This window comes from Callionymus lyra, chromosome 7 (assembly GCF_982586985.1).
Source record: "Callionymus lyra chromosome 7, fCalLyr1.hap1.1, whole genome shotgun sequence".
In the NCBI taxonomy this organism is placed as follows: domain Eukaryota; kingdom Metazoa; phylum Chordata; class Actinopteri; order Syngnathiformes; family Callionymidae; genus Callionymus; species Callionymus lyra.
This window is the reverse complement of record NC_141824.1, coordinates 28,008,771-28,130,902: the sequence shown is the minus strand read 5'-3', so window position 1 is coordinate 28,130,902 and position 122,132 is coordinate 28,008,771. Positions and strand designations below refer to the sequence as shown.

Sequence of the window (122,132 nt, the reverse complement as noted above, 5' to 3'; positions counted from 1 at the left end):
GCGTCGCACCCAAGTGATTGAGGAACTCTGGAGGGTTTCCTGTCTCAGCTGCAATCCATCACTCACTTCCTGTTTTCTCTGCAGCTCGGCTTACACACTTCCTGTATGGACCGGAGGACTTCCCTCGTGACCCTCTGAGGGGCTTGTTGTCTCTCAACACTGGCTTATCTGCTCACAGCACGAGGCACGACCATCTCAGAACCAGATGCTTCGAGTCACTCAGGCACACCGAAGTCAAGACAGTTGAGAGAAGACAATCATAAAACAATTCTACGGGGATTTCCCAAAATGTTCTCACTACAAACTATTTGATTAAGACTTTTAGTTAGTTTTGTTACTTAAGTGATTATTTTTGTTGTTTTAGGTTTCTGTCGAGCTGATTTTATTTTTCCCTCATGTGATCGAGACATTCATTCATTCATCACGTTAGCTGAGTCGGCATATTTTTGAGTGAACATAAAGTTGTCCAGGATGTCAGAGCGGCCTCTTCTGGTTGAAGAAACTGTCCAGAGTGAGATGTCCACTCGGACCCTTTGGCTCCTGATGATTTGGACTTTGATGGTTTTGGATCCTCAAGAGCGCCACACAGCTGCCAATAACAGAGGACAAAGAACGGAGGGGAAGTGTGCCGTGAGTGAGTGTGCGGTACCGAAGTGCTGATGTGTGTAAATCAGGGAGAAAAGTGCTGATGTGGCTGCAGAAGTTTGAAAGCTGCCTCAGGAACCCCCCGAGTTAAAAATATGTTTTAGGAGATGAGGCAACGTCAGGGGCGTCCAGAGTTCAGGCTGAAGATGCTCCAATGGAATCAAAGTCAGATTCTGTCCCTGGTGCCGCCACCGTGTGAGTCATCCTGAGGACACGAGTCAAGACGAGCAGTAGACGCCACAGGAAAAGCGTCCGACTCAGCAGTTTCAAGTGGAAACTGTAGAGGGCACAGAAGTCATCTGAGGAGACCAAAGCAGATCAAGAAGATCATCTAATGTCCGTGTCTTTCTTCTTATTGTCTTTATTAACACACAAAACTTCCCAAATCCATACATTCTCCTATCTATTCATCACTCATCCATCCATCCATCCATCCATCCATCCATCCATCCATCCATCCATCCATCCATCCATCCATCCATCCATCCATCCATCCATCCATCCATCCATCCATCCATCCATCCATCCATCCATCCATCCATCCATCCATCCATCCATCCATCCATCCATCCATCCATCCATCCATCCATCCATCCATCCATCCACCCCTCCACCCCTCCATCCATCCATTCATACATCCATCCATTACCCATCCATCAATCGATCCATCACTCATCCATCCACCCCTCCAACCCTCCATCCATCCATCCACCCCTCCACCCCTCCATCCATCCATCCATCCATCCATCCATCCATCCATCCATCCATCCATCCATCCATCCATCCATCCATCCATCCATCCATCCATCCATCCATCCATCCATCCATCCATCCATCCATCCATCCATCCATGCTCACGTGTGTTCATGTGATGCATGTATCTGACAGTAACCTGTGCTCAGTGATTCTACTGTAAGTGGTATGTCTGGAGGTGGTAAGACATTAACTTTGCTGTGTCCTTGAGTGGACGTAAATCTGAAGCAGCCGCTGATCTGGAGACAGCTGAGGGTGATGGAGCCCAGCACAGAAGGTCACAAACTGTCTTTACGACTTCCCTGATGACACATGACATGAAGATGGACGGTGGCAGGAAGACATGACTCACTCCACCATCATCTCCAGCCAGCGTGAGTGATGACACGGAGAGGTAAAGAAGTGGACACTGATGAACAACACAAGATGTTTGCACAAAAGGCAGCGGAGAGAGGAAGAGGTCGTAACTTTAGCTGTTAGTTTCTTTCAGCCAGAAAACACTGACTGACAGGGAGGGCTCTGACCTTTGACCCCAGCTGATCAAATATGAGAGGATCTCCCTGCTGTTTAAAAGGAAACAACGTTTAGTCACGTGACCAGCCAGATGTCCACCAATCCTCCTCCAGGAGCTCCAACACGACATATTGATTCTCCAGCAGGAGATTTACATCCCGTGCCAGATTTGGGTCATGTGATCCTGCCGCATCACCTGAACACATTTGACTGAATTTCTCATGGACCTCGTGACCCGGTAAGCTGCAGGTGAGTTAATGAACCACCAGGATTGAGGAGATAATACCTCAGTCCAGGTCGTAATCCCGACCAGCATCCTGCAAATCCACTTCATTGTCTGTAATCCCACATGGAGTCGCAGCTTCAACGGAGCGCAACGAAAATAAAGATCAGAACTCAAATATACATAGCCTTGATATTAACAAGCAATATAAAAAACAACCCCTAGGTAACTGGGACAGTTCATCGGTCCTTCTGGTAGCAAAGTACCTTCAACATATATAATTAATGTTAATATTTATTTTTTTATCTACTTAAACAATATAATTACCTCTGCCAAGGAGGTCATATGATCCAAAATAACAAAGAACTCATGATAGATAACATTAACCTGGCTTTTCAAAAACATCATTACATTAAAAATGTAGTGACCCACAACAACTGTAATGTCTTTTATTTAAAAAAACAACTTTTTTACAGCAAAATTCTTCGAAAAAAAAAGTTTTTAATGTCTGTTGATTAAAATAATCACTTTTGCGAAGCTTATCTTATGGTTTGTTTGTAATAAAATTACATTTTCAGGACAGAGACAAAAGATTACAAGTTGAGTTCAAGTGCTCCATCTGGTTTTAGGTAAGTTTCAAAGGATTTGTTATTCACTAGTATATCCTCTCAGTCCTGCTGCTTTGTAGCAAACTAGCAAATGAACTGAAAACAAAATAGCATTTATGTTGCGTCACTGGACTGGAAACTAAAATAGCTTTTAACTAAAGTTACAGAATACACCTGACTCATATTTGGTGGAAAGCGGGTTTCTTGACTTAGTCACGGTCCAATTAAAAAGCATCTTGGGAACATGGAGTCTCTAGTAACGTGCCGAGAGCCCTCGTCAAACCGGAATTATCGCTCTTCTCCAGCATGACACCGACGACAGCATTGATATTTGTGAAAAGAACACGACGGGGACGTGAGACAGCGTGTCTGACGTTTCCCTCCGAGGGGGGATGCAGTACATGCTGTACAACCACTATGACTGAGATAACACATCATCTTCTATTTCAGGTTTCTTTTAGCAGGCGGAGGGTGTTATTATGTTATTATGTATGCAGCGCAGAGCCGTGACTCGTATGTAGGAATGTGACATCTCTGGCTTATGAGACACGCTGGATCTTAGCCAGGCCATATACTTTGAGACTTAAAGGTTAGTTTGGGTTTGATTTTCTTTAAATAACAATGCCTTGGCTACACCATGAGCGAAATATGTTGCCGTTTGAGATGAACAATAATTACATGGATCTAAGAGTCTACATTTTCCCCATTCTTCTTCATCTGAGCCAGCCCATTTCAAGAGCTCTTGAAAATTCCCATATATATTTATAATGGTAATAAAAAGTTGTATATATATATATATATATATATATATATATATATGAATTTAAACACTAATATATCTGCCAGGAAAATGTCAACTCTGCAGGGGCAGGTAGGGGTGTGTGGTTTATTTATCTATCTAGCGTTATATAAGTATACCATATTGTAAAGAAGTGTCAATAAAATGTATATAAACCTTTGGTCATTTTTTTTTTTTTTTTTTAACAGTGTGATCCAGAACCTTAGATACAAACTGACCACTACAGACACTGCACTCATACAGAACAGGCCAAAAAGTCTGGACACACCTTCTTGGCTCATATAAGATGTTTGCAATTTTTCAGTGACTGATCTTAATTTCTTAAAGTAATGAAGGATGATGACTCATTTCTCCTTATTTAGCTGATTGGTTCTTTCCATAAAATGAATTATAAGCTTGTCTAATAGGGCTGTACACGCAGGGCACACGCAACACAACTTATGGTCCCAAACCCCAATAATAGGTACACCTATAAGTAACTCTAAAAAGACACACCTGTGAAGTAAAAAACATTTGAAGGTCATCAAAGTAATTCCAAAAGTCTGCGTAGCAGTCATCAGAGAAAAATGTGGCTACATTGAAGAAACTAGAATATAAGTTTTGTTCTTCACTGGCTTCCAGTTTCTTTCAGGATCAACTTTAAAATTCTGGTTCTTACTTTCAGAGCTATTCATGTTCAGGCTCCTCCTTACATCAGTGATCTGATCCAGCCTTACACCCCAGCTCGGGCTCTGAGATCAGAATCTACTCATGGTTCCACGCACACGGTTCAGGACCAGAGGAGAGAAATCTTTTCAGGCTGTTGCTCCTAAGCTTTGGAACGATCTTCCTCTCCCTTTGCGCTTGATGGATCTACTGACTCCTTCAAGAAATATATTTTTTTATGTCCTTTTTATGTTTAATTTGTTCAGGCTTTTCCTTGATTTTCTGGAACTCCTGTTGTGTTATCAGTTTTATCTTGACCTTTAAAGTATATACTTTATTGAATATTGTTTTGATTGTTTAAGCGCTTTTTGACCCTGGTCTAGAAAAGCGCTGTACAAATAAAAATGACTTACTTACTTACACTTTTAATGCTGAGTAGGTAATTCTGCATGTGTTCATTTACAGTTTTGATGCATTTAATGAGAATCTATTGTGTAAATAATCAGGAAAACAAAGAGCATTGCATGACAAGATTTGTCAAAACTGCTCTGTACTGTATTTAGCACTAAAATAACCATAATAAAGTAAAAGACCTGTCCCTCTCCACACATCTGTGAAGGATCCAGACCACCAACCTTCCACACCACTATTGTGCAATAAAGAGTGGGAGAGCACCTTCCTTTGTGTGCTGCGTCTGGGACGGAGGCCAAGAATTCTTCTGAAGGGAGTGAACTTCGATGACAGAGAAAGTCCCCGAGTGCTTCTCCTGCGTGGTTAAATGTTAAACTCCGGGCCGTGAGCGTGTACGAACGGAATGTGTGAATCACGGCGAGTAAATTTACCGAGCGCAGTCCCAACTAGATGAAGTCAAAACACACAAGTCTGACCCTCAGGAGAGTTCTGATGTGACCTTCAATTAAAGTGATTTGGTATCACACACAAGATAAGTAAACAGTACGTCTGTTTAAATACTTATTGTCGTGGCTTCAGAGACGGTCCTTGAATGCAGTTAAATTCCAGCGACACGACGAGCGTTCAATGTACATTTTGTTTACAGAGTAAACATGGCCGCTGTGATAGACCTGCTCGACCACAGACCAGATAATTCATGACATGTGTGTGAAACCGGAGGCTGTGGCGGAGCGGCGTGGGGGGTGCGGCGGGGAGGGGGATAACACTGACTTAAGAGTGATGGAGGAGTCTCTGGTGTCCCATCAAGAGGCGGCTCCAACCGGTGACCTCATTATTTGTCTTGTCCATGAAGCCACCGGCAGGTCGCTCACGTCGCTGGAGGAGGAAGTGCATCCATGGTGGTGTTGTTTAAACGGATTTATTCACATGTCTTTGAGATTATCAACCACCTGAACAGGTTCCATGTCGACAATAAAGAGCCCATGATAGAGTTCTTGTTTGGAGTGACAGACGGAATCTGATCTCAGGCATTGTGTGTAAATAAGGAGGGTTTTAAACAACAGCTCTTTTCTTTACATCTCTGTGCAGTGAACCATCAACTATGACACACACACAGGAATCTTCCTTCATATTCACAGCAGTGTCAACATCTCACCTCTCAAGCAACCTTGTTGACTGTAGCAGAATATTCTTTTTATATCCGTTCAAACCTCACAACGATTCTAAAGATTGGATGGATACATAGATGGATGAATGAACTATACATAGATTGAGGATGGATGTTTAGATGGATGGATGGACCGACGATTTATAGACAGATGGATGGATGATGTTTAGCTGGATGGATGAATGATGTATAGATGGATGGTTTATAGCTGGATGGATGGACAGATGATTTATAGATGGATGGATTAATGATGTATAGATGGATGGTGTATAGATGGATGGATAGATGGATGGTGGCTGGATGACTTATAGATTAATGGATGGATGATTTATGGATGGATGGATTGTGTATAGATAGATGGATGGATGATGGATAGATGATAGATGGATGGTGTACATATAGATTGACAGATGGATGATGGCTGGATGACATATAGATGGATGGATGAATGATGTACAGATAGATGGATGGATGTTGTATAGCTAGATGATTAGATGTATGGATGAAGCATAGATGGATGGATGATGGGTGGATAAATGGATGTAAAGATGAATGGAAGGATGATAGTGAGTAGCAACAGTATCCTGACCTTATATTCAATGTCTTTCAGTCAATGACTAACAAACAAAAGTGTTGAAATCTCTAATCACTAATAATAAACCCACCTGATGTATAATAATAATAATACTATAATAAAACCTCAAAACTGTTCATCGTCTGAAGCTGCGTGGTTGACAACTTTGTCTTCACAGGCTGGAAAATGCATCCCAAGCGTTTCTTATTCATCTGAAGGTGAACATGTGTAAAACATTACACTTGGACTCCACTCAGATTCTCATGAAACCAGAGATCCTCCCAGAACAATGCTAGTGTAGCATCCAAGCGTCCTTATCTAACTTCCCTGCTGATCCACACATGTAATTACACTTCTGCTTATAGACCTTATATTTTTATGCTGCCTGGGAAACGCTAATCACAGCCCTGACGACCAATCACAGCGATCGGTTTAGATCCTAAAACAACCTCAAAAATGTTGCGGGGATTCCTCTCTCAGCATCTCTGCTCCCACGTGGCCCTGTCTTAATCAGAAACAGTGGGATTTGGATCTGGTCCCACATGTGGAGGGCGGGATTATAAAAACGGAGAACAATTAACTTGCATGAGGTCGGCCCTCCACCAGCAGAAGAAACCATATCTGCTTATGTTAATTTCTCCGGATTCCTTTAAGAAGCTTTTAAGGACACCTCACCGGGGGGGATTATTTCCAAGTGACTTTGTACAATCTTTGCAGAGTGGAAGTTCGTCTTGACGTCGTCAGAGACTTGCAGAAATAACTGGTCTATGCATCTGCCGTGTTTGTGGCCTCGCAGCTAAACTGGCGCCATGTTGGGCCCCGCGGCTGCTGATCCAGATGTGCTCCGTCTTCTTTCTTTTTTTTCGGCACAGCCCGAGGGGGATGAAATCTCCTCATCATGGGAAAGGAGGCTGCAGCAGAAAATTGAAACGTGACCCCCTTCTCCTCCTCCTCTTCCTCTGTCCTGTCCTCCTCACCTCCCTCTGTGACAGACGCTTTAAGGGGCTCTAAGATTACTGCCATGGGTGGGAATCTACCGCAGCCCCTCCCTGATCTTCGCCTTGTTTGTCTTGCACATTTTTCAAGTTAGAAAAAAAAAAGTCTTCGCTCATCGTACGTGAAACTTGAGGTTTCGGTTGATACTCGGACATTGGAGGGATATGAAGGAGCTGCTTAGGTCGGGACCCAAAAGTGGGTCGACTGCCTTTTTTCCTGGGTGAGGATGAATTAGCAACTATATTTGATTGGCTCTTTATTTTATAAAAATGTAATCTATGGTTGCCTCATGTCATGAGAAGACTTTCTTCAAAAAGCCCTGACTCTACATTCACAGTAGTACTGTAGTATATGTGTGTAACACAGACCTAGTGTGGATTTATAAGGCCCTAATGAGATGAAAGATCAAGTAGAAACTAAAATTTTTTTCATACATATTCTCTAAATAAGCTTTTTGTTTTGTGACTTTCTCTTCAATTTTTGCGAAAGTTTATTCGCTGACTATATATAAACATTTAGAAAAAGTGCTTTTATATGAGATTGGATAACATTTTTGCACAAATTAATATAATAATTTTTGCATATTAAGTTTGAGTTTATTAAAAGTTTTTAATCTTTTCGCTCCATTATTTTATCTTGATGGCCCCTCACAATAGCCACTGAAAATGTGGCCCCTGAGAAATTAAATTACCCACTGCTGGGGAAGCATCATTCAAGTCCTCACACACTTCACGAGTTTGGTGTTTTTCTTGTCCGCCTTATTTTTGTGTAAAAAATCATGATGTGATTCATGAACTAATACATCTAGTACAGCCACATGTTGACGTGCAGGAAGAAGATGATTGGTCGACAACTCGCTGGAACAATGGGGAACTCAATGAAATAATTGAAAAGCTCTGTTCCTCCAGTGACATCATGTGACCGTCACCAGATTTGGCCCTGAGCCGGTTTCTACTTCAGGCCTTCGGGCCTCATCACAGTCACCCCGCTCATCGCCCCTGAACCCCCCCCCTCTGGACCGGGGCCCAAACGCAGCCTCTATACACGTGTAATTAGCGGCGCCGGAGGGTGAATTTCAGCCTGACAATAGTCGTCATGCTCTCCGAGTAATTTGATTAAAGACAATTGTTTAAACTCGCCTGCCCGAGTCCATTACTCATGTGAGGCAGATTATTGCTGTCAGAGATGGCGACAGAAAGAAAGAAGCACTTTGCTTCTTCTTAACGGGAAACTTTATTTATGAAGCTCTTCCATTGCATTCTTGAAACTATAAAAAAAAAAATTAGAAATGATTCAAAATAAAGGAAGAAATAGAAATAACAGCGAAAAAAGTCTGAAAAATAAAAAAAAAGTATAAAGGGGGTTCTACCATAAGAAACACTGATAGACATACATTTTAAAACGTTTACTTGATTAAATAAATATAGAAAATAATTAGAAAAATATTCTAGCTTCAACCCTCTGTGATATCCTCTTGTTTAAACAATTTATTAAAGAAAAATAATAATAAAAATGGTTAGAGATATATTAAATATGTCTTTGTTTGTCCAGGTTTACCATATTCATGCTACAGACTTAACTGTTCAAATAAAATACACATATAAAATACACATATATGACCACTTTTTTGAAATATTTTCATTTATTGTCCCGATCACGGGAGACTCCTGGAGATTTACAACTGTTTGTGTTGAGTTTAATACTTTAAATCATTGTTAAATTCATAATCATAACACTTAGAAGTAATTGTCTGACTATTTTTTAATTGACATTACAGAAGGAGAAAGTGAGTTCCATCCACTGACCACCTGGTTGATCAAAAAAAGAAAATCCAAGATGTTTCCACAACACGATGACCCTCTATCTCTCTTTTCTCTTTCTACCTCTCAGACCTGACAGCTAATCTTGTTGTCAATAACCGTCAGCTTTGTGTCGGGACGGCTCGGCCCGGCAACAGAACATCAATTGTTTGCAATTGGAAGAATTTTCTTCTTGGTCTGGAAGCGAACCAATCAGAGAGCGTCTTGGTGGAACACAGCGTGTTCACCCTGGCAACCACTCAGCTCCGCTTCTCTTCCCTCTCCGCCGCCGTCAGACGGCTGAAATAACACCCACCATGATGTCACCGTCGCACACGTGAAGGGCATAAACCCGATAAAGCAGGACTGTATCATTCCGAGGATGATGATGGTGGTAATGGCTGAGAACATCTTAGGAGCAAAGTGCTGCTGCGTCCTCTGGAGCAGATGCTGCTGTGAGGGGGGGATGTTTCCACACACATGTGTTCGTGGGGAGTGGGAGGTGCCGCCTGGTTTCACTGCTGCTGGGTCAAAACACCAGCGAAAGGATGCAGATGAGCTCAAAACATGGCGACTTAAATATTTGACGTTTTAACCGAATTTGAAGGAGAGATTTTCTTAAAGAAAAATCCTTTTCTTCCTCAACCTGCTGCACAAGAGCTTTCTGCAGGTCATAGGAAGATTGTGATGAAGGTCACGACTGAATCAACAGCATGGAGGGTCCCTTGTGTCAACAGACAGTAGTTACCTCCGCCAAGGAGACTTTGTGTTCCAATATTGAGAAAGCTAACCTTAGATTTTTTTGTAAGGTGATTCTATATCCCTTGACCCAGAGACAACACAAGCAATACCAAAAACACATTTGTTTTCGGGCCTCCGGGTCACCTTGACCCAGAGATTAAGCAGAGGTTCAGCACATTTTGAACATCAACACATTTTGTGTGGCTTCTTACTATTGCTGCTCAGAAACTCCTTTAGGAATTTTAGATTTATAAAACAAACTAAAAAGTAAACATCATTTACAAATCAGGTAACATATAGTATACGTAGAATTCTCATGTTTATTGATCATTTAAGGTCTTTCGTACATAAATAAAGAGTTTACGCAGTCGTACGTTTCAAACGAGTGAGTGTTGGGTGGTAAAGCTTCCACATGGTCCAGGAACCGTGAACTCTTTAATCTATACTAAAACTATTAGTGGTCACTTCCAGTTGTGTCCATCCATCTGGTTGCTCCCACAACCCTGTCGGCTTCCAGTATAATCGCTGGTGACACGGGGAATTTAATCTAAATATCTTGGCCATGATGAAAGTGGTCGGAATGGGATTAATCTGGGCTTGACGGGAGTGTGACATCGCTACTACAGGGCTTTACTCCGAGTTTACAACAGAGGATTAATCTGCAGAGAGGATGTGACTTGCTGAGAGGGCTGGAGCGTTGGACGGCACAGAATCAAACACAAATTGATTTTAAATGGAGTTAGGTGGAGGAGGAAGTTGAATCAGGTGACACATCCGCAGAGAGGACGGTTGCTCTTTGCTATATATCAACAGGTTATCAACGAGGGATGCGTCTTTAAGCCACAAACACAGAATGTTGTGTAGTAGAGACAGGCCGACTGGACTTTGACCCCAAAGTGTCTGTATGAGTGAAGCACTATTATCCTGTGGTTCATTCAATGTATTAAAGTCCCAACCTGTGGCCTTCTGAAGCCATTGTTGCCTTGTTATAAACACCAAACACAGCAACACTTTTAAAAATGAAGAATGATCAGAGAATGATCATAAACATATAAAGTTGGGGTAATAGTTGCCATTTTACAGAAATGGCAGCAGAATTAAGTAAACATATTTCACTATATAGAGAGAGGTTCATTGACAACTCTAGGTTGTCCATAGTTAAGAGTGGTTGTGTGTCTCTGTGTGCCCTGCTGTGACACATTGAAGTATCAGTTAAATGTATTTAAAGACCAAAAGATGTTCCATCCAATCCAATCTACTGCCATTAACGTTAACACAGCTCCACCCAGGTTTAACCACAGACACAGTTTAATGGCTCCTCCACACATGTAGACCAGATGATGGACGATTCCAGGACAATCCAGCTGTGACGTTGCTGTTGTTTAAACATCTCAACTCACTCTTTTCCAGCACAATAAACTGAACATAGATATGAAGTGTGTGCTGTACTTGTTGGGTCTGATTGGGTGAGGAGAAGGTGGTTTCACTAGGTTTAAAAAAAAGTGCTAAAAAGGGCCGTACACCACAAAAGCCTCATTTTGGATCTTTTCAGTCGCCCATGTGGCCTCGGTCCATGCATCCAGATTATGGGCTGCCTGGTCCATGTCACAGAAAGCCACTACTTAAGACTCAAGTCAAGATTATCTGCACAAGTCCTGGCCAAAGAGCACAAAGGCAGCAGCTTTTTAAAATGGTTGGAACCAGAACCAAAGCTAATTTTAGTCCCTCTACTGGAAAAAAAGACTATTTTGAGATGCAAAGAAAAACACTTTCTTTCAGCGTGAAGATATTTTAAGTTTGTAATTCGACTCAGTTAGATAGTTTGGAATAGTTTATGGATTTCTGCATGAGAACCAGCAGGAGACAAGGTTACATCCGGAAGTGTCAACGTACCCAAAGGCAAACTAGCTGAATGTTGTAATGAACTAATATTCACAACATTTTTTCTTCTAAGCCTCTCAACACAAATACATACACATTTTGCAGGCACACTGCAGCGTTCAAAGTAAAACAAAGAGAAGAAAAAAAAAGAAAAAAGACACACTCTTACACAGAATCACACTAACAAATACACATATAAATGCTGAAAGTTTTTACTTTTGTATCCAGTAAAACACACTAAAGCAAACACGAGGCTTTCCTAACAAACAAAAGGATACATGAACCTCTACTGAAGTTATTTAACACATCACAATGTTGGTGTGTAAAACCTTACATTCGTTATATACACACATATTCAGATTTGCACCAACCTCAACACACACTAAAACACACATACAGGCAATCACACATATTTTAAATACAGTCCTACACACCTGGACAACATGATATATCTACACAAACCTACCCTATCGTAAAAACCAGCAAAGACGCACACATGGAGACACACAAGTACACTTTCATTGCAACATTAAAACACACCAAATGTCGACATAGTACAACCACGCAGCAAATCTTTCTTCCACACCCAGAACAAAACTTTTTACTTGAAAACACACCCAAGCACACTGTACACACACATACCCAGATTCACACCACACTAGACAAAAGGAGGCAAACATACACTTTATTATACCCACACAGAAATACACACGGCCAGAGCTCAACAAAACTATAGTGAAAAACAAAACGTGTGGTTATGATTTTATGTGTGTCTGATGTGTGTGCATGTGTAAGTGTCTGTGTGTGTGGTGCCTGATGTAAAAAGTAGCCCTACTCTCAACACTAACAGGTCCGGGGTTCTCTCTGGTTACAAACAGAGCTGAGGACGTCATGAAGGACGAACACAGATGTCACAAGAGCGTCAGAGGGAGAATGACTTTCGGGGTTCGAACGATTCGTCCTCATGAAAACATGAAGCTGCAGCATCGTCTGCCAAGTTCACTTTAGCAGGCAAGTTAATCACACAATGTACAACTTACAAGATTCCTTTTTATTGAGGATGTTTGACCTTTAAGCCCTGAAGCGGTCAACAGTTTTATTTACCTGACTTCAGTAGAGTCAAAGCTTGACAATTATCTTTGGACTGGTATCTCAGAATTCGTTAAAAAAGAAAATTGGATTGTTTGACTTTTGTTATGAGATCATTGTATAATTAAAAAATATAATATAATAATAATATAATATAATTAAAAATACTCTGGTATTCAATTATTAAACACTAAAGTAATATTCTACTAATATTGTTAAATTTAAATATTTATTATAATATTTTTTATTTACAATTCAGAAACATTCTCAATAATTCAACTTATTTCATTAACATTCTGTTTTCGTAAAACCTAAAAAAAAACTTTTCTTATATATACTTTATATTATATATGTATATGAAATAAACATATGTACATACGTTTTTAATTTATTTCTTGTTTTAAATATGTTTGGTTATATATTTCCTATCCATCCATCCATATATTTAAAATGATGAAATTATTTAATTTGAAAGATTTTCAACATTTATTTTTCTCAATTATATCAGATATTTTAATAAATGTTTTTGTACATATTTTTTTTTTTTATCATTAACAAATAAGTGAGTGGAGAATCATTGGAGCATTTGTATTATTAATTGTAATAAAATTCTCATTAAATCTTTTTTTATTTTCCATTCTCTGTAAGATTTTATTTTAAAATCAAATGAAAGAACCTATTTATAATGACAAGTGTGTGTGCATATGTGTGTGAGTGGGTGTGTCCTCTGACTCCCCCTGCAGCTACTCTTTTATTCCAATAACAGCAGAACTAAAAATTGATCCGCGCTCGTCATCTCCATGTTGGCAGGTAATGAAGGCGGCGCTGGTTGACCCCTGTCCCCGGGTCACCGCTGCTGGTCCTGCTTCAGCAGCTTGAAAAAGAAATGAAATGCATCAATCACATGCTGGACGGATCTACATCAGTGTGGATGCATGAATCAATAAACAGGAGAGGTCGACTACTCTCCCTCTCAGCGGGATAAATCATGCAGAAGGATTTGTGCCGGAGCGGAGAAAACCAGCCGGATTAGAAGTAAAAAACCTGGACTGCACGTGAACTTTAATGTCAGTGAAATGGATGTAATTTATGAGAGAAAAATGCTTTCACTTCTTAAGTTAATCCAGCAGTTCATAAATCTTCCACACCTGTTCATCATTCTGCCTCTGAGTCCAGACAGAAATTTCATTGAAATTGAAAACATTTCAGTCAGCATTTTAATACTGTTTATTCTTCCTGACTGACTGATGTGGGACACAAATGTTGGTAACATGTCTGATCCCACATGAATTATTGAGGAAGGATCTTAACCTCTGCCCATGAGGTTATGTTTCTGTTGACATATGTTAGCAAAATAACTCAAGAGCAGATTTCAATTAAAGGTTATGAAAATGAAAAACAAGCTCTACAAGTGAGTTTATATTGATAATATAAATGTATTGCCATAATGTTGGGTTATGATGAATTAATATGGGTTTGATCAGCTGCTTGGCGGAGGTCTTTGTCTCTTAAGTGTATTCCCAGTTGTATTTTATTTGATTGTGTCTTATTTTTATTTGTCCAATGGGTTCTATATATAATTGTGGAGCTTTGCAAGCTCTCTTTAGTTTCCATATTTTTCATTTTCTTACCGTTGATACTGAAGTTGAACAACTGTTTTAGGACCATTGATAAACGTAACAAGGCTGCAGAAAAATGTGCTTTAAGTTCCTAATTCATCAGGTTTGAACTGACGATTATTTTGAAAACCATGCAAATAATACTATTAATACCAACATCCATCCTTTTTCTGGTTATTGGGTCACACATAGATCTAGTTTTATGCCATTTACTTGGAACACGGACACAATGTTTATCCTACAAAACTTAAATAATTCAGAATATGTTTCTTTAACACCAACCATGTGGAACCATCAATGATTAATACAAGAGAAACTGAAGCAAAGTTAGTGTTAGCTAGAAAAATATCCTGCCAAACAAATGATTGTCGATAAATGTGTACAATCCCTGTTAAACATTAACCAGGAACAGAGTTTACTTTCTTAAATATACTTGAATTGATACACTTGAAATATGTATTCCTCTGCTAACAATGCAATCATGAGAGAAAGTCTGGGTTAGGAGAGAAAAACATGGATTTTCAGCAAAAGCTTCTTTGCCAAACAGATGCAGAGCAGATGGGATATTTCATGAAGCCCTTTTGAAACGGTATTCAACAGGTTTCTTCATAGAAAATATATAAAATATCAAGTATGGTCATCAAATGTTCTGCTAATTGTCCGATCATTGGTCAAAGCGGTTTGTAGTTTGTTCTTATAATAAACCGTCTCATTCGGCTGAACATATTTTTTCTGCTGTTCTGGATTGAGAATTAAAAAAATAATAACCTTAAAACGTTTAAGGCTGTTTCTCTGTGGTATTAGAAAATAAAATGACATTGTGATAAAAATACAAAATGTGTAAATGAAACTCATATGTTCTGATGTTTTCATCTGCATAGGACTGTAAAAAGTAGAATTTTGCTGACGCAGCAGTTTGCAAAAGGTGGAGCTAAAGTAAATCGTAAAAGGGGACAAACATTATACTAAGATGATCACAAATCTTGTCTTCCCTTCCATCCACAAATGATTATGAGTGAGTCAGTAATGTTATTAATACAAATGTTGCAACACTGTATATGAATCTGGTTTAGCGAGTTCTTGCGTCAAACGTTATTCAGTCATGTTTTCTTACTGGTGTTATGTGTAAAGTTGAACATAAGTTTAAAAAACCTGAATGATTATTATCACTTTTATATCATGTTAAAATCTCAACATTTTTTTTTTTGACTGGCTACTGACTGAGCTCACACTGAAGAGTTTGTCTGGTCAGTCGTCAACTGCAAACTAAAACACGACTCGAGTGGTCGAGTCATAAAAGTCTGCTGCAAAGATTAAAAGTTTGTTTTCCAGCCTCATCCGTCCTGCTGAGGTATAATTGTTTCACTGGAGCACGAGGGACGACAACACAGCCCTCCTCATAAACCGCAGCCTCTTTCATCTGCTTTGTTTTATTGGAGGGGAAAACCTCATGTGTTGAGTTCATCTCCTCCTCTCTCTCTGCTTCTACAGATGTTGACCAAAGGTTGGTTGAGCTCAGCCAGCAGGAATGACCCTGATGTGTGTGCAGGAACGTGACTCTACCTGCCAATGATTGACCGGACTATCTGAAGGCCGGAGAGCGTCCAGAGTCTCCGCACGTGACGCCGCTCTTCATGGGAAACTTGCAAACATGTAATTAACGGTTGCTATTTTCATGCTACATCGGCCTGAAGCTGCTGCTTGTACGTCCTCTGCCAGGAAAGTTTGAGGCTCTCTGTAGGTTTTTTTGGACCCTGTTTACCCCAGAAGAGACAGAGGGGACAGTCCTGGCAGGAGGACCCCTCCCTCAAATGAAAAATCCGTTCACAGTGAGGAAACTGAGCAGCGTAAACAAGAGAAGCAGTTTGAGAGTTTTGTTCCTGGAACCAGATGTAGGAAATAAAAGTGGGGCTGAGAGAGACCCTGAGATCTTTAGCAGGCTGATACTGTAACTGTGTTCCTTTCAATGACTTGGAGCTCATTTCCCTCGTCCCCTAAATCCTCCAGGATGAAACCCCATCTAAAGTGCAAGCTAATGCAAACCCCTGGCTTCTCTTCAAAGCTGGCGTCGCCCTCGCTTCCTCTGCCTCCCTCCTTCTCGAGCTGAGCTGAGGGGGAAACCGTAGACGGCCGGATAGAAACTTCAGTCACAAGTGACCCAGATTGTTTTGAAACGCCGCCCCCCCCCAACCCCCCAAATAAAGGAACAGGCTGTTGAAAATGCATCACATTTTATAGCTGTGGTGTCGCTTTAATTCTGGGATTTCTCACTCGTATGCATGTCCTCTGACATTCATCATCACAAAGACTGTTTTTCACTGAATTAAAGGCTCCTCAAATGTCCTCTAATACTTACTATGGCAGGACAATGTGATGAGGATTGAGCCCTGATATTATAATAATATAATAATATTCTCCAAAAATATGTTTCATGATAAAAAGAAAGAATTCTGCTTCATATTAAAAAAATGTTGCAGATTGAATTGAATTGACAGGACCGAAAAATCTTAATATCTAAAATTGTATTCCTTTTCACAAACTGTCCGCATTTGAACTTACCTGACTTAAACCGCTCATACACACCATCACACACACACTTTCCATATTTTCCAGGACATACGACAGAACAAGATTAATATGACTAAATGTTGTGCCTTTTAAAATCAGTATGAAGTAAATGTTTACATCTATATATACATAATATGAATAATCTATACTTGTTTTTCTTGTCGCTTAAATTAAAAAAATAAAAGAAGCTTTGAACGATAAACCACTTAAATTAAAGTCACACTGGGCTTCAGATCTAAGAGAATAGTGATCACATTCAGGTGATTCAGGGTGAGCCTCTGGTCAAGAGTGTAAAAGTGACCAAGTTCAGTGAAATAAACTATTGTCGAAGTGAAGCAGACAATGAAACATTGAAGAATAGGAAAGAAAAATAAAGTTTTAGACTTTTTTAACGCAGAAAAAGTTGTGAAGAAACTGATTTAGAATTTAGAGTTTTTAGACCAAAACTGAATCAGTTGTAACCCAAAATGCATGCTTATCAAATGATTTTTATAACTACAGGATGTATTAACCAAAGTCAAGGATCATCTGGAAATGGATAAAAGAGGATATAAATCTTGCCGCTTTGAAAAAATAAATCCACATTGTGTTTTCCAAACAAGGTCTTCTGTTACTCTGTGATAGTTTATTTGGTTCTAATGTAATGATTATGAGTGAATGACTCTTCATATGTGCACCATCACACGCGTTTATGGCTCTGACATTGTTTGATAAGACCTTCAATCTGTTTTTAATGAACCACAGAAACTGCTTTGGATGATGACACTTGAAACTATTTCTTTAGGTGAGAGTCAGTGACTGGTGTGTGTGACAAAGAGAAGATTTACTCCGAGAGCAGCTCATTGAGAGTCTGAGAAGTGAAATCTTAAAATGGTTTGTGGATTTGACAAACTGAGACTGAACGTGGGTGTTTATGATGTTGGGGGAGGAGGTTGATCGCAGGAAGTCTGTCACGAACTGCTGGACTGTGACTCATTCTCCAGTCGAGATGTCAGGACGACCCGACAGCTCGGAGAAGAACCCGACTTCATGCTGTCGTGATTTAGCACCCCTAACTCGCCGACACCATCCACACGAAACCTGTCTGCTCCTCGGGAATCTTGTTTGTTGTCAGTTTGTTTGACCCGATGGAAGATGTCATCAGTCAACTTTGAAAGTTTGAGTTGATATCATCTTTCTGGGATGAAGTTCAACATCACGCCGATGACAATGTTCGTGCTGTGGTCAGGTTCATAGACCACTGGAGACAAATTCATTAAGGCTGACGTTAACGATTGTCAAAGGATTATTACAATGAATATGTAATGAAAAAAAAATAGTAGTAAAACGGTCAATGATCTCAGCTCTTATATGACATTTACTTACATGGAAATAATTGAAATCAAATTACATCTAAGATCAAAGAAGGCGAAAAAGAGGTTGAAGTCCGGGTGGAATAAATGTGACGACTGACAGGTGTTAAATCAGATTAGCAGCATTAGCTGAGTTAGACAGTGGAGATGATTGACACCAGAAAACCTTGGCATTAAACATGAGAGTATGTGAACATCAATCATTTTCTGCCATTCTTGTAGCTCAGGTAAGGTTTGTTAACTAAAGACAATGTTTATTTGGGTTTGATACATTAAAAACAAAATCGTAGTCGTGATAAATCTAAACTAAATAAGACTAAAATGCTTTTTTGAAGACTTTATGTTAACTTGAATGGACCAAACTAATAATGATATGCAAATACGGATATGGCTAAAAAAAATTTAAAAAAATGAAATAACAGCTTGAAACAATGACTACATCGACACTAAAATCATTAGGTTTATGGATGTGTTGAATCCAAGCTTTTTAATCTCCCACGCTGATGCGTTGCTTGGCTGCTTCCCCATATTGCTCACTCCCCCCGATTCTTTAAGTGAAGTAATGTGCATTGAGGATTGATGGATTATCCACAATAACATTTGGGTTTTTTCTGCCAATCATTTTTTCAGCTGTTTGAAAGTCATTGAATGAAAAATAAATGCAGTTATTAACTGGTTTCGGTTCAAAAAAGGTTGGCAACCCTGTATTATGAGGTTGTCTGACCCATATCCACATAGCCTGAAGACCTTATGTTACGGCAATTTACCTGGTTGACCTTCTTATTACACCGTGTACATTTCTGTGTGACCAACCAAGACGAGTACTTTTATAATATATGGTACTTTATTTCAGTTAAGAAATTGACAAGCACTCATCAAGCAACATATTAAAACATTTGTGCCATCAGTGCAAAACCCACGACAGCTCCTTAAATTAAATACTATAAAGAGGAAATAATACAGAGAACGTGAGGCTCGAACCACACGGACAAACATATTATCCAAAAGTCAAAGGGTCTTAAATTCCCTCAAAGTCAAACCCCGACTCTCCAACAGAAAATTGTTTGATATAAAACAGCCAAGACTTTTTTTTTTTTTTGTTGAAAAATACAAAGTCTTACAAAAATCTGCTTCAGTTCTTTAAATCACTGGAAAATATCAGCTGGCATCATGACGACAAGAATGAGAATGAAGAGTAAGAAAAAGAGAGAATGTGCTTCTGCGGTTTGTACAATAGTATTCACATATGTCATCAGCGTCCATTGATGGAGACGAAGTTTCTCGTCCACTCCAGTATTGTAAGCGAAGCCGATGATAGACAGTGGTGACCATGGAAACGGCAAAAGTGCCGAAAGTCCCGAAAAAAAAACAGCTTTGTAAAACAAAACTCTTCACAGCCAGGTTATGATCCAAAACATTGTCTTTGTAGACGACGTTCACATTTTGTCGATACAAAAAAAAAATAATATAAAAGCACTCACTCTTGACGTTTGTCAGTTGTCAAAAGTTGCCCGAAAAATGGGAGAGGAATTCAAGAAAACAGGTTACAGTACAAATTGTGGTCCACGTGGTATCACATGTAGCATGCAAGTGTTTGTTGACCTGCCTCCAAACTTCCACACCCTCATGCAAGGACAAACCGTATAAAAAGGCCACATGGCTTTTCCTTCACTATTAAATGCACATTTGCTCAGACAACTGTGACCGGTTGGACCTGCAACACAAGGTGCTTTTTGTTCTGTTCCAGAGGCCTCAGCGGGGCCAAGAGTGTTTGCTGATGAAGACCTCCTGAAAGCTACATCTCAGACTCAATGTATTAGGGCCACACTTTACATCCAAATTTCCTAATATGCGAGTATTTCAACTCCAATGACTTCAGCTGCACACGAGCAGGAAAACAGATGATGCAACAGTGATACCAACAAATAGCAACACAAACAGTTCAAATAATATTTCAACCATATTCATATTTCTGAGCAGTTCAACTACTACCACCAGGATCGTATATGTAAAGAAAATCAACCTTTCCATTAGAGTTAGCGGCATAGCTAATTTAGCGTGTTAGCTTTTATATATAATAGTTAATGAAATACTCAAATATAAAGCTTTAATTTAAGAATGTAAGCCTGTAGATGTTTGTAAGTTTACAAAAGTCATGGAAATTAGATAATTTTTTTGTATAGTAGAACTAAGTCATTGTTAGCATTCAACGTTTACAGCTAATGCAGCAAGTTGCCCACTAGGAAATGTTAAAAAGGTTTTTAGTTATTCTTTCTTTCTTAGGGATGCAGTAGCTAGGCTAACTGTTTTAGTATTATCACAAACCAAAATAAGAATCAGGAGATAGTTTGAACCATGCCAGCTGAAAGCTTATTTAACACAGACATTCCGAACAAGCTAATTCAGGTTAAAATCCACATGCGATACGAAATGTTGTTAGTCTGGGAGCTCAAAAAGTCTTGCTGAAGAATCTTAATACACTGTTTAACTTTGGTTAGCAAGTGAACTTATAAGCAAACTAGCGAGAGAAGAGGTGCAGCTTTTTGATAAACATAAATATATTCAACAACATTATCTATTTCAGCGACATTAGCATACAAGCTAATCTACAAAAACAGAACATAATCTGAAGTATAAATACATTTTGTTGAATTGTGATGAGATATGTAAACTAATTCAATGCAGAAAAATGATCTGATGCTCTGATAGATTTAACAAAATGCAACACTGTCTTCCTTTTGTACAGTTAATCGACAAGCTCTGCATTTGCAGAGAAATAATCTTACTCTCAACGTTGAAGGTATCAGGAATAAAAAAGCTGATTAATCAGTTCATCTTCCGTCTAAGAGTCACCAAAGGAATGACTTAATGTCTCAATATTGAGCTTTCGGTTCTTAATTCTAGCCATAAGATTAAATTTGCCATGTGGAATTTCTTAAAGAGATGTGACCCTAATACTAGTTCAAATAATCATCTGAAACTCACTTTTTTTTTTTTTATCACAAACGCTTGGAACAAATGAAGATGGGAGTGTTGGCTTCACTGCTGTACACAAAGGAAGACTCTCACGAAAAGGTTTCGGCTGATACCATTGAATGTGCGAACACGTTTACAAAAAGGTCGTCAGGACAAGCTGGACTCCCTTCGTCTGTAGTTCAACCAGCGTTTACCTCGAAACCATCTCAGTGGTCTAAGTGCAGAGGCTTCGTAAAGCCCTTCGCCCTTATTCATATCCCAACGTTCAACCGCACTGTGTCAAATACAACAAAATATAACTTAAGATAAACTCTCTAGGCACTGTTTGATTTCCAAGGCTTATTTGTAGTAGATGCGATAAACGTCAGGTTTAAAAAAAACAATGACAAAAAACACAGAGTGATGGTTTTACAGACCAAACACTTTCTTCTCTGATAACGCTCACACAGACAAACGGCGTCCAGCGGGAGAGGCTGCAGGGGAACGTAAAGGGAGAGTATTTGTCACTTCCTCCACCACGCTGATGGAAAGCGAGCTCCTAAGCCATGATCTTCTGGGGGATCTCTATGGAAGCCTTGACGAAGATGCAGTTGTCACGGACGTAGTTCCTCTTCTTGATCTCCTCGTGCGAGATGAACTTTGGGTAGCCGAAGCCAAGGGTGCTCTCGTCCAGCGAGTTGCGGGTGCTGCTGGGCTTTTGGAAGTTCTTCCAGTTCGGGTCTGGATTGAAGGTCTCGGTGATGTGCTGAGGCTTGGAAAGCGACGGGTCGCTCTGGTCCAGGATGGAGAAGGTCACCTTGTACGAGAAGGGCCACTCCAGCAGGTTGTCGTATTCCCCGGGCAGCACCCGGATGTACACCGAGAGGTGCGAGCCTTCGCCGCTGCCGTTGCCGTTGAGGAACGCCGACACTTGCAGCTTATAGCCGTAGCGGTGAGTGTAGAAGGGCGGGCTGAAGAACTCGTGGTTGCTTCTCAGCTTGGCTTCCTGGAGCTTGCGGGAGTAGTCGTTGAGCTTCCAGATGAGGACGCCGTCGTGACTGACCGACAGCTCTTCCATCTCCCGCCGCAGCTCCAGGATCTCCTGCCGCTGACGCCCCACCAGGTTGCACATCATGGTCAGGTGAGACTTGGTGGTGTCCTCCAGGTGACGGCCGATGGCCAGTTTGGGACACTGGAAGACAAAATAAACTTTTTTATTAATCTAGTCATTTATTTTGATTTTAGCGCTCATTGTGATGTCAACGTAACAAACTTAAGGTGCTTTTTAGTGACACTGCCCCTCACTTCCATGGTGGTTTGTTGAACTGCAACAAACAACACAGCTCCTCCCCACACATGCACATGGGATTTGACAGCAAACATATTCACAGCCTTCGGCTGGAGGTTTACTGCTACTTACTTTAATTTGAAGATGAGGTCAGAAGCGGTTACTGCGTGTTTATACCGAGTGCCCTGAGCTTGGTTCAAATCATAAATCCTTATTTAACCGGACATGTGAAACCTGAGGCACTACTGTAATGTCACACAACACAACAGAGCCTATTCGAAAGCCCCTTTAGGTTGTGTTAAAATGAGTTTTCCACCCCCCCCCATCACGTGTGAGAGCAGATATTGTCCAACATTATTCATTTGAATCATACAGTATAATTAGAGATGTGGGCATCACTGGATTAGAGTTGCTTTGTAGCTTCTTCCATGACACACAACATGAGTTGACACACAAGGTTTCACATCCGAGGTCCAATAAAAGCAAAGTCAAAAAATGTTGAAGAGCAACGATAGACTTTGAAAACATTCTAGTCGTACCCGGTGTTTGCAGCCGGCGTCTTTGAAGGGGCAGAGAACGAGCGCGCTCCCACAGTTGTCCTTCACGTGATTGGCCAGATCCTCTCTGGCAATGTTTGGTGTGCCGCACTGGTTCGGGCACTGGACTGGGAACCGGGGGCAGTGGTACTGGTGGTTCTGTAAAAGACAAGGTCAAGTCAGATTGAAGAAAAATCTGACTCTTAATGAAACAACAGAATTCATGAGATTGTGTAAATCAACCAAAATATAATTTAAAAGTCAAATTAAAAGACTAATTATAATGAATAACAAGATTCAAAATGAAGCCACAGAAATAAATATTTAAATAGTACTTTAAATTAAAGTTCAATCGTCTGCTCTATAATGTCGAAGCCAGTTGTCCATGTTGCTGAGCAACAGAAGTCCTTCTTTTGTGACACAAGGGTCAGCATGGACACTTCTGTGACGCAAATCACCAACCCTCTGTGGAGGCGCTGTCTCATTTCACAAAAAAAAAAAAAAAAAATCCATATGAATACACGCAGCCGTGCTGACGGTCAAGTTACAGGCTGATCTTTTCATAAGAAGCCTAAGCAGGAGCGGCCCGACCTGCTCCCCGATAACATCCTGGCAACATTTATGATGGATGACACCTGCGCAGCGACATGTGACTCATTCTTGCCAAATGTTGCATAACAAACGAAAAAAGAAAGTACACGATACCTGGATGGTGTCGAAGACAAACTCCTTGCCACAGTACTTGCACGGCTGCGTGCGCTTTGGACACTCGGCGGTACTGTGCTGGGACAGGAGACGCCGCATCATCCTCGCCCCACATTTGTTCTCGCAGTAAACGCTTTCCTGGGGACAGACGCCCTGGTGGTTCTGAAACACAGGAGGTGACGGATCACAACCAGCTCCGACAACCACATACAGGAAACAGAACAAATCTGGCAGCGAATAGATTTGTTTCTGGTAATGATCTCTTTATTAATCAATAACACAGTTATACCCATAATGTTGCAACGTAAAATTAGAACAAAATATAGATAAATACATGGAAATAAAATGTAATTCAATTATTTCCATTTAAACACATTTATATTCCTTTTTTAAACACAGTGCATTTCCACTTGTATTTCTATATGGCTCTTGATTTTGGGACTCCTGAGATTCCATCCAAGAGAATGCTACAAAATGATCAATGGTCGCTTTAACTGATTTATTTATTTTTTACTATAACTATTAAATATATTTATTTTGGTCATTAAACTGATAGCTTTAGCACACACTAACACCTGGCAAGATTAGCCCATACAGCCAATAATAATACTTAACTAGATAAAAAAAAAAGCAGATGAAAACATTAAAACTAATTTTAAATCAAGTTTGCCATTCTTTTTGGAATGTCTTGCCAATATTTTTATTATTCTGTTATTAAAAACAAAAATATTTTCATGAGATTTCCAAAAAATGCTTAAATGATGATTAAAGATTGTTTTGTATCTGTTAATTCATTAATCATTAAAGAAAATACTATTAATAAATGACGTGTTTTAATAGGTTATAGCAGTCCTATAAATGGATTGATGTTTTGTTTTTTTTGAGAATAAATCTCCCTCTTTGACTGTGATTTGATAAAACGTGAACTGTAATTCCGAGTGGAGCTCACAGCCGGTGTGTGCACAGAGGGGGAGCACATGGTCCAGAGTAAACAGAGGAGGGGCCGGCTGCAATAATAACAGAGGTGCAGCAGCGAGGAAAACACTCGCTCAGAGAGGCTCCACACCATCATCAGCAACACGTGTAGTACTTTTTTCCCCCCTACAAACACGTCTTTCATAGCGTGAAAACCTTCTCCCAGGTTGTTTACTAGAGAGAGTCGACACCAAAAGCGGCTCTTTGTTTACCTCGTAGGCTTCGCCCGTGAACTCGCTGCCGCAGAACTCGCACTTGACCTTGCGCTTTGGGCAGTCGTGCTGCAAGTGGTCGGGCAGGTCGCGGCGCGTCAGCTTGACGGAGCAGCGGTTGGGGCAGGGGATCACGTTGAAGGCGCAGGTGGAGAAGTGACCCTGAGGGGGGCGACAGAGGGGGATGAGAACACGACAACAACAAACTTGTGAACAAGCATTATGATGTTGTTGAAGGATGCACAACTGACCTGCAGCTGCTTCATCTGACCGGTCCAGCGGCAACCCTCCTCGCTGTGAATGCACCGGATGGGCAGTGCCAAGATCTGCTGCTCCAGCTCAGGGTCCGGGTAGATCTGAGGATGGTACGATAAGTGAAGTGGTGAGAAGTGTGTGCATAAATGTCATGACTACCCGTACATTTACTGACTGACTTTATTGTTAACAAATTAAAAAAATCCCCCAAAACGGCCTTAATAATTTTGAGCAAGTTAAAATATTCGAAGCGGTTCTCTTTCTCTGAAAATGGGGCAACACTTCATCCTCAAACATTAAAACTCTGTATTGAGCAGCTCCAGTGATAATGTGGACCTCAGTGGGACTAACAAAGAGAGGCGAACCAAAGCTAAAGATTGACTCTAGTCCACCACTGAGTCAGATTTAGTGCCAAAGACAAAAACAAATTCACAAATAGAGCCTCGTTCCCGAGGATTTACAGCCCCGCTCCATCCCCCCACGCCGCCTGCTACAAGAGCAGCGTGCCGGCCAAACGAGAAAAGTCACTTCCTCAGAATGTCACAACAGCCCTCTAAACAAACAAGAGCTCTGAAACCGCTCACGTGCACGAAACTTGGCAGCCATTGTTGTGATATGAAAGTTCACAAGCGGCAATAAAGAAGGAGCGATCAAACTTCAGTGACAGTTCTGCTGCGGCACAAACAGACGTTTCTGCTCCATAATCAAATTCTTGGAGGAGAAAATCCTCTCAAGCCAAGAGAAACACTCGCACATTGTTCCAGTCTTGGGATCTGCAGGGGGACGGCAGTAACGACCTTTTAATAACTTAGTCTCGGGCAGATCAGGGAGGGTTAAGCTCCTCAGAGCTCTAATTTGAGAGTCAGCTTCTGCCATTGTTGCTCACAGAGACAATTCTGCCAGAGGTTGAGTCCACTGCACTCACTTGAGAGCAAAAGAAAAGGATAGAAAAGAACTTGAAGTGTTATTGAATTGTGTTAAACAAGAGAGTGATTTTTTTTTTGGAGCATTCAAGAATTCAACAAAATGTCTTTGTTTACAAGTGGTTGTATTCTTTGTTTGTCAGAGCAACTTCTGAGTTGTGTGTCTTTCCCACCTTCACCTTAGCCCATAAAACCGGGGTCACGACCAAAACAACCAAATAAAGAATACATATGGCCACAATGAGTTTCCCTGGTCAAGACATGGGCAACCCTTCCTCCTTCTGAGAGTATATAAAAGCTGTATTACATATAGCATATATCATTTGAACATTTCATCCACTAGGAAGTCATAAGTTAAGTGCTAGCAGACGTATGGTGGAAAACATGAGCTCAACAGAAGACCACCAACACTGTGTCATTACAGGCGACTGAGGGTCTTGCTAAATAACAAGGTCTGACAGGTGGACCACCAGCAACTCTTTCCTGTGAGGAGTCCTGGCCATTGTTACCCACTTCAGGTAAATGATTCCGCTGCTAGCGGCAACAATAGTGAATTAGCTTCAGTTCACTGTTATCAGTGGTGGACAAAAGACAGTGATGATCATTTTACTGTCTGTTGGTTCTTTGAAAGACTCTCATGTCTAGTTCACAATTAGCCTCTTATCCCAGTGTCGTTCTGCTCTGGTTTCGCCATGAGAGTCGTCACGTGTGACCGCGACTGACACAGTTAGCTGCGATCTCTTCGCCCCCTCGGGCTCAATCTGACTAACCGCCTCAGAAAAGCACAAAAAGCAAAAGCCCTTTACTTTAATTTAGTTCTGGTTTGGGGAAAGATTTGGAAGTGAAATTGTTAAACATGTGTTATTTTGGGTCAAAATCAGTTATTTTTGGCTTCTCGGGAAAGACTGTCTACTTTGGCTTATCTAATAAAAAACCTGGAATATTCTTAACAGAATCACTTTAATGCAACATTAAATGGAATTATGTTCCAGCAGACTGTCTGATATAATTGTGTTGTTATCAGGTGTCAGACAAAAGATCTCTTCAAGGAGTTAAAATTATATTTTTTTATAGTTGTTTTGAGTCACAGAAATGAATTTTCGTGTAATAATAGCTTGTTTTGCTGAGCATGTCTGCTCACTGCCATCACAACAGATAAACACATTAACACAATACACACACATACACACAAAATAGTCAAACTTTACTTTGTATTCTTCTACATAACAGAGGTGAATGTTAGAGGTCAAGTTTGTTAAACAAATACTAATTTATGATAGTATTTGCCGGATTACGTCACATTTAAGTATTAGCCAATAGGTGTTTTTTACCTTGGCGTAGTCCAGTGGCAGCTGGTCCTCTGGACACTTGAACACTCCCTCACTGCAAGACAAAAACAAGGGCATATTTAGTTTCATAATATCTAGACTTATAAAGGACAGTTTGTATACAGGTAAACTCATATAGTTAACATTTCCCCCTTGATTTTTAAGCATATCTAAAATGGTTTTGTCATGCAAACACATGTACACACACCCTTTCAACATTTCATCATTCTCGTTTCACTTTGTAAACATGTCAAGACATGTCGGAAAAACGCACACATGATATATTGTTTACTTTTCTATCGACATGTATGACATGTGCAGTGAATCTTTAGACAAACTGTTTTATAACTAAATGTTTTTCTTTTTGTGTTCATTTAATACAACACACATGGCTTATATGTTTATGTATTGTTTATTGAAATAAATAAAATCTGTTAAATCTAAGATACTCCATCCAGAACACTGTTATTATCATTATTCGCTTAAAAACTAAGCTAAAATGCTGAAGAAAAAAACTTAAACACACCTTGATTTCTCAATAAAAATGTAAAAAAACCAGAAACGACATAACTTTAGATAGCATCAACCCAACATCAACCCAACATTGTTCAAGTACTTGACAGTAAACTAATTTTGTAGAATTGAGATGATGACTCAGCTAAAATCCAGACATCACTCTTCTGCTTTGGCTGTTATCCGTCTTAAATGAAACCTTTGTTTCTGCTGAAACCACTGATATAAGAAGTAACTTTGTGTGAACACAACACTCTTCTCTTGCGTCACATGTAGCACCAGGAAAGGCCCGTTTCAGGAGCCACTGTGTACAAATGTGTCAGCTGACTGGGACATCTACTCCAGACTCTACTGCTGCTCTGATGCTCATGAAATATTCAGCCCTGTAAATAATAGACGTGGCAGCCATGTGGAACGACAAACAAAAAAATCTGTAGAGAAATCTGGAAGACTAGAAAGAAAAAACAAGTTTGTAAAACCGCATTTATTATTTACCGCACAAAATGTTACATTCCAGTCGACAATGATCTCACTAATAGAACTCCAAATACAAATACATATTTTAAACCTATTTTTTGGGATACATTTGTAGATCTGAGCTGTTCCACAAAACAGGAAGTAATCCTCATGACACGATGTTGTGTTTTTCAAGCATTTCTTTCCCCTTTCTTGAGGGATAACAGACGTTAATAACCCATTTGTTATTTAGAACTAAACGGAAATGAAAAACTCTCTGATTGATTGCAGATTAAAACAACTTTGGACAAGGATGTGTGTTACCAATTGTGAGTCTGGGACAGGAGCGGTGGTAACCCGAGCCTCAGAGTGACCAAACCTTAAATGCCTCCTGACGTTTTTTGTTTGCTACTCAGCACTTTAATTTGGTTTGTCAGAGAGTCACCTGACCTCCAAAAGAGGTGGTGACATGTGACAGGACAGCAGGGCTCTTCACCCAGCAGCTGTGTTGGGGAAGAGAGGTGGGTGTGTTGGGGGGGGGCGCCGGGGGGGGGGGGGGTGATGCATGACGAGACAGCAGTAATTCTCCTCCATTAAGGTCACTGTGTCAGCAGGGAGCTGGAGACCAATTAACAAGCCACAAAGGGCCGTAAAAGAGGGTCAATCGATTAGATGGCGTCACCATCACGTGTGTGGTGTGAAATCATTTACAGTAGTCATCGCCGTCGCAGAAGAACCATCTCACGCTGAGGAGGAATAACTTTAGAGAGCGGGCTGACCGTCCTGCCGAGAAATCGGAAGCGACAGTTTCTCGTTCTGGGAACAGAATACTGAGGCGGGCGACAGCCAGAGGCCTGTGCAGGAACGGTCATCTGACACACAGGGAGGTGGACAGGCGAAAAGAGCCGAGTCACAGACTGTCAGGATGATTCCTTCTCCGGGTCGTAGAGAAGCTCCCGCAGCCACACGATCCAGCGCCTCGGTGCTGGATCCTCTTGAGTTGACGGCACATTAGAAGAGAAAGGTAGGTCACCGAGGAGCTCCGGTTCGACTCCAAGAATCTACACCACAACTTCTTATCCGGCCATCACAACCTGGGTGTTTAAAAATCACGTTCTGACATGATACACTCTTTCTTCAAGATCTGCCACTTGCTAATGTTGTACAAAAGCGTTTTTAACCGCATCAAATCCTTCGTATCCTCAACTCTCGCAGGCATTTTTGCAGTCCCGTGTGCGAGCAATAAATGTTGGACCCAGACGGAAGGATGTCATTGGGGAGCAGATTAGCCGTGGACGGTTTGCAGTATAATACAATCACCTCATTAAAATTTCATAGCCTACTTCTAACGTGAGAGCGGACGCGCCGCTACAGCTGCTCAGCCCACTTTTAAAATTCACCGTCTAACATGCTCAAACCAAAACACACCGTCGCTGCCCAACAATCCCTCACTCCTCTAATGGCTAATTGGTCCTCCCCGCCCACCCTTGTCCCCTTCAGATCAGGTCTTCAGGCCGGATTAAAAAAACCTTCATTCAGCCTCCCGATAGCACGGGGGCGGTCGCGGCGGCGAGCTCGGACACAGCGTGCAAAGGCAGACGGAGACATGAACAAATCCCTCATGTTTAATCTCACTGGTCTTCTCGTGACGGAGACACAGTTAGACAGGTTGGAGTTTAAAGAAGCTTCAAGAGAGCAAGAAGAAGAAGATCAGTGCCATCAGAATATTGAATTGTTGAATTTCAAATTATTATTATTATCTTTTTAAATATATATATTTTCATGCATTATCAATATTAAAATCTTGGCTCTATTATACAAAAGGTAACTTAATAATAATCAACCTTCTTATGATTTTAATGCAATCCTAAATAAGAACAAATAAATGTCAAAATCAACATTTAAACATTGAAAATGTTAAATTAAACCATTAAATATTTTGCTGGCATTGACGTACTTGCACGTATTATCTAGATAATTGTTGTGTTCAACGTGTTTTGTACAAAAAGTAAACAAAGGTGTCTCCTCAACAAGTGGAAATCACCACCGGCTTCAAAGTTAAAGCTCTTTTATATTTTCAATTTATAGGTGGGATTAACTTTTTCAACAAACAAACAAAACCTTAAACTCCAGCAGTGTCTGCACCAAAGGCTTTCAGAGCCGCAAACAAAACCAAAGTCCCAGCATCTCGGCTCAGGAAGTGTTTAAAGAGCTGCTCCATCCATCTGGTTTGAGGCCGTACGAGTCCATGTTGAAGTGACTATTTCTGCTGAAATGTCACGTGCTATATTCTGTTTCAAAGACCGTCATATTTGGGCTGACGTTAAATCCAGTGACTGCTTCTTACATCTAGACAAGATTCAATAGAATATAAAAATATCTCACCACGGTCTGATTTCCAACAGATGAAAGAAACAGCTGTCAGTCAGTGGACTTCAATTTCAGGGCTTTAAACTTTCTCTCTGGATTTATTGGGACTGGAATTAACTTTGTTTTAAAGTCTCACTTCTTCTTGGAAAAGAGTCATTTTACTGAAGAGCCTCGACCTCTCGTCCTCATGATTGACTGGATTATCTCACTTAGATGGTGTTAACTGAAAAGGCCCTGAAATGAGGTCGGATGTCAGCCGAGAGCTGCTACCCGTGAGAAACCTGATCCACCTGGAGGACCAGCTCCTCATTCAGACCCCTGCCTTTCACCTGCACAGGTGGAGGCAGTAAGAACAACAACGCTGTGGCGGCGACTTGTGCGGGGTTTAATACCTGCGAGGTCGGCACTTTTCACAGATTATGTTGCTCGAAGAAGCTCTGAAGCTGCAGGTGTGGATTAAGTTTTAATCTAATTAAGATTTTCCATTTCATTTTAATTCAACCTACATTAAGGGAAGCGTTGCCAAGTAAAACCAAGTACATCTGGAGATTTAGGAAGCATCATTTGCACGCCCGTCCGGCAGTAAAGACGCATGTAAAATCCCATCAGACGTGCTCCGGTGGTCCGTCACAGTCACCGGCAGCTGTTGCATATGAACCAGCAACAATAGTCTGCAGGTTGTCACTATCCCACGGATAAATCACATCTGACTCCGTTTGAAACAAATGGGTCGGTTTGGATTCCAAATGTAGTCCAGGACGTTGAGCCTAACAAAAAAAAAATCTACTTTGCAGCTTTGCCAAACGATGCCAGAATGATGCAAGGGGAAGAAAGACACTACTACTACTAGAAATGTGTGTGTGTGTGGGAGGAAGTCTGGCCCAATTCCCTGGCTTCATCTCCACAACTCTCCATCAGGCTCGCCAAGCCTGGACCAAGATAGAAACATTTACAGTCAGTTTTACTATGAGCTGCATGAAACCAAGATAACTAAGGAGAGATCCGGCTTTTCCTAAAGACCCTACACAGAGACTAGCTGCTGCACCAGAGGACCTCATGATGTCATCTCTTATGTAATGATAGGCATTTATTTTTATCCATATGGGACTTGTATTTATGTCAGATATTTTCTGCCTGCGAAACATTATTTGCCTAAAGTACCACAAGTGCTTGTACTGTAAAGACCAAAATCAAACACCCCCCTTGAACCTCTGCACATTTAGATGATGATCCACACGAGTGCCAAAGGTGCAGTTTATTAGAAAGGCAGCGTGATGGGAGGATGAGGCGAAAGAGAGCGAGAGGAAGAGGAAGATGCAGCAGGAGGGTCAGACTGAGAAGGAGCAGCCATCTGTAGGCAGAAGCCCGCGGGATGCGATAATCTATTCTTAAGCGTGTGAGGAGGGGAGAAGACTTACAAGAGTTTATAATCCCTGGCTGTAGAGAAGGGAGAGCAGGTTGAAGGCTGGGTGAGAGGGGAGGGGGTGTTAAGCTGAAATTAACTAAATAATCAACTAGACATACCTCAACATGCTGGGACTTTACCTCACACTGGGGTCACAGGATACATTTGTATTTTGCTTTATTATAGCAGGTGAAACTCTAGAAATGTAGCATTTTATGGATCATTTTTAATTACAAATGGTGTCAAAACGTTGAAGACTGAAGAACTGAAGATTTGCTCTTTTTAGATATAAAAAAAGAAAATGTCAAGCAACGTTTTCAATTGAATTTTGTAGAATAAAAATGTAGGTACATTAACTTTGCAAGCTTTAAAAAAGTGTTGATTGTGGGATGATTGTGTGCCTTTCATGTCTATAAAAGTTCTGATTATTAATTAATTCATGGAAATATACCTTTACAACAAGCAAACTAAACTCCCTCACACAAGAGTGGAACAATTTATTCATCTATTTCCAAAAGGAAACAAACAAACATTTTCTTTCCTCTTCAAACCTTACGCTGGACGACAATCAGGCAACTCTAAGTTGAACGGCCAAGTAGAAACAACACCTCAAAATAGACCCTCAATTATTCCGCCTCACTTGTTTACACTGACCGTGACAACAGCGGCCTGGACTGGCCTTGGTGTGTAATTTAACACAGCAAGACCATGTTCTGCATCAGAGCCGCTGCAAGTAAACACACCGATAATTGCGTCTCTTCCCTTCATGCCAGAGACAAACACAATTTAGACAAGAGTGCAGAAAGTATTATTCTAAAGAGACAGGATTCCAACTGTTGTAGTGTATGATGTGAGTGAACAAGAAATAGCTGTACGTTCAAACGATACTTGTTCCATTAAAACCTCCTTCTGTACGACTACACTTATTAGTGCTTAGCTTGATAGCTTGAGGCAGATCTATACATAGTATTTATCAAAATGTATTGCTCAGCTTGACATCAGGACTCAAACACAGTTTGTCGGCCTTTCGTTTGTTTTAAGTATTATTCAAAAAGAAATTAAACGAAAAAAGGCACCACTGAAGGAGAGCTGCTTGATGAATGGAGCTTTAGGCTTGAGGTGGTTTCATGGAGATAAACAGAAAAAAAATATAGATAGATGAAGGCTCAGAAATAACTAAATCAAAATCTATATGGTATTCTAGATGTATACTTTGTATGCGTTTTTTAATCAAACATTGCCTTTTATGAAAATGGTTTCTTAGCTAGCAAGCTGCTCTTCTGAAATCCTTCTAATGTTTTTTTTTTTACGTTAATCTGGAGTTTAGCTAGTAAAAGCATGAGAATAATAAATATTAAAATGATCATTTAAGGTCCATGTTAATTGTATCAGATGTAAGCAAGCAATCGATGACGTTCTGCAGGGTGAGGAAGTATATTTCTCAAATTTATATATTTTAGCCCCTGGTTTGCATCTCTTCACCTGCTCAGGATATTTCCTTCAGTGCAGCAACGGCTAACAAACACACAAAGCTACGCTAGGTATCAGAATTCTGTAGCATATTTTGTTTTCCGGGTCGATTTCATCCGCTAGATTATACGGCTGTATGCAGGAAGAACGGGAAAATCAATCCACTTTCATTAACTGCTGCTGATGTGGGAGAAGGCAGGGAGACGGGAAATCTGCCCCATCAATTGCGAGGGCAGCGGCGCTCCCGCTCGCATGAGTGCCGCCCGACCTCACCCACACAGCACGAGAAGACCACCGCTAAAGAGAGGCGCCCACATGTGCGAGGACCTGCACATGAAAGTGGAACAGGACTTGAAAAAAGCGTTTGATCTGGTGGAAGGACGGTTCGTGGAGGACTGCACTTTGAGATCAATGCAGAGCTTTAACGCGTCACACATGTGAGAATCACCTAGCGGTCTGTGGAGAAGTGCTAAAGCTGCCATTAAGGCAGTAGGTGTGAAACACCCTTTATTTTACTACCAAACTTCACTCGTTTGTCAGAGTCCTGCTTGAGAACAGGAGACGGATCAACAAAAAAGGAGGCTCTTTCATGCTATAAATGCCTCCAGACATGAGTAAACTTTAGCTGTTTAATCACAGATGGTGGATCTAAATTTAGCTCGGCGTCGGCGGCCACTTTTCTGCCACTACGACGGCGGCGGCTGTGCTTCAAGGATCCACGGTGCTGCCACACTAATCCTCAGGAATGCTGGTGCCGGGACAGCGACTGCTAAAAGCAGCAACCAGACGCACATTTCATTAAAAAACTGCAACCTTGTTTTCTATAGAATGACTCAGGAAGGAGCACGTTGTTCAAGGCGAGCGGCGTGAAAAAGAAGCGCTGACACAGTTCTGGTGTCGAAGGCGCCGTGTGACTGTGACAGAATGTAGGCTAGACACTTTCTGCGAGCAGCAAGAATGGACCAGGAGCTCAGAGTCTAGCAGAGACCAGCTAACTAGCTTTGGGCAGAAGATTATCTCACCTGGATACCTTTAAACAACTGTGTGCACCAACCTGTTTTGAATCACCGGGACAATGATTTCACCTTTAATTTATTTGCCCCAAAACAATATCAAAAAGGTATAAAAAAGACAAAGACATATTGCTTGAACGTTAAGCTCCTGTTCCATGATCCATCAAGTCAAAAGAAATTTGACACAAACTTTGGACAGATCGGATACCAATCCTACCAAGTCTTAAGCATTTCAAACTTAGACAGGTTGCGTCGTTTTACCGGTCTATATACATATAGTTAGGTCCAAATTGTATTAAATACACTTAAAAACAGATTATGACGTTTCCTCTAATAAATGTAATTAACAAGTTATCTGGAAGGTTCAAATACTGCACAGTTTTTGACACTTTGCCAAAAAGTGAGTCGTTTCCGAGACTTCCGAGTATCTCCAGATGAAAACTTGAATGATTCATGTGTTAACTCCAGCTTCTCGGCCTGAAAAAAAGTTGCCGTGTCATCCATTATAATCACAAGTGTCCACCAGCTCATGACTTTACTGTCCAGTAGGTTCATTTACCATCATTTACGATGTCATTTGTGCCAGGGATTGGTTTGGGATTGACTTGTCCACCTGAAACGTCAATAGAGAACACTCAGTAGCTTCATGATCCCGCCACACATGGGAGCTAATTAAACGTTGCGTTCACGTGTGCTCATAAATCCTGTTTTTACAGATAAGCAGACACCAATCGCAGCTCGTGTATGACATCATGTTGAATCCGTGTCGTTAAAATCCTTGTGTCAGTATTTATAAAAGCATTAAACAAAGACCTTAAACGCTCACAGATTAATGATTGCTTCGAGCCCAAACAGCTACTGACAGGATTCTTTCACCACCTCTTCTCTCGCTGTATCTCAGAAGACGCCGGCGCAGCAGGTGGGCAGAGCAGATAATCCCCCGACCAGAAAAATCTTACAGGCAACAGATCTTTTAATTAACCTGAACCAGTTTACCCTGCACGCTGGAGACCCGGAGAAGCCAGACGATCTCAGTCGGCTCGGCGGAAATGACACTGAAAGCTCAACCTTTTAGGCACTTAGAAGAAAATATGAGTTCATTAGTAACTTGCTGATGGATGAGCTGTTTATCTTTTGTTCTAGCTGGGCAGTAAAATCTTCTCACCGCCAGGGAATTAAAGGTGTGGGCAAACCATTAGCAGCTTTATTTCAGGCCGGTCCCACTAGAACGCCCGCTTAAAAATGTGCAATGTCCACAGTGATGCAGCGTCTAATTAGTCGCCGATTTCTCCGGATCATTAATCGTGACTAAAAGTTTTCTGAGTGATAACTGCTACAAAGGCAAGTAAGAAGTCACGACCTTGGTGATGATTTACTCATGTTAAAGTAGATCCAATTCAGCTTCACCTGAATCTAAAATACTCAACAGAAACACAAATGTAATAACCTCAAAGAGCTGTGGTTGAGTTTGCTTTTATTCTGTTTTAAATCTATTTTAGTTGATTTAAAATAACCATTCCTTGTAATGAGTCCGTTTTTTTAGTTTAGTTCTTTCTTTCATAATGACCAATTACATTTATTTTTGACCTTCGCCTACGAGTTATGTGATAACCTTGTTCATCTGTCTGTCTATAAGCAAAAAAAACGTGTTTTTGTTTGAGTTCTCGGTCTATTGTGTCTGCGCTTTTTTTAGAATCATGTTTCAAACCCACCTCACACTCCACCAGTATAACAAGCTTGGTCGTAATGTGACCATCAAGACAGGAACCTGGCTGCAAATCAATGTGTCCTCGACATTATTTAGGTTTAGATGATGCATCTGCATCATCACATTTTCCGCCCCATGACACTTTCCGTGTGCACGTCTTTCGGAAATTAATGTCGGCGAGCTGCAGCCCACGTGCCAGAGAGGCGTCAACCGGCATTAGGAAAAGTGACACATCAAATCATGTTGCTGCAGGTTCTTCCCTTCAGACCATCTGGGAGGACAATCTCCTCGAACGCTGCCTGGAGCGGCCGCTGGTGCAAACCCCGGTGATTCAAATTGATCCACGCTCATGCGTGTGTCGATAAAGCTGCCCGATTATTTACATCCGTCACTGTCTGGGGTTTCTATGGCGCAGCTGCTCCGAGCCCGGTTTGAACTATCGAACACTGCGGTCATGATCACGCCTGCATGAATCCAAATGGTTCTTACATAATAAAACTGCAGCTTCCATTTGAACAGAAAGCTCCTTTTTTTCCTGAGACGTCAGTAAGCTGATCCAGGTCTGGGAGGTAACGTGCATCCCTGGCAGCGACAATTTTAGGTCCTGTTCTTTTGTGTCCATGGTAACTGGGAGGGACGACGAGGGCTTTTTTAGGTGTGTGTGTGTGTGTGTGTGTGTCGGAGACGGTTGGCGGACCACACAGACAGAAACACTGCTGCTATTATCTGCTGCTATAATCACACCTCCAGCAACATTTCATATCCTTCTGGATCCGTCGGCGAGGAGGGTGAGCGGAGATAAAGGTACGGAACAAACCTTCCCTCCGACCATACGCTCCCGCAGATTCTGGCGGAGCCACGGGAGGCGGCGACGTCCACTCGTCTGCCGCGTGGATGCGGTGTCTTTGTTCGCGGAGGCGATGGGCTGACGTCAAATCATCGCCTTTGTTTCAATAATTTCTCGGCACCATTGTTCATCCACGAGCAACACTTCAACCTGCCTCTGTTGCCAGGAGCAACAATGAGATAAATGACAACAAGTTTCTGCTTCTCGCTCCAAAACAGATGCCGATGAAAAGAGACTGAAATGAAATGCACACTTAAACTAAAGTTAGCCGAAGTATATGAGCTCCATTACAATAAACAACTCATCAGCTAAGACAATATTAACAAAACAAGATATGACAATAACAACAGAATAATAAAATACTTAGGGCAATGATGACAAAGATAATAAGCCGTTCAAATCAAGTCAAATTAAAATGGTTTTAAGACCATTATGAATCAAACCATACAAACAGTGATTCACAACTGGTGTGTCAGGACCAAGAGAGGGTCCCAAAGCTGCATTTCTTTTCCTGTATAAAAAACTGCTTTTATTTATTTAGCAATATTCATTGTTATATTAAGTTATGCAAAATTAAAACATTTGGGTCTTAGCTTGTCATTTGGGGGGTAAATGATGTAATCTTTTAGCAACACTGATCCAATAACACATAAGCTGGTAATTCTTAATAAATGACTGCACAATGAAAAAGACACATATTTCATCAACAAAGAAGATAACAACTTTGATATTAACAAAGACAAAATAGCTATAATAATAACAACAACATTCAACTAGAAAGTAAATATTATCTTTAGTTTACTAAATAAATACATACAGTGTAAATAATATTATTTTCATAATGTTTTTTTTTTTGCTTCATTTAATTTTGAGAGACTTCAGTAGCTGCCTGTTTGATGTGTATTGTTACTGACGTTCAATGAATGAAACAACCAACCAAAAGATTAATTCCTGAAAAGCACTTGTTCTCGCTGACGGAGCCATGTGGACGTCCACCTGACCGAGCAACTTCCTCGCCCCGGGATCAATACTTTGAGTGTTCGTCTGCAGGAAGACGCTCGAGCGACTTTACGCCGTGTTGACACATGTGAAAATGAGCTGTGAGCGAGTCTCTGAGACACGACACAAGGGAGTCAGTATAGTGGACTGACTCATTGAGCTGTTTGGTTAAAGGACCGCCAGAGTAAACAGGCTGATGAAGACAGAAGAGTCTCGGCGGAAAGAAGAGCCGCGGCGCTGAAAGCAGCGGAAAGGCCGAGGGCGACTGGCCGCTGACCTCCACATTGATGAGGCCCGCCTGAGAAAAGGACGATAATTCACAGACGTCCGCTGCCAATGAAGGGCTTAACTGCTTCACTGACACCTGTTCGGCGCCACAGAGGAGCCTTTCACTGGAGACAGGTGGCAGGACGATGGCCGCTTCCCTGCTCTCGCAGCTGCCGGGCTCGGACCGGACACTGATTCCTCACTATCTGACGCTGGGGTCAGGATGCTGGCCCAACTGACCAGGACAAACAAGCTTTCAGCACAAAGTGAGATTCACAGACATAAGAATATAACACACCATTGATCATTTATGACGGTGATAGAATGTATTCGAGTTGTGAAAAGCACTTGACTTGTTTCACGATTCATCTAGATCATTCTATGAAGAGTCATTTCCACTTTGAATAAAAAAGAAGAAGCTATTTTTTAAGATGCACTCCATTGGCGACAATGCAATGCAAGCATTCATTTGTTTAAAACTTCCTTTACTTTGCGAATCAATTTCAACAAAAACAGTTTCTTAATATGTCTTATGGGATAGTTAGTCTAAACTGAACATACGACATGTAAAAATGACAATAGGAAACAAGTCATATCAAATTGTATAAGAGCTTGCATGCTTGTGGCCTTGGCTCCTGCAAGGGTTTGCCTTTGTAATTAAACTTAAAGAGACGGTGTCTTTGTAACAGCCAGAACACACAAGTTTTACAGGGTGGTAAGATACTGCAGGAATAGCACAAATCATGATTATTTTTTTCACAGCTTTAGTTTAGTTTAATTGAAAGTTTTTAAAATATATAAAATAGTACAAATGATTAAACTAATGTGTAAATTAAACATCTAAGGTGGTAATTCTACTGTATAGGTAGGTGAAAATTGTAGACATTTCTGCTCAAGAGTTTAGATTCATAAACTTTTGATACGTTATATATAAAGACATTAAAACAAGCATTATGTAATAAACAATAATTCCATTAAGAGTTTTTAAATATATTTGGACATCTTTAGTAAACATTTGTTTGTTGTCGTTTTTAAAGGCATGTTTAAATGTGATTTGAGCAAAAGAAGATTAAGAGTTTAAACTCAATAAATTAAAGAGTCAATATGAGTCAGTACATCATGACAGACTTGCTTATCGTCTCACCACAGAGGCTGGTTATAAAACCCACAATTAAGAGGCAAAATAATCACAACATCTTCAGTTGATTAAGTAAATGGATGCAGTCAGCTGAGTCGGCACATTCACCATGTCAGCGTTAGATGTGGAGGAATTGGAATTACGGATGCGTCCTGCCGGAATGATTTCTGTGGGAGTTTGAGCACTTGTGTTTGCACGCTGTCCCGTTCACTGACCTGTGCACATGATCAACACACAGGGGGATTGGGGATGGGGGGTGGGGGTCTCGCAGCATTTTTTTTAACATGTTCATTAGCAACCGAACTGAAGCTTAAGGGATGTCAGAGTTTTGTGGCGACAGGCAGAGAGAATGTTCATGTTATGATAAACACCCCTTTATCTCACATAGCTAGCATACCCTGCACAAGTAAGCACTAGCCATGCTGGTTCCACTGTCAGCTATGTGGCAGGGATCCAGCAGTGCCGGGTGTGAGGAGGCAAGGTGCTCCGCTGCATAGTTGAGATGCTTCCCATCATTGTTTGGCCCCTGAGATGGAGATATTCAATTCAAAGGGGGCTCTAATGGGGGGCAGGGCAGGTCCAGACATGTCTATAACTGGGAGTGTATAGAAGATCCCGTGGATAAAATGCCAGGAACGTCTGAGACGTCAATGACACAAATACAATTCTACAAGTCGTAATAATTTTGGGGTGAAATTGTGACTTAAAACAGTCTCCCATTAAATTATACAATATGACTTTTTACAAATACAACATCATACCATTTGGAAGCAAGCAATACAACATGTTAGTCACCAGTGGAACATATGGCTCTGTAAAACCACTGCAAAAACAATTTCAAGCATCTCATGGAAAGGTTTAGATGATATTTAATGATTGCAAAATAACTTGACTCTTTGCTACACGAGCATGTCAGCCATGTTTTGTAGCGCAATATCATTATTAAGCTCAGGCCAACATAGCAATTTCAACTTTATTTCTATATTATTAGCTTAATTTTTATTGAACATGTCAATAACTTAACATTTAACAATGGTAGCAAGTCTGTTTTAACTGTAAACAATTCTAAGAAAGAGAGACACTGACACTTCATCTTGCTAAACTATTCAAGAAGAGACGGAGAACCAGTTTTACAATAATAGTTAAATATCGTGCATCCACTTAAACAGTGAACGTGGACACTTAATAACAGTCATCTGAACTTGGAATTCAGGTGAGGAAACTGAGTCACGGTTCTCTCACCACAAATTGCTAACTCTCACATCGACCTCAATCCCATAATAAGACTGGACCAGCAGTGGATGACAACACGTGTGGAGATGTGTTTACAAATGAGAAGGATAAATGTGTCGACATCCTGACCACAGGGTCATGATCGCTTTAGAGTGTCGAGAGTCATTTAGAGTGACAGAAGATCCTGCAGAAAAAAGATAGGATCTGAAAGATCCGAGAAGCTTCATGCAGATTAAAAAATGTCATTCCTAAACTCAACAGCTGTCAAAACATACCTCCCTCAATAACATCTTCACTTGTGTTTGGGTCCAGAGCAGCTGTGTGAACCGCTGTGGAGACTTTCTCTCACCAACGTCACCGTCACAGCTGTATCGTTGAACCTTCACAGCTTCCTCCACAGAGACCCACCACTATTAACTTCTCCTGCAACAGGCCAGCTTGCATCCATCCCACAGTCTCTGGGGCCTTCTCACAGTTTAGCTGCAGAGCTACAACAACCTCGGCTCATACTTCCAAAATCATCTTGAACCTGTGAGAGCGGAGGCAACTCTTAAAATTCCTCAAAATTATAAATAATTTGTCGGCCACTCTTAAAACCCTCCAAAGTAACTTTCGGTATTTCCTCTGTTTCGGTCAGTTTGTTTTCTTTCCCCACGCCTGTAATCTGTCATTTAGATTCGCAGAAAGACACATAAACAAAAGATTTAAATTCACAACATCAGCCCATGAAAGTGAAGATTTAATGGACTCATGGTTAAACAGTTTTCTCAGAGTAAACAAATTCTGGGTTTCCTACATGAACAACTCTCAGGGATGTTAACATCCATTTCCCGAAGCCCATAAAAGATGGAGATCTGGGGTCGTTTCCTGTGTTTGGATGAACCTTCTCATACTTTCGTCCAGGCCTAGTGCTGTCCATCTCCATCCTCCCATAACTTATAAACAAGACCCAATGGTTATTATTAGTATTTTCTTTTCACGCTTCTAAGAAGATGCATAATTACAATATACAATATTTCAGTTTAAAACATTTTTTAAGTAGTCAACAAATTAAACAAAGAGAGATTTCTTGCTGGAGGCATAGCTTGGGGACAGTCTGAAGAAAGGGGGTTGCGGTCAAAATGTAACCTGGAAAAGCCATTTTGCTGTAAAATTAGTTAACTCATTGTTCAGTGCAAGTATTGTAATCTGCTACAATTAACCCAGAGTAGTTTACCAAACAAAGTCCTCCAACAATTCCTGACACCGACTCAGAGGAGAAGCAACAAAGCAGCTGATCAATAGCTGAAATGTAGAGCAAGGTCAGAGAAAGCACACGAGTCTGAAGTCCATGTTTTCAAAGGTTGTCAATGACGGCATACTTCCGAGGCCCCAAAACGATCGTGGGTCTGTAAAGCGGCTATAAATAACCACACGTGTCTCTTGTAATGATTCATCTTGAAGTCCACGATTCCGCAGCCGTCCGTCTGTGATGAGGAAGCGTTGTGTTTGACTCCTGACAGATGCCGCACATCAACAAGCCGTACACACAAGATTGTGACTCTTCTATTGCTGGCTTTATTTTTCACCATTTCATTGCCTTCCCCTATAGTGGCGCCAACGACACAGACATGTGTTATTGTTGTGTCGCTGCAGCATCTCTGATCGCAGGGCTTTGACTCCACGTGAAATCTCTCACAGACCCCCCTGCCCCTCCGGATCTGAACCCCAGAAGCCTCCCGACACCTGCACCGGGACAGTGAAGGGCTCTGTGATGGGATGCGTGATAAACACAGACATTCATCAGCCATCCGTGGCACTCGGCCCATTCAGACACAGAGACCCACTGAGACTCGGAGACCCAGCTGCCGCAAGTACCTAGTTTATGCACACTAGTGGGCACCGAGGCGGCGTCTTCAGGAAACAGCTACGCTACCCCCTTTATACATCCTAACATCCATGGGAGAGTCAGAAGGACCCCCTGCTGAGAGAGATGTATTCAACAACAACACTTAAGACGCAAAGTAACTTTATAGATGCGTCAATCAAATAAACTCTGACATCATCGGGGGTATTCATAGTCAACTAAAGAAGGACTAAAAACACCACTAGTGAACAGAAGCACGTCATTATGTTCCAGTAAACAAGTATCAGTCATGAGTTCTTACTTCCTCGTCAAGTCATCATGCAAGCATGTGTTTTGAAGACTGTGCTGTAATGCTAAAATAGAGCTGAACTTGACCATCAGGTTTTTTCTATGAAACCGGTTCCGTTTACCGTTGGCATTTAACATGATGTACCGTCTTCCATTTTTAACACGTTCAAATGATTCATGAAATACGAGCGGCAAAAACACCTTTTATAAAATGGCGCGGACACGTAAGCTAATCATTTATAAAGGGTTTGTTTCTACATGAGTGGACAAGAAAGACATAATTACAGCTGAGTAAACATTTCCACAACTGGACTCTGAAAATGTGTCTTATGTTGGTCTGTCCGTCTTTATCTGAGGAACTGGCCACTTCTCTATGGTGTCCACCGCCTGTTGTCCCAGGTAGTCAGGGTGTGTTATCACCGTGAGTTTGAGATCAGCTACTTTGTTCACAGTATTTAAAAAAAAAAAAAGACCCTATTTGTTTTTTATCTTGTGAAGTAAATCGAAGTAAATCGTAGGTTTGGGGCCTGATTCTACCCCATGACTGTCCCTAAGGCAGGTCAGCATTCATTCCGTCCGTTTAGGAAGGACGAAATGTTGGCGTCCCGCTCTTACATGAGCTGGAAAACAAAAGCTGTTTTTAGAAAGTGAGACTCACACATTTTGCCGAGTGCCTCACGGGAATGTTCCACTTTTTCCCTTTACTTTGAAGTAAAAAAAAATAAGGATTCTAATGACAGTACGCGTGTTTGTGAACCGAACTAACACCACTGCGAGGCATTCTTGTGCGGCTTGTTACGACAGAGCCGCCGCCGTGAAGGTGGGCAGACTCGGCTGGCAAGTCCGGGCTGGATGTCACACTCTCAATAAATCCAGGGAAGGTTGCACAACAAGCCTTAGCAAACTAGAGTCTGACAGACTCAATAAACTGCGGACGGTACAAAAGCATCCTCACAGATACGCTGAACTGACCGCAACAGCCACGCTTGCTTAATTAAAAGGCTGACAATGATGTGGTCAGCTTGGCCGCGGTTTTGTTTGTGCACGAGCGAGTGAGCGATATCACCCACCGATGATGGACGATTTCATTCAAGCTCCTGCACTGATGTGTAGTTTTATTCATGCTTCATTATTACCAGTTCATCGTGTAACATAGTTGAGACACAATGAACTCGGAACAATGCTACAGTTGTAGTAAACAAACGTCCCAGAAGACCAAGTATGAATCAGAAAAATGGAGAAGCATGAAGACTTTTGAGGAAGTTGAGATGAGAAACAGTGTTCAACCAATAAGTCATTGGGAAGGAAAACCAGTGAGGTCCATAGGTATGGATAAAGTAGGGTAAAGGAGGACTTGCGGAGAGGAGTTACTAGGAAGACGGTGCAGGTTATCCTCAACTGTGATTGCAAAAAAAGTTTGAAGTTTGTTTTATTTCAACAATTAGGATTATCAAAAAACATGTTGGTATTATTGGTGGTTGGTGGTTATTTGTAAAGTGCCTTTTTTGATTGAAAATATTTTATTATTATATTTTTATATAAAATAACTAGACAAATGATGACTATTGTATTGTATGGACTCTCTTTTTTTTTAAGTAAGTGGTAAGAGGATAGAGAACCCTAACTAACTCTTAAATTTGCATTGGAATGAAGCTGGACTCACTGGTGACAGTTTCTGAGAGGAGATCACTGGACAAACTACTGTCCATCATGGATGATGACAGTCATCCTCTCAACACTGTCATCAGTGAGCAGAGAAGCAGAGGGAGCGCAAATGCTCCTTCCCAGATGTAAACACTAATAGACTCAAGGACTCATTCATTCCTCGGGCTATTAAATTGTACAATTCTGAGTTCGGGGGCAGGCGTGGAGCGAAAAATCTGGATGTTCTGTTCTATGTTAGTCTTTGTATCCTTTGTATTTGTTATTTTTCTTTGATCTATGTTCTTTATCTTTATCTTCAGACTTAGATTGTATCATCTTGTTCTTTCTCTTTATTTCTCTTTGTTCTTGTTCTTATTTTATTTTGATTTATTTTTTATGAAAAATTGCTGTATTTGCTGTGGCTATTGGAAAAAAAAAATTTAGTAAATAAAGTTCTACCTTACCTTACCTTAAATACTCACTAAAACAATTGGCTGATTCAGCAAATAATATTTTCTGTTTTGTTCTCGTTTTTGTTTGTAAAATAAACTCATTCTGCATATAAAAATGTGATTTGTATATTATGGAAGTGATGAATACAAAAGTTAATTCTCTGTTGATGGATTCCTGCTCAACGTGGGCATGATTATAACTTACTGGATTGAGCCAATCTTTAAATCACAGATTAATTATTTTGCAACTTCGTCTTCTGAAGATAGTTCTAATCTCAGGGACCGGCTCAGCTCACACGCCCTTTTACAAGCAGGTTAAGACCTGCCAGATCATTTTTACCATGACTGACTCAACGTTTCCGGATCAATGATCGGTCACAGAGGGAAAAATAAAGTTTTCATGGAACAGTTTGTTACATAATCAACATTTTAATGGGTTCTCAAGAACCAGTTCAGGTATGTTTAGTGTTTGTTTACTTTAAAATTTCAGGCTAAGGTTGTTATGTAGTTTACCGAAACCCAACACGGATGACAAAAACCAAACAAAATGTACATTTCTGGGTTTAACATTACTGTGACCATGAGTTGAATCCAACAGTCTACACACCAGCTAGCCTGGTTATGCTAGCTCCCACCGATAGTGACTCAACTTTCGAGGCATTCTGGTCAAACTAAAGGGGAGAAAAACATTCACACACACATCACAACTTTGCCTGTTTAGGTAACTTGAGTAAAGACCGAGTGGGAGTGAAAAGCGTCGGAGAAAGGCAGAGGTGGACGCGATGACGCCGCGAGAACATTGACGATCCAAACTCATTGATCAGAAGCTGCTCCTCCCTCGCTCGCTTTGTTGAGGATTGTACCGTGTTAACCAATTCTCCACTGTTCATAACCATGATGACTCACTGCCAACCCACGTGGAAATACTACGCAAAAATGCAGTAGTCTAACAAGTCTCTAACATCCCCACAATCCTGTTAATGATTTGGAGAGCAGCTTCCACATTTACAGTGCTACATTTACTGGCCGTTTCCCTTCAGGCACTTCTCAAGTTTTAGTCTAAATACAACTGACAACTTCTTTCCTCTCTGCTGGTTACAGTTAAACGTTTGCTGGCTTCGATTGCAACTCAAATCATAGTACAAACAACTGCAGGGCCGTGTTGAAAAAAGTCCCAACAGAATAAACCACAACATTCTGACGGGCAGTGAAACTACATATTATTGATGGAAGCTGAATTTTTTTTACTGTATTTATGTTTCAATAACTTGCTGAGTCGCCAGCATTTTAATGGCTCTGTTGAACTTTACCAGTATATTACGATTAAATACACTGAATTGTGAACATTGAACGACCAACTCCTATTTAGTATTCATTAATTTCATACAAGATATAAAAATAAACCACTAATCTTGTTTATAGACATAGAAACTAAATGAACGTAAATTAATAATAAATATATCAAAATAAAACAATTAACATGTATTACAAATTTATGTTATAATAAGCACCAAAGAAATTTACAAAACATTAAGATGAGAAAAGAAATTGACTTCTTCCACTGACTCCAAGACAAAACCTTGATGCAATTTAAAATAAATTACTGTATTTTTCTTCTTGTTAGTCGTCATAAAACACATTTATTCATTCATTAGCTTCCATTAATGGGGCTGTCGCAGTTACTTCGGGTCATATGCATGCAAGAGCATTTTACTTTGGCTTCATACTTTGTATAATTCACTAACTGTTAACTTATAAAAGTAATTTGAGCGACTAAGGCAACAAAAGAGAGCAAATGACAAACAAAGACTTTCTTTCTGTACCAACTCGACCCCTCGAGGAGGTGAAATGATGTCAGTGGGCGACTGACCTCTGGGCGGAAGCTTTTCTGACTGACACAGATGAAGGAATCTGTCTAATCCAAGACTGGAGGCAAGACGGTCCACCACCTCCGTCTGACCCCAAATCACACAAACACACATTGTCTACACCATGGGCTCCAGCTTTGCCAACCCATATATCCGAGCTGAGGGGCGCCTCGGGGAAAAAACACAGACGGCATAGGAAGTCAATAGACATCCAGCAAACACCCCTCAATTTAGGTCTCAATTCATCAAAAGCACCGGCTGACAATTTTTGTGTCCAAAACATGAATAATCACCCCCTTCTGTGCTTTTGTCTGCTGGCCCAGTTATCTCCTCGACTACATCCTGTACCTGCCTCCATAAAAACGCCTCATCACTCACTAGGAACGCATATTTTTCCCTTTCGACAAATATGTGTCAGGAGGAAAACACAGCTGGAGGGAAAACATGACGTCGCCGAATCAGGGTTTTTATTTAAAAGTGAGGGGACAGTGGTGACAGATTTGAAAGAGCTCACTGCACAATGTGTCGCCCCAGACATATGGGCCGTGAGGGCACGTGTCCAGGGGACTGGGCCAACCCCCTGCTTTTACCTAGCTTAAAAAAAGGAAAAAGTATTTCCTCTGCCAAGGAGGATGTGTCTGCTAACAAAATAAAAAGATACATTCGTAAAAGAAGATATATAAAGTTGGCGTGCACTAAATACAAAATAAAAATAGACTTTAATCTTGTCCTTTACATATGTGTCAGTTCAAAATCATTTGTTTGTTTAACATGCTAATGTTAACTGAAAGTTAAATTCTTACTCCGGTTTTTAAGTTATGTTTAATGTGATCTATATATTGTTTGCTTTATTTTCTGGTTAGCAGATGATAAACTACTTTACTGTTAAAAAAGACGTTTTGGGGGAAAATGTGAACCTCAGATATGAAAAGCAAGTGTCAGGGTCCCATGGACTCAGTGACAGGGTCACTAATCCTGCATAGAAATAAAAGAATAGCAGAAATCCTTTCATTTTTAAGAAACCAAATGTATCTTTCTGATCTTAACCAAAAGATAACGACCCTCCAAGAAAGCTTGACAAGCTCAGTCATCCACCCGAGACTCAAAGTGGATCTATTAGGATATAGTTTGTTTAAAGCACCTCGAGGCTCGTTTCTAGACACCCGACACCAAACGCTACACAATGACCCGGTCCAGTGTGTGACACCAGGTTGGCTTTCTGACCCGGCAACAGATTAAAGATGTTCCGAGCGAAGGTGAGGAGGACACACCTACACATGCTTTATTTAAGCCCGGATCTCCTGGATCGCATTTATATTCTGAAGAAAAAAAAATACCTCAAGAATTCCTGCAGACAGGTGTCACAGAACCGATGGCCACAGGTTGACACTTGGACCGGCTCCCGCATCGCCTTGCTGCACAGCGGACACTGGAAGCGTCTCTTCGGCTTCTCCAGGAACTTGTAGTCAAACCCGGGCATTTTGGTCGTCGGAAGATCTGCCTTCGCTGTGGAGGATGAACCGCGTCGATGTCCTCCTTCTAGTCCCCTGAACGGCGGCTCACGCCTGGATCATATCATGTCCGCTTTTCTCCGACACCGACGGCGCGTCGTCCCCCCGTCGTCCTGCTGCTGGATCCCGGCGACAACAGATCAGAAACCGTCTGGAGATGATCGAGGTGGTGGAGAAGAAGGTGGAGATACTGTTGTTGTCGTCAGGCCGCCCGGGCTCTTCCTCCTGCAGCAGTGACTGATAACAATGCACACAAGCCTCCGTCTGTGGAGGTGAAGCGAGCACCGCCTCCTCTTCTCAAGGCGGGAGGAGTCAAGACGCTCCGCCGCCTTTTCACACCATGTTATCTTTTTTTTTTATGGCGATTTAATAAAGCCTTTTTTGTGTCTTAACATGTTAAAGTGGCGCCATTTCCTGCGACTTATCAGGCTAATTTAAGCTAGCACGTGTAGCTACATTTAATGGTAATACATAATTAATGAATTGACTAATTAAAATTAATGTATTGTCACAATTGTAAAATAGTATCATAGCCAAAGCCCGCGTACGTAAATATTAAAAAAAATAAATGTTTTTTAAGAAAATAGTTATCGTCATACTCAAAACCTGCTGTCGCCATCTTGTGGTGGAGAAATCCAACTACCACAAAAGGCAAGAAGAAAACAATGAAACAGTTCCTGCAAAAAACAACCGCAATTGAAACGCTTGAAAGTACATCTTGTATCTAATAAAAAAAACAACGAGAGCCACTGAAGAGCCACGTGAAGTCAGGTGTAGCAGTGGAGCAGCGGCGCACCTGCTGTGTTGTCTCTGCATTACATCACCATGACATCATCGTCTCGGGAAACAATAGTAATCGATTAATTGATTCAGAAGAGGCGCAGAGACATTTTTTACATCCAAACACGTCATGACAACAAAACAAGTGTTTTGTAAGCAACTATAGTACAAACATGTTGAATCTTAAGGGATGATTTGAACGATTTGTTTCAGGTTATTTAATAAAACGTTAGGTCACAAAACAATAGAATCATACATTCTTCATACATCTATAAACATGTTGAAAGGATGATGATCTTTTCGTGTACATAAATATATTTTCATTCTACTAAATATATTGAAAAATAACGTTTTTCTCTCAGCACAAAGTTAATGATAAATGGTGGGCAATACTGGGCTGTGTACATTGACACAGAAGTTGATCGATGACGACACATGACAGGCAGGATGGATAAGTTAATATGTATATAGATGACAGAATTCATGGTGGGCATATGGATGGAGATGGATGCACCAGTTTACTGAAGAAACAATAGATATGTTGATGGATAATACTGTAGAATAGTGATAGATGGAAAGATAGATAGATCAATAAATACATAGACGGATGGGTGTGTTAACAGGGGGAAATGAAGAAAGACACATTAACACACAGATACGAGGTCATACATATACAAAGGTGTATGATTTAAAGCAATGATTGATCCGTAAAAAATATGAGATGTATGTAAAACTGAGTCGATCATGGATGGGTAAATAGAAGATAGTTGAATAATTATATAGAATTTGTAGAATTAATTAATAAATAAAAAATAACAAATTGAAAAAAAGCACTGAGACAGCACATACCTCCAACAAGGACCTCATTGTACATGACTTTATACCAAACAGGCCATAACAATTGTATTAAACAGGTTGAATCTATAGCAGCACAGTAATGTTAAACCCAGAAATGTACATTTTGTTGTTTTTGTAGTCTGTGTTGGGATTCGGTTACTAAAGGAAGTTCAGTGAGTAGATTGCATGTTGTGTTTTATAAAGCTAACATACAGTATAGCTCTGCACTGAGCCGTCGAGGTGTCATGTGAATTAGGAAACATTAAAAACCTTAATAGATCCAGATGGAACTACAGAGGTATTTGCTTCTAAAGAGCACATTTTCTACTGGCCTTAAGGCCATTCACAACTTATTTTGATTAATTCTTACAAACAAACAAAACACCTAAAAAACAAGTAGATGATATAGAATAAGAGAAGATCGGACAAGATAAAATAATATTTAAAAAAGATTTCTTAAGTTATTCCTTGTGGTTGCTTTTTACACAATTAAGTTATATTAGAGAAGAGAAAACGTGAGCGCTGACCATGTGATCTAGATGAGTGTGTTTGTTAGTTTGACTGATGAGTTGCACTCAAGAGACCTTCATTCACAGCATTCATCGCTGGCTTAAGAGGCTCAAACCACTTGGACCTTGACTGATCCTCGCTCGTGCACGTGAGGCGGGACAATGGCTCAACACATGAAAGCCGCCGGACGACTTCCTGTGAAGCAGGTCGACTGCTACATTCCTGCACCTGAAGGTGAGATACACCTGTGGCACGCTCCGCTGTGGCTCTACATCCAAATGAAACTTGGTAGCAGCAGCAGCAGGTGTGCAGCACAGTCCAGCAGGAGCTGAAGAAAAGTGTCCTCAACATCACCACAGGGTTCACCCTCATCTCTGAGCGGCTTCATCGAGCAAAGCTGGAACAAGAGACATTAACCCTCGTTAGTGTGCGGACCGAGCTCATGGAGAAGATGAAGAGAGGCGAACAGGAACCGGACAAGCCAGTAGGAATAAGGGAAACAATCATTACACACAACTAAAATGAGTTTCTGACGGTGAACTTAATTGAGTTGAATATAACAAATGTCATTTAGCAATAAATACCATTTCAAAACATTCTATTTGGCAGACGTGTGATCATTTTACAACATTTCTAACTACACATTTGTCTAAACTGTCTCAGAGTCCTAAACCTGAGAGTGAAGTTCAGGAGCGAGGATTACTAATCACTATTATTTATTAAATTGTGATTTTGTTTAATCTCCTCTAAATCCCAATCATTCCCCTGGACTGTGGGGATGTCATTTAATCCTATCTTCACCACGACCTGCCGTTTAGCGAAGCACTGCTATGGTTTGAACCCACACCAAAAAGACCTGTGAAACTAAATAGAGCACTGAGAAGTCACAATTATTTGATCTGATTCTTGGTTCTTCAACTAAGTTACGGTCAGCGCCTTGAAAAAACATGTGTCAAATAAAAACCAGGGGTCAAATACGGCTCCCTAGTGAGCAATAGTGTCCATTAGACAGGTTGGTGGGCTGATGAACCTTCATGAAGCAGAGTCCCACTACACCAGGAGAGGCAATTCAATTTACTCAGGGGTCACATTATGTTTTGTGACTATTGTGAGGGTGTATTTAGCCAAAAGATAGAACGGATAAAGAAAAAAAAGATGGGAAAGGATGGGGAAAAAAGGACGCCATGCGATTTAGAATGAAGAAAAAAAATGCTTTAGCTTTTAGCATTTCGTATATTTCAGTTTTATAGGTATATATCGTTTTATATATATATATTCAACAACTGTTGAAATAATATCTGGCTTTGAACAACCATTTAATGGAACCTCACATAATTTTAAAAATGTTAGTGCTACCTATTGAGAACTGAACTCTGCCCATCTTAACTTTGAGTCACATCCAGAACTTTAGAAGAGTCCCTCACTCCATTCACACGTCTATTTGAAGTGCTCGACAGGATGTTTAGTCTCAAGTTCTACGTCTTAAAGAAAATCAATTGATCATCAGACAGATGACTCTCAGTACTTATTATACTTTAAAAGTGTATTATTACGTTTCACCGCCAGGAGAGTGTTGCCATGACAACAGGCCACTGATGTCACCGTGAACGGGTGGCTCTCATCAAGTTGCACCGTCTTTGGTATTCCAGAGTCGCCCTCTTTCCTCCCCAGGCGGCCACGGGCGCCTTTGCCCCAGGTGAACACTTCACCATCTGTGGGAGCAATAAAAAAAATAAAAAAGTTGGTCACCACTTCTCCTGAAAATTCCCCCTGAGGATGCATTAATCCACACAAATCTTTAACTGGCAACTCGGGCTCTCCTGCAGTGGCAGAATAATGGCTCCATTTGCTGAACAAAGGCCTTTTCTTAAAAAGGAAAAGCTGCAGGCGCTGCGGACACTGCAGGGTTCCTCCACATGGGGGCCAATCACTGGCACAAAATGACATTTTACCATTTTACCTCCAGCAACAAGAACAAAACACACTCTTAAAGACCTGTGTGTCCAAACAAACATATGTTACCAATCAGTGGACCCACATGTGTAGACGTCCTCCCTCACTTCAGTCCTGTAACCAATCGAATCCACTAAGCTGGTTATGAATCGTTCGTTTTCTCGTAGAACACAAAGGCATCTGTTGTTGGATCCATTGATCGTGGAGGAAAAACCTGGAGCAGTGGATGTGGACAATATTTTGTCTGGCCACGAGTCTAGGATTCTCTCATATCAAAAGAGTTGTGGAAAGTTCTCCTAAAGTTGAAGGGCTGAGGAGCTGAGTCTTCTGCACGACACTTGGATAGAGCTAGTGCTGAACTCCACATCAAAAAGAGAGTCAGCATATGGACTGTAATAGGATTGTGGTCACATCCTTTTTTCCTCTTTCCAGATATTATAATTTACTCCCAATGTGTATAGATGTGAAAGAAAATATCGATTTTCTTTAATACAGCCAAGTTTTTTGTCATGATAATGCATCGATGTTCTACAGCATGGTATTGATTTATTTTGGTTGAAATGTATTCAATTATTGAATGTATTTTCATTATTGTATTTCTTATCTTTTAAATTATATTGTAATTTTATCATAGTCGTTTTGTGTCTATTTATTATAATAACGTTTGTATAAAATATATACATAAACAGTGTGTTTTTTTTTTACACACACAATATTCAAAGCACTTATTTGTTACGTTTACTTTTGGTCACAGAAGACATTACCTCCTTTGCAGCTTAACCCTTGCATTATCCTAGGGTCAAGGTGACCCGGTGGCCAGAAAACATATGTATCCACCTCTCCCTATCTGGAAGCCATGGTCAGGGTGAATGACTCGGAGATAACACAAGGGATACTACAAACACATTTGTTTTCAGGCACCTTGACCCTGGGATAACACAGGAGTAAAAGAACAATGAATTCCTGCAAGAGCCCGCAAATGACTGAGGGTGATGCAGTCGACTCCTAATCCGATGACATCAATATCCATCATAAATCATCTCCTTTTATCCTCACCCGATCCGATGGCGAGTGTGAAGGCGTCGCCACACGCAGCCATGGTGATGCCCTTCAGGTCCTGGACCAGGTACGGAACTCGACTGCAGCGCCGAGAGCTGCAGCCCATCTGTCCATGTTGATTACTGCCAAAAGTGAAACACTGACCTCCCTCTGTGTGCAACACAAATGTATTAAATGTTAAGACAGGAAAGATATGCGTCTAAAATATAAGTGTAAAAAACAATGTTGATCCAGAGTGACTGTAGCGAAGTATTTGGCCCTCTTGTGAGTCAAATGCATTTTGGCTCATTAGCTCAGGGACAAGCTGTTATGAAGGATGTCCGACCTGTAACAGCAACCGAGTGTGCCGTTCCAATATCGATGCAAACTATTTTCTCTGTGTTGATCGGAGCCGACTGGAGTGGAGCAAAACAATGAGCTTCTTCCAGCTGATTCGAAGGAGTCGGTTCATCTTCAGCTGTTATCTTATCAAGGCCGAGCTTATTGAACCTAAACACAGCAAAGAAAAAAGTCAATAAAAGCAGATGTTGAAGAGGAAAATGAATTCAGTTTTTCAACTTTGATGTGCAAATAAGAAGGATTAGATAAGGAATGGTTACAAATTGTGTTCGTTAAAGAGCCGCAGGTAACTTCAAGGCCAAGATAAACAGTGCTTTGTCTACTCATGCGACTCATTGTGTCTTTGCTTCTCAGCGTGAGAAAGATTATCAGTTATTTGGTATTCCTGGAGAATGTTGCTACACAAGTTAGAAGTAGGTAATGATGTATTTGCTACTGACCTTTGACACCGCAGCACTCGAGGGTTTGAGAATATATATATATATATATATATGTATCAAGTATGTATTGATCAATTTAGTTATTCATTTAATTTCAAATCTCTCGTTGACTGAGGTCACATGTACTGCTTTATGACAAAAAAAGATTAATATGGTAAAGGACAGACAAAAACACAATAAATGTTACATAAAACAGAAGTTGATATTAAATATCAAATACGACTTGAAAAAGAATTGTAATTTAATAAAATAATAAATGTGAAGACACATTGTAAAGAATGAAACAATGTATCAAATAAATATAATTCACAAATACAATATTTAAAATTAGGTTTAGAACTTTTAAAGGCTCAAGTCAACAACATTAATATGAACTGATGAAAAAACACCTTCATATGAAATGTACTATGTAAATGTTATGAAATCATTGTCTGTTCATTCTGTCATTGAGATTTTGGGGGAAACTTGTGTATTGTGTATTTCACCTGTTGCTCCCGCACGCCATGATGCTGAGCTGAGCGCTGATGATCATGGAGCAGTCGACTCCACACACGGCCCTCTGGGCCCCGAAATCGGCAGGTAAACAAACCTGCTGAGGTGAGTTGTGTGTGTCTTGAGTGCCGAGCCCGAGGCGACCTGACAGATGAGTCGTTGAACGAGAGTGAGCGAGCGAGGGAGGGAGGGGCCTGACGGTCATAAATCACACCGCAGGAAAAACAGTATGAATACGTTTGATAAGAAGTTGACTGCACCATTGTCTCCTCGTCCCCAGGCGAATACTTCTCGTTCATTGGTCACGGCCAGAACGTGAGAAGCACCACATGACACCTGAACCAGTTCGTAGCCGAGAAGAGCCTCCACGATCTTGGGCTGGACATCAAGAGTCACATCAGACAAGTTTCATAGCATGTTAATCCTAAGAAAGCAATGCTTTAAAATACCTAAATTACCTGCAGCTAATCACCCAAAAAAACAAGCAACGTCTGCAGTAAAAGATGCCACTTGCACACCTGGTACTGACTTTCAGACGTGAGAAATAAAATCCTAAACTATATTTATTAAAGAATGACCAGGCATTAATACAATGACGCAGCTGAAACGTTCTGTGCTGGCACGACTGGCTTGTGTGTACCTGTGTTACATCATTGTGGTTCCCATGCCCCAAACAGCCGTTGCTCCCACTTCCAAAAGTCATGATAATGCCCCGGTCTGCAAATTCAGAAAGAAAAGAAGGATTAGAGCGGATGAGAGCAGGTGGATCCTGGCATGATCCAACCATAAGTCCCTATTGTCCAAATAAAAAAGAAGATTTGCATTGATGAGGGAAGGATGAGAGGAAACCCGGCTCTGTGTATCTGTGTTATTTGATTTGCAAAAGGGGATCCGAGGACGGCCGGCTGAACTGTGATGATTAAACTCTGTGCTATATTAAGGTCTCAACAATCACTATTAAAACTACAATCCTGGATCAACAAAGCATCTACAGCATTGGTTTAAACATGTTTCAAGACCAGTTAAGGCTAAGTACATCAATGCCATCAAAATATTAAATCGTTGAATTTAACTTTTCAAATGTTGATTTTTTCTTTTTTTATTTGATATTAGATTATCCTAAAACATTGGATTTATTTTAAATAATTGAACCAATTATTTTTATATTGGTTTTATATGGTTTATTTTGCTTTTATTGAATAACTAAATTAAATTAAACGAACAAAAAACACTTTTTATCTATTGATATAAAATATCAAACTCTATGTGTAAAGAAATATATATTTTTTCAATATTCTAATTTCTTGACAAAGAAAACTCAAATTCAACCTTTTAAATATTTAAGTATTCAATAAAAACAAATGTAACCTTTCAATATAGAAATAATGGAAATAAATTATTATTGTTAAAATAAATCTGTTTCTAAAAAATGTAAACTTTCTATAAAGTTAAATTCAACTATTTTTTTGCTGTGTCATTTCTTTAAAGAATCAAGCCGTTCCCATAGTCGGATTTGTCACCACTAGGCTAAATGATTTAAGCCAAGTTTCATTTGAGTCGCTGTTTGACTTTAGTTTGAACTCAGGACCGGATCTACCTGTCATGCAGGTGGTGAAAAGATCTCCACAGGAAACTGACTTGATGGTGACCCCAGACTGACCCTCCAGGAAACGTGAAATGAACTGAGGTTGCATCTGCTCCACCGCACCCGGCAAACTGGTCTCACCAGACCCAACGGAAGGAGCCTGTGATGATTCAGAGTTTAAGACTTTAGGAGATCAGAAGATTTACTTTCCGTGTGACAACAGTGAAACTGAGGCTAGCAAACATGACTCAAGGCTTTATCTGAAGTCAGGATCTAGTGCGTGTGTGATTGTAAGTCTGGTTAGAAAAAAATACTGTCTGCAAATTAAATCCTTTGCAAAACTAAAAAAGCGAATCCTACCTCCCACGTGAGGAGGCGCCCCGACTTTGTCACACCCATCTTCTGAGTTCGACCCAGTGAGACCCGCAGAACCTCTGTGTTGAGCATGGGAAGGCGCAGTGGTGCGGAGATGCCGCTGCCCCATGTATACACGGACGACAGAGGAAGCGAATGCATCGTCCCTGTTACTAAACTCCCAGACATATCTGCTAGACCAGAAGTGAAGATAAACGGTTTTAAATGTAAGCACAATAAATATCTGCCTGTTAGAGTGCAAGTGGGACATCTGACCTCTTGACCTGCTGGTGGGCGCTCGTCCTCCTGGTCGACCCGGCGGACCAGTATGGACCGTAGACAGTGGTTTCTCAATCCTTAAAAAGTGCATGTTTTGTTATGACATCACTCACAATAACACAATGAATCAAGTTATTCACCGTCTCATCTTGACATTGCCGATGTCCGTGTAGAGATTGAGCAGCGGCCTGATGCAGATGGGAAGAGCCATGATCTCGTTGAGCTGTGGGCGTTTGGATGGATCCAGGTTGAGCATGTTGACGATGAGCTGACGAAGGTCTGGACTGTACCGGTCAGAGATGGGAGCGAACGTTCCGCTCATTATCTTCAGAACAAGGGCAGGAAGATTCTGCAAAATAATTAATTTTTTTCATCATTATTTATTTCAGCCTCTTTAGTTTTCAAATCAGTTGTTTCGAGGCATTTGATACTGGAACTGAAAATAAATGTTCAGTAATTTCTGTGTGATAATACAGCCTGATAAACCTCAGTATAATTTACTTAGAGTTCAACTTATGTGTTGTTTTGAGGGTCTCTTAAGTTGATCTTTGACCTCTATTGTACTCATTAGTATGTGTCAGTTTGGTTTGTACAAAACTCTATTTTAATAAATGTATTTTATAGATCCTTTTTTTCAATCTTGTAAACTTACAAAAATATTTAAAACATTTTGGCATTGTTTCTGCTGATTCAGCAATGTATCAATCATGCACCTCATGTTTGTTTTGGTTGTTATTAGCATTTCTTTTTTTTTTTCAAAGGCCATGAAAATAATGCCTACATCGAACCGGTTCTCGATGCAAAAGTGGTTTCGGACCCCTGATTAAACTGGTTTTCTTGCTGACTAAAAGTATTGTTAACATTTCAAAAGGGTAAACATAAATATGAACATTAGGTAGTAATGAAAGTGTTTATTTACAGCAGCTTCAAAGGCTCTTTTCAGGCTGGCAAGCTCATAGAGAACACAGCCGAGAGCCCAAATGTCGCTCTTCTGGTTATAGGGCTTCCCCTCACACAGCTCTGGAGAGATGTAACATGGTGTTCCGACCACCTGTAGAAGACAAATAGAAGAGTAAATACTGAGAACCCCAGAGTCAAATATTCATTCTTTAATGTCAAAGACTCACGGTGTAGGCTTTGCTTTTGCTGACAAGGATTTTGGAAATGCCAAAGTCCCCAATCTTGACGATCATCTGGTGTTTGTCCAGAAGAATGTTCTGTGTCTTCAGGTCTCTGTGCAGGATGAGCTTGTTGTGCACGTGGTACAAGGCCAGCAAAATCTGGACGAAGAAGTGGAGGATGGTGTCTTCATCCAGCAGGGAGTTGCAGCGCTTCTGGATGTAGTCGGCCAATGTTCCTCCTGCAGTTATCAATCAACATACAATTATCAGTTTCATGAACTCTTTTTTGACCTTACTTGAAACCATTTATGTATTTAGTAGTGCACAAAAGAACTATGAGAATGCTAAGATGCTTTTTAAATACTGATAAAAATAATAATAATGAATAAAAATGTCACTTTTCAACTGAAACATTTCCATCATATTATCTTTTGCTGTAACTTCACATCATCTCTCACATTCTCACAGAACATCACTGACATCAGATCTGTATGTTTTTGTACCTAAAGAAGAGTGAGCCCTGCAGTCCTGAATCCTGGGAACTTCTGAGCTAACAGACAATAGAGAATGTTGTAACAAGATATGACAATGAGCTTACCTGGCGCATATTCCATGGCAATCATGAGCGCCTTGTCCTCCAGGAAGTTCTCATAGTACTCAATGATATTTGGGTGGTTGAGAAGTTTCAGCACCTGACACTCATTCTGAGCTGCCAGGCGCTCGTCCCGAGACATCTGCTCCACTGGGATCTCCTTCAGGATGACAAAGGCGCCATCGGTACGCCTCCGGCACAGGTGTACGATCCTGACAGAGGGTGGGAATCATCGAATGTGCTTTATTGTCTTCATTGTCATGTCTTCATTAAGCTTCCCTATAACTCACTTAAGTTTGACTTTCTCTATGTCACTCTGATGTCACAATCAATTAGGGGTGTGTTTGTCAAGAATCTGGCAATATGATACAAATCATGATACTTTATATAATAATAATAATAATAATAATAATAATAATAATAATAATGTCTATTTGTATAGCGCCTTTCTAGACCAGGGTCACAACTGTAGGAACAAGGATATATCCTAGTATTGCCCGAGTACTTGACTATGGTTTTGAGATCTACAGATGTTTTGAAATCAAAATATGTCTAAACATCAGCCTTAAAAGCTGCTGGAGTCGATTGTATCCTCTCATCCTCAGTCAACTGAGATTTAATTTTCATTTAGCTGCGGAGGACTGTTGATAGTTGCCATCTAGCGGTTAGAGGTTTTATTGCAACACAAAAATGAACAGATGCTGTGAATATTTGCAATTCAAACGTAGACCACTCTAAATCAAGGGTCCCCCAAGGTTCTTTGCACCAGGGACCTGTATGATGTCATCATGATATTCACGGACAGACCTTAAGATGAAAACAGTTAAAATAAATTGTATAAAGTTTGTGTTTAATTAATATTCACTAGTTTACAGGTTTGTTTTTTAAGTAAATTTGACTTAAACTCAAAGCTTATTTTACTACGGAGAAAATACAATCTTTTTTCCCTCGGACCACCGCTCTTAATGACTGATCGCAAATACTAGAAAGTGAGAAAGTAGTTTTAATAAGTTCATAGTCGAGCTATGCCATCTCTGAAGCAAGTCAAGGCTTCATTGATCATATCTTTTCTCACCAGTAAAACTTTGGAATACCACAAACATGGCTGTCACTACCATGCAGTTCTGCCTCACATTATTAAATATTACGCAAATTACAAAGATTGAGAAAAGAGAATCTCTTTAGTATAGTTTACGATGTATAAAGCTGTGATGCAACGTAAGAGTTTGTTTATCTCCTGTTGGACGGGCCTGCTGGTGTCGCTAAGCGAAGTTAGCACAGATGTTCCGTTATACGGCTCGGAGCAACAAAAAAAGTATTAAACTTTGTTTCCAATAATCAACATAACGTGAAACACCATATGAAGATGCAAACAACACTGCTTAACTCATAGGTAAGAAGAAGCGTTCAACAATTTACCCAAAAGCGCCTCTTCCAACAACTTTGATTTTCTCATACTTCTCCATCGCAGCTCTGCAACAACGCCCCCGCCGTCTCCTGGCAACAAGAACCCGGAAGTATAGGGGCTGACAAGGGACAAACAATAGCTCGGCTTTTTTACATTTTTTTTATTTACTCAAAGCTAAATACTTCTTTTTTTTTATTCTGATGCATCTTCCCACATATTTAGAATCATGGTGTGAAAAACCGTCAATTTACGTGTATTATTATATCAAATTACAACAATGTTCAAATTAAATTAAAGGAAATAACTTGTATATATTTTTAAGTGTAGAAAAGAAAACGTGTAATACTGTGGGAGAAGAAAATGATTTAAATTTACTGCACTGCATTAGCTGCTTCTAACAGCAATAAAGAGCCGGCAGCTGTTTGAAACCTTAAACCATACAGCATGAGTAAGTAAGTAATATTTGTAGAGTCACTAAATGATAAATAGAATAGAAACTCTTTAGAATAAAGATGTGAAAATACTGGTTGGATAAGAATCGCCTGGAGACGTTTATCTGTAACTGCTGCTTACTAACAAGTTCAAAAATACTTTTTGTTATATTTGTATTTAATATATGGTTTTTACATACATTAACATTCTAAACCAGTCAAGAAACTGAGAGGGATCAGTTCTGGATTCTGATCTTGAATTTCAGATGTCTGGTGATTACAAAGTCTCCTCATCCAAGTCTGCCTTCCTCTGCACTTGGAAATAATAAATGCTTTGTGCTTCAACAAAGCCAGTTCTGTTGGGTGCTGGAGTGCATACCTCTGCTATTATCATCATTATGGCCAAAATGTTTATCAGCTGAAACTAAGATCTTCAATTAATTAAACTTTTTGGAGGAAGTTGGTTGGCAGACAAAGTTTTTAAACTGATACTTCCTCTTTTCTCAAGGATAACACATCTTAACAATGAAGCAGCTGAAGAAGGCCAGTCACACCTCTAGGACTAACTTGGTGACATACTTGACCTCCTGTCCTTACTAACTTGAAGCTCCATCTGCATGCAAGTCCAGGAATGTGCCATGTGAGACAGTGAAACTGGCGTTAATCTCCTGGTATTGATGTTGACTGAACACAAGCATCTATCATATTCTTCGCAACAAATCTCAGGTAGATCGTAATGATAGGTGTGGTTTCTGTGGCTTTCAACTCTTTTAACTAATTTTTAAATGTATTTTCTAATGTCTACTTGAGCATCACCTATGTTACCTTAAGCATTTACTGCAGCAACTCAAAATAAACTTCTAGTAACGCAGCACAATAATGTTTGTAAGTTCTTGAAATCATAATGTAACATTAAAACACTCTTGCTGCTAAGAGACTGCTCGGTAAACCACAGTGTACGGGTTATTATTATTTCTTCCTATTTTTGAGGAGCAGATTGACAGAAACTACAGGTTTCTGTGATGACGTTAAGGAAACTTCTGTTTTCTCACGCACATGATTGTATTACATAGTACATAGTTGGAGCAGGGTATTAAGTTACCTGTAGTTTTTGCTGTCAGTAGCAAGGTGAATTATAGGCTGCATCATCTAATGTTCAATATAAAATCAAAATTATCATAACTGATAAAACATTGAACAACAAGATTTTTTTTTACCATATCAAAACAAATGTTTGTACATACTGTATATTGTTATTTACTATTGTATTAGTCTTTCGCGGAAGAAAGTTGCAGGACTTAGATGCTTTGCTGACATCTAGCGTAAATATTAACACATAGACTAATATATTCGAAGGCTGTTGAATTAGCTCATAATTGTGAATAATTAAAAAAATAAAAAATTCAATGAAATAAAATTAAAAAATATATATATTTAGAAAATAAAGCACAATAGATGAATGTATAGTATTATTCGGCGGTCTTTATTTAATTTTTAGAATTCGAACACTTAATCATGTCCGTGTCCAAGTTTGTCTTGGTTTGTAAATAACGTTGATGTATTTGAGTGAGAATCTCAAAATATAAATATTTTTAAATAGATTTAACGAATTTAATGTGTGTAATCTACGAACTGTTTTGTATTCTTTCTGAGAAGGTGCAAAGTGACATCTAGTGGTTATCTTATGAGCTGCATCTAAAATGGCAAATTCTACTCGTATTTTTATATCAAATACTAAGGAGCCATTTAAAAGTAGATCCAAAGAGAAACTACAGAGAAAGAAAAACAGAAACAAATAAATATATAATATATTTTTATTTGTTTTTAAATCTTGATTTACTTTCCATATTTTACCCCACAGAATGCAGAATATATGTTGTTCAGTTCAGTTCAGTTTATTTTCAGATAGGTAGTACATACTTTCTTGCTGATGATCGGTGACTGGTTGAGTAGATTCCTGACTCTGGGTGGTCTGCTCACTTTTTAGGAATGTGACTGGAGCTGTAACAGCGGTGACGAGTGAGTAGAGCCTGCACCTCTGCAAACATGTTTGGATTTTTACTCACGTGTCTTCACAATCTAATAATAAGACAGGCTAAAAAAAATAGTCTTGCTAGTTTTAAATTATCATGGATTTTATAAATTCTCGTTTGTCAACAGTCGACATGATCTTGGTTCTTTTGCCTTTCACGTGGAAATAAAAAAGGTAAAAATATTGTCTCCTTGGTAAAGGAAGATTAAATGTGTTAGAAATATATTTTGGGTTTATTGACACATTGCAGGCCACCCCAAGGGACACATGTGGAAAATAAAACAAACAATCCAGACACACATTTTGATATACACAACACGTTTTTCATTAGTTAAATGCTGAATAAATATATCTAAACATGTCTATCCCTTGGTAAGTTGAACTCTCTACACAAAAGTTTCTTCTTTTTATTCTTTCTATTTAGAATCCAGGTAAAGGTAAACAAGCTTCTCCGCTTCCGGAACCGTACCGTGGTTCTGCCCCATCCATGTGGACTGGTGATGTGCTAAGCCCCGCCCACGCATCTAATTCCAATCACGCCCCTATAAGCCCCGCCCCTCTCCACTCCGCCAGAGTCACTCAGACAAACACGTTTCTCTGACATGATCGCTGCTGGGAAGCCCCTCCGAACCGGGGAACATTTTGGATCCAACCTATTGACTGTGGATAGCGAAGGATTTTTTTTTATAACTGGGAAGAACTTCCGTGTTGTCCTCCTGTCTTTTTGAAAACTCTTCCATTCCATAGCAGCAGCAGCTGAGGAGGAGGCTGAAGACAGGAGATCAACAGGCGGTTCCAGACTCTGGAGGAGAAGATGGAGGCCCTGTTTCCTCTGCTCAAGTCCCACCCAGGGCTATCAGTGGTGTTCTTCTCCCTGGTGTTCAGGACTATACACAAACTCCTGCAGGACCTGCCGGTGCCGAAGGTGGTGAAGCAAGATGACTTTCGCTTCTGGAAGTGGAAGAACCTCTCGGTGTCCATGGTGCACTCCCTGGTGACTGGGACGTGGGCCCTAACTTGGTGAGTTCCCTGTGACATCCACACACTCGCATATGCATCCATCCACTCACACTGAGGCCCCATTGTCCGCGCACGTGCCTGTGGGAGCTGGAGAAGAAGAAGAAGAAGAAGGGCATGTTGAAACAGCGTGGATGTAAATACCACTTGGAGAAAAAAAAAATGGTCAAATTTTTTTTTTCTCCAAAAGTTGTGCAGCAGGTTCTTAAACTTGGGTTAAAGTCAGTCGTTCCGATTGGCCCTTGCAGAAGTCTCCAGATAACAACCTGAAAAACCTGCTGGCGTCACGAGCAGATTGTGAAAAGAACATTTGAGTAACAAGCTTTTGTAGGGCGTACACCCAAGTTTTTGTGACTCAATTCGATCAAATGAAAGTGGCATTAGAAATATTGTTTGAGTTCCAGACGTAACTTGCTAAAGGTTATATATATATACAAGTTATAAATTAATATGGATTTGTTTAGACAAGGAGGGGTCACCAGGTACACCTTTCCCCCTAGACATTGGCCCTCTCAGCCCAAAGGCAGTAAAGTTTTTTTCTATAGAGGGTCCTCGCTCAGAGAACGAACAGTAAAAGCCGATGAAATGTTTCTGCTGAGCTGGGCTCTCTGTCCTGAAACAAACCCATTTATGTCTGGGTGAGGCCAGCACAGAACTGCCTACTGTCTGACATGCGTCCCTTCAACAGTGTGGTGGTTTGGCCCGAGACGTTGAGTAACCTCCACTCGTACCACACCCAGATGTCCTACCTGCTCGTCTGCGTCTCAACAGGTCAGTGAATGCATCACATACATGTCAAATTATAACGTATAGAATTCAGGTAGCTGCTGGCTTTGTTTTGTAAATGTGTTGTGGCCACTGGTTTGACTTGACTACTCAACAACTAGGTTGTTTAGAAATAGACAAACCAAACTATTAGAAAGGTTTCAATGCTGGTCTGCCAACAGCTGATCCAAGTTTTATGTAACATATTTACTCAATAACTTTTCATGGATTACAATTAACATTTAAATATCTTTGCTTGTAAAAAAGATTAAAATTTGCACCACTTTTAATAAAAGTTGCCAGTGAAGACTTAAGTATCTTTTCCTTGGCTATAAAGTTATTTTAAAATAACAGTCACCTGTTGCCAGCAGGTATCATGAGCTGACATGACCATTCAGATGAGACGGTTGATGACATGATAAGCCCTTTAAAGTTTAATATGATAAGAGTTACGTGAATTTATAATAATATAAACGTAGTAAATGTATGCGAAATTAAAATAAAATATATATGCAATGCATATACAAATGTGCCACTGTTATCATTATAATTTTTTTTAGTCCTTGTGTTATTACAAGGACAGGAGGACCTGAAGGCCTGAAAACAAATGTATTTGTTTTACCCCTTGTGTTATCTCTAGGGTTAAGGTGAACGACCACCGCAACTACATTTTTTTTCGGGACTTCTGGTCACCTTGACCCTGAGATAACACATGGGTTAAAAGAAGAAAACAAATAGAGAAAAATATTGTTTAATCATTAATAATATAATCCAACTTAATTGAAATTTGTTTTCAGTAAAAACGACAACACTTTCTAACAGAAAATATGACACAAGAAACATTTTCATATCCTTAAATCTTAGTAAACTAAAACATTGGTTATTTGTAAAGGTGTTACAAATGCTTAAAAATTGTTGTCCATATTATAAATATAATCAAATGATTTAGATCTCAAAATAAAGAGCGTGCCAAAAGCTAACACACATTGCCTATAAAAAACGTTTAACCACAAGCTGTTGTTACCAGTTGTTACCAGCGCTATAAGATAAACAAATAAAACAACAATGGGGGACATTTTAGTGCAATCCAACACAACCCTTCAGAGCCTTCAAGTGCATCTTTTCAATACCATGACGACACAAATCTACTGAGATGTGCCATAACAACCACAACAACAGCAGCGTGACTCCAGTGAGGCTGCAGGAGATGCAGATGCTGGACGTGTAGCTGTTGTGGTTGAGACAGTAGTGGCTTGTAAGTCTCACTATGTTGACGTGACAGTCATTCCCTGGCACCACACAACCCTGACTCACTTGGCTTCTGGATAAGCGTGTTTAGAGGATAGGATTTTGAAAATTAGATTCAAGGAATATATTTTTGATTCCTTGTTGTGTAGTAAACATTTTTTTAAGTTGTATATGTTTTCATTCCAGGCTACTTTGTACACGACGCATGTGACATTATTTTGAGCGGACATGCGAGAGGATCATGGGAGTTCCTTGTCCATCATGCACTTGTAAGACCCTCTTCTCTTTTAAAACATTTGTTCCTTTCTTATGAACATTTTGTCTGGTTTCTGAACTGATGGGAAGGGAACATGTTTTTTTTCAATTACACAATGTTAAATTAAAGTAAAGTACACAATTAAATTTCAAAGATATTTTAATTATGACATGGAATCAATATTGTTTTTTCAAGTTGTTCTCGGTGTTGTCTTGATCTTATCAAGATTTTTGTTTTGATTGTTTAAGCGCTTTGTGACCCTGGTCTGGAAAAGCGCTTTACAAATACAATTTACTTACTTACTTACTTATATGTACAAATATAATAATGATGATGTATTGATTTATCATTTAGGCTTTTTCTGGCCTCTTCAGAAACCTCTCCATTCCATGTTCACTAAATAGTTTCAAGCTACCTGGTAAATTCAAAAACAGCCAGATTGACACGTATATAAAATGGTTAAAAAAAGATTTTTCTTTTTATATCGTGATGTATTAAATTCCTTTCTTCCCTCCCCTTCAGTAGCTCCACCTGGGGCCCCCACTTAAAATAAACACTGTATTACATATAACAATGTCCCGGAAGAGACCTCCAGAAAGATCAATAAAGTTTATCTGTCATTCATCATCACATTTCTCAGTTTTGAAGTTATAACTTAATAAAGTTCTCTCGCGTCTGAAATCTCGCCAAAATTAAAAAACTAAATAAAAATAAAATTAAACAGTCTGACATCACTCTGGTGGAGGTCTCCTCCCCTAGAAGCCCTAAATCAGTTAAGTACCTACATGTTAATGTTGAAACAAAATAAATATTTACTGTATGTAAACATGGTGAGAGTTACTCCTGCCTTTAGGTGTTTTTGTAATGTGTACATTAGGCAGCAAACCTTATTTTTATTATTTGTTTTTAATGAACAAAACAGGAGTTTTAGGGGTGATTTTGAAATTTACGTGAGTCCTTGAATGCAACTCGTGTTTCGTGACCAATCAGAGCAGAGTGGGCGTGGTTGCTTGGATGAGACTTCTGCTGTGTCTCAAATCGCATACTAGCGTACTCAAAGTTAGTATTTTTAGTGCGTAAGTGCGTCTCAATTCTTAGTATGCGAAATTTAGTGCGCCATGCATACTAAATTGGCGTACTAAAACGCCCACAAAACTGAGTATGGTTTGATGGACACTAACCACCCTAAACGGCCGCCATCTTAGTGACGTTGTAAACAGAAGTTACGTCATATATAAATGCATATACTTACAGGTGCATGAGACGTCTTCGGTGATGATACCAGCTTAAATATCTTGCGAAAATTTCGATTCTCATATTTTTTCTTAATTTCTTTTTCCAAACTTGCAAAACGTGCTGCCAGTAGGTGTTGGCGATAGCGTTCAAACAGCTGGTTGCAACCATCGTGAAGTAGAAGAAGAAGCTGTCACCTCAATTCCGGTGTAGGTACAAATTCTGTCCCCCCTGCAAATTCTGTCCCCCCACTTCCTACGTGATGACGTCAAAGAAACGTCAACAGGAGGTTTACATGATACTTTTTACCACATAAAACATTATTATTTTCAAATAACAAAAATGTTAGAATATTTACCTTTCAATAACTTTTTCTACCTGTCTGTAGTTCGATCATAAACACCTCAGTAATTATTTAGTTTTCATTTCGATTTTTTTCTTCCCGATTTAAATCAATTATTAAATGTACGTAAGCTAATTATTTCTGAACTCGAATGTTTGTATTGCATTGTACAGTTGTGCGTTATTAGTAAAACAGCTTCAGTCAATCAGCGGCTTCATCACATGTAGCGCGGTCACTTCCGTTGGTCTCAAAGTCACGTGTGTCGTCAGACCAGGAAATGAAAGAACGGAAAGTGAATATGTTGACGAACATCGTCTTTTTGTCAATATAAATGTTTTTTGTGTTGTAACAAGTATCATGTAAACCTTCTTTTGACGTTTCTTTAACCCATAAAAAATATTTTAAAGAGACGTTCGCATATGCAGCGTGTGACGTCACCACGTAGGAAGTGGGGGGACAGAATTTGTACCTACACCGGTTAGTGCGTAGCAGCAGTGTTTGATTTGAGACATACTATCTGTGGAGAATTTGCGTACTAGTTAGTATGTACACTATCCTGATGCATACTAACTTCTAGTATACTAAGAGAAGTATGCGATTTGAGACACAGCATTCTTCTCAGCCAAAACAGCGCATTTTAAGTGGGCAGGGCTTAAGCATATTTTCTAATGTAAATATCATTATTTAAGTTTTGTGCAAAAAGAAACTTACTGAGTATATTAAAGGCCCTATAACAATTTAAGAGACACTTAAATCACAGATAAGGTGCCCTTTAAATAAGTCTATACATTTTAAGTTTTTATGTAGAGGAAGTTATCAGTCTCTTTCTCTCAGCTGCTGCCTGATGTCTTTCATCATTGAAACGCATAGGAAGTGTCAGTGTGCATGTTCAAGACACTTAAGGGTTAGTGATCATTATAATATTTAAAGAATTTTCTTTTTTTGTATGTATTTATTTCATATTTTGACTACATTTACTGATGAAGTAGGCCTCAGGTTGAAAACTAATTTCATTTATATATCTTTCCTCCAGAACATCCAACAGTTAAATCTAATCTTAATTAAATGTACAAGATTAGAAGTGTATAAGAAGTATATCAACAACGTACTTGAACCATTAGAATGTGGACACACTTTTAACTATTCTGGATTATATCTGGTGCTCAGTTCTGATGACTGTTGAATACAAAAGTAGGTGAGGTAGTTTTGCAGCAACGCTAATTAGCACACTAACCTTAAGCTACTATGCTAACAACTTAGCATATTCATTTTCATAATCTGGGAACCGTTTCAATCTGTTTGTTTTCTTGCAGGTGATCTGGAGCTTCCTGTACACCCTATTTACTCAGGTGTACGTGGGCGGTGCCGTCGTGGCTCTCTTCGTGGAGGTCAACAGTGTGACCCTTCACTTCCGGCTGATGCTGAAACTGGCATGCGCTCAGAACTCCCCCTTTTACCAGATCAACAAATTCCTCAACCTGGCCACCTACTTGACTTTTCGCCTCAGCACCCAGTTTTACCTCACCTGGTACATCGTGCACAACTACTCCTGGCTGGACCACGGCGGCTACTTTCTGGCCTCCATGATCGTGATGAACATAATGATCCTGATCTACTTTTACCGCCTGCTGCGCGCCGACTTCTTCTCACCGGCCAGGGGACACGCTGTGGTGCAGAACGGCCTGCATAACAACAACGTTAAGAAGTTTCTCAGCGATTGACCAGGGACTGTTGGCAGGACTTTGAAAGCATACGTTTTATAATAGGGTGGAAAGTTTACGTATTTTATTTTCATGATCAGTCACTTACATGGTTATCCACCGTTTTTTGCCAAAGAACAAAAACACCTGATGAAGAAAGAGGCTGCCTCCGAAATGGTAGTCAATTCTTTGTTTGTTTCCTTCACACCTTATGAATCCATTTTTATAAAGAAAATGACACAAAATGTTCTTTGACCTTTAGATTCAATGTTTATAATATACATTTGAAACATTTAAGCTTGTTGACTCAAATATATTCATATAAAAGATTTTTGACCACTGTTTTGTCATAATTGGCTATATTTAATTGTTATAATAAAATTTCACATTATCAGTTTTGAATCTAGCATTTTGTGACTTCAGACTTTGTATGTAAAGACACTTCCTCACTTCATTTGTCACAGTTGGGTATATAGACGTAAATGGAAACTACTAACAAAATTTCTCTACATATTAACATACTTGTATTTAAATATGTATGTTTATATATTTACATTTCTTTCCTAAAGCAAGCTAAATTGATAGGTTAATCAAAACTATGTAATGAAGTTGTAATACTGATAGAACATTGTCATTAAAACAAATATTTGGCATTAAACATCAGACATTGGAGCCAGGACACTAAAATACTCTGGTTCAGCTATAGTTTGTCAACATTCCACCATTCAGTTTGTATTTAAATGATATTTAACTTTCATGGAAAAAAGTTTTACGCCTATATTAAATCTAATATTAGATAGTTTTGAATGCTATTGTTGTCCGAGAAGTAACTATAAGGATGCTAATGCTAACTAGCTTGTTTTTAGCATGTTACACTTCAGCAGGAATTGAGCTCATAAAACAGGAAGTGACAGAGCAGCAGTACTAAATGTAATGCTTACTGCGATTACACAAATTCTAATAAAAAAGTATATTAAAGAAGAACTCGAGCAGATACTTTATGGACTCTGTGATGCCATCTAAGGTGGAGAGGATGAACAAAGAGCATTTCATTTAATTTTTAGTAACAAGTATATGATTTCTATCAAAAAAGCTTTTTTTTAACCACAAATCATTTAAGTTGCTCAACTACAGTCTTAAACAACCCAAAATGAACATTTTGTTACAGCTATGTGTCCTTTTGTGGTAGAGAGTATAAATGTAAATGTATTTATTTCTTTATAATCTATGGTTTGTTTGCTGATCATTCCTGTAGTGTCGAGAGGTGTCGAAAGAACAATCACATCAATGTCACGCGAATGTTCTGCTTGTTTGTACAGTAAAATAAAATGTGCCTTCAGGTTTATATAGATTTTAACTCTTAACACATTCCAGTTTCCTTAGTCTAGAAAGTGTACTTTATATTTGCTTAGTTTCTTTAAATTGAAAAAAAAACGTTGTGTTAATCCTTAACATGTAATTGCTTGAGTGAAAATGTTTAATATAGTATGTCCATGATTTAAAAAAACATGATTTCAATATGTATGACTGCCACTTTTTGGAGGTTCTATCTTGACAATGTAATATGTGAAGAATCTACAGCTCTATTAATTGTATTAAACAACCATACTAAACATATGAGTACATTAATTATGAATTATTACATTTGATTGTATTTTATTTTCTGTATATTGTCGATATTTTTTGTAAGTACCTGAAAATAGCAATATTCTGACTTTTTAACAATAAGTCTGTGCATTATGACTTGGGGATTTTTAAGAAGAAATGCAAATTCATTGTTATTAATTAATAGTCATTTCTGTTCTACCCTAAAGTGCATTATTTGTTTAAAAAAACAAAAAAACAATATAAGAAACCTCGCACTCTAGCCAGCCAGCGAGTTAGCATGCTAACCGCAGCTCCAGCAGGCGCTTCTACATTTCCTCCAGCAGGGGGACCAGCTGAGAAAACAGCGGGGATGTGAGTCACCAGCAGCGGGCTCCAGTGTCTCCTCTCCCCCGTAACTTCCGCGGAGCAACCAGTGTCCCGTTTACAGTAACCTCAGCGAGGTTTTCTATCTAGCTTGCATTGATTCAACTACACTTTTGCGACAATAGCTGACCAAACAAGCAGCGACTCGATCGGGACATCATTGACTCGTAAAAGGTAAAATCTTTGCTTGGTCTTTTCACGTTGTAAAGTTTTTTTTTTTTCCTGAATGAGGTTTATTTTCCACCTCCAGTCGTGTATTACACGTATGCGATATTATAGAAACACGGATTCATTCAGCAGCGGATTGTTGCAGATTCAAACTATTTACCGCAATTCGTCTTTGATGAACAATAGGATTAAAGTCCTCTCTTAAGCAGATCAGTGTCTTCTTCTTCTTTCTGTTATTGTTTTATCTCTTCCTCCGAACCAACTGTGCTCGCAGTCATACTTGTTTGGGTCTTTAACAGTATCAAAGAAACGAGTAGTTTGATATACTTCTAGTACTGTGGCTGTAAAGAGAACGAATGCTAACAAGACGAACTCAACAACAACAAAACACTGTAATAAAGAAAAGTAGTCCTGGAAATCCACGTGTAATAAAGTTGGTAGAATATTCCAGAATTAATAATTTAGTTCACGTTAAACTTTGTTTAAATTCTTTAAATTATATTGTCCTTATTATATGACGGAGCTCTCAATGCATTAAAGGAGGAATTCAAGGTCCTTTATTTATTGACAAAGTGTTGGATCAAACTATAGTCCTATTTCCATTCTGACATCGTTCCCATTCTTCATCAACCCTGCTACCATTAGACTTCAGGAGGTTTAACTATAGTCAAATATTGCTATGTTTGAGTATTATGGAGTGTGAGTATATTTTTAACTACTGCTTCACTGTCAACAATGTTAATATTTGATACAGCTGTCATTGTTTCTCTGCTGCTTCAGCACTTTTACATATTCATCTACTGATAGTATTTGTTCAAAGACAAGACTTTTTCTTTGAACCCTGAACAGTTTTCTAATTTTTCTTATTATTTTTTAGGTTTTCTTTTTGTATGAAACAACCTTGATCTCAACATCTCAATAACAAAAGTAATACTTGTATTTTGTTTATATTAATCATCATCATCAAACATGTTCTTTGTCTTTATCTTTAGTCTTAGATTGTGTCATTTTGTTCTTTCTCTTTACGTTCTTGTTCTTATTTTATTTTGATTTTTTTTTTTTATATATATATAAAAATGCTGTATGTATTGGCTATTGGGGAAAAAAAACAATTTAAGTCTCAATCATTTTTGGGGTGGAAATTTCTATTTAAAAAAATGCTCAGAGGCAAAAAGTGTTTTATAGTTAGATAAAGGAAAATGGGGGGAAAACATTGAGAGGTATACATTTGATCAGTGGCGAGCCGTGCATTTCACACATAGGCCTTCAGTGGCGCACGTTTGAATGAATCTACCTCTCAATAACTACTTTACTAACTACTTAACTAATTTACTAGTAAGATTCTTTATACACCACAGGGATCTGAGCGTGTACTGTTTATATAGGTCAATAAGACGTTTAAGACACAACATCAGTGCATTATATAAAAATATCAATCCAACTACAGTCTATGTGGTTTCCATGGCCAAGACAAACACGCTCTGCAACGCCCCCCCCCTCCCACACTCACACACACTACGCGCTTCAGCGACAAACACAATAAAGCGACACACACACAAGCACCACTATTGATCTCATAAAGCGCAACATTATTTAGAAAAAAATGCATTTACTCACTTAGTTCATGGAGGAAATAAATAAATCCATTGAAGCTCGTGAAAGACTTGTCTCTGAGTTATCATAACTTTCAGCTCCATGTGACTTGTCCTCAGTGCTATCCAATTAGAGGACATGAACGTGTCACGTGTTCAACGCGTTCAGCGTCACGTAAGCTATGAGAAGGGTAGCTGCCGAAACGCTGACCTTGTGTCGCCAACTCGAATCTGATTGGTTAACACAATCCTTCGGCCGCCTTTGATTTTAATGGACAAGAGCCATCACTGAAACGACTGAAGGCCATGGGTAGATTTCTTCTGGCAACATGTGACAGCTCAAATATGATTGGATGAAAGCTCTCGCATGAACGTACAATCCTGGAAGCAGTGCGCAACTTGAAGAAAGAAATGAAATGAAGAGAAAAGACTATGAGGAAAAACTTAATACATATTTATGAAAAATGAACAATAATAATATAATTATTATATATATATATATTTATTTTATTAAACAAATAAATGTATTTTCTGATTATGTTTAGGCCAGCAGAGAAGGTTTTGCTAGCCCTGACGGCCCGCACCTTTGTGGTAGAACAAGTGTTAAAATAAAAAGATCACAGAACCTTTTTTACACATCTGGCTATGGAAAGGCTGGTAAAGATCTATGGTCTATTGGACAATTATACATTTACAGTCTTATATTTAAATTCCTTGTGCTATTAGCTTGTTTAATTCAGAGTTTGGAGGCAGGCGTGGAGCAAAATTATCATGATGTTCTATTCTATGTTAGTCTTTTTATCCTTTGTCTTTGTTATTTTCCATCCATCCATCCATCCATCCATCCATCCATCCATCCATCCATCCATCCATCCATCCATCCATCCATCCATCCATCCATCCATCCATCCATCCATCCATCCATCCATCCATCCATCCATCCATCCATCCATCCATCCATCCATCCATCCATCCATCCATCCATCCATCCATCCATCCATCCATCCATCCATCCATCCGTTGCTCTTTAACCATGTTTTCTTTCTCTAGCACTGCTATATAAGCCAGAAACATTACTAAAATAATCTTCTCTTTCTTAATGTCCCTTTAAACAGATCATTTATGACTATTAATGTACATTAGATCAACTGCATTTACTCGTCTTCACTGGTACCACTAAACCATGACTCAGCCTCTAATCGTTGATGCCTCCCACTCTCTCTCTTTCATGACCCCTCATGTGATAAACAGTCACCTGGAAAGAAGACTCTGCTCCAGTCATGAGCTATCGATTACCTGCTCGGAAGGACAGAATCATAGCTGAGCTTCCTCAAGTAACCTTTCAATTTCCTTTCGTCTCTGTGCTGCTCGAACTTCTCTGACTGACTCTGTGTTTTCTCGCCCAGTGCTTCAGAGAAGACGCAGCCTTCCACACCAGGCAGGACTTCGACGACAAGGTGAAGACGGCGTGTCTGCAGCAGCGCACCGGCACAGTCGGGTGAGAACATCACAGATTTGAGATGGTTTCGTTAATGATTACAAACTTTTAAACTCTAACTCTTCCCCACCAGATTTAGGATCGCTAAAGTCATTGTCGTGGGCGACCTGGCTGTCGGGAAGACATGCCTCATTAGTCGGTGAGAGGGCAAAGATTCAACAGCACACGGAGACATAAAAGTGATCATTTACATCATGGAGATTTACACTTTACACAAACTGTACACTCATTAGAGGTGTCAAGTTAGGCATTGATCACCATCAATTAATTATAGTTTTAAAACTTTTTATCTCTATCTTTTCTGTTACATATGTTTTGTAAAATGTGATTTTTCGTGTTTTAATTGTCAGAGTAAGAACTACGGTCAGTTACACTCTGGTCTGGTAAACAATATAATAGTTGTACCTCGATGTACTAACTTGACTTTTTTTTATTGTATGTAGACATGGCTTTTTATTTTCATTTTTTTATGTTGATTTAGATCAGTGGTGGGCAATTCAATTTCCAAATGGGCCACACTTTTCCCCCAAAATGTTTTCATTTATGCCTTGTGTCGTCTCTGGGTCAACGATCTTCCTGGCTTCCATAAATACATATGCAGTGGTGGAGGTTGTTCACCTTGACCCAGAGAGAAACATACGCGTTAAATCTTTTTGAGGGGCAATAATTACTCACAAAAACTATAGTCCTAAATCTAGACCCAAAATGAATAATATAAATAAATACAAAATACAAAATGTTTAGTTTTCTACATGACATTTTGAGTCAAATGGCCACATGTGGCCTCCAGAATGAACCATGTCCAGGTATGGTTTAGAAAAAAAGCACAGGAATATTCAGCCCTGCTGTTGGAAACTAAAGGTTGCAAATGTAAATGACTAGAACAGGATCTGTTAAAGTATATTTAAATCAATTCATTAGTTTATGTAGACACTTGTATATCAATATTCCGAACTACCACAATCATATACTCAAATAAAAAACAAACAAACCTTTCTAAACAAATTTAGGTGAGATTTATTACATCAATTTATTACCGATAGTAATTAATGCTTAATTTGCTTAATTAAATACATTTTATCATTTAACAGAATAACTGTGAAGTTGTGTTATTGGTACTAACAAATTTGTTTAAAAGGCTGTATTCAGAAAATGATAAATGTTCAACATCTTAAATAGAAATGAACAAATGAACAAAATCCTAAACATATACTTTTCAAATTCCAAACAAAAAAGTGATGTTATTGAAGCCATCAGGCAAGATCTTGTTCTTGTCCTAGAGCTTTTGTTTTATGCACATTGAGCTCTAGTTCTGATTGGTTGATTCCAATTTGACTCTTTCTCCAAGCTTTCATCTTGAATTATTCTCTTCATCCTATTGCTCATTTTTCATAAATTATTTTAAAATAATTAAATGAATGAATGGGTTTCAGGCTCATAGTAACATCATAAGTATTACTTCTTGTAACATTTGCTGAAATCTTCAGATTCTGCCAGGATGTGTTCAATAAGAACTACAAAGCTACGATTGGAGTCGACTTCGAGATGGAGCGCTTCGAGGTTTTGGGCGTTACCTTCAACCTGCAGCTGTAAGTCACATGATTACTTTTTTAAAGCTTTAGTGTGGTGATGTTGATGCTGGATGTCTTCTGAAGGTGGGACACTGCTGGACAGGAGAGATTCAAGTGCATCGCGTCCACTTACTATAGAGGAGCAAAAGGTAGAATCTCAATTAACAGTTGTTTTTTTTCCAAAAAAAAACATTATTTTGTCCATTCTCTTCCAGTGGTTATCGTCACGTTCGATCTCAACGACATCAATTCTTTGGACCACACAAAGTGAGAACACCTGCTGCTGCAGGTCATAGAATCGTCTTCTAAATGTTTTGTGGTCTCCAGGCAGTGGCTGGAAGACGCCCTGAAGGAGAACGACCCCACTGCAGTGCAGCTCTTCCTGGTGGGGACAAAGAAAGACCTGAGCGTATGTCCTAAACTCTCCCTCTGTAAATGTTAACAATTTGGTTTTGAAGCCAGAAAAACAAAGAGCGCGTCGGCTCACTCAAACCTCAGGAATGTAGTTCCTCCTCCCTCTGAGTCCAAACACTGCAGTGATGCTGACGGACTCTTACGACTTATTGTTGAGAAATTAGGGATGACTCACTAAAGTTTTGCTAAATATGACGATTTTTATTATGTATATATTCTTATGGCCAATAGTTTGGCTATTATCTACAACCTGTGTCAAACTCGAGACTCTAGGGCAAATTCTGGCTGCTTGGATTTATGATGTGGCCTGAAAGAAACGTTAATCCTGTAGGTGGCGCCACATTCAATCCTTTTTAAAGAATTGCCCTGAGAGGTTGACAGTGCAATATTACTTGAGTTACTCTAATTTAGTTGTTTTTTAATCATATACATTTTAGTGTACTGAAATTTACTAAAAGTAGCAATGCTAATATTAAAGACATATACTCTGGCCCCCTTTAGTGTTAGTTCTTTGTGACACTCCTGCCAGGTCGCTGAGGCAAAGTTACGAAGAGCAGCAGTGAAACCAGTTTTTATGGAAGTAGATCATACCATCAGATTATTGAATGGTACAATTTATAATTCCAAATGTTGAAACCTTTCAATATAAGAATAATTGAATTAAATGATTAAACCAACATTTAATAGAAAATTCAAAATTTGAAAAGTTAAATTCAAGCATTGAATATTTTTATGGCACTGATATGCTTTCATGTTTCTACTACGAGTCACAATTATTCAAAATTAAAACCAATCATTACAGGGGAAACGGGGGAAACAGTCTGAATGTTATGTGGTGCAGCTTTAATTCATTCATGAATGTCATCAGAGTAATTGTTCTTTTAGTAGATTATTTTAGAACTCACTCCACTAACGTCTCTCCTGCAGTCTCCGGCTCAGTACTCTCTGATTGAACAAGATGCTATGAAGCTGGCGAAGGAGATTCATGCAGAGTACTGGGCTGTGTCGGCACTCACAGGTGAGCGTTAAACCCAACAAAACATGGATGGCCTTCTTTAAGTTGTGACTGTGCTCCAGGGGAAAACGTGAAAGAGTTTTTCCTCCGGCTCGCCTCGCTGGCCTTCGAAACCAACGTCCTGGCCGAGCTGGAGAAAGGTGCCACGAGGCAAATAGGCAACGTTGTCCGTGAGTATTGATGAAAGTTCTGTTCATGAAAACATCAGTTAGAGTTGTTGACTTGTTTGCTTCAGGAATCGAAAGCAACAGCAGCGACAGCAGTGTCCCCAAAAGCTCTGGTTGCTGCTTTTGATTCCACTTTGAGCTGGAGGTTGGAGTGCGGCTGCTCAACAGCTGAGCTGTGGGTGAAGGGCGGAGACTTTCAGAATCTTCAGTTTTCCTGGCCTTAAAGGCCTTTTGCTTCATTATGCATTCTTGTGGCGGCATCCAAATTCAGTTTGGATTCTCTGGTACTGAACCTAAGCATGTTGATGTTTACTGAGCTGCCTTCCTGCTGGTCAAGTGTCGGGTATAATGCAATTCAAGATACTGCTTTAAAAAAATCAATCATCATTGCTGGTTTGAGTTATAGGTTTCAAGACCTAAACAGTATTATAATAAAACTTTCCCTTTCGTCTGCTTTATTCTTTGTTTGCTATACTTCTAATGTCAATTAAATCACTTTTGAAAAACAAACCTCGCTTTTGGTGTTCACCCCACAAAATAACACAAATAATACACATTTATAAACTTTTATGAAATTGAGTTTATTAATATACTTCACCTCTGGTGACTGTCGACATTAAAGTAAAACAAAATACTTTAAAATAAAATTATTGATGCAATTTAAACTTTGTATTTACAATAATTACAGTTAACTGAATGAACGTTGTTGTTAAATCTCTCACTTATTAACATCTTCAAAGAAGTCAAGGTATTTTCCATCGATTTGGCTCTGGAGTTCTTCTGGGATGCAGTGAGAGAATTTATATTTCTCCTTGATCCACCGTCCCCCTTCAGTGTTCTCGATGGCAACCGCAGCGACCCCTGCAGGACATTTTATTTATAAAACATTAACGCGATTCATTCACTAATGTACTTTTTTTACATTCAGTTTTGTAACTAAACAAACAAAAAAATATTGTTATACAAAAGTTTTATATTACTCTTTTTAAGCTTTTTATTTTTTCAATTTCTCATTATTGTGTTCAAATATAATTATTACATTAATAAATATAATTTAGTTTTTATTTTTAATACTTTTTATTACCGCAATCATCTTTATAGTACTCTTTTAAAAAAAAAAATTGTAATATAATGTATTTAATGATATTCTATCTGTTTGAACTTCTTCTTTCAATGTCGATGATCAATGCACACATGTGTATTTATTTAGCTTTGGTTTCATAACATAATAATTGAATTCTATTATTTGGTAGGTATTCTATATCAATTAATTCCCCTGGTATATACAGCCACAGCAGAATGACTGCCTTGGTTTTTTTTTATTGCTTATTTTGTATCTTATCTTAGTTTATTGTTTTATTTTGTCTTTGTCTCTTTTATTATTATTATTATTATTATTTTCAATTAAAAGTGAATAATATATAATACAGGTTTCTGCAATAAAATCTCTTTACTAAATACAATCTAAATAAAAACAATATTTTAAATGTTTGTTTCCCGTTATATTACAGTGTCTATGTAAAACGATAGGTTTGATATTTTGTATTGTTTGACTATTTGTTTTGTATCTCACCAACAACTGTCGCTCCGAGTCTTTCTAACAGTTGTATAGCTGCTGTCATCGTTCCTCCTGTTTCAATCCACTGGTCCACGAGCAAAACTCTCAAACCTGCGTAAAGAAACATGTTAACAGACACTCGTGACGTCACAATCATAAGGCTTACAGCTCAGCGTACCGTGCATTAGACACCGCTAGATGGCAGTGTTTCAAAGCTACTAGAACACTCGCTTAAAAATCGTCTTTCATATACAGGTATTTGCCTGTGTTGTTGATAATATTCAATAAATGAATCGCAAGATTTTGAATATAGAATATATTATGATCAGAGTTGGTTACTTGTCTGTACACCTGATGAACAACAGCAACTGAGTCACAAACTAATCCTTGAAACTATTTGAAACGTTAACCTTGTTTCAGAACATCTTCTCTCACTTCCATGGTCTTTTCATTGCCAGAGTAGTCGGTGTACTTCTGATTCTGGGTGGGCACACAGAGATGACCGGCCTTACGGATCGCTAGAAAACCTTTGCCCAGCCTCGTGGCCACTGACGAACCTGGAAGAGGAAACGTTAATTGAATAACATTTGGGGATTTTTTTTAGGTAAAAATCATCAACCAAATCGAGCCATGAGCGGTTTCCTTAAATGTCCTTATATTATCTCCAATGGAGAGTCCAGGCACCATCATTTCAGCTCCTGTTATATACCTGTTTATTAAAGGGCAATTTATGTGTTGATTTAAGTGTCCCTTAAGTAGATCTTTGACCTCTATTGTACTCATCAGTATGTGGCCAGTATGTGGCTGTTTTCCCCAACCACATCCACTCTGCTGTGAATCGTTGTATAAACAGAGCAGGGCGGGATTACAGCTGGCTGGAGGAGGAGAGATTATCGTTATGAAGCCCATCTCGTAACCTCTTGTTCGCTGAGATTTCAGACGGGGGAGAACTTTATAACGTAATAAATTCAACACATGGTCATGATGAGGGACTTACAGCATCTTGCAGAGGAAGACTTCAACATTTAAAACATGTCAGGAAGTCAGGAAAGTTGGGTTTTCACATCAGTTGTCCTTGGAGTACACTTGGATCGGAATTTGTTGTGCAAAAATACAACAAAAGTTCTATAGAAGTCTATAAGAATGTTTGATTAAATAAAATAATTTAACATTTAAGGTTGAGTGTAGCTGAAGTTCCACTCAATTAGAGTTTTAATCTACAAAACTGTTTATCTCATGACATTATTTAATTCCAAACTGTTAATCTATCTAAGAAACTACAAACAGAAAATGCAGGAATGATTCCCGCTGAAGTGTGATGTGAAAATCTTGTAGATCATGTGTATCAGAGGTGGTTAAAGCAGATTAAGATTTACCCAGAATGAAGCCCATAGCATCGATGCCAGCCACCAGGTCAATGGTGTCGTCGTGGAACGGAGCCAGAAGGTCTGTAACACAGTCGCCCAGCGCCTGGACCCGGACCAGAGAAAGTCAGTACAAGCGAGAGAGAGACATATTTGAAGTTTGATACCTGGGAGTTGCAGTAGAGCCTAGACGGGTCCAGCCATGCAAACGCTGGACCTTTAGTGTTCGGTGCCATCAGTCGTAGGTACCATCCTCTGGGTCTGTCTGCAGGAACAACAAGCGCGTCCATTTGTCTGCTCGAGGCGGAACCAGGGTGAATGAACTGGACTGGAATGACCAAGTGGTCCACAGGATCATTTTACACTGAGGGGGACGATCAGGCTCGTGCAGGGGACTCGTATGCACGTCTTAACTTAGAAACCTCAGCAGTCAGAGCAGACTCTCTCAAGACAAACACGTTAGATCCACTTTTTTGTTGGATCAGCACATCTAATCACAAAACTTAATAAACCATCATTTCCACTAATAAGCCCATCATGTGCGGTTTAATGAAAAAAAAAAAACAGGGCTAAAAGCCACAGCCACTACCTACCTTTGAAATGAACTGAACCAAACATGTTGTACAAATTAACCTTACTTTCTTACTCACCCAACAAAATAAGAGCTCGTTTAAACAGGAAGTTACAGTCGCTGTTACTACCCTCTAGTGGCGCATATTGAGACTGCTGTTTCCTGACATTACTTGAGTGCATCAACATCAGAAACCTTTATTGAAAGAAAATACAGGGAAATAAATGGACGAGGGATTAAGCAATATAAAAAAAATCGAAGATATTTATATATATTATCTATCTATATGGTACAAGTACAAGTAGTGGTACTGATTTGGATCAGGAGACCTCCTGAGGGATCAATAAAGTTTTACCTTACCTTACCTTATATTATAAATATATACGTTCAAATTGTTTATAAATAGTGTCCAGTTATTATTTATTTCCACTTTTATGTTCGCACTGATTTATGATGTAATCGGTTGACATTTTTCATGGCTTCAGAATTGTGGACTCGTGTGTGTCATCCATTGTAACGTGCTTGAACTCTGAAGTGTGTGGGAACCCACCGATGCTCTCATGACACCCTGAGGTGTCAAACTCATGTAGTGATCATATTTTAGCAGAAACAAGATCCGGAAGGTCAACAGACGTCCGTAGATGACACCTGATCCCTCACAGCAGAAACATTTTTATAATTGAACAAGCAAGACCTGAAACTCAGCCCAAACTCAAGCTGAGCTGAAGGATACAGTTACTGTGTTCCCCACCTGTGACCAAACTCCCATCGCTCTTATTTGGATTATTATATAATCGAATGACCTTAATGACGATTTAATTCTTCAGATTTTTCTGATTTAATTGATTTCTTCTGGTTGTCCGCTCCTAGTTACGAACCATGACTGAGGAACACACACATCAACTCTGCGGCCAATCCTTCCTGGAAAGAGCTTTTTATGAAAAAGTTCCCTCCTCCCACCCAGTTTGCTCGAATGTGGCCTCGGATGATTTTACATCATTTCTCTCCGCCTTCTAGAAATCCGATTGCAGCGCCTTGAGAGGGATGGAGGGAGAGAGCTGTGAATAAGACCAGTCATGTGACAAAAAACTGCTGATTAGAGAAAAAAGGACTTCTTGTCCAGCTTTTGTCCGGATAGGGAAAAAAAAGTCTCAAATATGAATTCTGGTTTTCCACTGGCCTGAACACAGATCCATTTTAGGAAAGCTTTAATTATTCATGTGATTTATTCAATGTATCTTGTAATGAATCTTTGAAGCAAACAACACAATAATTCATTACTTCGGTTTTGACTTAACATGTGTTGGTAACACAATTGTAACGTTAGTCTTATGAACAAATTATATTAAAAATCATTTTTGTTTACAAAAAAACCTTGGAATCAGGAAATCGGATGATAATGTGGGATAAAATAAAAAATAAATATAACTTTTCAGTGTAATTTCTAGCTACTATTAACTATTTAATCAATATGACATGTAAGTAGAAATATTACATCTTTCTTTTTTATTTATCGTGTAATCTTTAATAAAAAAAAAATTCTAATTACATTTTTTTTCTTGCTACATTCATATATTTATCTTTTTAAAAAGTTTTTAAAATATATATTTATTAATGTTTTCCTCCAGTTCCTTTTTTTAAATGTGAAATGTAATGTTAAATTCCCTCCTTTCCAAAAAAATGATCATTTCATTTCAATTTTGAAATGATTTATTTCTTTGGGTCATGTGAGTCATCGGATACAGATTGGCGTCAGGTTGGAGCAGATATACGGCGTAAGAAACATGCCAGGATTCCTTCGCTACATAAATTGCCGCTGCTTGGTCGGGTCATCAGTCCGGTCACTATGGTCCTCTGCTGCGGTTGCGTGCGACAGCTTCAACCTTTTTCCACATTCCACAATGAAGTTCTGTCCAGCGTTGTGATTTAGGTCATTACAGCTTCACTGGCTGTTTTGTCAAAGATGGCCAATCTGCTGGTTGGGCACAATCACCCCATGCCTGTTGCCATGGAGAAGCGGGCCGAGCAAGAACCTCCTCCATGCGTGTTCCCAAAGTAAATCTCCACCAAGTGGGGGGTTAGTGTTGGGGGTTGACCGGGGTTACTCGCGGTCAACACATCCACACACCACCCCTGATTAGACCCTAATGGCCATATTGACGCGAGCTGATCAATTCTACGATTCTCTTCACACTACAAGACATTGATCTTCTTCTCTTACCTCCCAAGTCATGGATTATTGGAGACCCTTGTAGTTTCTTCCAGAAGGGGCTCAGGAACCCCTCCCCCAACAAACAACCAGCTAACATATAAACACAAAAGTGTAGGGTTCATAAGAAGAAACATTCAACTTGTTCATTCACTTCTGCTTTAGTGCAGCTGAAATAAGTTACATTTCAATATTCCAGAAGGTTTAAAGCAATATGACATTCATTTCCAACACATCTAGTTGTTCTAACACTAGGATAGACATCCATTTATCCAAAACCCTTGTTTCCCATATGTCTCATGTCGACCGTCACCACAAACATGCTCATCTTCATGCCAGTGGCAGATGTTAGAACAGATATAATAGTTCTTCATAATATTTCTTAAAAATGATCATTTTTTAATTTGATCTTTCAGGAAATGTAACTCTAAATTCTAAATTACATTTGTTAGGTTCCTATCAGCCAACACTTTCATTAACTATATATATGTGTTACAAATGTTTATAAATAAAATAATAATAATAATAATAAAAAGCAGAAATAATAAAAAAGTAATAATAATAATGATTTGTTTTTAAAACCAGATTTACAAACACAACATAGAAATTATTTGGGGTGTCAATTTAAAAGAGACAAAGACAAAATAAAACAATAAAATAAGATAAGATACAAAATAAGCAATTAAAAAAAACAGACCCAAGAACCAAGGCAGCCAGTCTGCTGCACCTGTATATACCAGGGGAATTAACTGATATAGAATACCTACCAAATAATATAATTTAATTATTGTGTTATGAAACACAAGCTAAATAAATACAATGTGTGCAGTGATCATCTATATTGAAACACTTTAGAAGTTCAAACAGATATAATAACTTTAAATAAATTACATATCAAACAATTTACAAATACGATTACTATAAAGATGATTGCGGTAAAAAACGTATTAAAACTAAAAACTAAACTAATTTATTAAATGTAATAATTATATTTGAACACAATAATGATGTCATAATTTACGATGATCTAACATTGTTTGACATTTGGTCCAAAAATGTGCCCTTTATTAACATAATGAGTAAAAAAAATAAAAACGACTCTATTAATAAAAAATAAATTAAAAAAGGAGCACGACTGCAGTAATATCATGTGGGACTTTAATAAATGTCAGGGACATCGGTTTAGTCGTCACGATACTTGACGATCGCTCGACAATCTTCGGAGGCGCTCGGCATTCTCCGCGCGCGCTGGCTCCACTTTAAAAGAGGCAAGTTTGAACGGCGGCTCAGAGAGGAACTGTCTTCGTGACGCATGGTGCTGAAAGTGCCGCTCCACCAGCCATGTGGTCCGTCATTTTCGTCTTCCTGTCCTACCTGGACAGGAACCTGGTGAGAGGACACCTGCTGGACGCGGACAAGGAGAACAAAGACATGTTCTCCGTCATCGACGGAACCTTGTGCGCGAGGATGAGCGCGTTTGGAGAGAACTTTCTCTACCAGGTGTCGGACGGAGCCGAGGTGGTCCGGTCCGTGGTCAGTCCCGCCGGGAGGCTGGTCCACTGCTCCATCTCCGTGGACCAACTGGTGGTCAAGACCTTCGCCAAGGAATGCAGATCTGGACTGAAGGAGCGCAGAACTCTCGTGCGTGTGGAGGAGAAGTTCCTGCGCATGCACGAGGCCAAGAAGACCTGCGAGGAGTCCACGAGGAGATCCGGAGGGACGGAGAAGGACGAGCCTGAGGTCCAGGAGATGGTTCTGAAGAGGTCCAAGAGGGGGTTCACCTACCCTGGCACCCTGTGGTGCGGAGCTGGAAACATGGCTGACACATATGAGCAGCTAGGTAGGTGACTACATCTCATTATGGCCATAAATATATTCAATAAATATCATGTATAATAAACTAAATATTACAATAAAAATAGAGACAAAACCAAATATTGAAACAATTAAGAGAATAAAAAGATTTACCCTTAAAGACAAAACTATTCACTTCTAATATAATAAAATAAATAAAAATATATGTATATTAGCTTAGGTCTGGAAATGTGCTATATAAATAAAAATTACTTACTTACTTACTTACTTAGTTAGCTGAGCTTTGTTGTGGCATGACAAAATACTTACAATTAGTTTGTTTTCATAATATAGCACCACACTAGTCACACATATATGAGTCTTTTTATGGAAGTAATAAAAAAACTAAAAACATTTAAGCTGCTCATCTGTCTAGTGCATTGAAGATCACCATGTTATGATAAGCAATATATGTAAAGGTTGCTAAAACACCGAAAAGCAATAAAAAAAAGTTACTCTTAAGTTGTAATAAATTATATTTCAAATATTTTGTGATGATACGTTGATAATTACTGCTAATATCTGACACAATGTATTCAGGTTTGTGATGAATTCATTTTATAAAGCAGAGATAATAATAATGCTAACTTTTGTTTCAATAGTTGATCAATGCTATGAAGCTAACATCAACGTGTCTTCAGATGTTGCAGCTTTATATATTTTAGTTTATATATTTTATACAGCTAATAATATAAATGTTATTGTATCCTTTGTTTTGTATTTGTTCCATTTCCATTTCCATTATACAAATATAAATGTCAAGATAACAGAGGCATTATTTGACTTATTCAATGACTTGTTTTCAGGAGATTTTGCTGCGACTGACAGCTGCTGCCGCACACACGATGGCTGCCCACAGGTCATCCATGCCTTCTCCTCCAAATATGGATACACCAACTTCAAGTGGCACGCTGTCTGTCATTGTGATTGTGACGAGACGTAAGCAAAAATCATTTGTCATCTTTAGATGATTCTCACTCTTTAATATCAATGTGTTTTTTCTCTGTCAAATCAACTAATGCAGGGCTCCCCAATTTGTTTTGCCTTATAGAGTTAGTTCACTCAAAATTAAAATGTCTCTAATGTTCTACTCACCCTCATATTGGGAGTCTTCAAGTGAGCCCGTGTCAAGCCTGAGCAGCCTTGTAGCTTATGCTATAAGTTTCAAAAATAGATTTTTTTGGAACAATTTCCCATGACGTGGCTTCAGTACAGGAGGGACGTTACAGACTAGCAGTATGAAGGTATTTTGACGTTTTTGAGGAATCTTTTTGTACGAGGAAAAGTGAGCCAAAGTCGAGACTTTTTCATTTCTGCCTGCATCAGATTATTCTGAGAATTCTCCCAACCCTTAGTGGACATTATTGGAGTTTTATCCCTTTAGTAGCAATGTTTTTAGGCTTGTGGTTAATGAGCACTGATCCAAACAACTTTCTAAAAGTCATCTGGATGTTTTTCTACCAAAACGAGTGATATTATAAATTGACTTTATGGTTTGAAAGAGCAGAGCTGTTCGGTCACTATCTGATCACTGAGACAACCTTATGGAGCTTCAAGGACTTGCAGTGTGCATTTATTTCTGAATATTCAGAAGCAATGGCAGAAGAGGGGAAGGGGCAGCTAATCTTTTTAATGCCTTGCACGAAGTTAATATGAGCTTCTTAAGCTTTCAAAAATTAATAACGGGTCAGATGTTGACCTCAGATGACCTGTTCTTTTTCCGCCTGCAGGTTGAGAGACTGTCTCAGGCAAGTCAACGACACTTCCTCCAGAGTGGTCGGGCAGGCGTTCTTCAACGTCATCGGCGTGCCTTGCTTCAGGCTCAAATATGAGCAACAGTGCGCCGAGAGGCACTGGTACGGAATGTAAGTTTTCCTGCTGTCCTCCGCTCGAGAGACGACTCCGGCTATAACCCCATCAACATCTTACTCTTAGGTGTAAACGGTACGAGAGGTTTCCTGTGGCCGTGATTAAAGAAGCGGTTCCGTATGACTATGGCGGCATTGAGGTGATTGACAAGCTGACGCTGAGACCCCCCAAAAAAGGGGAGAGACCAGAGAGTCCGACTCAGCCCACCGTGTTAGAACCGGAGGAACCTTCGCTTGGCAAGATGGTCACGGCGGCCGAGGACTTCATCAAGGTCCTCGCCACCGTGTCCACCTCTCAGAGCTCCGTCACAGACTCCCACAAGAGTGAGTCCCAAACCTCGGAGAAGAAGAAGAAGAGGAGGAAGAACAAAGGTAAGAAGAAGAAGAAAACTAAGAAGCAAAAAGGTAAAGCCAGTAAGAGAAAGGAAAAGGAATTGGATGAAGGGATGACGGTGTCTAACGCGGGTGCAAAAGTAGAAGAAGCAGTCGTTCTGAGCAACTTCATCGGCGACTCGCAGAAGAAACCAAAGACCTCCGTGAAAACTGAATCGGAGCCGGCAAGACAAGACGAGACCTCAAATGAAGTCATGAAAGATGAACCAGTGAAGGCTAGAGCGCCAGATGAACCTGCACCTCCGTCACCCGTTTCAACTCAAAATAAATCAGCAAAAAAGGAGAGGAGGAAGAAGCAGAAACCTCTAGACTCTCCTGAAGTGCTGAGAAATGTTCACTCTGGGACTAACACAACACACTGCTGCACCACTACCTCTCACCAGACAACACATCACTTCGCTGAAAGAAGTCGTGTCACGAGTGAAGCCTCTTCTCCCATTGAGACCCCGAAAATGAAAAGAAACAGGTCAAAGGAGAGGGGAGACAGAGAGGGGTGGAAAAAAAGGAAGAAGATCAGCTTAGATTCTTCTTTACAAACTCTCGGGAATTCCTCTGTGGAGGATCAGATAGTCGTCCCTTTATCTGAGGGCCCCACAGGAACACCAAAACCAGCCATAGAGTTCTCCCCCATCCCTGACATGTATACGCTCTTGAGAACACCGGACCCTTCCTTCCGTCCACTCAAGACGCACTCTAAGAAGAGGGGGGGCAGAAATAAGAGGAAAAAGAAAGTTTTGCCTTTTTCCAGAGCGTTTTCTCAGAACATTCCAGACGCTCTTGACCCTGATATAGAAACATCCAACTTCACGCTTCGAACCACAGAGCAGACACCAGGTGACATGACTCTTCTGAACCTGAGGCCCAGCGGCACCATCAGAAAACAAAGAAGAACTAAAGTTTCTCTCACAGCTCTACCTTCAAACAGCCCCACCACTCAAGACCCAAACCTACAGACGTCCCCAAAAACCAGCACTGCTCCTCCTCGTCACCCCATGAGCCCGGTTCAGGTTTCCATGGAGAGAGCGAGGGATCAGTTATCCTGGAAGAAGAGGAGGAAGGCAGCTCAGCTCTCCAGACAACATTGATCCTCAGATGTTCGCACGTTAGAGCAGACACACTGGCTTCACCATAATAAACGTATCGAGCTTTGCTTTCTCTAATCACACATGTTGACAGAATGACCTTTGATTCTTCTCAGCAGAGCTGCACGTGTTTAATAAAAGATGATTGAAAGTGTCTTTGGATGAAATATTTGTTGTATTATAACCTTAAAAAACACTCAAGTTATTTTTTAACTTTTCAGTAAAGGTCCATGTCAATTACAGGCATTCAGGAATGAAAATCATCCAAAAAATAAGGTCATCCGACACAATTGGATGTAACAAGATGATTGGTGAGGCTCATGGAGGTGTAATTTAAAATTATTATTATATTATTCATAATATTTACCCTTGTGTTGCCTCTGGGTCGGGGTAAAAGGAAGTCACTTTCTTGTTTGTCATTAGCCACAATCAGTCAATTGACTTTCAATCTTCAAGTGAAGACTATCCATTCAAGCTATTAAGGGCCTTCGGGTCACCTTGACCCTAAGATAACACAAGGGTTAACAAAAGTAATTATGCCAAGTAAGATGTAACAGCAGCCTCTCCCACATTTTATTACCAGAATTTTTTTTAAGATTGCATATAAAAATATAAGTATAGGCAAGTGCATATTTAATGCAAAATATATAATTGACTACCAAAATCAACATACCCACAACTAAAAAAAGTTTAAATCTATGAAGGCAAATAGAAGAAGCTGCAACCACCATGTCCAACTTGATAGAGTCCAGTCCAGGCTTTATTTTATTGGTTTCTGACACGCAAAGAAATACGCAAAATATATGCTTGCTTAAACTGACATTGAATTTTTTTTTTTAAAACATTGTTTGAAAAAACAAAAACATTATTAATATAGTAAATAAAAAAGACAAGAACACATCAAATAAATACATTTTAGTTACCACATAATGTGATTTTTACAACCAATATACCTTTTATTCAAAGCCAATTAAAGATGTTACTATTCTAAGACCATCATTAAAATGTATAGCTAAACTTTTATTATGTAACTACATTTCCTGAAAACCACGGATATTTGGTCACATTACCAGTTCATTGGGGGTAAAATGAGACTATTGAGGAGGACAGAAAATATTTTGTCATCATTAAACTTAAAAGAAAGAATGACTTGTTCAAACACATTTCCACTTATATTAACAAGAAACTGTATAGAAAACCCAGTTGACCCCAGGTGGTCATAATACAGTAATAAACGTGTTCATCAAAGATTAGTTGCTGAGGCGAAGGTTAATAATAATGTGAAAATGTGAAAGTAAATACTGGATTTCTCCCAAACTGAACGATCCAGGTCAAGAAGTTCTATCCCTGACTGTGGTCTTTTGTTGGAGCCGGACTTTGACCCGACCGTTGGTGCCCCCGGCGTGATTTAGGCGGGTCACATTCTCCGAACAGATTAGAAGGTCTCACTTCCACACGGATGAGGGTGGTAACATCCAGCGAGGAGACCCAAAATCCTCCCCATCAGCTGACTCTCACATGCTTGCGTAAGAAGATCGGATCCAACAATCTCAAAAGAGGGAGAGATCCAAACGAGGAACCCACTCCGTCAGACAACCCAGGTGCAGGTTGTGGAGTTTAGAATGTCACATGATCAGCTTCAGTACTTGTCGTAAGAAATCAGTGTGAAAGATGTAATAACAGAGAGTGTCCTGGTTCAGCTTAGACTGCAGCTCACGGAAGACACAGTTATTCCTGGAAGTTTGGCTCTCTGGAGATTAAGACTGAGAAAGACTTTTGGATGCATATGTGTATATTTCTGCCCACAACATTGAATCACAAGTCTTCAAATATTTGTACATTAAGTTATGGCTTCACTTGAGGAAGCCATAGTGTCTTTTTCTCACTGTGATTGAGAAAAGCAGATTCACACATTTGCAGACTTTAAACTTAAAACTTAAACTAAAAGAACATTTTTTATTATTTTACAACTACAAGTCTTCAATTACATGTATGTATGTGAAGAGTAAAGAGTGCAGGTAGAGATCTCATGAAACAGGTTTGTGGAACTTTACCTTCACGTGTCACATAAAGAGTAGGGGAAATATTTGTTTCTGGCTCCCTCTACTGGTAGAGAGAGGTTTCAAAGAAATGTGACACTCAAAAGAGGTTGCATTTAGTTAATTGTACTGTACACTTGGAAAATAATGTGGAGGTTTATTTTTTTGTTTTTTCCATGACGACAGGTCTTCAATACCATATGCAAGCCTTGTGGTTTACGGGTACAAGTACGTGCATTTATAGTAGGGGTGCAGAGACACGTCATCTTCTCTGGACGCCCACTGGTCAGGTGCTCTGGGCATGTCTGGAGATAAAGAAAGGGAACGCCGTGTCACAGCAGGGGGTTCTGAGGATAGAAAAGTTTTACACAACTCAGTAGAATTCTAGATATACTGTAATGTCACCATGTACGTGCAAGATGTTTTACAGTTTTTTTCAATTGCTTAAGCATGATTTTGAATACAGGGCCCGGAATTTCAAAACATATAGCACAATTAGCAAAACAACTCACATCCCTTGCAAAATAAAACACTCTTGTTAAAACTATACACTACTTTATAAAAATTGTATTTTGTTAACAAATGAGACGCACACGTTTTTATAGACTGCTGCACTTTTGGCAATTCTACTGCTCAGTTATTTCAGTAAAGTAAGGGAAGTACACACAAAAAGTGCAAATATACAAAACAAAAAAATCATCAAATACAACGCAGGACCAATGCTGTAATGAAAATATAGATGTATATAAACCAGTCAAAATTTCAACAAAAGATGTCCATGCTACAAAGGTACTGTGCATAACACACACAATACACACCCATCAAAAACCCATTTTTTAGATACTATAAAAAATATGGGATGTGGGGACTGACAAAAGAAAGAAAAGAAAATCCAGCAGACAGAAGACACACACATGGACACACACACGCATATATATTCACACTTCAAATTGACATATATGTGTGTATCCACATATATGGAGTTTTGCTACTTGAGTGCAAGGTTTTTATAATTGTGTACGACTTTTGATTTTAGTGTTTATGCAATCCAACAAAAATGTAACGTGCTCCTGTATGGTGGCTCACTTGACCACAGTGAACTCCTGCATGTGTGACGCAGAAATCCATCAATCCAGAGATGGATTCTCGACCATGTACAGATCTATGCCGCGGGAGAAAGTGATGAAAAGAAAATTGCTTGTTGGTTCAAAAGGGTCGATCGTGTGATTTTCATCCACAAACCTGCAGTAATGGATCAAATAATGGCTCGAGTTACACTTCAGTGAGCAGGACTCCGCTCACAAGGACATTCGATTATAGAGAAATACACATTCAGTTTTCACTGACTTTGCATTGGTCAATACAAACTGTGAAGCTGAGAGAACATTTAGGCTTTTGCTATTTTCCACCCAAATACATTTCAATCTCTCGCTTTTATTGTATCAAAAAAAATCACTTATGAAAGATTTATAAATCAATTTTAACTGTTATGTTGTTTATGTTTTTATGGGTGGAGCTGCTCAAATGCCCAGAACAGATGAGATTAACGATGTGAAATAAATTTCATTTCTGCATCCAGAACAGCGGTTTATAATGTAGTTACTCTGGTGTCCACTAAGTGACAGCACTACGTCGTTGTCTAAATTAAAATATGAATTTAAACAATTCGAACCCCTATCATTTTTTACTGCCGTTGTTCTACAGGATTAAGTAATATTAGATTTTAAAAAAACAACAAAACATAATATTCTTAAAACAATGATATCGCCATTAAAAATAATCATTTCACTTTAATGTCATGCAATTTGTCATTGCACTTATCTTTAACATTTTCTATGAATATAAATCTAATGTTTAATTGAAAGCGATTATATCTCTGGTTCTGTTTTTATGCTTTTTATTAACATTTCTGATGTTAAAGTGGGAAAGTGTAACGGTTAAACCATGCGTTGATCTACATGTGGATTCAAGTGCAAGGTGCATACTTAGCGTCGTTATTCTTCTTGCAAATACTTTTTTGAATGGCCTGGATTTAAACAAATCTACAGATATCACATACGCTTGAAAAGAAAACATAAAGAGAAAGGGGTTGTCATCATAATCAATTTAATATCAATATCAATACAATGTTTGAAATATGTTTATTCACCATTTGCCTGACACAATATATTTTCTTCAGCTATTAAGATCCCATCGGCTCAAGATGAACAAATTTTACTTTCAGAACAACATTCACTTATTTAATGTGGCTGGAGTTGGTCCCAAACCTCATATTCATAGTTTCGAATGAGTAGGTTTCTGTTATTTAAAAAAGTTGTTTCTCTATATTGCTGGACATGAGTTTAATATATTTTAACGTTTAGCTGACAAAACCCACAATGACTTTGTGCCACAGTGCTGAGTCATCGTTCAGGGTAAGGTGACGGTGCAACATAATTGAATCAGTCCTAAGAAGGCAAAAGACAGGATGAAGCCACAGGGTCATTAGACCCAGCGCTTGTTTCGGTCAGCCTGACACTATCTATACCAGTTAATTCCCATATAATCCCACATTACACAAGAACAGATCTAATCTGGACGCAGGAGGTGATTTTGTTAGTGAGACTGTTGCTGGTGTGTCTGGAGCAGTTCAACGGTGAACCTTCTCGCGTGTCACCCTTCCCCCCCCGCTTCCTCTTGTTCTGCTAGGTGTGACCCTGAGGTTTGGGTCGCCATGGCGACGGAGGACACACGCTCTCGCCTCATCGCTCTTTGCAAAGTTTCTGTTGTTGCAAGCACATTGCACGAGCGGCTGTGATGGGGAAGCGTCTTGCACAACCCCCGTCCACATATGACTTCTCAGAAACCTCACGGGCGACATGACGACTTCCTGTCATGAAACCTCAAACATACACGTCTGCCAATAGTTGAACCGTATTAATGACAAACTGTCATGAATTTATGATCTTTCACATGTTAAAGTTAGGCTAAAGATTCTTCAAAATTAAAATAAAATTGTGCTTTTTATTAATTTAATGAAGATGTGTTAAATGTTATAATTATTATTCGGCAACAAAATAAACCAATAGAAAACAACATTTCTAAAAATCCCATTAATCTTATACCTGTCATCATAAGCCATAATTGTCTTTTTAACATTCAATATTTTTTACAAATTTTCCATGTATTCTTGACTTTCTTAGCTTTGCTTTTTGTTCTTAATACTTCTGTGAATTAAATCCCCGGACCTTCATTGTTTAAAGATAAATTATCCCAAGATTTTGTTCCGAGACAAACCACATTAGGTAATATTTTCAACAAATTTGAGCTTTTTTAATTATTCATGACATCCCATAAACATTGTTAACACCTGCCACCCCGTCCCTTGCTTTAAATCAATGTAAATTAATTTTTCATTTGTTTACGAGTGTTATTCGATCAAGATGAGGAAACATTTCTCTATAACTATAAGGAAGTCTTGAAGCGTGAGATACATGTATTAAAATAGACGAGAACATATAACAAATATCATATTAAATAAATGTTTGAAATGTTATGCTTCTTAATTTCTAATCAATGAAGCCAGAAATAACTACTAAAGAAGTCAGTGTACCGGGTTAGATGTTAAGCCAGATGTTTGGTTGAATACTGACATTATTTACAGTAATAAATCCTATTGACATCTACTGACCACTGCAGAATATGTGTGTGTATATAAATGTGTGTGGGTGTGTGTGCATACGTGTGTATGTATGTGAATGAGTGTGTATGTGCGTGTCTGTGAGTGTACATATATATGTGTGCATGAGTGTGTGTATATATGTGTAAGTGTGTCTGTGCTTGTACTGTATGTATGTGTATGATTGTCTACAGGCATGTGTATGAATGTGTATGTGTGGGTGAACGTTCAAATTTCTTAAAACATTTGTATATGTTTAGGCTTTTCCTTGATTTTCTGGAACTCCTGTGTTGTTCTCAGTGTTATCTTGACCTTTAAAGTATATATTGTATTGAATATTGTTTTGATTGTTTAAGCGCTTTGTGACCCTGGTCTGGAAAAGCGCTATATAAATATAAATGACTTACTTACTTACTTACTTACATGAGTGTATATGTGTGTAAGTGTGTATTTGCATGAGAGTCTCAGTGTACTCGTGTATATATGTGTGTTAGTGTGATAGTGTGTGTGTGTGCATGTTTGTGGGTGTGTGCGTGTGTGTTTGTGTGTGTGTGTGTGTGTGTGTGTGTGTGTGTGTGTGTGTGTGTGTGTGTGTGTGTGTACTTCCTGTGTCAACCACGTGACTGTGTGGGGTTGATAAAAAGATGACATTCACTTCTCGCTTTCTTTCTCCTGCCGAGTCCAAACACTGGTAAGAACCTCATCCTTCTCTTAAAGTACTGTTTGTTGTACATCATGATCACTTGTGTCTCCACTTGTCCATGAGAAGAACATTTTGTGTTTTGCAGACTAAACATTCGTTTAAATGTCCTGAGAGATGAAACGTTGTGAAACCCACCACAGGAGGAGAAGAGACCACCGATGTCCAGTGTTGTCACCCATAAAGTAGAAAGCACTACTAAACTTGACTACACTGTGTAGTGTTTCCTACTTTATGGATGAGTGTACTGATGGCTGCAGGGACGTCGATCAAGAATCCACAAACTATTGTAGCTTGACTTTATTTGCAAAAACAAAAAATATGCTGAGTATGCAAAGTACTTTTCTAAGTAAGAAAGCATGTAATAAGACAAAAAAAACTTGATTACTGTTTTACTCTGAAGCAATACAGAGCTATTGTATAAAACGTCATAAGGCAGAGTACGAAAGTCTAACCGATGATGTTTTGTTGATTTAAAGTGTTTTTGGTGAATAAAGTTGTTTTTCTAATCTGACTGACTTTCTGGTGAAGTATAAAACATCTTATTTTTGCTTCTGTAAATCTTTGGTTTATAAAAGTTAGATCTAAACTTGGCATGCATGGAGAGTTCTGGTTCTAGTCCCAGGGTAACGGCTGCAGGAAGTTAGACGGAACCAACCCTCGACGTCCTTTCAGATCCCCCTGAAAGCAAAACGAGTCAGAGCGCTTTGAGGAAACATTCATAGAGTGTAAGTTTCCAAACGTGGCTCACGTTATAGAAGCCGTCCTGGTCCATTTCACCGAGAACGTAGATGATGTCGCCGGCACGGAACCCAATCTCAGCCTGACAGAGAGAGAGGTTCAGTTATTGCAGGCGTGGACCGAACATGGTCAGTGTCAGCAGAGGTCTCACTTCACTGTCCACGTTGGGTGAGCTCTCCCACGGATCGTAGTCAAATAAGGCCACCATTCTTCTGACCACCGTGTCTTCTGCGACACTGGAGACGTCACTCACTTCTGGCGTCAGAGACATTCCTGCGACAGATTCAAACTCTGAAATATATCCTAACACTTTTCAACCAGAGACATAACTTTTTACAATAACTATCACATGGTCTTTAAAAATAATAAAAAGATAATAAAAATATATAATAATAATAAAAACTATAATAATGGAATACAGACAAAAAATATAATAAATTAATAAAAAACATCAATAATCTTTTTTCTTTAAAATATATTTTGTTATTCCACTCATTCAACCTGCATTAAACATTTTATGTTGTTAAATTGGTCATTATTTCTGTTAATATTTACTGAAAAATCTCTCCTGTGTTGTTCTTTGTGTTATCTTGACCTTTTTAGTATATATTTTATTTAGTATTGTTTTGATTGTTTAAGCGCTTTGTGACCCTGGTCTGGAAAAGCGCTCTATAAATATAAATTACTTACTTACTTACTCTACACTTTTTTCATTGAAGACTGAACTCAACAGAATGAAAGACATTAGGAGGAAAAATGGCGCCCCCCATCAGCCATACATCTAACACATGATAGAAGCTGTATAGAAAAAACATCTGTGTGTGTCACACGGGGTATTCGTGTGTAGTTCCATATTTGAAAATATTTTTTTATTATTTGTTATATTATAGTTATTATTATTATTATTATTATTATTATTATTATTATATTTAATATGTTTTATTATTTTTGCTTGATGTGCATGTTTTTATATGACAAAAATATATATTTTTTAATGTTTTTTTTACTAGTGTTAAATGAAATGAAAAATCCCTCTCAAGAATACGTTTCTACTTCTGGTATTTTGTTTCAATTCCTGATTAATTATTTTGTTACTTTACTCTCGTGGCATGTCTAGTTTTTGTTGTGCATCTCCTTTGTGGTCACTACTTCCCCTCCCGTTATCTTCGCCTGCACCACCTGTTTGCTTGTGTTGTTTTATGCTAACATCTTTTTCTTTTTTGATATAAACCCGCTTTCAACAGTTTAATTAATTCTACGTGAAAGTGTTCACCAGTCAGTGTGAGAGTTTTCCATTTAATCAAGTGAACGAAGTCACTGGAGATGTTTCGATGATCAAATCTTCAGAACTGAGACGGCCCAGAGGGTCTGGTCTAAAGAATATTGCCATCCCAACATCAACACGACTCTACGACCTTTTGTCTCTGGTCATACCGGTGCGGTCAACGGGGATGAACCCCTGTTGCATCAAGATATGCTTCAGATATTCATCGTCGACAGGTATCTCGGCCACCATGTTGCTGGGCACGTAGCCAGTTAGACCTCCAGATTCTCCGTGATAGAAACCGTCAGCGTCTTTTTCAGCAAACACCTGTGAGGAACCCACATGGTCAGGAACTACAATCTACAATTACAATCTACACTTATAGATGCAACAGCACCTCAAGCTAACCCACAGTGGTTTCACTGCTCGCTCTAACACAGCTGCTCAAGACCAAACAACCCTAGCTTACTGGGACTTAAACCTAAAGTATAATTAAAGTAATTAAATCACAAGTTATGAACAAGTGAATTAATAATCTTTATTATTTGAAATGCTACAAAATAATGGCTTAGGAAAAAGCTAGTATGTGGAGTGTTCATTATATTGGCCTGTAATGTCTCGCCCTCAGTATGAAGCACAAATGGTTTCAAGTATAGGTGAGCCAACTGGAATTTGTCTTTATTTTCTAAAGGTGCCAGTATCATGAATTTGAGGGCTTCAGGTGGGAGATTCAAGAGTGGTAAGCAACAATGAAATAAGTTAAGAGCAAGTGTAGCACTTCCTGTCGGGCGTTATTGTGAAGGAGTGAGATAATTGTAGCGCAAAAGGTTTTTTTCTACCAAAGGTTCCAGATCAGGACAACAAAAACTGGGAGAAAAATAATTGAACCTTCGGTGTTTCAAAGACCTAAGATACCATTCCAGCTTTATGAAAGTTGTGTTAATGTGTTGTTATATGTCTGAAGAGATAGCGGAGGATCAGAAATACATCTGAAGACATAAGGAAGGATGTGAGTTCTCTTGCTGGTCATTTGTGAGATAGGAAGATAACTTAACCATGTGTGTGGATGCAATTCAAGTGCATCAACAGAGTCAAGCAAGCAGATGCTCCGGCCTTCTTACCTTGATAATCTGTCCTGGTACGAATGGCAGCTCCTCTGCCGCCGTGTCGCGGTTCGGAGACATGGACGCAGGGTTGTACGGGTACAGAGCCACGAAGAGTCTGACGGACGGGATGGAAACCTGACTCGCCGTCTCCAGCTCCCATTCTCTGAGATCATCCGGGGTGGACAACCGGATTTCATCAGGGTAAATCAATACATCCAGTTCCAGTGTTTCCGCCTCCATTTACAGCAGCGTCCAGCTTTCCCACCGTCCACCTGGCAGACAGATGGAGACTGCCGACTTACCTCCCACCTGTGGTAAGGAAACTAAGCTAAGCAGGCACGGTAATCCTCTTTAGAACAATTCTGTGGGCTAATGGACTGAGTGAAACCTTCCATACACTTTCAGTCATTCTGTGGTTTTAATCCACCCTTTTATTATTTGTGATTAATTGATAAGACAAACTACGAATCCCATAATACACTGCAAAACAGGTGTGTCAAACTTAATCACACAAGTGGCCAAAAGAGTGAAGACCATTATGACGTAATAATGTCTTCACTTCAGCCAGCTGTAATCACGTCCAACTTTGTTTGTACAATGAGTCCCTTAGAGGTGGAGAATTCTGGGATTGATGACAAACCTTGATACTTGACCAATCACAGCAGAGTGGGTGTGGTTATAGTAAACAAGATTTCATTGGATGGATCTTAAGCTAATTTTCCAATGTAAATATCTTTATTAAAAAGGAAGTTTTGTACAACCAGACACATACTGAAGAAGAAAAAATAGGTTCAAAATTAGTTGAACTGTAATATACTTTGATTTTGGGAAACCATCCAGCGCCCCAAATAAATGACCTTTAAGGGTCAAATCAAAAGTGGGACCAAAGATCATTCTAGCTATTATGTGATTTCACCTACGACACTCACTTTGTAATTAAGTGCAGTTTTCTGAGTTTTAAAACTATCTTGCATCTTTCATCCAAATAATGTCCTTCCGTCAGTGGAGGCAGTGCTCATGGGGATTGATCACAATATCCTCTGTTTCTTGTCTGTTGAGAGCAGGTGAAGTTTGTTTGCCACCTGGTCATCGTGACTCCTCCCCCATCATGACTTGACCCAGATTACGTGCTACTGTAAAGTGACACTTCCTCATTAACCTCTGACCTGTGCGATAAACACCTCAGGATGACCAACTCAGCACCCAGGAGGATTGCGACCATCAGATTTCAAGAATGCAGATTATTAATTTTTTGTAATTTGATCTTCCTCATTAAGATTTGACAAGTCCATTTGATCCCTTCAACCAATGGGCGGCGCTGTGGAGCAGGTGATTTAGAAACTCTTAAGAGCAGATTTGACTTATTTGCATGATCATTGCTGAAGTTGAGTTTCACAGCATCTACACAGATGTGACCTCAGAACACACAGAACAGGAAACTGAACTGAAACTGCCTTTACCGTCCTCTGATCATAATCTGATGAATTAAACTTCAATTTATCATCGTGTCCTTTAAACCAAAAACATAGAGTTATGATGTTTATATATAATTAAGTGTTTGAACGCCTCAGGAAATAAACATTTTTCAGTAGTATTGTGTGAATGTAAATTACAAATACATGTTTTTGTATTTATGTATCAGGAACTTTTATTGACAGTGTTATAAACACAGCCTAGGATTTTTCTTGTGTCAGTGTTTTATGTTAATGTTGGTAACTAACCATTATGCTGCTAAAATAATATAAATAAGTAGTGTATTAATGGTGTGCCATCTCATATAACCTATTAACATTACAAACACAAATTCATTTTAATCCACAAAATGATGTATGTATTTTTCATTTATTATCTTATATGACAGTATTGTTGCTTGTTTTCTTGTGTTCACTGAAACGGGGGTAATGTTGTGATCAGAAATAACTGGTGAAGGAGCACTGGTCCTATAAAGATATAGTGCTGACAGAATTGAAGTGGCTCATACAGAGGGGAAGTAGATGCAGTAGATGTGGCGCTGTCTAGTATGTTTAGTCTCACAGCGCCCTCTGGCGTTGCGTTCTTCATTATTTGCTGCAAACTCTCGGATGTCAAACTAGTCAGTTAAAGAGAATCAGTGCCAGTGTTCACGTGTTCAGTATCAAACAATAAAAAAAATGTAAGCAAACCAATTTCAGCTGATTAAACAAGATGTTTTTTTAGAAATCGAATAGATGGATGGATAAACTTTATTGATCCTTCTGGAGATCTCCGTCGAGAAATGTTTTACCAGCTCACAGCACCACAGACAATAGATTCATGAAAACAAGAACAAAAAAAAGTGCAAAAATAAGAACAAAGTGCAAGATGACAAAATCCAAGTATAAAAAACATAGATCAAAGAAAAAAAAGAAAAAAGAAAAGGATACAAAGATTATCATGGAATACATCTTCTTTTCACTAGCACAAGGAATGACTGAGTCCCTGAGTCTATTAGTTTTGCATCTGGGGATCTGCATCTACTTCTCTGCTCACTGATAGTGGTGTTCAGAGGATGATGGACAGTGACTTCTCCAGAGATGAGAGAATGAGAGTAGAGATAATAACATTTCATTATGCAAACTTTTCTATTTCATCAACAGAATGTTTATTTCATACTTCATTTGTGTTCATTTCTTGTCGATGCTAGAGCTCAGGAAATAGAGAGAGGGACAGATCAGGGTGTAGTATTTGACAAAGACATGTCTCTAGTTTCAACACTGCAGAAAACTGACCAGAAAATGTTTCCGTCAATTGAGAAAAATCTCTTAATTTAGTAAAATGTTGTCACAAAATGATCTGGAGTTTATAATCCATGTGTTTGTGTCTTCTCGTCTGGACTATTGTAACAGTCTGTTTTCATGTCTTAGCAAGAAGGAGTTGTCTCGCCTGCAGTTAATACAGAACTCTGCGGGGAGAATTCTGACCCCCTCTAGTAGAAGAACTCACATTTCTCCAATCCTTAAACCAGTTTCTTTCAGGATCAACTTTAAAATTCTAGTTTTTACTTTCAGAGCTATTCATGGTCAGGCCCCTCTTTAGATCACTGATCTGATCCAGCATTACATCCAAGCTGGGGCTCTCTATAAATAAATACTGATTACTTACTTACTTTACTTACTTATATTGCTTTTGATTGGTCAAGCGCTTTGAGACCATGGTCTAGAAATGCGCTTTACAAATAACTATTACTAACTTACTTAAATAAGTCCTCCAACAATATAAACCTATAGCAACCATTCTTTAAATGTATATATTGTCCCTTATGTATATTTATAAACTACTGCTCTTTGAAGTCATTCATACTTCTCTGAAGTATTCATGAGGTCTAAGTGTCAAATACATCTCTGTGAAGAGCTTCACATTAGTGAGGTATTTCTTTTCAGAGTATTCCATATTTTACTCTCTTTACCCAAATGTTAAGTCTGACAGATTTCCATGAATCTCCTGCGCAAATAATGATCAAATCTGTAGTCAAAATGGTAGTGATCAATATCCATCTCCAGCTTGGATGGAATTTATCATCGATTTTCTCCCACAGACCAATAAAATACAAAGGTTAATGGATCTACGTTTGTTGGTCTTTCTGTGGAAACATATTATGATCATCGAGGATCTTCACTTGCTAAAAATACACCACTGGAACTGTAAAGCTTGTGCATAAGGTCTATGGTGGATATATATATATATATATATATATATATATATATATATATATATATATATATATATACTGTATATATATATATATATACCAATATAAATACCAATATAATAAAATAACTAAATAATGTAATTTTTCTGATAATTTCAATACAATATATTTTATTTACAGTTGCCTTTCTGGGACCCTCAAGGTCACTGTACATCAGGGGTCCCCATCCTTTTTAAACTGGCAAACTACTCCAAGGGCCCCGTGTGACCCGAAGAGCAACCTTTAGTTTGGTTCAAATAACTTAAGACATATTATTATGGATGAGAAATTACATTCTTCTAATACACTAATCACATCATCGATTCTTCAATCATTACCAATGGGGCAACAAGGAAGGAAACAAAAATCAAGTGTTAGATTAAAAATGATTATACACTATACATATACGCCATACTTAAATTAATTGTAAAAGAAAATCAAAATATAAAGTATAAATTACTCGCTTCATATAAGAGCTTAAATGTTTGAATACACATTCACAATCAACATTTCACTCTGAAATGACACACTGTTTTCAAGAGAAGCTTGGAACAGAATTAGAGAAATGACACCGGTTATTTAAACGTCTGTTCATCTGCCTTTTCACACCTGGGGTCGTGGATCAAAGAGGGGGGGGTCTGGAAGACGGAAGCTTCCACCCAAGCAAGAGGAAAATTTAGGAAGTTTCTCAGCGGGTGATCAAGACACAAGAACCATGAAAGAGCCATTTTCCCCGGAAGGGACGACCCCCGTGGCGGGAAATTTGCCTTAAATATAGAAATGTTTCTACAGTTCGAGACCATTTCTCCCGGAGCTATTGAACTGTAGAGCTGCCGGCAGGAAGCGCATCCGATCGATCGTAAAGCTTGTATTTTGTTTGACTTGAAGCGGTGAATAAACGACCCGTGACACTCTGCATTGACCATTTATCTCCACAAAGCAAAGCATTAAGACCCGGAAGTGACGGCGTGTTGGACCGACCGGAACCGACTCCAGTTTTGACCGTTTTAAAAGATAATAATCAGGTTATTGTGCAAAAAAAAGTGTTTTGTGAACAGGGTCCAGGGGGTCCTTTAATGTCTGTGGGCTACCTTGGTACCAACTGGCACCACGCTGCTGTTACCTGCCTTTAAAAATGACATTCAAACATCGAAACACATTCAAACATAAATAGCTGCATCAACAGAAAGTTAATTAAAATGGCAGAGGTTTTGGTTGACCTTGAATGTAAAGAGAAGTTATTTGAATTGAATGAGGAACTGAACCAGGTGTTGGAGTGTGTTGAATGGAGGGGGTTCGAGCAGCATAATCCTGGACCAACTGAATATTATTGAGGGAATTAATGGGAACATATTCAACGGGCCGCGTGTGGCTCATCCTGCAGACTACATTTCCCAGCAGTGTTTGCGTTAGCTGCCGTATAAGGGAGTTACATCACCGGCCACGCCACCCACCTCTCTGAGCGGATGACGCAGCCGGGGGAGAGTGGGTGAGGCGCGGGTGAGGCGCGGGTGAGGAGGAGGGGAGCAGGAGGAGGAGGAGGGAGCAGTGAGGAGAGGGTGTCCCGTCTGCGCGGAGCACAGACAGACAGCAGGGAACAGCTGCAGCGTTCACTTCGGATTTCCACTGCATTGCGATTGTACCCTGATCGATCGCTTCCTCCGAACATCTCCAGTCGAGGCGCTCCAACAGCGACCCCAACATCCTCTTCAGACATGGTTGACCGCGAGCAGCTGGTGCAGAAAGCCAGGCTGGCTGAGCAGGCTGAGAGATACGATGACATGGCTGCTGCTATGAAATCGGTGAGTCCATTCAGAAATAAAAAAAAAGTCTTGGTGATGGAGCTGGACATGTAGGGATGCGCGTAAAAGGCGCGTCCCGGGTGTCTAGAGTCAGTCCAACAGGGCGGGCAGTGACTCAAAACGAGCAGATATTAAGAGAAATGATCTGTGATGTTGTCATTTCGTCGGTAATTCATCCATAGAGGCAGATATTAGGAGTCGTTTCTAACTGTCTCCTCCTTGGGCGGTGCCTTTCTGCCGGCGCTGCCATTCAATAAAGGGCAGTTCCAACCACGCAGGCCTTCGCTTCGTCATGATCAATTCCCAAATTCATCTTTTTTCATCCTTATTATTTCTTCAAATGTCAGAGCATCAATATCTGAAGGGTCTCGTCAAGTCGCTGCATCTGTCGTCACGTCAGCATTTCATCGCGTTAATGATGTAAATGGAGGATATCTGCTTGGATAAATCAGGATATGATCTTTCTCATGAGCCATATTGCTTCACTTAACAAGTCAGAGAAAGTGCAATTTACTCCCAACAAACATAGGAGGCAGTAGAATCTCTCTAGAATATTCTTTGTCATATTGCAGTGTGCCTGTGATCGGATTTGATCACACAGAAAGATAGTATTATTCTTTTTTTGGGGTTTTATCTTTGCTTTAATCCAGCTCTTCTATAGTACAAAGAATACATTTGATGAATGTGAAAATCACTTTCTATGGTCACTAATAGGATTGGCCAATAAAAAAAAATGCTGTGTCACATCTCAACAGTGCAATGTCCTCAGATTTTAGGCGTGTTACAGACCGGTTCCTGCGTGAGGACGGACAGAGCCCCCAAGGATCGTTTGTCAGCGGGGGTTTCTAGTTGCAGGAGGAGGGGATGATGTGCAGGGAGGGATTTCGTTCCCTTTAAACAATCTGCCGTGTCAGTGCAGTCCATACGAGGCCCCTTTTTTTTGCAGGGGTGTGTACTCTCACTCCCTCATCGACAGGGAATCCCTGTCCCATTGTGGACGAGAAGGACAAAAGATGACCCATCACCTTTGTTGAGCTTAAAATTAATCTCTATAGTTTTCTTTTTAAAAGCATTTAATCTTCTTCAAATTACTCATTTCTAGTGAGCAGCGATTTCAACTCATACATCTATTTTTTATTTGCATTCAAATCATAAAGATAATGCTGTTAGTCCATGTTCTTGATGTCAGCTGTGCTCTCTTGATGTCCTCGGAACCTTTTGAGTCCTCAACGTGGAAAATAAAAATAAAAATCGTGTGACAGACAACGTTACGACCTTTGCGGTCCATTTCCGACGCCGGCATCCGTTAAAATCTAAATTTAACGATGTACGCTCAAGTGATGTCACGGTGTGGCGTTGCAGTCAGGTAAAAAGGTCACGTCAAGCCAGGGAGAAGGTCACTGGGACATGTGAACCCCCCTCCCTCTTGCAGTGATGGTTTTACTTACAGTGCAGCTGCCCCACCGTGCTGGTGAGAGCATGTCAGCCATCCCCGGTGCTCCCCCTTCCCCCCCCCCCACTGCTGCTGAATATCGTTGCTCTCTAACTAGCATTAGCCGTGCACGTGGTGGGAGATAATGGAAGCTAGGGTGAACAGATTGCCATGGAAACTGGGAATTGTATGCGACAGATGAAATGTAGGCCTATTTTTGGAGGTGGATTTTCTTTCAGATGATATAGATTATAGACCGATGTGTCTCGACCTGTATAGCTAGGCCAACTTGGTCTTCAAATATCAAAATCGACATTATATACAATCTTTTCCCACTGAGGGTCAGACACTACCGGGCATCCCCGAAATTTGGCCATCTGGACCAGGCAGCGGGAGGCGCTTAGAAAACCTCCCAAGGAAGGACGCCAGGTGGCTTTTATGTAAATGGCAGACACCCCCACTTCCCTTTAGGATGTCCCTGATTTAATAGAATAATAACATTGCAATGGCTAGTCCTAATTGTCCTTGTGAGACCTCCACATTATCAGGATTTGAAGAGTGCTCGGTGGCTCCCCCTCTGGGCTGCATTGAACAAGACAGTGTTGGAAAGTGCAGATAGAAGTTGGGACACTTGCCAAAGATGATGTCGATGGCCGACTTCTCTCTGGGACTTGATTCTTAGACGCAGACTCTTCACACTGGTTCATAATGATGGCTTATAATTATGTAGCGAGTTTATAGTGTGTCACACATGGACACTATCGTAAGGACTGGGATGGTCCCTCCAATATCTGGACGACCAAACTTTCACCATCGTGGTTGGCCATTGTAGATCAGTACGTCTCTTGTGTAATATATATCATTGAACAACAGTGCAAAAGGAGTACTGTCATGCCTTTGAGCTTCCTTTCTCCACGCTACGGTAATTGCCCTGTCTTGAGTGTAGTAGTCATGCACTTTACACATCACTTCCTCAGCGCTCTCCTGCAACGATATGTAATAATGAGGCCAATGACTCATTACTAGTCGTCCTGATACCTCCGTTACTGCTTTTCTAATGAGCTCTGATCCATGTCTGTCCTCAGGTAACAGAGCTGAACGAGGCCTTGTCCAACGAGGAAAGGAACCTCTTGTCTGTGGCCTACAAGAACGTGGTGGGGGCCCGCCGCTCTTCCTGGAGGGTCATCTCCAGCATCGAGCAGAAGACCTCTGCCGATGGCAATGAGAAGAAGATCGAGATGGTGCGAGCATACCGGGAGAAGATAGAGAAGGAGCTGGAGGCGGTTTGCCAGGATGTGCTCAACCTGCTGGATAACTTCCTGATCAAGAACTGTAGCGAGACACAGCACGAGAGCAAGGTCTTCTACCTGAAGATGAAGGGCGACTACTATCGTTACTTAGCCGAGGTGGCCACCGGGGAGAAGAGGGCCACGGTGGTGGAGTCGTCGGAGAAAGCCTACAACGAGGCCCACGAGATCAGCAAGGAGCACATGCAGCCCACCCACCCCATCCGCCTGGGCCTGGCTCTCAACTACTCCGTCTTTTACTACGAGATCCAGAACGCCCCGGAGCAGGCCTGTCATCTGGCCAAGACCGCCTTCGACGACGCCATCGCCGAGCTCGACACCCTCAACGAGGACTCCTACAAAGACTCCACTCTCATCATGCAGCTGCTCCGAGACAACTTGACACTGTGGACAAGTGACCAGCAGGACGACGAGGGCGGCGAGGGCAACAATTAAACAGAAGCCACTCTTCGATTAAAAAAAATTATGAAGGAGCCGGTGGACTTTGGCAGCCGCTTTTGCCGATGATACTACCGCAGCAGCAGTTCTTTATTTTTCCATGTGTTAAAAGAAAAGAATCAAAAGAGAGGTGAGAGTGGAGGTTAAATCTTAGTTTAAATATATATAGAAATATATATACAGTTGAAAGGGGCCTCCTTCTTCTTGATTTTCTCTTTGACATTTGCCAAAACCACTGATATGTCAGTCAATCAGCCTGAAGTGGTTGTTCTTGGATTGAAATGGCGGCCTCACAATGGCATCGGGACTGGTCTTGTTCTGTCAAGATAAGCTGCTTTGTTAGGTTTTTGCGGGATAGAGATGCATTTGAGTCACTTGAGAGAGAAAATGCTTGAATGGAAATGCCTCACTTAACAAGTCTGCATTGGTTCCAGTACAAACAAGGGGCGGGCCTTTAAAGCCCCACTATGTGAATTTGAAGTTCATCTTCCTCAAAATAATAGTCTAAATTGGCATCTTACTAAACATTCTTCTCCAAATGTGTCACTGGAACCAATGATTCTTAAGGCAACTGAAGGCAGAGTAATTTAAAAAAAAAGACACAAAAAAAAAGAATAAAAGCAGCTTCAGAGTTTGTGGTTTATTTCTGTGTTTGTTTTATTCAATGCACTTGCCTACTATACTGTTTCTTCAGTGTAAGATGATGACAACAATAATATTCAATATTGTGCATGCTGGTGATGTATTTATATACAGTAGCTTGACTTTATTAACTTATACTGTCGGTGTTAAGTATTCATATGATTGAGAAAAACAGGCTTTGTCTAATGTTGATTTCTAATTTATTTTGACATTTCTTCTCTTTGATTTGCTTTTACCAAAATGGTGATCGTAAAAATTGACCTGTACTGGGCGTTGCTATAGTGACATGCAATATGTGTATTCAATTTGTTACTGAAAGAAAAAAAATTACATTAAAACCTCACCAGTGACTCACTTAATCTTACCTGCTGGTGTTTGTCACATTGTTTCGCTATTGAAATACTTTCTACTGTCATGCTTATCCAGTTTGAACAATGGTGATGTTTTCCGGCTGTAATGATTCACCAAATGGACCATGTTTTTTTCTGACAGTATACATTTTTGTTTCTTTTTTTTTTTTTTTACATCTTAGCTGTTTCTGAGTGACAAAATATCTTGAATGTGAGTCATTATGTAGCAGTTGCACAAGAACCGAAATAATAGCTATGATAATAAAAAATAATATGACTAAATTATACACACGCCGTTTCGGTGGTGGTCCAGTGTATTGTTGTATCACCCTGGTGGTCTGTTGTTTTAGCCATCTCACAAAGAAAATGTCTTTTGGTTTGCTACATTTTGTGCCTGTATCATGATGAAAGCATGTGTGCAAGATGTAATATCCAACCTGAAACGGTTTCTTACTTTGTGTTGGTTGCTTTGTGCAGCATGTGAACGTGCATATTAGCATTTAACCACGAGGGCAAGCTAGCTAAGAGGGGCTGCACGACATCAATAAAAGTAAACTACTCCAGAAAACGTGATTTGGTTTTCCGCCTTGGATGCAAAGGGAGCGATCTCATTATATTCCCAACTCAGAATGACAATGTCCTCCCTTCATAAAAATTGTCCTTTGGTCTCCTTCCAACGACAAGCTCTGGAAAACCTCCAAAGATCAAGGTGACATGTACGCCACCTTCTTTCTATGGAAGCAGCAGCTCCGCACGAGTCTCTATAGCTGCCACGGCTCTTATAAACCTCTTTAAGTTGCTTTTACCAAAAGTTACCATTATGCTAAAAAGTCTTAACCAGTTACACCCCCAAACTCGACTTATCTAGAACCCCTACAGCAAATTCAGAAGATCAAAACCCAAATATATGTGGATGAATCCTCAACACATTTTACTTATTTCCCCCCAAATCCCTCACATCTAACTGCATGTTTTGAAGTAAAGTAGTAGTATTGTATGACGCCAAAGACCCGTGCACGCCTGGTGTTTAGAAATGTCCTCCCAGCTCCTGACTCAACTGCCTCGCTGCTACTTCTATAGAGCATAAATGTATGTTGGTTGTCATCTTAAGAGGAGGTGGCTTGAGAGAGAAACCAAAAGCCTTAAAGTCAGTGACATGGGCTGATGACATCACCGTCCCGAGCTGGCCGCCATGAGCTCACGCTCGATGTCACAGCTGCGTCGGTTTATTTTTAACCAGCTATAAAGTTCGTCAGGCGAGCGGCATGAAATTGTGATGGCATTCTCTGCACATATGTTCACATTGCTAACAAACCCTCGAATGCTACATTTTGAGTTCTTTGAGTTTGTTTGAAGGAGTTTGTGTTTCGTTTTGTTTTCTGTTGATCTATTTATTTGGAGAGAAAAAAAAAACGTGCTGCCAAGAATACATGCATTGTCTTCACAATGGATTCTTTTTGGTGTTTTTCTGTGTTTGTGTCGTTCACACCTCAGTTTCTGAATCAAAATTTGAATTAAAGTTGCATTAAAGGTGGTGGTCAGACACTCATCACAGCTTCATCCGGAATTTAGTACAATCTACAATTTATCTTCTCAGGGAAAGTTTCTCTCCCCCAAAATTTAGATAAGAGGCGAGGACTTCTCTGTTACAGACTAAACAGAATGTAAGTCAGACATTTTAAGGGAGAGATAAAAGCTAATAAAATAAAAGATAAAGTGATTCTTATGTTGAGGTTCACATACAAAATCTGGCCTACCCACCTTTTGTTGATGATGTAATTCTGTTTGTGTCATTGTAGTTTACCTACAAGTACAAACACGGAGTCTCGGTGACCAGAACAAGATAAGTTATGGAATTGATGAAACACCTGAGACTGATATCTTCTCACAAAAAGGACTTGTCATTTGGTGGATATTCAGACTTTCCACCGAAAAACTAAAAATGAAACCCCCCTGTTCTACTTCTCTGTTGCATCCTGGGACGAAGACCCTACATACACACCCAGGTTTGATCAAATTACACCGTGGTGTGTCAGTCTGAGCTGCTCAAGTGTCCAGGGTAAGGAACGTCCACGATGCAGCTACAAATAAATGGAAGAAGCTAAAAAGTAGGTATTAAAGTCACACATGTTCATTTATGGTATATAACAATTGAGTTTATTTTTCTAATGTATCACAAATTAGTGTTTTAATTAAGCGTTCACAATCATTTTAACCAGTATAAATATACTTTTTGTGGCCTTCTAAATGTCACACAAAATGCCTGATAAAAAGACATCTGCAAGCCATCTGCTGCTTATTAAAATAATTGTTTATTCGGGTTAATCTATATTTTCTCTTCTCTGCGCAACAAGATCATTTAGCTACACGGCTCATTAAAACACATTCTGTCCGACTCATTACTGAAACAGTCGGTTAGTAAAATAATACCCATTAAGAAGCGACAACTTTTTCATTTTGGTGCAAGTATGATGATAATATTTTTATACGCGCTATGATTAGCAGTTAGCTGTAGCACCTGCTAGCACAATTGTTAAATATACACATAAAAAGAGAGTAATCTGTTAATGTGTAAAAGATAACATAATACATTCAAATTAAAAGCAAGGGTAGGCTCCCAAATATTTAGGTTATAATATTTATTATTAAAGCAAGTGTTAGCTAAAGAGCTATCAGTAGCTGTCATGGTGCTAGCGCCGACAACTGAGGCTTGTAAGTTAGCTCGCAAAATAATAGACATTAAAAAGTGAGAATTTTTCATTTTGGTGTAAATATAACAATAATATTTTTTAACAGACAATGATTAGCAGTTGGCTAAAGCAGCTTTGCAGAATATATATACAAAAAATCAGTAAAAAAAAACATTTAATTCAAACAATTCATATTTTTGTGTTAGTTTGTTATTATTGTGCTATTGTTAGCTAAACAGCATAACACAAGCTCACACGATGCTAGTGCAACTGCAGCTACAGCTAATTTATGTTACTCTTAAAAAATTTCACTGGGTGTTATATGAGTAAAAATAAAGAAATATGAATAGACTATATTCAAAGAATATATTCTTTGAATACTGGGAATTAACAGTTTGGGTTTGAGTTGTGAAAGTAACACTAGCATCCCTGACGCTTACATGAGCTATAGCTAATATGTAAAAGCATACAACAAAAATGTTAATAAATAAGTCATATTAATAAACAAAATAAAATGTCAATGAACATCATGTTTAAGATTTTAATTAAATCTGAATCGATAAAAGCGTAACTTGATGCTCATCTTTGCTAACTCTTCTGTCTGCCCCTATAAAAAAATAATTATTTGTAAACTTGTTTAAAGTAACAAACAGTAGCTTTCATAACACTAAAGATGAATTATGAGGAAATGGCTTCTGGCATCTTGTTTAACCCTTTCCTGCGTTATAATCCAGGCTGTGATGAATTGTCTCGTCTTATCTGGCGCTGCGACTGAACGAACACGTGTCACGCTGCATTGCAGCAGCAGATAATAATGTGATATGAAAATCTTCCGACTGTCGCTCAGGAACAGATCAATATTGCACCGTTGGGGAAATATGTCTCGGAGCACGTGGATGAAACCATCACTGATCTGGCCTGAAACCAACGCTGTTCGCAGTGTACGGTGCTAATTATTTTCACCAGTGTGAGCGGAGCCCCCACACTGATGGAGGAGCGGCTGGATCGCCCACCCTTCCACTGCAGCCTCCTGCTGCAGCCTGCTGCACTCAACCTTTCAAGAGATGAAATTCTCTGCCTTGAACGCCAGTCCTCACCAGCCAATAGCGCGGAATCCGACGCTCTGCAGCCGCCAATCCCCGCCTTGTTGCTAGGGCTATAATAAGTCTCCCTGCCTCGGCTCCTTGCTGCACTGCACTGACACCTATTGCATTGTGTGTAAAAAAAAAATGGAGAGCTCAGAGCAGGAGGCATTAGGATTCAGGTGCTGGCATGTGCTTTTTAATGCACTGCTACACTTTCAGGGACACTCGGGTCATGTTTATCAATAACATGTTGGCGACATGACACTTCTCAGGAGGACCAGGGCCCGATCGGCCGACTGATCATTCAGAGGAAATTGAATTCCGAAAGAAAAACAGAGACTGTTTGTTTTGCACACATCCACATATGTGCGAACAGACCCATTAATTATTGCTGCATCCTCAAAGACGCCGCCGTCTGAAGATATTATCACATCATGCCTCAGTTTCCCGAGGCGGCGCCTGAATCCTTGATAAGATGCGAGTCAGCATCAGAACTGTGTCACCCTCCAGTCTCATCAGTCTTAGCGGTGGCACAACTAACAAGCCTCTCCAAGGTCAGGAAGGTCAGGAAATAATTGATACTGTCCTCAAGGTGAGCGTATCCTGTCCTTGACTCGTCCTCCAGGCACACGACAGGATTGACGATCAGTTCACGTGATGCACGAGAGACTCAAGGTGACAAGATCTGGTGACGACACAAGATATGAAGGTTGATGTTTGTAGAAGGGTTGTCTTTAGTCAGCATACATGGTCATCTGACTTCATGAATGGGCAGGTGGAGCATATATGGTAAGGATTCCCTTTAGAGCGGAAGATCAGAAGAGCTTCCTCCCATGCTTGGATCACTCGGAGGTTGCATTGATCTGTTCACAAACATCCTCACTTGAAGTCAGACCACCTCCCTTTTCTGTGAGCAGGCAACTAAAAAAACAATAGGTTAACTGGAAAAACACTGAAGATCTCTGCCAAGCAGCTTATTTATACCTTATTTTTTTCAACTAATGAACAAAATTGCCTATATTTATTTTCTATTTATAATTATTATAATTTCAGGGTTCGTACAGCCATTCAAAATAGAAAACTCATCATAGTTTTTAGTCCAGTGAACAACTTTAAATCCCACGACACTGATTTTGAGAATTTCCTGCACAAAGTACACAAAGTAATTTTAGCCATGAAGAAAAATCTGGTTGGAAGCCAATTCTCATTTAATTAACACGCTCCCATGTTGTTATTTATACATTTTTTAAATAAAAAATTAGACCTAATTTTCTGATTCATGAATTTATGACTGTTTAAGGATCCGAAAAAAACATGAATTCAATGTATATTCAATAATTGAAATAAATAAAATGAGCTCATTTGGAGAGCAGTAGTGTTCCGGAATAATGACCCACAATACAGTGAAGAAGAAAGCACTGCCAAAAATGTGTATTATTATTATAAAAAATATTAATCTTATTCTTTCAACAGAGGGTGACAGATCCATCAAAATGATGTAATTCTGAACACAAATATATTATACTGTATCTTGTACCACCATCAAGTCGTCTTAACATACATGATTAAAAATGCAAAATGACATCGGAGTAAGGTTGGGATGGATGGGTGGATGGATGATTGGATGGATGATTGGATAGATGGAAGGATGGATGGATGGATGGATGGATGGATGGATGGATGGATGGATGGATGGATGGATGGATGGATGGATGGATGGATGGATGGATGGATGGATGGATGGATGGATGGATGGATGGATGGATGGATGGATGGATGGATGGATGGATGGATGGATGGATGGATGGATGGATGGATGGATGGATGGATGGATGGATGGATGGATGGATGATTGGATGAATGGATGGATGGATGGATGAATGGATGGATGGATGGATGGATGGATGGATGGATGGATGAATGGATGGATGGATGGATGGATGGATGGATGGATGGATGGATGGATGGATGGATGATTGGATGGATGGATGGATGGATGGATGGATGGATGATTGGATGGATGGATGGATGGATGGATGGATGGATGGATGGATGGATGGATGGATGGATGGATGGATGGATGGATGGATGGATGGATGGATGGATGGATGGATGGATGGATGGATGGATGGATGGATGGATGGATGGATGGATGGATGGATGGATGGATGGATGATTGGATGGATGGATGGATGGATGGATGGATGGATGGATGGATGGATGGATGGATGGATGGATGGATGGATGGATGGATGGATGGATGGATGGATGGATGGATGGATGGATGGATGGATGGATGGATGGATGGATGGATGGATGGATGGATGGACGCCATGAGGTCAGCTCAGCAGGAGGTGAAGCGATGCTTGAAGGAGGCAAAGGACACCTACAGGAGGAGGTTGGAGGAGAAGCTGAGCCGAGAAGAAATAAGAGAGGTCTGGGATGGTGTTAAAACCATCACTGGACACAAGACCAAGGCCTCTCTGACTGCAGTGGACACGGTGGATGAGGCAAATGGACTGAACAACTTTTTCAACAGGTTTGAGCAGGTCACCTCACCCTCACTGCTGCCCGCCTCAGGACCTGCCCCACCTTCTTGTGCCCCCCCCAGCTCCACAGAACCACTTCCCAGCTTCACCTCACTCCAGGTACAGGATGTACTTCGGAGGATTCGTCCAGGGAAGGCTGCTGGTCCTGATAAGGTGTCTGCTCGACTGCTAAAGACCTGCGCTGCTGAACTAGCTGAGCCACTCCAGCATGTCTTCAACCTCAGTCTACGGCTGGGGAAAGTACCAACTCTGTGGAAGACTTCCTGTATCGTTCCAGTCCCTAAAAAGATCCGACCGAGTGTGCTGAACGATTACAGACCGGTGGCACTGACTTCGCAGCTGATGAAGACACTGGAGCGGCTGGTCCTCAAACATCTCACGCCACAAGTCCAGCACGCGCAAGACCCCCTGCAGTTTGCCTACCAGCCAGCAGTTGGTGTGGAGGATGCCATCCTTCACCTCCTGCATCGGACCTACTCCCACTTGGATAAAGGAAGCGGTTCAGTGAGAATCCTGTTCCTGGACTTTTCTAGTGCCTTCAACACTATCCAACCCACTCTGCTGCAGGACAAACTGACTAAGATGCATGTGGACCCTGGTCTGGTCTCCTGGATTACGGACTATCTTACTGATCGACCACAGTATGTCAGGCTGAAGGACATCAAGTCTGACACTATGGTGTGCAGTACAGGAGCACCTCAGGGGACAGTACTGGCCCCTCTCCTCTTCACCATCTACACTTCAGACTTCTGCTACAACTCAGAGCTGAGTCTCGTCCAGAAGTATGCTGACGACACTGCCATTGTTGGATGCATCAGGGACAACAGCGAAGACGAGTACAGGAGTCTGATACGTGACTTTGTGGACTGGAGTGAGAGGAACCACTTGCAGCTGAACACCTCAAAAACCAAGGAGCTGGTCTTGGATTTCGGGAGGTCCAGGACAAAGCCACGTCCAGTGTCCATCAGAGGCGACGAGGTGGAGATAGTGGACAACTATAAGTACCTCGGTGTGTGGATGGACAGTAAACTGGACTGGTCCTGCAACACAGACCATGTGTAAAAGAAGGTTCAGAGTAGACTGTACTTTCTGAGGAGGCTTCGATCATTTAACATCTGCAAGAAGCTCCTCTGCATGTTCTACCAGTCTGTGGTGGCCAGTGTCCTGTTCTATGCTGTGGTGTGTTGGGGTGGAAATGTGTCCAAGAGGAGTGTCAACAGGTTGGACAGGTTGATCAGGAGGGCTGGTTCTGTGGTTGGAATGAAGCTGGACTCACTGGTGACAGTTGCTGAGAGGAGATCATTGAACAAACTACTGTCCATCATGGATGATGACAGTCATCCTCTGAACACTGTCATCAGTGAGCAGAGAAGCAGAATGAGTGCACGAATGCTCCTACCCAGGTGCAAAACAAATAGACTCAGGGACTCATTCATCCCTCGGGCTATTAAATTGTACAATTCTGAGTTCGGGGGCAGGAGTGGAGTGAAAGTATCTGGATGTTCTGTTCCATGTTAGTCTTTGTATCTTTGTCTTTGTTGTTTTTCTTTCCTTGACCTATGTCCTTTGTCTTTGTCTTTAGACTTAGATTGTGTCATCTTGTTCTTCCTTTTTATGTTCTTCTTATTTTATTTTTTATTGTTTATGAAAAATTGCTGGCTATTGGTAAAAAACAATTTCCCAAAGGAGACCTCCTGAGGGATCAATAAAGTTTTACCTTACCTTACCTGGATGATTGGATGGATGGATGGATGGATGGATGGATGGATGGATGGATGATTGGATGGATGGATGGATGGATGGATGGATGGATGGATGGATGGATGGATGGATGGATGGATGGATGGATGGATGGATGGATGGATGGATGGATGGATGGATGGATGGATGGATGGATGGATGGATGGATGGATGGATGGATGGATGGATGGATGGATGGATGGATTCCTATTTGAAAATGTTAGTGTAGAAAAAGTGTAATGAAGGTCATCAATTGCTGACATGGGTTACATTTTTTAATGAATTGAGTGTCGGATGTAAATATTAAACTTCTTTTATCACAACAATCACTTTCCTGTGGAGTATCTGATAATCCAGATGCATATGCACATAGACGTGACCAGTACAACCAATGTAATCGGTGTTTTGCAAATAAAGTATATGCTAGTATTTACACTCAATATGTTAACTGCTGTGCGACGATGACATGTAGGTTTTCTATGCTCAGAGCTAGAGTTGCTATGATTCCTCTTTGAATACGTGTCATCTATCATGTTGGCGACGGCCAGATAACTTTCTTCATGAACAGAAAGTCGGTGACCAAACCCACCCCGTCTGTACCGTATGCTATTAAGTAAGTGTCGGATACTGACATGTCATGCTCAACGCTGTCACGTACCAGCTGCTGTAGTTTGACCAACGGATGTTATTACGTAAACTCTGCTCGCTGTTAAGTGAACGTCTGAACCTATCAGGTCAAGTGTCACTCATAACGGAGGATGCTGTCATTTGAGCGCAAGATGCTATTAGGTAAAAGTTGTAATCTGCCACCACAGACCAATTAACCTGCATCTGAGATGCTAACATGCTAGAAACAAATATGGTTACTGTTGTCACCATGATCTGCCATCAAACATGATCTATATGTTCACTTCATGTTTATTTCTGTTCTTAAACCACTGATTTATCAACACAATGCACGACACAGATGAAAGAAAATAGATGATAGATCCTCAGTTCCCGAAATATCCAGCTGTTAGACGGAGGGCAGGAGCAAGAAAGAGAAAAAGCGAGAAGGAGGGGACCGATGAAGAAGCAAAGAACAGAGAGACGACTATAAATAGTCGTCCCTGCAGCCCGTGAGTAGACAGTGAGTGGACCAAAGACATCGATGTGACAGCGTCTGCAGCGTGGTGGCTCAGGGTTCATATCCAAGAGAAAGTGTGAATCATCATTTTTTACCACAGCAACACATGCAATTACAGCAACAATTCAAATCTTAGTTTTGAGGAGAGACAAACAGTCACAAAGTCCGCTGTCAGGCACAGCCAGTGCAAAAAATGAATAATTCACGCTAACATCCAGACTTTGTATTATTTATCGAGCAGTGCTCTGCTCCAGGTTTTAAGAGACTATTTTGGGGCGCCACTCCAAGACGTCGCAGGATAGGTAGCATCGGTGTTGTCGCGTCATCTGACAAGCTTCTACCTCGCCCGACTTTACGATCTATTTGTCGATCAAAGAGAAGAAGTTTGCCAGAGGTGAGTCGAAAATACATTTGCTCTTCGTCATCCTGCGTCAGTCACACAAACACTTGCCAAATCTCCGTCTCACCACTGACTCAGTGAAAGTGATATCTTCAGACAGGAAGTAACTTCAAGATGTTGTAATGATCAGATGGTAAGAAAGAGAGTCCTGTTTTTTGGGGGGGGAAATGATTATGAAGAATGAGAATGATTGTGACAACAATTAGCCATAACATTACGACCACCTATCCGACCCTAGTTATAGGGTATGGATCCCAGTTATGACAGGAATGGTGGTAAGTGGCCCTGATGTGCGGTAAAATTAACACCACTATTAGAAAATAAAGAATAAAAATGCAAAGTCACCCAGAACGAATGTGCTTTGCTTGGAATATGTGACCGAACAGTGAGAAGCAACAAAGATTTTAGTACTTATTTCAGTCTTAGATAATATCTTGGTGCTTTAGAAAGCAGCCGTTCTACCCTGAGCCTCTACCTTGATGACCCGCTACCTCTTATAAAATCAGCTGCTTTTATCGTGTTCTTTTGATCAGCACCGGAGCTCTGGACATCAGATGATCTTAGCTCGTCCTCCATAAGGAGAGAGAGATACAGATCCGTCTGTCAAAATCAGGTTCCATCCTTCACTCTCTCAACTTAAGAGTACTCTGAACTTGAGGCATCATTTTGATAGCAAATATCGACATGCAATCCTTAACTTAACCCTTTGAGTGTCGCTATAGGAAGTCAACCTCATTCTCCTGGAGCATCCTCCCATAATTCATATTGTCTTCCTCTTCTTACAACATTCTGTCTTCCCTATGTCTCCAAACAACTTCTCATGTCCTTCTCAACATCACTGATCGTGTTCTTAGCGGTCACTCCCAATGACAACCTCTTCATTCCTACCACGAGTAACACAGCGTTCTGTACGTGGCAGGGATGACTCAGCATTTTTTCCTAGCCGTTCACTCCCATTGACGCATCACTAAATACAGTGCACGTGGATCAGCCCATCAGCCTGCGAATGTGATGGATTTTGAACTTGTTTGCATTAAAAACAAAAAAGTAATCTGCAGTACTGCTCCAGCAAGCAACGGCTGCTCAAGTTGAAACACTTAGTGCACCGCAAACATTATGTTATTAAAAGGGAAACAAACCAAAATGGAGCCGAGGAAGTACCAAGAGAAAGGTTCTTGAGCAGCCCTTGAAAACCAAAATCTGTGTCACAAATCTTCCTCTGCTTCATCAAACATGATGTTTCACGACCAATGCGCTCTGTGGTTTTGTAGCTAAAACACTCCGTCTGTGTTTGGAAAAACATTGTGGTGGATTCAAAAATGTCGAAATCCTTATGGTCGGTGTTGCCACGGCGACTGTAACAACAACAAGGAAATACTGAAGCTTGGGAACGAGCGAGCAGGAAAAAATTAATTGCATCTGATTTTGTTGGAAAAAAGAAGTCAAACGTTCGGAGAGGCTGAGTCACTCAAAGGTGGGATGGGAGGAGTGGAAGTGAGGAAAGTTTGCGTCAGGTGATGTTGGGAGGAGGAAGACAAGCAGACCAACTAGAGTCAAAGATCACATCGCATATTAACTGATATGTAGCCATGTAAGGTCATGATATAAATATACTAAAATTAAACTTAACTTGATTCATTTAGTTCATATGTTCTATTCCTTTTTTCGTTATCTTATTTATGTTCTATCCTTTTTCCTTTAGGGCTAATTATTTAAGTTGTTTTCTTCAAACGATTATAAACTGATAAGAAATAGATAAATAAATGCAAATATTAAAATATTGAAAGGAATACATCGTTAAATGTTTTTTTATATAGTTATCTTCTAAATGTAGCCACTGCTTTAATATATTTATTGATGTAAGTTGAAATTCTAAATAAAAAACATTTTATTTGGAGTTTTTTTTAATGAATGAATGCCATAATTGCACTTTTAAAACTATTATAATTGGGAATATATCATGGCCCTTAGGTTTAACCAATTAACATCTGGATGGGAGGAACTTAAATTAGTAAATATATATTTTTCCTGTTTTTGGTCATATTACATTATGTATTTCTATTATATAAATATATATTTATAATCATATATTTGTTTCTAAACTATGCTTGCAAGAGAAGAGCTAACAGCTATTAGGTCATGTGACCTGCACCAGAGTAAAGACTTTTCTTACTCGTCTTATGATTGGTTGACTTTTTGGAAGATTCTATTTACTCCTGGAAAGTTCTTTAGTTAAAATGGTTAAAGAACTAAAATTAAATGATTGTTTTTATAAAAAATAAACGCTAATGAGCCAGTTATTGATGAAGCTGTTTCAGATTAGTTTGATCTGTTTTCAGTGACGTTACAGTGAAGCTATTCATGAGACGTTCTCCTGTTGTTTGTCAGCCATAACGGTGAGTCACTTCACGTGTACAGGTTAAGGGATCCCATGTCCTAATTTTCTGGGGGAAATAGAGGATATTCCTCCGGTTTAGGTCTGGATGTACAGTTGAGTTGACAGCAGATGAAGTGAAGTCATTCAGCGGAGGAGACAAAGGGTTGGGAGGAGGGAGGCGGGGGGAAAGAGAGGAGGTTGCATGGCAACAGTTTCCACAGAAATCTTTGCTCAGAAACACTCATCTCAGCTCATCATGTTACTACAGCAGCAGGAAGAATCAACTGAATACAAAGTCTGTGAACCTGATCTGTTCTTATCCTTGTGTTGTCACCTGCAGCAGGCATGTGGGCAACAATGAGAACTTCAAACATGGCCACCATCACAACCGTGATTGTTATAGCGCCGCCACAAGCCAGCGTCCGAGATCAGCTGAACATCAAGAGCGGCTCAGGTTACCGAGTCTGAGGATTCCAACTCTCACCTGTTTTCTATACAACATTTGTGGCAATAATGTTTCAGCTTTTATTTGTTTCAGAGTTTATTTCAATTAACATCTGTAGTATGACTAACTTGAAAAATCAGAACTTTAACCAATAACTGCTGCGATTTTATGGTGAGTATATGTGTAGTGGAGAGCAATAGGAAGAAAAAAATGGAATGAGATTGACAAGAACTGATAGCTCTTTTAAAGAATTTGAAATGTTTTTTTTAAATAAAGTTCACACTTTTACATTAGATATAGAACTGTCTCTATGATCTGCCATTTTGAACCTCAACTAACCTTAGACCCGCCATTAGCTTTACATAATTTTGTGACTGGAGAGAGAATTTGTTGCTAAAACCAACAACCACATTGTTAACTATAAGACATACAATTTATATTTTAACCACATTATTAAAAATGTCGGTGGTTTAAGTATTTTATTCTGAGACCTCCCAGGTCCAACTATAGGTGGAGGCCTGGGGTCGACCCAGTAATACTCTATTTCTCCAAAAGAGCTGGATGAAGTTTATGTAGCAAATTATGCAAATGAAAGATGCTCCCCTGACTCAACCTTGGATGAGTAGAAAGGTCAAGGTCAAGGTCAGCGTTATTATCAGTTTTTCTTTACCAGACATACAAAGGAAAAGGAGAAAACGTTCCCCACTATCCCGCGGTGAAATAATAAGGACAATAGTAGAACCAATATGAACACTAACTGATCCTAGTAATTGAAAGGTGAAAGAAAAAAGGATGGACGAAGTTTAACGCAAACTGTCATTTACAAAACACTAGTTAGTGTGCTAAGCTATTTAATATTTAATATATTTTATTTTTCATTAAATATTGTCAAACTAAAACATCTAAATAAAGGGTACATGTGTGCAGAGTTGAGCTGGAGGTCTGAGGAGGGACTAATGGATCTCAAACATCAAGTCAAATATTCTATTAAATATTAATCATGTTGAATAATTACAACAACAATTGATCGCCAGCCTTCCTCTCTCCTCCGCACCACGACAAACCCACACCAGAGCTTCACCCACTCACACTCCTCCAGAGGAACCTTCACAGCCTCCTCTCCTCTCCACGCCATGACTGTTGGTGCTGATGAGACGGACAGAGACGGTGATTGGCAGTCGATGGCTCTCTCAGGGATTGTGTTTTTCTGCAGCATCACTGCTCCGCCTCGGATCTGCAACTCAAAGATCTATTTTTGCTGCACAATCAAAGAGCACAGAGATAAAACCACGGCCCTGATAGCATCTGTTGGCTGTCAGCAAAACACTCTTTTAGCACCCCACTCGTCAGCCTCATAATCCTTTCCACTTGAGTTCGTTCATGGTTGGATAGATAGATACTAGATAGATAGATACTTTAGTAATCTCCTTAGAGAAGTTTACGTAATTCAAAGGGTTGATGTGACTTATTACACAAAAATGAAAAAAATATGATACATATTCTGAATATTTATAAGACATTAGAGCACAAAAATAAAATAATAAAATGTTTATTTCTTAGAAAATAATTCAATGTTTGATGAAACAATCTATAGTCCAGACTGTATACACAATGCTGCCATCTACAGGTATGAAGAGCAAATTGCTGTAAGTCAGATCGACGACTTGAAATGGCTTTAAAACAAAATAAATGTACCTTTACCTTTGTTGTAATAATTGTTCAAGAGTAATAAAATAAAATGCTAATTGCTAATGAATGTTAATTGAGTTATCATTACTCGACTGATTCCTAATACCGTATACATTTAACCGATTTGTTTGTGTAGATTTATTGTAAAAGAGAAATGATGCTATCTTTAGTCAAATAACATTGATATC

General features: G+C 39.7%; 8 protein-coding genes across 10 annotated transcripts; 4 read left to right on the top strand and 4 right to left on the bottom strand.

The window, feature by feature from the left end:
* Positions 1 to 19,209: 19,209 nt before the first annotated feature.
* On the bottom strand, positions 19,210 to 48,835 carry traf4a (tnf receptor-associated factor 4a). The gene is made up of 7 exons (XM_087795533.1): positions 48,416 to 48,835; positions 27,565 to 27,616; positions 25,307 to 25,411; positions 25,056 to 25,217; positions 23,869 to 24,030; positions 23,167 to 23,322; positions 19,210 to 22,531 (listed from the first exon to the last, which is right to left on the bottom strand). Exons 1-7 carry the CDS (start codon positions 48,556 to 48,558, stop codon positions 21,899 to 21,901), a joined length of 1,413 nt encoding a protein of 470 aa, XP_087651659.1. The 5' UTR covers positions 48,559 to 48,835; the 3' UTR covers positions 19,210 to 21,898.
* A 756-nt stretch (positions 48,836 to 49,591) lies between these two features.
* Positions 49,592 to 60,454, bottom strand: nek8 (NIMA-related kinase 8). Of its 2 annotated transcripts, XM_087795916.1 has the most exons (15): positions 60,350 to 60,454; positions 58,937 to 59,142; positions 58,345 to 58,577; positions 58,137 to 58,268; positions 57,358 to 57,566; positions 57,215 to 57,294; positions 56,945 to 57,129; positions 56,597 to 56,744; positions 55,640 to 55,716; positions 55,260 to 55,377; positions 54,993 to 55,143; positions 54,054 to 54,217; positions 53,726 to 53,878; positions 52,270 to 52,428; positions 49,592 to 51,113 (listed from the first exon to the last, which is right to left on the bottom strand). In XM_087795916.1, exons 1-15 carry the CDS (start codon positions 60,394 to 60,396, stop codon positions 51,085 to 51,087), a joined length of 2,091 nt encoding a protein of 696 aa, XP_087652042.1. In that variant the 5' UTR covers positions 60,397 to 60,454; the 3' UTR covers positions 49,592 to 51,084. The 2 variants fall into 2 exon arrangements, with proteins under 2 accessions (XP_087652042.1, XP_087652041.1); XM_087795915.1 differs by lacking the exon at positions 49,592 to 51,113 and having other exon boundaries at positions 52,235 to 52,428.
* Positions 60,455 to 63,383: 2,929 nt separating this feature from the next.
* Positions 63,384 to 69,705, top strand: tlcd1 (TLC domain containing 1). The gene is made up of 4 exons (XM_087795561.1): positions 63,384 to 63,821; positions 64,507 to 64,589; positions 66,018 to 66,100; positions 68,977 to 69,705. Exons 1-4 carry the CDS (start codon positions 63,616 to 63,618, stop codon positions 69,382 to 69,384), a joined length of 780 nt encoding a protein of 259 aa, XP_087651687.1. The 5' UTR covers positions 63,384 to 63,615; the 3' UTR covers positions 69,385 to 69,705.
* A 1,629-nt stretch (positions 69,706 to 71,334) lies between these two features.
* rab34a (RAB34, member RAS oncogene family a) lies at positions 71,335 to 78,269 on the top strand. 2 transcript variants are annotated; one of them, XM_087795559.1, is made up of 11 exons: positions 71,335 to 71,508; positions 74,346 to 74,428; positions 74,501 to 74,592; positions 74,666 to 74,731; positions 76,080 to 76,181; positions 76,248 to 76,312; positions 76,379 to 76,430; positions 76,491 to 76,572; positions 77,505 to 77,595; positions 77,655 to 77,762; positions 77,828 to 78,269. In XM_087795559.1, exons 2-11 carry the CDS (start codon positions 74,375 to 74,377, stop codon positions 77,884 to 77,886), a joined length of 771 nt encoding a protein of 256 aa, XP_087651685.1. In that variant the 5' UTR covers positions 71,335 to 71,508; positions 74,346 to 74,374; the 3' UTR covers positions 77,887 to 78,269. The 2 variants fall into 2 exon arrangements, with proteins under 2 accessions (XP_087651685.1, XP_087651684.1); XM_087795558.1 differs by lacking the exon at positions 71,335 to 71,508 and adding an exon at positions 72,092 to 72,201.
* A 208-nt stretch (positions 78,270 to 78,477) lies between these two features.
* LOC148076013 (uncharacterized) lies at positions 78,478 to 81,000 on the bottom strand. The gene is made up of 5 exons (XM_087795666.1): positions 80,849 to 81,000; positions 80,694 to 80,787; positions 79,728 to 79,874; positions 79,333 to 79,428; positions 78,478 to 78,620 (listed from the first exon to the last, which is right to left on the bottom strand). The coding sequence occupies exons 1-5, from the start codon at positions 80,969 to 80,971 to the stop codon at positions 78,478 to 78,480; spliced, it is 603 nt and encodes a 200-aa protein (XP_087651792.1). The 5' UTR covers positions 80,972 to 81,000.
* A 3,756-nt stretch (positions 81,001 to 84,756) lies between these two features.
* proca1 (protein interacting with cyclin A1) lies at positions 84,757 to 88,672 on the top strand. The gene is made up of 4 exons (XM_087795665.1): positions 84,757 to 85,301; positions 86,122 to 86,254; positions 87,046 to 87,180; positions 87,251 to 88,672. The coding sequence occupies exons 1-4, from the start codon at positions 84,803 to 84,805 to the stop codon at positions 88,659 to 88,661; spliced, it is 2,178 nt and encodes a 725-aa protein (XP_087651791.1). The 5' UTR covers positions 84,757 to 84,802; the 3' UTR covers positions 88,662 to 88,672.
* A 6,939-nt stretch (positions 88,673 to 95,611) lies between these two features.
* Positions 95,612 to 98,473, bottom strand: LOC148076011 (RIMS-binding protein 2). The gene is made up of 5 exons (XM_087794802.1): positions 98,182 to 98,473; positions 97,231 to 97,387; positions 95,948 to 96,069; positions 95,807 to 95,878; positions 95,612 to 95,736 (listed from the first exon to the last, which is right to left on the bottom strand). The coding sequence occupies exons 1-5, from the start codon at positions 98,404 to 98,406 to the stop codon at positions 95,671 to 95,673; spliced, it is 642 nt and encodes a 213-aa protein (XP_087650928.1). The 5' UTR covers positions 98,407 to 98,473; the 3' UTR covers positions 95,612 to 95,670.
* A 4,947-nt stretch (positions 98,474 to 103,420) lies between these two features.
* On the top strand, positions 103,421 to 108,128 carry ywhag2 (3-monooxygenase/tryptophan 5-monooxygenase activation protein, gamma polypeptide 2). Its single transcript, XM_087794800.1, has 2 exons — positions 103,421 to 103,674; positions 106,192 to 108,128. Exons 1-2 carry the CDS (start codon positions 103,588 to 103,590, stop codon positions 106,846 to 106,848), a joined length of 744 nt encoding a protein of 247 aa, XP_087650926.1. The 5' UTR covers positions 103,421 to 103,587; the 3' UTR covers positions 106,849 to 108,128.
* Positions 108,129 to 122,132: the final 14,004 nt, after the last annotated feature.

What these genes read in the sequence shown, in the direction of transcription:
- LOC148076011 (XM_087794802.1), bottom strand. Translation starts at nt 98,406, where the DNA reads ATGGAGGCGGAAACACTGGAACTGGATGTATTGATTTACCCTGATGAA. An exon ending in TACCAGGACAGATTATCAAG is followed by an intron (nt 97,388 to 98,181) that starts GTAAGAAGGCCG and finishes GGTTCCTCACAG; the next exon opens with GTGTTTGCTGAAAAAGACGC. An exon ending in ACCAGGACGGCTTCTATAAC is followed by an intron (nt 95,737 to 95,806) that starts GTGAGCCACGTT and finishes TTTTGCTTTCAG; the next exon opens with GGGGATCTGAAAGGACGTCG.
- tlcd1 (XM_087795561.1), top strand. Translation starts at nt 63,616, where the DNA reads ATGGAGGCCCTGTTTCCTCTGCTCAAGTCCCACCCAGGGCTATCAGTG. An exon ending in GGGACGTGGGCCCTAACTTG is followed by an intron (nt 63,822 to 64,506) that starts GTGAGTTCCCTG and finishes TCCCTTCAACAG; the next exon opens with TGTGGTGGTTTGGCCCGAGA. An exon ending in GCTCGTCTGCGTCTCAACAG is followed by an intron (nt 64,590 to 66,017) that starts GTCAGTGAATGC and finishes TTTTCATTCCAG; the next exon opens with GCTACTTTGTACACGACGCA.
- nek8 (XM_087795915.1), bottom strand. Translation starts at nt 60,396, where the DNA reads ATGGAGAAGTATGAGAAAATCAAAGTTGTTGGAAGAGGCGCTTTTGG. An exon ending in GCAAAAGCAAAGCCTACACC is followed by an intron (nt 58,269 to 58,344) that starts GTGAGTCTTTGA and finishes TGTCTTCTACAG; the next exon opens with GTGGTCGGAACACCATGTTA. An exon ending in CTGGGGACGAGGAGACAATG is followed by an intron (nt 55,144 to 55,259) that starts GTGCAGTCAACT and finishes CTCATCTGTCAG; the next exon opens with GTCGCCTCGGGCTCGGCACT.
- traf4a (XM_087795533.1), bottom strand. Translation starts at nt 48,558, where the DNA reads ATGCCCGGGTTTGACTACAAGTTCCTGGAGAAGCCGAAGAGACGCTTC. An exon ending in TCACGGGCGAAGCCTACGAG is followed by an intron (nt 24,031 to 25,055) that starts GTAAACAAAGAG and finishes CCTGTGTTTCAG; the next exon opens with AACCACCAGGGCGTCTGTCC. An exon ending in ACGCCGGCTGCAAACACCGG is followed by an intron (nt 22,532 to 23,166) that starts GTACGACTAGAA and finishes TTTGTCTTCCAG; the next exon opens with TGTCCCAAACTGGCCATCGG.
- LOC148076013 (XM_087795666.1), bottom strand. Translation starts at nt 80,971, where the DNA reads ATGGACGCGCTTGTTGTTCCTGCAGACAGACCCAGAGGATGGTACCTA. An exon ending in GGCTCTACTGCAACTCCCAG is followed by an intron (nt 80,788 to 80,848) that starts GTATCAAACTTC and finishes GTCCGGGTCCAG; the next exon opens with GCGCTGGGCGACTGTGTTAC. An exon ending in AGAAGATGTTCTGAAACAAG is followed by an intron (nt 79,429 to 79,727) that starts GTTAACGTTTCA and finishes TTCTTTACGCAG; the next exon opens with GTTTGAGAGTTTTGCTCGTG.
- ywhag2 (XM_087794800.1), top strand. Translation starts at nt 103,588, where the DNA reads ATGGTTGACCGCGAGCAGCTGGTGCAGAAAGCCAGGCTGGCTGAGCAG. An exon ending in TGGCTGCTGCTATGAAATCG is followed by an intron (nt 103,675 to 106,191) that starts GTGAGTCCATTC and finishes GTCTGTCCTCAG; the next exon opens with GTAACAGAGCTGAACGAGGC.
- proca1 (XM_087795665.1), top strand. Translation starts at nt 84,803, where the DNA reads ATGTGGTCCGTCATTTTCGTCTTCCTGTCCTACCTGGACAGGAACCTG. An exon ending in CATTGTGATTGTGACGAGAC is followed by an intron (nt 86,255 to 87,045) that starts GTAAGCAAAAAT and finishes TTCCGCCTGCAG; the next exon opens with GTTGAGAGACTGTCTCAGGC. An exon ending in GAGAGGCACTGGTACGGAAT is followed by an intron (nt 87,181 to 87,250) that starts GTAAGTTTTCCT and finishes TCTTACTCTTAG; the next exon opens with GTGTAAACGGTACGAGAGGT.
- rab34a (XM_087795558.1), top strand. An exon ending in TCATAGCTGAGCTTCCTCAA is followed by an intron (nt 74,429 to 74,500) that starts GTAACCTTTCAA and finishes TTTCTCGCCCAG; the next exon opens with TGCTTCAGAGAAGACGCAGC. An exon ending in GTTACCTTCAACCTGCAGCT is followed by an intron (nt 76,182 to 76,247) that starts GTAAGTCACATG and finishes TGTCTTCTGAAG; the next exon opens with GTGGGACACTGCTGGACAGG.